The sequence below is a fragment of the Eimeria necatrix genome, genomic scaffold (genome assembly GCF_000499385.1).
Source record: "Eimeria necatrix Houghton genomic scaffold, Enh_scaff57, whole genome shotgun sequence".
Taxonomy (NCBI): Eukaryota; Apicomplexa; class Conoidasida; order Eucoccidiorida; family Eimeriidae; genus Eimeria; species Eimeria necatrix.
Window position 1 is genome coordinate 1 of NW_013651690.1, and position 135,316 is coordinate 135,316.

The following is a 135,316-nucleotide window of genomic DNA, read 5'->3' on the forward strand; positions in this document are numbered from 1 at the left end:
TATATATATTTTATATATCTATGTGCATCTGCATGCACATTATATACTCACACTGACATGCGTAAATTCGTTGATAATGTATACGTATATATATATATATATATGTGTTAATGTATATATATATATATACACATATGTATTTATACATGTATATGTTGTATGTATATAGATATGTACATGTACGTATTAATACTATTTATACATGTGTAGAGTTCCCAGATACCTTTATATACCTAAACAAAGTGTATATACATATATATATATAGATATGTAGAACTATGATATATAATACATATGTTTATAATATATATATATATTGATGTATAATATTGATGTATATGTGAACATAGGTACAGTGTATATATATTCTCTATATATACATGTGCATGTGAATCATATATATATAATATACATATATATATATATATATATATATATATGTAAACCGATACATATAATTATATTTATCAACATTTTTGCCAAAAACCCTTACATATCTACGCATATAGTGTATATATATACACCTGTATCTAGTGTATAATATATATATATGCAGATGTTCATATATATTTATATATACATATAACATATATAGATGCATATGCATAACAATATCAATCTACATATATATTTGTATTTAGACCCCTATAGATCCATTTATAAGACATTTATGTGGCTTATGTAGCGCCTTCACGTTCTAGCACAGTATAAAAAAAGCGCCGAAATAAATGAAGAATATGAATTTAATTTTTGAATAATAATAAAATTTAATGAAATAAAACAAAATAGAAAAGGCATTAAGCTGCCGCTGCTGCTCTAGAGCGGTCTGGGCAAATGGGCTGCCGTTTTGCTGCTGCGGGTTTGCCGGCTGCTGCTGCAGCGGAAAGCGCTTCCCTTGGGGAATAAGGTAATAAATAAATGACAAAAATAAAAAATAAATGATAAATGATAAATGAATAATAAATCAATATGGAAAAAATAAATCTGCGGGGCCTTTGGAGCTAATTTTAGCAGCAAAAGAGCGAAACTTGAACTGCCGAAAATTGAATCTGAATAGGCAGCAAATGAGGCCCAGCTGTTGGCGCAAAGAGCAGCAGCAAAACGGACAGAGCATTAAATTAAATAAAAATAAAAATAAAATGTTTTTTCGTGCATCTATTTGTGTTAAAGTGTTCTTCAGCGAGCAGCAAAGGCCAGAAAAAGGAGCTGCTGCTGCGCCCCAAAGAAATAACTGCAGCAGCAACAGCAGCAGCAGCAGCAGCAGCAACGCCCTTATGGCCCGCTAACTCCCGTTACAGGCTTCCAGGTGACCCCAGAGGCTGCAGCCCCCACGGACCCCTCCAGGGGTCCCCTTGGGGGCCCCTTTGGGGCCCCTTAGGAGCCGTGAAATGGGCTTTCTAGGGTTTGGCGGGGCCCCAAGCTTCTAGTGTTCTTAGGGACATATTGAGAGCTTTGTCAGGAAGCTTCAGGGGCCCCCTGGGGGCCCCCGAAGTTCTCTTCAGGCGGCCCCTGGGGCCCCCTGTTGGGGTCCTTGGGGGCCCTCTGGGAGCCTTTAAGAGTCTCTTTCGGGACCATCTGGGGCCGCTTAGGGGCTCTTTTGGACCCTTTTAGGGGCCCCTCCAGAGCCTTTTGGGGGCCCTTTCAGATCCCCTAAAAAGCCTTTTAGGGGCCCCCCAGAGGATACCCAAAGTGCCCCCAGAAAGCCCTCAGAGGGCCCCAGAAGGCCTCCTTTTAGGACCCCCAAAGAGCCATGTTAGGGCTTCTAAAGTGCCTCTAAAGCCCCCAAGGGGCCCCCAGACAGCCTATGTTGTCTAATACCTATTTTCAAGTCTTATATAAGTATATATACTAGCTAGTTGCATATATATCTGCTTTTACAGCAAAAGGGGCCCCTAATATTGGGGTCTTGCCCCTATGTAGGTGCTCCTGTGGGGGCCCCCTGACCTGGGGGGCCCCCAGTGGCGCTAAACCCTCAGGGGCAGCCCGGGGGCCCCTGGGCTGCAGCGCTTTGCGGGCTTCTGGCTTTGCTGCTGCTGCTGCTGCTTGCTGCGCTGCTCTTGCTGGGCTGCGCTGAGAGGCCCTGGGCAGCAGAAAGAGCTGCAGCGGAAGCTGATGGCGAGTGGAAGTAATTCAAGGCTTCTAGCCCAAAAAGAGGGCCCGGCGCCCCTAGCCAGCTGAGGCAACACATTAAAAAATAAAAATAGTCAAGGGAAATATATTTTCGTGGAAACAAGTGCTCAACATCTCTATCTTGGCCTCAGGGGGCCCCGGGGGGCCCCTCGGGGGCCCCCCAGGGGCCCCCAATCGTCTGTTGATGTGTTTTGGACCTTTTGTGTCCACTTGGGATTTACGTATTTATTATTTCTTATTTTTTCTGCTTTTTGATCTCCGCTTTAGCGTCTCGTGGCGGGCCGTGCTCCCCCAGGCCGTGCAGCGGCGGCTCCAGCGACAGCTGTTGCTTCTGCTGCTGCTGCTGCTGCTGCTGCTGCTGCTTTGCTTCAAACGCAGAGACATAAGACGCACGAGGCTGGGGGCTCTCAAACAAATGCAGTGAAGTCTTTGGGGCCGCCAGCTGGGGCCAGGGAGGGGTTTACAGGGGGCGCTAGCGAGTGGGCCCCACCACCCCAGCAGTTCGGCGCAGCAGCAGCAGCAGCAGCAGCAACACAAGCAGCAGCGGCAGCAGCAGTAGGCTGCTGGATGTGCTGCAGTCAACTGTTCGCGTTTTGCTGCGATGAATATCCAAACAAAGGGGCCCCTCGATGGGGGGCCCCAAGCAGCAGAGCCGCCGGGGCCCCCAGAGCCCCTCGGTGCACCCCTGCCTGCAGCAGCAGCAGCAGCAGACGTAGAAGCAACTGCAGTACGAGAAGAGGCTGCAGCAAGAGTAGGAGGGGCATCGCCGGCAGCGGCAGCAGCGACAGCAGCGGCAGCTACAGCAGCAGCTACAGCAGCAGCAGCAGCAGCAGCAGCAGCAGCAGCAGCAAATGGGACTCGGCCCCTCTCGCGCAGCTGCTGCCTCTTTATCCGGGAAACCCTCTGTCGCATGCAGAAAGCAGCGCCAGGCGGCCGCAGGGGGAAGCCAATAAGGGAAGCAGCAGCAGCAGCAGACGCTGCCTTAGTAGACCTACTGGAGCAGCAGCAGCAGCAGCAGCAGCCTGTAGAGGCCGCAGCAGTAGTTGATGGCGGGTGTCGTGAGAATGGTGCAGCAGCAGCATCTGCTGCGACAGCAGCACCTGCTGCAGCTGCTGCTGCTGCTGCTGCTGCTGCTGCTGCTGCAGGTGCTGCAGTACTAGTGCCTGCGTCTTCGCCTTTCTTTCCTTTTCTTTTATATACTTTCAAATTGTGTCTCTCTGGAGACCAGCCGAAGCTGCAGCTGCTGGCGCTCGAGGCAGCCAATCTGCTGCTGTCTCTGGGTGCTCTACCCTCAGCAGCAGCAGCAGCAGCAGCAGCAGCAGCAAGTGCACAGCCAGCAAGCAAGCAGCAGCAGACGGGGCACAGCCGGCCCCAGCAAGTGCCCGTTGCGGGTGAGGTGCAGCAGCAGCAGCAGCAGCAGCAGCAGCAGCAGCAGGCTGGCGTGTCTCCGGTTGCAGCCTCGCCAGAAGCAGCAACGCCTACAAGCCCAACAGCAGCAGCAGCAGCAGCAGCAGCAGCGGCGGAGGTGGAAGGCACTGTGGAGTATTTGACGGAGGCCATAGGGCACTTAGCAGCAGCAGCAGCAGCAGAAGACCCCGTGCTGCTGCAAGTAGTGCGGTGTCTGCTCACAGCCTTAACAGCAGCAGGGGCCCCCCTGCATGGGGGGCCCCTCTTGGGGGCCCTTTCATCTCTATTTGCTGTTTGTGTCACAGCAGCAGCAGATGACATAGCCAGAGCTTCTCATGCTGCGCTGCTTCAGGCCCTGGATGCTGCTGTCCACAGAGCTGCTGCTGCTGCTGCTGCTGCTGTTGGGCGTGCGGGGGCACGTGCAGCGGCAGCAGCACCAGCGGAAGCAGCAGCAGCTGGGCATAAGAGACAGGAAGCTGCAGCTGCAGCGGCTGCTGCAGTAGAAGAGGCTGCAGCAGCAGCAGCCGCAGCAGCAGCTGCCGAAGGCGCGGCGAGCCCGCAGCCAGCAGCAGAAGCAGGAGCTGCTGCCAGCGCTGCTGCTGCTGCAGCAAATCCGCGCAGAATCACTGCAGCAGCTTTGAATGGGCCTCCAGCTGATGCTGCTGCTTCGGGGGCCGAAGAAGCAGCAGCAGCAGTGAATGAGCCGCAGGAGGCAGCACACGCAGCAGCTGCTGCTGCAGCACCAGATGCAGCAAAAGCAGCAGCAGCTGCTGCTGCTACTGCAGCGGAGCATTCTGATGCAGAAGTAGCAGCGATGCTCGCGGCGAGCGCAGTAGTGGACAGACCAGCAGGTGCAGCAGCAGCAGCAGCAGCAGCAGCAGATTCAGCAGCAGCAGCAGCAGATTCAGCAGCAGCAGCAGCAGCAGACTCGGAGAAACTGTCTTTTGTGTCAAGGGTTAACTTGCCAGCAGAAGCGGAAGCGGACGGGATTGCAGCAGCAACAGATGCCACAGCAGCAACAACAGCAACAGCAGCAGAAACACCGCAGGCGTTGCAGTCGCCGGCAGCAGCAGCGTCGGCAAGAGCCGCAACAGCATCAGCAGCCGCGTCAGCAGCAGCTGCGGCTGCAGCAGCTGCAGCAGCAGAAGCAACTGCTGCAGCAGCAGCTGCTGCTGCTACTTCTCCCCTAGCTGCCGAAACGCCTGCGAGCGAGCTTTCAGCAGTTGACAGCGGGCGGCAGCCTACCTGCAGCAACAGCAGCAGCAGAAACAGCAGCAGCCGCAGCCGCCGCCACCACAGCAGCAGCAGCAGCAGCAGCAGCAGCAAGCTTTCCTACCGGCCGGTGCTGCTGGAAGTGAGAGATCTGCTGCTGACGCTGCAGGCCCTTTGCCGCATTGCAGATGGCGAGGGGCCCCTCAGGGGGCCCCCCAGGGGGCCCCCTCACGACAGCAGTTTGGAAGGGGCCCTTGGGGCCTCAAGAAGCAGACGCAGCAAACGCCTGGCCCTGGAAATGATTCTTGCTGTTGCCCAGGTAACAGGTGCTGCTGCTGCTGCTGCTGCTGTTGCTGCTGCTGTTGCTGCTGCTGTTGCTGTGGCGGCGGCTGCCGCCGTTGTTCGCGCTACCGTTGGTGCTGGCAGCGTTTCCAGTGACATCAGAGCTGTTGCTGCTGCTGCTGCATGCGAAGCCTAGATTGCTGCTGCTGCTGCTGCTGCTGTCGCTAAGACTAGCAGTGCTGCTGCTGCGGCTGCATTATGTGTTTAACTCGCCGCGGCCGCGGGCTTTGTGCCCCAACCCTCGTCCTGCTGCTGCTGCTGCTGCTGCTGCTGCAGAGCTTGCCTAAGGCGTTGTGGGGAGACCCATCTCTCGTGCTGCTGCTGCGGCAGCAGCTACTGCCTGCACTTGGCCGTAGCCTGCAGGACGCAGCCCTGTGTCGGATGGGTCTGGAGATTATGCTGCGAGTTGCAGAAACAGCTGAGGTTCGTTGCTGCTGGCAGCCGTAGGGCTGCTGCTGTTGCTGCTGCTTCTGCTGCTGGAGCGGCTATTTTCTTTGCCTCTGCTGCCTTGCTGCTGTTGTTGCTGCTGCTGGTACGGCAGTAGCTTTCGCCCGAGTACAGTTCTGTTGCGTTTACATTTCAGCCCTCCCTTTCAGACAAAGGCTTGCATAGTGCTGCAGGGAGCAGCAGCAGCAAGCCCTGTTGCCAGCTTCCTTTGCTGCTGCTGTTGCAGCAGCACTTTCGTCTACTTACGGCCAAGGGAGGTCCGCTTTTGCTGCGCAGTCGCTTCTCATTTGCTGCTGTTGTGCTGCTGCTGTTTGCTGCAGGGGCCGCTGCTAGTAGATGTGAGTATGTTTGTGGGAGAGATGGTGGCGCCGCTGCTGCAGGCAGCGCAGCCGCACCCGCAGCAGCTGCAGCAGCAGCAGCAGCAGTCCGTGTCGCAGCAGCTGGCCGCGCTGGCCTTTCTTGCGCGGCTCTTTCGCGCTGTGCCTCTGCTGCTGCCGCTTTTATTTGCTGCTTTCGATTTGGCCTACGAGGGCGAAGACGTGCTGCTGCAGGTTGTACAGACACTGCAGCGCCACGCTGCAGCAGGTGGGTCGCCTTCTCTTCTGAGTCTTTTTCATTCTTAGTTTAATTCAAATAAATTCTTTTTAGCTTCCTCCTTGCCTTGCTGCTTCCTTGAGTTGCTTCTCGTGGCTGCTGCTCAGAGCCTGTCTTGCTGCTGCTGCGTTGCGCGCTTCTGCTGCAATGCCGCAGGGGACGCAGGAGCCGCGCCAGGCCTGCAGCAGCAGCAGCAGCGGGAGTTGCGTGCTGCAGCAGTTGCTGCACTATCTTCCTTAGCTGTGGCACTCAAAGACTGCAGGCGAGGGCGGCCAGGCAAAAGCAAAGAAAGCCCCAAAAGCCACCCACAAGAGCAGCAGCAGCAGCAAACGAATCTGCATGCAAGTGGAGGCAGCAAACTCTCCCTGGAGTCTTCGTTCTCCCCAGAGACGCCCACCACGCTCGGCGCAGAAGAGCAGCAGCAGCAGCAGCAACAACAACAGCAGCAGCAACAGCAGCAGCAGAAGCAGCAGCAGCAAGAGCAGCAGGGTGAGGTCCAAGATGGGCGGAGCGAACAGCAGGCAGAGGCTGCAGCTCTCACTAATTCTCTGGGCAGCAACAGCAGCCCGACAAGCAGCAGCAGCAGCAGCAGCAGCAACAGGCACCTGGCAGAGGAGGTGCGGCGGCGCCGCGAGTGGAAGCGCCGGCTGTATGCTGCCGTCGAAAGCTTCAACAGAAAACCCTCAGAAGGGCTGCAGCAGCTGCTGCAGCTGAAGGGTTTGCCGGTGAGGCTGTATGTACACCGCAGCAGCAGCAGCGGGCGCGGCAGCAGCTGCGTCCCTCATTTGCTTCACTAATCTTCCATCATTTGTTTCTGCACACCGCTGCCTGCTGCGCCGCCACTTGCTGCTGCTGCTGCTGGCTTTGGATTTGCTGCAGGACTCGCCGGAGGCAGCGGCGCTGCTGCTGCTGCAGCAGCGGGGCCTCAGTAAAGCTGCTGTGGGCGAATTGCTGGGGGGAGACTCAGAAGCCTCCAGGGCTTTGCTGTCAGCTTTTCTGCAGCGTTTGAGTTTTGCTGTACGTACACTGCGTGTTTATGTGCAATCATTTGGCCGAGGATGTTTAGTTTGTGTTTTATTTGTGTTTTTAGTGGCTAATTTGTTTCAGAATTCATTTATGTGTTCCCTTTTTGCTGCCTGTGCCCTTAAATGCCAGCCCTGTGCTGCTGTTGCTGCTGCTGCTGCTGCTGCTGCCCCCGCAGGGCCGCCCCATTGATGAAGCCCTTCGCCTTTTTTTGTCTCTCTTCCGGCTGCCTGGGGAGGCGCAGAAGATCGACCGCATACTTGAGCGTTTTGCTGAGCGCTACTTTCAAGACAACAGTAGCGACGGCAGCAGCAGCAGCAGCAGCAGCAGCCAAAGCAGCAGCCAAAGCAGCAGCGGCAGCGGCCCCAGTGCTGAAGGAGAGGCGCGCACCGGCAGCAGCGACACTGCCGGAGATCCCAAAGGGGCTCTTTCGCGCAAGCTCAGCAGCAGCAGCAGCCAGCAGCAACTGCAGCAGCAGCAGCAGCAGCCTGCGGACGCGGACGAGCTGAGTGTGCGTAGCTACAAGCTGCCGTCTGCAGACTGCTGCTACATTTTGTCTTTTTCGCTGATTATGCTGCACACGGACTTGCACTCGAAAGAAGTGAAGCCGAGCCGGAAAATGACAAAAATGGAATTTGTCAAAAACAACAGAGGCATCAACGAAGGCAAAGATTTGCCCCAGCCCTTTCTGGAGGCCCTTTACAACAGAGTGGCTAAGGAAGAGTGGGTACTGCCTGACCAGAGCACGGGGGGCCCCCTGCAGCAGACGCGGGGGGCCCCCCTAGGGCGGGCCTTTCAAGGGGCGGTGAAGCCCTGGGGGGCCCCCCTGGGGTCCCGGGGCCCCCGCTGGCTCGTGGGTGCGCACCGGGCGGAACTGCAGCAGTTGCGACAGCAGCAGCAGCAGCGGCAGCAGCAGCGGCAGCTGCAGCTGAGCAGCAGAGTCCTGTACGAGGACGAGCTGGGCGAGCTGGTGCACTTCATGCTGGACGCTGTGGGGCAGCTTGTGCTGCAGGGACTTGCTGCTGTGGTGGGGGACTTGGGGGCCCCCGAGGCAGCAGCAGAAAGCGCAGTGGAGGGCCTGGGGGCCCTCTTGACACTTTGCTGCAGCGAAGGGCAAGGGGGCACAAGGGACGAAACAGCTGCGACTTTGCGCACGCTGTCGCAGCTGCACCGGGCGGGACAGCAGCTGCTGCAGCGCAGGCACGTTGTGGCGGCGCAGCAGCTGCTGCAGGCAGCAGCAGAAGAAGGGGACCAGCTTGAAGCTGCTTGGATCCACGTGCTGCTGCTGCTGTCGCAGCTCGACTTCCTGCAGACAGCCCACTGCCAGGCGATGAAGGCTGCGGACTCAGCGGTGAGAGAAGAGAGGCGGCAAAGGGTGAATGCCCACAAGAGCGCGTCAGCAGCAGCAGCAGCAGCAGCAACAGCAGCAGCAGCAACCGCAGCTGCCGCGGCCGTGGCAGCTCCCTTCCTCGTGGACGCAGCCAAACCCCATGTCCAGCCGCCGCAGCAGCAGCAGCAAGCTCTAGAGGGCGCAGAAAGCTCTTGGGTGCTTGTGTCTTCGCCTGCTGCTGAGGGGGCCCCCAACCTGGCTCGGGGGGGGGGCCCCTTCACGGTCCTAGGCCCCATGAAGGAGAATGCGCTGTTTGAGAACATGTGCCTGATAGAAAGTTGTTTGGATTTGTCTTGTGTCGATTTGCTGTTTTATTCTTCGGTTCACCTCAGCGACTCGGCCTTTGTGCGGTTCGTGACGGCGCTGCAGCAAGTCTCGTTGCTGGAGCTGCAGCAGCAGCAGCAGCAGCCGCCGCAGCAGCAGCAGCCGCGACTGTTCGGCCTTCAGAAACTAGTGGAGACAGCGGACTACAACATTGGTCGGGTCCATCTAATTTGGGGTTTGCTGCAGCAGCACTTCGTCGCTGCTGCGCTGCATGCGGCCCTGCCGGTGCGCCTCTGCGCCCTAGACGCGCTGCGTCAGCTAGCCAGTAAGCAGCTGACCCAGCAGCAGCAGCAGCAGCAGCAGCAGGGAGGGGGGCGCATGCTGCACTTCGAGGAGCAGCTAATGGTCCCCTTCTTGACAGTTGCTTCTGACCCTCACACCCAAGATGCTGTGCGGGAATATATTCTTCACATTTTGAAGCATCTCGTGGAAGCAAATGGAACTCAAATCCGTTTTGGCTGGAGGTCCATACTTTTGTGTCTGCACTGCGCCGCTGTAGACATCCTCAGCAAGGCGCCTGCTGCTGCTGCTGCAGCTGCTGCTGCTGCTGCGGCGGCCGCCGCCGCACCCGCGGCGGCGCCGCTAGCAGCAGCAGCATCCCCAGTGGTAGCAGCAGGCGCGCACTTTAGCCCGCACCCGACAGCAGCAACAGCAGCGGCAGGAGCAGCAGCCGTCGCCGCGGCCGCTGCTACGACAGCGCCGGGCGCTGCAGCAGCAGCAGCAGCAGCAGAAGCAGCAGGGTCAGCGGAGCAGCTGCGGAAGCGGCTGCTGCTGGTCTTTGACATTTTAGATGAAGTGCTCAGTCGGCATGTCTATTCTCTTGGAGCTGCAAATATCTCTCAAGCAACTTCTTCTCTCTCCCTCATTGCTGCAAACCCTCTTGACCCGCAGCTGGCCGTAAAAGCAGTGCAGGCGCTGGAGGCCACAGCTACTACCATAGTCCAGCTGGCGGACAAGCAGCAGAAGCAGCAGCTCCCGCAGAAGCAGCAGCAGCAGCAGCAGCCTCTCCAGCAAACGGAAACCTGGGCAGAAACAGAAGCAGCAGCTGCAACTGTAGACGGAACGGCTGCAGACGGCTTTGCTACAGAGGCAGAAGTGCCCGTCGGCGCTTCGCCCCCTTCGGCGCTGCGCGGATCTGCTCTTGATGCTGCAGCAGCAGCAACAGCGACAGCAGCAGCAGCAGCAGGAACAGCAGAGGAGAGGACGTCTGCCGGTGCTGCGCTGAGCTTCCCCTCTTTCTTAGCCATCTTGCTGGCCCTGGGGCAGCTTGCGTGCCGACCTGGTGGCGCGAGAGGCCGCACAGCCGCAGCAGCTGCAGCAGCAGCAGCTGCGCCTGCTGCTGCAGCGGCAGCACGTGGAACAACGGAGGGGCCTGCTGACCCTTCAGCCGTTGGCGGGGGGTTTCCTGCCCCTGCGTCAGCTGGGCAGCCACACACAGGATCAGCAGCAGCCGGAGCAGCAGCAGCGGCAGAAGCAGCAAGTAGGAGCTTGTCTGTGGACGATGGGGCCCTTGACGGACTTTTGGGGCTTGGCGCATGCGGTTTTGCTGGGCCAAGGGAAGCGGCGCTTGCTGCTTTATTCCGCCTGCTGCAGCAGCACGGGGGCCGTCTTGTGGCTGCCTCTCCAGAAGCAACTGCAGCAGCAGCACCATCACCGGCAAGGGGTGGTCCGGAGGCCCCAAGCCAGCAGCAGCGGCAACAGCAGCAGCAGCAGCAGCAACAGCAAGCGGGTCTCTATCCCCCACAAGAGTTGTGGCAAATAGTGTTGAAGGGCGTTTTGTCTCCTGTTTTTGAGGACCTCTTCTTCGACCTTCACGGCTGCGGGGCCCGCAGATCTAAACAACAGCGGCAGCAACAGCAACAGCAGCAGCAGCAGCCGCAACAGCTGCTGCAACAGGACAAGCAGGAGCAGCCTCAGCGGCTTACGAACGTAACAGCTGCCTCGCTGTTTGTGGTCCGCAGAGAAACAGAGAACAACGATCGGGAAATCAGCGGCAGCAGCACGAACACGGGCGGCGGCAGCTTCAGCAGCAACAGCAGCAGCAGCAGCAGCATCAGGTCTGGCAGCAAAGAAGATCAGCTCCGGCTCAACACCGAAGAAGAAACGCTGTGTTGGTTTGCCATTCGAGCCCTGGGCCGTCTGGTGTACGTACACTTCAAGCAACTGCGGCATTTGCTCAGACCCTTCGTCGCTCTCATGGTGCGGCATTTCAACTGCAGTGTATATACAGGTCGCCTGCAAGGTCTCTAGATGCATAACTATAATACATTTGTGCATATATTGTACAATATATATAATATTTATGATATCTATAATATGGTCTTGCAAGGTCTCTAGATGCATAACTATAATATGTATATGCATAATAGTCTATAATATATAGTATTTATAATATTTGTGAGTCAAGTATGTATTTACTGCATATTTACGTCCTGTACGTACGCAGCTGGTGAACTGCACAGCCGTTGTAGAAGCCGCAGTTTCGTGTTGAATTATTTCTGAAGGCAAAAATTTTAAAGGTTTTAGGGGGACTGCTCTGCTTTGTAGATTTGTTCACTTGAGCTTCTGCCCAGAAAAGTGTTGTGCCTTAAAGTTGTTTATATCTTTAGATGCCGAATTTGCATCACAATACGTGGAGGCCTATAGTAAGCCAGTTTATTATATATGTGCCAATCACAATTTGTGTCTAGATGTGATTTATGTATGTTTGTATATATATACTTGAATGGTATAAGCTTTTATAGTTTATATTCATGTAGAAAGTCAGCTACATCTACATCTATAGGTGCTGCAGCTGCTGTTGCCGTTGCTGCTGCGGTCGTCGTTGCCGCTACTGCATTGCTGCTGCTGCTGTCTCGTTGCTGCTGCAGCTAGGAGGGCTTAGCGACCCTCCTACGGAGTGTGGGGCCCGTCTCAGCGTGGAGGGGCTTCGCCGGCTGCTGCAGTCTTTGAAGCAGTACCTGCAGCAGCCAGAGGCAGCAGCAGAATGGCTGGCTGTTGCCGGTGCCGTAGCAGTGAGTTCCACCCCTTTCCCTGGGCCTACTGGTGCACCCGCAGCAGCGCCAGCAGCAACTGCTGCTGCTGCTGCTGCTTCGCCAGCAACTCTATGCACGCACATCTGGCAGCTCTTGCACGCGTTTCTTTGCGCATTAGATCTTCTTTTGTCTTTGCTGTTGTTGCTGCTGCTGTCTTCTCTTTTGCCCGTAGGACGCCTTCAGCCATTCAGCCCCGCGGGCTCTTCTGGCGAGAGCGGCTGTGACGACCCAGGCCCTTCGTCTGTCATTTGGTCTCTACTTTTCTTCAATTGAGACCCAAGATATAGGCCCCAGCGCGGTAGCCGCTGCTGAAGCGGCTCAGCAACAGCAGCAGCAAAAGCAACGGCAGGGAGAGCAGCAGCAGCAGCAGCAGCAGCAGCGGCATCTGCAGCAAAGACACCAGCAGCAGCCGCAGCAGCGCCTGCCGCAACAGCAACAGCAAAGAAAGCAGCACCGGCAACGGGATGACTCCCCAGAGTCTTCGTTTGGCCACCCGCTTGACTGGTTATTGCAGGAGGGTCTCCGCAGCAGCACCAGCAAAATGCCAGCAGGCACGGGGCCCCTGCCTGCTGAAGACCGGCAGCTGCTGCTGCGCTGTCTGCCAGAGTCCATCTGCAGCAGCAGCAGCAGCAGCAACCGGACCCCGACGGCCGTTGGCGGCCACCTGATGGCGTCGCTCAGGCTTCCCTTTGATCCCCAGGATGTCGCAGCAAGATGTGTAGCACAACTGCTGCTGATAGACTTGCTGAGGGTAAGCGAAGCACTTACAGTAGCAGCAGCGGCAGCAGCAATGGTACCAGCAGCAGAGGCAGCGACCACAAGAGGAGCAGCAGCATTAGCTGCTCTTTTTGTATTTGTTTTTTCAGAAAGAGTTCATTGGGAATCTTCTGCCAGTGGGGGCCCTCCGGCTTCTAGTCTGCTGTTTGGAGGCCTCATTTATTTTCGCTTACTTGTATAATCAGCAAGTGGGGCAGTTGACTTTGCATTTGCTGCACCTGCTGCTGCTCTTGCTCTTGCTGCTGCTAGACGCTTCCCTGAACTCACAGCGTTGCTGCTGCTGCTGGAAACCTGCTGCTTCTATATGCCGCTCGTGGCGTTAAGCTGCTGCTCACTATATCTTCTGCGGTGGTGCTGCTGCCCTTTTTGCTGCTGCTCGTGCTGCTGCTTTTGCTGCTGCAGGTTTCGTTGCGGCTGTGGCTGCAAAGGTGCGGCTTCATGGCAGGGCTCAAGCAGCTCCCCGGGCTGCTGAAGCAGCACCGTGAGGCAGCTGCTGCAGCTGCTGCTCTGATGCTGTCGGCTCTCAGCGAAACGTCAAACCCACAGAAACAGCAGCAGGAAGATGCTGCAGCTGTTGCAGTTTCAGAGCTGGCAGCAGCAGCAGCGCCAGCTGCAGCTGCTCCTATTGAAGACCTAACGGCTTTCGCCCTGCCCCGATACCTGCGTTTTTGTCGCTGGCACATTGTTCAATTTCTCTGGAAGGAGGAGCAGCTGCAGCGGCTCTTGGAGCAGCAACAGCACCAACAGCAGCAGCAAACAATAGTGGCGAAGGAGGGATTCGCGCACGACCCGCCGAAGGCCATTCAACAGGCAGAGCTGGTAAGTGGCTCTTTCTCGCCGGTGCATTGCCGCTACTGTTGCTGCTGGTGCCGCTGCTGCTGCTGCACATCGTTTAAAGGCTGCTGCTGTTAGAGTAGCCTCGCTCATTATGATTGGCGGCGGTGGGATGTCCGCCGGCGTCTCAGGCGGAAGTGAGTCGCGAGCTGACGGGTCTGTCAGTGCTGATCTCCTCCTCAGTCCTTCAAGGCCTCAGCGACTTGCCAGGCAACATGTAGGCCTTAGCAGCTGCGGCTGCTGTTGCTCTTGATCGTGCTGCTGCTGCTGCTAAAGCTGATGCTCTTGCCGCTCGTGTCGCTGCGGCCGCTGTGGCAACATGTGTCTTCCTTTCTATTTGACCGGGTCTTCCGGATGCTGCGACTCTGCTGCAAGAGTTGTTATTGGTGCTGTAGTTTCTATCACAAACGTTGTTGCTGTTGCCTCAACCGCTGTTGCTGTACTATCTTTGTAGTATGTGTTGCAGCTGAGGTAGTTAATTGATTTCGTGACTTCCCTGCAGGCGTTTCTCCTGTTAGGATCTAGTGAGGGATCCAGGAGTTTCTCGTTTGATCATAAATGTGCTTTGCTGCTGTGCTGTTGCTGCGTTCTCAGGGCTGCCTCGAACGCTTCACTCGTTCTGGGCCTTGTTTTAGAGCTGACTGCTGCATCGTCGCCGGTAAGTTGATGTCGCTGCTGCTGGAGTACAGCAGTTGCTATGACTTTTGCAGCTGCCGCTGGCCCTTTGCTGCTGCTGCAGCGTCTGCTGCTATTGATGTGTAGCTGCTGCCATTTCTGGCACACAGGTCTTGCTATTGCTGCGCGATGAAAGTACCTGTGGTTCCCGTTGCGAGCTTAACGAGGCTGCATATCTTTATTTTCAGGTGTGCAGGCAGCACCAGGATAGTGTGTTTCTTGCGTGGGGTTGCTCAGGAAATGCGCAATGAAGCCCGAAAGGCGATGCAGCGGCTCCTCACCCGCGTCCTCCCGGGGCGCTTCTGCGCCTTGCAGCTGCTGCCTCCCCTGCTGCCCGCGCATCCCGAGGCAGCTGCAGACCAGAAGACGACCAAGGCATCGCAAGGACCACAGTGACAGCAGCAGCAGCAGAAAGAGCAGCAGCATTAGTGGGTGCTGCATCAACGGCGCCGCATATTCTCGTAGTTTCGTGTATTTCGGTTCCCGGCATGTGGCCAAATTTGGAGCAGAGTGGCTATTTGAGCCTGGACACATGTCTTTTTTCTTCTGTTTTGTTGTTCTCTTCCCTCTTCTCGTTGTCCTATCTCTCGCAGCTTTCTTCATGAAAGAGCGAGTAGCTTTGATCAGACTCTGCTATAGTTTAGATGGCAGCTGCACTGCGGCGTGCAGGTGCCCATCTGCAACTGTGTCAGTTTGCTGCTAAATCAACTAACTTTCGGAGCAGCTAACTCATGTAGTGGCTGGATAATGATGAAGGCAGCTGAAAAATTGGCAGGCTCGCTAGTCAATTAGCTGCAAGCGTGGCTAGTTTATTAGCGAGTGGGTTCTGCCACTGGCGTCGGTGGGGATTTCAACTAGCTGCAAAGATACCTTTCCAGTGGCCAATGTCGCTGCACGCCCTCTAGTTTGCCCAAGTGCCACCATAAAACATCAAGTTCAAACAGGGGACAGACACAGAGTACAAATAATCCTGTTTAGCACAGGCAATGCCAGTCGGTTCTGTAGATGCATCGGTAGAGCTATAATCCTGTTTAGCTTTACCGATGCATCTACAGAACCGACTGGCATTGCCTGTGCCGTGCAACCAAAGGCTCAAGGCGAGCAAATACAAAAGAAGCAGCTCAACGGCATGAACTTCAGAGCTCGGAGAAGCAATCAAGAGTTTGACGTCTCTTGCTAAGTCGTTAGGTATCTCTCAATTACACCAGTGCCCGCCTCTCACAACACAGCAGTTGTTACGAAGTCCTTTTGAACTGAAGTCAGTCGTCCCCATGGACAAAAAACGTTCCATGATTCACACTGTGAGTTAATTACAAAACAAAAAGGCGGGATATACGGAGCTCCCCCTTGCTAACAAATACTAGCCTTAGCCGCCCGTAGCCAAAACTAGTAGACACGTAAATAATAGGGCCGTTTGCTGCAGGAAAACATTCCGGGCCACATACATATGTCTTGATGTGAACAGTGTCAAAGTGATGAATATCACGAGTATGCAAATACTCAAACAAGTTGCAGAAGTTCCTTTGCGTTTTCTTCCAATCACCCCCGAGCGCAACACAGTGCCATTTGATCCCGTTGGAGCCGCACTAACCTGTTCCCCTTATTGAGGTAGGTAGGGATATTAGGTCCCTCAAAATAACCCATCATGAGAGTCAGTGTTCTGAATCAATGTATACTGGACTGAATATATTCTTCAAAGGCTTGGCAACTGAGCGAACATAGAAGGGCCTTTAGGCTCAACTTGCCTAATCAGTTGGGGATAGTCTTTAGTTGAGAAATTTTTGAAGCCACAGAAAAGAAGCAGACAGTATTTTTTTCCGATGACTACTATCTGGGTAGGGCGCTTAAGCCGCTTATCAACATAGTAAAACTTCCTATCTGGCCATGACAACATTTAACATTTGCGTGGATATAAGGCCACCCAATCACTGTCCGTGTCCAAGGGAGTAGAGATGGAAACACAGGGGCATTTTGTTTTGTAATTAACTCGCCTTTTGCGGGCTGCCTTCCCTTTAGCATCCGCTAGGCCACAGGCGGCTGAACTCAGTTGAGCTCTAACCATCGATTGGGTTTGTTTTTCTGACCACAGAACTTTATTTCTATGTTTACGTCAAACTGTAGGCAACTGTCTTGTGTAACTTGCTGAGCATGCCTCTTTGCCAGTTTGCAGCGTGCATTCGTGCTAGGTCCTTTTTCCAGAGAGCAACTTTAATCACTATATTGTCAAATACGCATAAGAATAGAACATGACGGGGAAACAAACGACTCAATTGCGGAACAAGCCGACCGCTCTGTCATGCTGCTCGCGCGCATGCATGTTGCAGTCCCAGACGCAGCCTTCATATGAGCATTGTGAAGGTTATACAAAAATAAACCTACTCTGTTTACTGTTCCTAGATAACGACAGTAATCATGCAGGGCCTTTTTCGTTTTTCCCGTTTCTGCCTTGCGGCAGCGCCTGGAGCGAACGGACATTCGACGTCAGGATCCCTGAACAATATGTTTCGGCGAATTAAATTCGGCAATCCTTTTGCAGATGATTACCCCGAATGGATCTGGAGAGGGCTGAAAAACAGCCGAAAGGGTAAAGATATGTTCGCCCCCTTCTTTAGGCTCCTGAATGCCACGAAGTGCGTCCCGTGATCACCGAAGTTCCGGGCCTTTTAGCGTTGTTTCCCCGTTAAACCCAGTGGATTCGCATTATCACAAGCCACATAAAGCCACCGAATGGCTTCAGGGCAAACACAGAGCCCTGAATTATCGCTGTTCAAGACTTAGCCTCCGCTGCATACCCCGCCGCAGGTTCTACGCTGCTACGCCGCAGCCGTGACTAGCATGTTGGTTCCGTCAATCAAAATGGAGCTCATAAGAGCACGTGCAACGGCAGCAACGTCACCACTGGAAAAAGCAGTCGACCCACTGGCAGATCGATGTCCTGTGCACCTTTTTCAGGATTTACGACTACGTGCTCAAGAACAACTGGTCCTACTGGATGTTCGTAGTCAGCGGGGGAATGGTCACTTCCTACGTCTGGAGCGAGACATGGAACAAAATATGGAGATCTGTAAACCGCGGGGTAGGTCCCAACCGCGCAGACTCACAGCGGATGACCTGCTTTTTGTTCGACCATAGCATACACTCCACCTATTGTGCCTTTCTTTGTTTGCAGAAGTTGTACAACGACGTGCCCTACGTCTACCCAGAGGAGGAGTAGCACCACTCGGCGCAGCGCTGCGCGTGAAGGCGTGCATGCCCCGTGTTTCTGTTTCCGTGACTAAGGTGTTCAGCTTGCATACCCGCGCAGTGCGAGCGCACACTTAGCCCTAGGCAGGGCAGAAAGGGGCATTATGGGCCAAAAATTGGCCGCTGCCGCTGCGTGGGCGCAGGTTGAAGCGCGGAGTGGCGGTGAGACGTGCAGCTCCTTTTATCAGCGGGTCCACCAGCTGCGCGTCTGTACGTGCAATGTTTAGTTTGTCAGAAGGCGAGGTGGCCAGTTCGCAACAGCCGCCCGGCAACAAAACCAGATACGGGAAAGGGCACCCCATGGAGTTCATACAGACCCAGCGAACTTGAAATTGAAGCAACTCCGCCAGCAGCGCAAAACGTGTGCGTTTGCTTGGCTGTGGATACTAAGTTTGGTAATTTTTTCACGTGTATGCATCTCAATTTTCGCCTGAAGATCTATGCCTTCATCTCCGCTCCTTACAAGGCAGAAGAATGCCGTTACCATGTTATAGAGTGGGCCGAAACGTAATATCACTGCGAAAGTAGCCGAGCCGACCTCGTTGCCAATATGCTGTGACTGCACCTACTTTCAAGCCGAAACAAAGACCTAAGAGCCGCATTGAACACCCCTGAACCCCACTTGCGCCTGTAGGTAATGTTCACACAAAACGAGCATTCCAACACTGCCGAAGGAACACCATTACTCGCGACTCGAGGCCGCAGTGGCTCAAAAAGCGACAACTAGCGATGAGCGCAGAATCAATTCGCCGCTGCCCCACTGCGGGAGCACCGAAGTAGGGTGAATGCAGTAGTGCACTACTGGAAACCTCAGTCCCACGAAAAAACCCCAGCACCCCGTAGCGCCAGGAGCATCCGGGCGGCACACCTTCACTGTGCGCGCAGGCAGTTCACAGACAAAACCGCTGCCGCGCCTGCGGCGAACAGGCAGCCGGCGAACTGCGCTCCTGCTGCAGCTTCGTTCGGTCGCCCTTTAGCTGAGATGGCCGGTGTGAAGTTGCACGGCTGCGAAGCCAAGAAAAGCACACGCAACGTCCCTGGCTCTTCAGTGTGTTCAGGCACGCATATACGGCCAGTTCGACGCGGCCACGTGGCTCTGCCGTCAACAGCGGCCCAAGACGCCGCCAGGCGCTCCTTCGCCTCCTCTGCCAACGGAAGACAGGGATGAAGCCAAACACTCTACGACGCTGGGCAGCAGCAGCTGCACAGGCTCTGGACACACCCTAGCCTTAGAGTGGCAGAGATGGAGCGACGTAGGCAGTTCGTCAAGCTACAATGCTGCTTCAGAGGAGGGAAAAGAAAAAGCAGTGCAATGCATGCAGTTGCGTTGTCTTATTGTAGATCGTTCGCAGCTGGAAGCAAAAGACGGCGATTGGAGGAGGGGGAGGGGCAGCAACCGCTGGGGAGGCGGTTGCTGTAGTTGCTGTTGCTGTTGTGGTGCAGCAGCGTCGGCCCTGTGGCTCCTGGGAGGCCCCGCTGGCAGCGCGGTGGGCTCCACCTGGGGATCTAAATTTTGTTAATTGGTAAGTAATAAAGGAACACGAGTTAAGGAAACAAAAAGGGAGAAAAGAGGCTATTGGGAAGGGCCCCAGCGGCAGTCCGACGCAGCCAACAGGGCGTCAGATCACCCTGGCCCTGTGCCCTGTGCAGAGGGGGGGTCCATAGGCGTTTCTATTATGTCTTAGGGCGGCTTAAAGACAACATGAGGGCTTAATTGGGCTCTGTCTGTCTCTGCTGCACCCTCGTGTACCCTGCTGCTGCTGCCCACGCAGAGGCTACTGCTGCTGCAGCGCCTCTCTCCTCAGAAGCGACAACACGCCCCCCTACCCCGCGCTCTTTCTTTCTGCAGCCACCGTCAGCGGGCGCAGCTGCGTGCGCAGCTTATCCGAGTCTTGCGGCTGCTGCGTCATCTGTTTGTTGTTCTCTAATCCGTCACTTTCCCCTTCTCGCCAACCCGTAGGTTCCAAACGCAGCAGCAGCAGCCCGCGGCCTGGACGTAGCAGTAGCAGCAGCAGCAGACGCCCGGCTGCCGCTGCAGCCTCAGCAGCTTTTCACTCACGCTTTTACTCCAGCACCTCTAACCCTTTCTCCGCGGCCTACAATTCATGCAGCTCCCGCCGACTGTGGGCACCGCAAGCCCCATAACGCCTGATGGCTGCGGCCACCTGCCACGCCAGGGGAGCACCAGCAGTGCGTGACGGCCCTCTTCAGGTGGGCGACTTCATCTGACTGCCTCACCAGACCCTTGGCGGCGCATGGTCGTCGCCTCCATTCTTACCAGCACTTCGGCCCTATTCCACTGCAGAAACGCTGCCACGAAGGGCCTGCTTTCGGCCCTAGAAAGCGGAAACAGCAGCGGAAGGGGTAACGGAAGGAGCAGACACGGTTAGGCCGATACGTTGAGCTGCTGCTTAGCAGCAGGGAGTGACGCCTGTGGTGTATCTGCACCTTGGAGCGTCCATCCTGCTGCGGTCGGCACTGCGCACCGGATCCAAGTCATTATGTCCCTGTTGTTTCACTCACGTGTTCTGTGATGTGCGTATAACGAGCCGAGGGCAGCAGCAAAATGGTGGGCAGTGGCAGCAGCAGCCGCAGCGGTAGCTGCGGCGGCAGCGGCCGAGGCCGGGGTCGGCCGCAGCGGTCCTGCGCCTCCCGCGATTCTGGGGGTGACGATTTGCTTGCAGGGTCGCACATAGGTGCAGTAGGACGGCGGCGGGGCGGCGCCATGTGGTGCCACATATGCCGCGACAGCGTCAGCCGCAGCGAGGACTCGGTGGTGGAGTGCACAGCGTGTCCTAAGCGGTTTCACCTGGAGTGTTTGCAACAAGAAGGTATCGTAGCGCCGGGACAAGTCGTCGACTTGAACACTTGGCTGTGTCCGCAGTGCCTAGAGGAAGCAGAGGAGGATGAGATGACCAACGATGATAAATGCTTTCTTTGCAGAAAGGCAAGCTTGCACTGAGCCATCCTGTGACACGTTCGATGCAGTAAACTCACCCACTGTACAAGTTAAACCGGCTGATGCAATTTCATGGGCTGTGTATTCTTGGGAGAGAGTTATGACAGTGGGACCGTGCGCTTGTTCGTTTCTTGGTCTTTTTGCCAGTGATGTGATGGTTCTTCATGGGTCTGTTCAGTTTTTTGAACTGATGTTATGTTTTTCAGTCAGACATCGAGGATGAGTCGGGTGGCAAGTTGATAATGTGCGACGGCTGTCCGCACTCGTACCACATGTCGTGTTTGAAGTTGACGATAGAGCCAGACGAGGAGAAGTGGTTTTGCCCCGATTGCAACCCCTCTGCGTTCAACACGGATGAGATACGCAGGCTGGGTAGGGGCTCCACGGCGCCCAGAAGCGGCGACACGGTGAACAGCAGCACATGTTACGTGTGCCAGAGGCCGGGGAAGCTTCTGGGATGCGATTTCTGTGTTAATTCGTTTCACCCTTCTTGTCTGGTCGATGTTGACTGGAATTCGATCGGGGAGGAGTGGGAATGCCCGGTATGCAAGGGCTTTGATCCACTGGCTAATCAAATGCACAAAAGATGGACGCGACAAGAAATTGAGACGAAGAAGAAGGAAAGGGCAAAAAACTACGAAAAGTTCAGGAGCAAGATTATGAGATACAGAAATAGATTCCTTGTTGTACACCAGAAAGACCTTGGGCCCTTCGTAAACCCCAAGATTCTCCAGGCTCTCGCCAGAACTTTGAAGGGTATGTTCCTGAGCTGGAGCTGAAGTCGTCAAGGCAGCATAAGTTCGGCGCGTGTAGCTTGGCATGGGGAATGATCACAGTGGAAGCTATTGGAGTGTAAGGAATGAAATTTGAGTGTAGGCAGTTAATCACTGTGGGCTGCGTTTGCTCGTGTGTTGTTGCTGCAGCGAACATCGCAGGCCCGACTTCCCGGAGGGGGCGTGGAGGCGGTGCTGGTGGATCCCGTTTGTGCGTCGAACGGTCGTTGTCAGATGTGTTGGAGCAGCTGGAGGATGAGGCTGCAGAAGAAGCTGAGAAGTTTACAAGAAGAGCCTACAGGTCGTGCCGTCACGCGTCGGGACGTCCGATCAAGGGCTTGCCTTTAAGAGAGGGAATCACTTTAAAGCCTCATCAGGAAGAAGGAGTTGATTGGCTGCTTCGCTCATTCCTTACTGGAGGCGCCATTTTGGCAGATGAGATGGGTGAGCTTGGAGGGATGCTGCGCTGACTCTGACAAGTGGAGTTGTGCGTTGTTGCTGTCCCGGTTGCTTTTAGCGTGGAAGTCTGTTATTGCTCGCTAGTCATCCCACTGTTCGTGTCTTCGTTGGATTTCCAGGTCTGGGCAAGACTATTCAGACTTTGTGCTTTCTGTCCTACTTGAGCGCCATGAAGGTGGACGGGCCTCACTTGATTGTCGTTCCTCTTTCGACTGTGGGAAATTGGCTCCATGAGATACATCGCTTTACGCCGTCGCTGACTCACATTAAGATCTGCGGCTCGCGAAATGAGCGGCAGCATGCCATGCAAGACCGCCGTAAGCCTCTTGAGACCCATGCTCGCATCTGGTATATTAATGCTGTTTTCTTATAGCAGCTTTTACCGGCGATGTCGAGGATGATGTGCTTGCGCTTTCAGTTGCGTCGAAAGGTTTGTATGACTTGTACGTCACGACGTACGAGACTGTAAAGAGCGAGGAGGAGTTTTTCGTGGAGCAGATCCCCCATTGGCAGTGCATTGTCCTTGGTAGGCTTTATAGTAGCATCGGCATCCCCCAAACGAAAAGCACCTTACTAGAAACAAGAGAATGGGAACCCGTTGTATTTGTGCTGCAGCAGTTTCAATTACTTTTGGTAGCGAATAGATCGCACTGTCTTTAGAGCTCTTGGGTACCTGGAGCATACGTTGCGGTTTATATAGTGCTTGACCTACTTTTCTGTGGCGTATTTTTTGTGTCTGGCCGCAGATGAGGCGCATCGCATAAAGAATGCTTCGGGTGCGATTCGTCATTCCCTGGATAGGGTGCAAGGAAACATGCGCCTTTTGCTAACTGGGACGCCGCTGCAGAACAATGCTCAAGAGTTGTTCACCCTCATCAACTTTCTAATGCCCGATGTGTTCAGAGATTCCCTCGTCATTGAACAGGTTTGCGCAGCTGCTGTCTCCCCCTAGTGATTTAGTGCACGGGCGGGATGTTTGCCGGGCGCTATCTTGCCGGGCGCTATCTGGTTTTTATGGGCTCCGTGCTCTTCATAGGCTGCTACATATCCCCATTGGGGCTCCTTAATGAAAGTGGACAGATCGTATCCTTTTGTGTATTTGTTCCTGCGATTTTGCAGGCATTCGCACAGAATGCGAAGTCTGCTGCAGGGAAATCTGGGGGAAAGCAGCCGAGGGGTCGCTCTAAGGCGGCGGCACTAGCGGAGATGGATGTGGACACAATGTTCAAGCAGGAGGACTTGAACAAGATCCGGCAGTTGCTCGATCGAGTGATGTTGCGGCGGCTCAAGGAGCAAGCCATCGCACTTCCACGCAAAGTGTTTCATGACATTTGGCTACCTATCTCAGACTTGACGGCCCAGTGGTACCGCAGGTTGCTAGAAATCAAGTCTCTGCAGGAGGAAGCCAGATCGAATTCAGCGCGTGTCAACTTCAGAAAGATGTTGGGCCTTGTCATTAAGATGAGGATTCTTTGGTAAGTTCGTTAGGCATGCCATGAATTCTTTGTTTCCTCCTTGCTGCAGTAGCGCGGATTCGTCTCATGAACAGCTGGCAAACTCGGCTCTTCGTGTGCTCCCGATACTCTGCTAGTCATGTCAATATTGTCTCTGTGTATCATGTACATTCGCAGCGCTCACCCGAAGGGTGTTTGCGCTAGAGAGTCGCAACTACAGCGGCTCCAGGCTTTTTTCAGCCAAGAGGATCCGGCACTGCAGGAGGAGGTGACGAGAGCAGCACGGGAGCTGCAATCTGTTGAAGGAGCGGCACACCTTGCTGGTTCTTCTAAGTTATTGTTTTTAGACAAGCTTATGTGTCATCTCCACTACCTGAACTGCAAATACGTGCCGGCTTACGAGGTAACTGATAGTCTGCCCGTAGTGCTATTCTGTTTTTCTTCTTGTCTGTTCTGTTGAACAGGCGCTGCGCTCAGACCTACTTTCAAATTCGGTGAACTGCTTCTTCTTTGTGTCGTCTTGGGTGTGTTCTCAGAGAGACTACATGGCCCATAAAAACGACGCGGCCACTTACGAATTCTACAAGCGCCATGAAGAGGCAGTGTTGGCAGCCTTGGCTGAAGGGAGGAAGCCCCCGAGGCGGCCAAAGAGAAGCGAGCTGATAGGCATCCCTGAGTATAGGGCTTTGTTAGAACGGGGCATGCCAAGCAGGGATCTGACAACCGCCAGGGACGAATCGTTCCTGAAAGAGGGGCTTTATGCTGCTGAGCCAGTTATGCCAACAAAAGAATCATGCAACCCTGAGCTGCAGGAGAGAAAACGCGGACAAGGAGAGCACGACAGCGTATCGGATAATGAGGGTGCAGAGGAACAAAGCCAAGAAGTAGAGGGGGACTTATCAGACGCAGACGTAGCTACCACGCCCCCAGAGGACCAGCCCAGGAGCAGAGCTGAGCGGCGCTCTAGGCGACATCTAATAGTGGATGAGGAGGACCTGATGCAGACGGACCCAACTTGTGCAGCTCAGGACTCGCAGGAACCGACAGCAACGGGGGCAGTAGCCAAAGGGGAAGCTGATGGTGCAGCTTTAACCCCAGCCGCTCCCGTCTCCCAGGAAGATGGTGCTGATAGTGAAAAGGCGCAGCTTAATGTGAAGAGTCCCGTTGCGTCAGAAGCGAAGCGCGAGGGGGATGACAAGAGCAACATGCCGACTGCCTGCTGTACAGGTAGCCCCGCTAGCCACAAAGACCATAAGGAAAGTGTCGATGCACTGGATGCTCAGCCGATAAAGACAGAAGATGGTCCGTCTCCTGCGCGCCAGACAGAGGTGAACGAGACCAAAAAGGAACTTCCTTCCGGAGTGCCGGCAGCAGCAGTTCAGGTTTCAGAAGGACACGCGAAGCAACAGGACTCTTCCCCTGAGAGTGAGCGCAGTGATTTTAAGAGCAATGGAGGAAAGACAGCGAAGGCTGACGCCGCGAGCACTCCCAGGGTACAGAGGCTGCTGATCTTTACGCAATTTCAGCTTGTTTTGGATGAATTGGAGGCATATTGCAAGTACAGGGGTTGGAGGTACCTTCGGTGAGGCAACCTAAATTGGAAGAGCAGCATGCATACGTATAAATGCTTAACCACAGTTGAACTTCATATTGGATCTCTTCGCTTCAGAGGTGTCATCCCCAGTTATATCTCATTCATTGATAATTCAACTCTGCTTTGGTTTTCTGCATTTATTGGTGGTTGATGCAAGGGACCGTAATGCCAGATATCATATGGCCAGGTTTCCGGGTGTTCGTGGTTGATTTTTTGTCCTTCTTACAGATTGGACGGATCTACGAATAAGTTTGTGCGGGAGCTGGACATCAGGGACTTTAACAATGACAATACTTGTTACTTTGTATACCTAATTTCCACAAGAGCAGGAGGCCTGGGCATTAATCTGACAGCTGCCAACCACGTCGTTATCTATGACCATGACTGGAACCCTTTCATTGATTTGCAAGCCGTTGATAGGCAAGCTGTTTCCTTAATTAATCCCATGATGTGCCTGCCGTTTCTTCCGTGGAATTGCACATCTTCCTCTGTGTTTTTCTCTGTATGAACGATGATTAGACGCCGCTTGCTTACATGTAATTGCCTTCATGCTTGGGCCCCATAGACTTTGTTCACTCCGTCCCGAGGCAGAAGGCATTACATTCTGCTTTTGTTGCGGGCATACAGAGCTCATCGTATCGGACAGCAGCGGGAAGTTCACGTGTGGTCTCTGGTCAGTGAATGGACGGTTGAAGAGCGCATGGCATTCCGAAGGGAACAGAAGCTGCGCCTGGACAAACTACTGGTGCAACAGCAGATAGAGGAGGAAGCATTGGCCCTTGACGGGGAAGACGGAGAAGACATCAAAGAGCATAGATCTGAGAAGATATCGACGGACGAAGTCCGGAAGCTGATGCTTCATGGGAAGAAAGCTATTGTGGTGCGCGATCTTGTGTATCACCAGTTGCGAAGTGCATGCCTTCTGCTTTCCAGCGTGGGTCGGGGCTGCAGTGAGGGTGACTGACAACGGGATGGTGGTCTTGCCCGGATTTTGTTTTATCCGCTTGCGAGTTTTGCGGCTTTCTGGTACTGTGCTGCAGCAAGTTGCGGCAACGGGCACTGAGGATATCTCAAACCTGCCTTTGGAAGACCTAACCTGCCGATCTCGTCAGCCTCTCCCAGTGCTTGGAGAGGACGAGGAGCCATTGGGAGCTTCGGCTTCGTTCGAGGAAGACCTGGATGAGAAAAATTTAGTTGATATAAACGAAGTCATGGATGAAGAGGCGGAGGAGCGCCGCAACCAGCAACAGCTCGTAGAGGGCACTGAGGAGCCCGCGGCTCCAGAGGGTCCTTGCGATGCCCCTGGGGCGAAAACAGGCACAGAACCTGAGGAAGCGAAACCCAGCGGAAGCACTTCTCCCTGCGGTGCAGAGGAAGAAGTGGAGCTGTGTGAGGCTTCATCAGGGGCTCCACCCAAGGGAGGCCTGGAGGCTGAGTTGCAGAGTGCAGGAGTATTATGGCGCTCTGGAAGAGAGCGTAAGAAACCTGTCGCGCTTTACGTCCCACAGGAGTTCACGCAGCGGTGAGCGGAAGTAGTGGTGACTGCTTCAAGCCGCAGGTGGTTTTCATGCTTCCCATATTCCTCGCGTCTAGAGAGAGTGTGGCTGGTGGTTGGTTTCTATGTTTTCCTGTGGTGAGGTTGCTTTATCGAGTCTTTGTGTTGCAAATGTTTTGCGTTCATGGGTGGACGCTGTCGAGATGTTGCTGGTTATTTTAAGCTTACCGTTACATTTGTTTCGCATGGTGCTTTCAGGGAGGAGCGTCGTAAGCTACGTCACGAGACGCGGTGCTTTGTGTGCGGCAACGGGAAGGACCACGTGCAGACATCTGTAGACCGAGAAGGAAAGCCTGTGGAGGTGGCTTATGGGGATTTGGTCTGTTGCAGTGGCTGCCCCAAAGTGTACCATCGCTGCTGCGAGGGTCTGCCGAAGGATGTTAAGAAGAGCTGGCGCTGTCGCTGGCACGAGTGCGGTCTATGCTTTCGGAAAACGTCACAATGCGGCAACATGCTCGTCCACTGCGCCCGGTGTCCCACGTCATTCTGCTACGATTGCTTCCCTCCGGACTATTGCCGCTACAACGTTGGCGAGGACTATTACATGCAGCTTAGACAACGGGGCATGAATGTAACCCCGCAAAATTGGATTTTGTTTCTCTGCTCCAAGTGCAAAGCCGTGGAGGAGCAGCAGACTCGTCGTCGGCTGACGAAGGAGGAAAAGGACCATGAGAAGTTGATGCAACAGGAACTACGGCAACAGCAGCGGCAGCTGCATCTCGATGGCGCAAGGCTGCGACTTGAGAAGGATGAGGTTAAGCATTTGCAACGTCAGAGAGCAGAAGAGGAGAGACGGTGGTTTGATCACAAGCAAGCGGTGGATCGGTTGGACGAAGCAGGTGAGATTGCGTTGAGGCAGGCGTATCAACGTCTTTTCCCTGCTGCCTTTCTTGCGGAGATTGAAAAGAGATCCGCTGCAGCAAAAGCAGCGCAAAGAGCATCTAGGGAGGCTGCTATTGCAGAAGCAGTGAATGCTGCTGCTGCCGCTGGAACCGACGGCCAAGCGGCATTAGCGTCGGCAGCGGCGGCAGCAATAAAGAAGGCATCCAAAAAGCCCACAAACCAGCTAGCAAACATGAAGCTACCCTCACAAAGTCTCAGCGTTTGTGACAATTGCCGATTTCCCTGCCATGGGGTAAAGGATTACCCGGGCCCGTGTTGCTTTCCCGATGAAGTGATACAAAAATTTGTGGCACGAGCGCGGCCTGTGTCCCAGACAGGGCAGGAGCAGACAGGAGGACATGCAGGCACAACGGGGCCTACGGATGGCGTGATTGACGTGGATGCTTCCCCGGCTGATGGGGCTGTGAAAGAGGGCTCAGACGTTTCTGCTTCGCCTGGCATCCCACAAAGCGCGCTGCGGGCACTGGCGAGCTCGGCTGCTTTGCTGCAAGGAGGATACAGTGAGGCAGGAGCCGCTGCGTCGGCGCCATCGGTAGCAGGCAATGACCAGAGGGTGAAGTACATGCAGAGGCAGGTCTGCGCAGCGTGCCACGAGTGGCGCATTGGGAAGAGGTCTCACACGAGAAAGCACTGCCCCACGCTTACTCCTGGACAGTTGCAGGAGGTTCGTTACTATGTCCATGCGCCATTGAACCTCTCAGTTTGCCCTGTTTTCCCCGTAGCGTGTCTTCGGTCTTTTTGTAGTGGTGATAGCTGGGCTAGGTTTTGTTGCTGACAGGACAACTCCATTTGCTGTGCGGTGTTTCGTTGCTTCAGTATGACGAACGGCGAGCGAAGATGCGACGTGTCGCGGAGTTGCTGCTGGCGAGGGAGCCTATCCCCGACCCCAACCCGTGTGTCTATGCGTCAGCATCCCCCCAGCGACTCAAAGCTTTCTTTCAGCAGTACCAGGAAGCGGTGAGGTGGCGCAGGGATCACTTTTCAGCTTCCCATTTGGTTTTTATTTTACGAATTGCACATTGGGCCTCTGTGCCGGCAAGCATGCACCTACGACAGCACGTCTTCAATAGCATTCAGCGCAAAAACACCCTATTGTGTCTTCGTGCCTTGATTTCGTGATACTATAGGATAAGGATAGCCCTTGCTCGTTTTTGCAATGTACATGCAGGCGGACAAGGTTTTGGAGGAGTGCATGGTAGCTGCAGGCCTTCAGCATGCAATCGCCTCGCGCTTTACCTCGGGCAAACGGGGAGTGCCCTCCCCTGCGGGATACGGCTCAGCAGCAACACCACAAGGAGCGCAGAGCGCGTTGCCTTCAATAAACAATGTAGCTTCCAACAAAGACCGTATATCGATGATCCTGAACCGCAGCAAGGAGCTGCTGCTCCTCAAGCGTCAGAAGGAACTGCAAGTATTGGCTACCCTCTCAGCTGCCAATGGACGAGCGCCAGGCGCATCTCTGGCCAACCTGCACAACGAGCAAAAGAAGCTGTTGATGGGTGTTACGGGAGATGGAGAAAGGTCTCTCATGACGCCTTCTGATACAAACAGCGAAGTTGAAGTGTTGGGGGTCGCAAAGGGTCAGCCAGTGCCGGGCGTTTCATCTGCGGCTCCGGCCGACAACTGTGTCCCACCTGCTGCTGCTGCAGCTATAGCAGCTGCAGATTGCGCAGCTAAGAGCGCCACGGGAAAGCGACACAGCATTGATAGACCCAACAGTGGCGCCCGCGGCGCCACCATCGCGGCAGCTCCTGTAATTGCGAAGAGGCAGAGGAAAACCATGTTATCGAAGACAGGGGAAGCGATGGCTGCGTGTGTGCAAGCTGCAGAGATGGGGCTTCCGGGCGCTGGGGGTTCCATTGCTGCGTCAGCTGTCGCGGCGGCAGTGAAGCAGAAGTCCATAATTGATTTTTTCACATCCAGGAACAGAGCAGCAGCTACTGGCGGCTCAGGGATGAAGCAGCCGTTATTGGCAGGCTCAAGAGTTCAAGGTGTCGCGCGTCCGGGAGGAATGCCGGTTGCAGCCTTAGCTCCATGGGGCGCCAAACAGGCTTCAGATACAGAGAGTGATTGATCCAGTCTGTGTGTTTCTGTGTTTGTGAAGCGGGCAGCGAGGGAGGCACAGGAGTGGCTCTTCATTAGCCTTTTGAGGAAGCGAAGGCGCCGTGTATAGTGAAATGCATACTCGGCGGCTGCGAGTCCACCAGTAGGGGACCCTAAAGCTCCAAACGAGGGACCGGTGCCTGTCAATGATTGTTTGGGCAACAATGCATGTTGTTGTTCACACGCCATGCAGCGTTCTTCATGCGAGGCTAACGCCCCAGGCACTTTGCGACATATGCGGACCATCGTATGATGGGCCTCGAAATATGGCCGCTCTCTTCAGGTGGCTGTGGCCTGAAAGGGAGCCTTAAGCGAGCCATTGCTCAAGTGAAGGGAGCGCAGAGCCAGCCACTGCTTATAAAAACAATGCTGGTTTTCGCATTGGCATTTTGCTTTTGCTGTTCCTTTCTTGTGTGCCGGAAGCACCAGGAGCAGTGGCAACGCTACCCGTGAAGTTCCTGGGTAGTTGTTTTCGAATGCCGGTGCAACTGCACGCGCATTTCACTGTTGGCTAGTGGGCGACGAAACTCGAATGGGGCCTGGCAGTGACCAGGATATTTGCGGCCGCAGTGACATTTTAATAGTGCACGCATGACTATTAATTAATGGAAGCTGTTTGTTCTAAAGCTTCAGATCCACTCATATCACCTGCATTGGTTCTAGGATAGTTTTACTTGTGCTGGCCATTGGGCGTGTAACAACTGTGAAGGGCGTGGGATGAGAGTATATCGGGAGCTCGGTAAGGTGGCCTGGTGTTGATAACTTTAGTGGATGACGAGGAAAATGGCATGGCTTTGTGTCTTGGAATGCCGAGCAATACAATGCATGCGAGAATCTCTCCAGTTGAGTGGAATGATTATGGCGTTATACTACAGGTGCACGTGTTTCTGAAGTGTTCTGTAGAACGCCAACAGCAACCTAGACTAGAGCGTTCGCTCCTAGATGACGCCATTGCAGGATGGTGGTGAACAGTTCAATGCACTGTGGAGATACGTAGTACAAGAACAGCAAGCTGCCAAGCAAAACCTTTTGTATGGACGTAGCGCGCTGAATAGTTTTGATGGCAAGGAATTTCTCTGATGTAGCAAGCGAGCACCCGGTTAACCTGACAAGAATGGTCTTCGGTAACAACAGCAATAGAAGTATGGTTACCTGAGCAGAGCAATTCCTGCAGAGTGTGCTGGAGTTCGTATCTCTTCTGATTTGGCTTTCTCCAGTCGCGAGCGGGTCAACTAGTTTCTGTGTAGTATCATTCTTCAATTCAAGTCTACGGAACGGAGCTCTGTAGAATGCATTTATACCTACGTGTACTTTACCCAGAACTTCACAGAACTCTCTGTACAGTGTGGTGGGGGAACCAACCCAGGTACCAACCCCACTGTGCCGTTAGATGCACCGTAGAAGTGTTGGTAAGGGAGCTTGATAGTGCAACATTGAAGAGCTAGTTTGTTTTACATTGGCATATGCGTAGAGAGGCAAGCTTCGGGAGTCTGTTGTGTCTCCTGGGGTTTTATTCCACTGTAGATGGGTTTCCAAAAAGAGCCTGCCACAGCTATGGGGAGCCAATGAGAGAGGTAAGGATACAATAGTAAAAGCTTCGTGGATTGCGGTAGCCTTGTGGTCCCTCCTCATCGTATTTTTTTTTTGATAATTGCTTTGGGGCCTATCTCGAGTGCAGCACAGCCAGCTGCAGCGAAACCGGGCCTTTGACGGAATGGAAATCAAAGTGCTCTTGACAAAGTCGAAGGGAGATCACGCCGATTATTAGCTTATCAGTGAGCATGCAAACTATTTCACTTAGGTTAGTAGAACGTGCGAGGCTGTCCAGGCCACGACAACATGGCCTTCGAATGTTTGTGTGCTTCCACTGCTCGGACCCTTCCAAATCGGTCACTGTGGCAATATAAATCCAGGCAACTAGATTTTTCTGAGAATATTCGGAGCTTCGCATGCGACAGCTCTACTACAGGGTGCTCTTTGTGGTGATCAGCTAAGTGTAAAACGTTCATTACTGTAAAACGCTCATTGGGGTGCAATCAGGTGACCCTGTGCACTGAGTACACGCGTTCCGCATAAACCATGAATCGGCCACTATATTATATAAATATCGCAAGAGTATCCTTGCAAGCAATATGCATGAGCATCCGAGCCTCAACGTCGATAACCGAGCGTCAGCGCCCACGCAGCCCCTTGTAAGGGCCCCGGTGTGAATCGGCGTGGCAGCTGCCGCTGCAGAACGGAACAACGCAAGTTTGCTGGCACTAAAGCTCTCTACTCCAACCTGAAGCTTAAAAACTAAGGAGTGGTTGTGCTCCACAGTCAGTTTTCTTGATAGTAAAACTCACTTCGGGAGAGTCTTAGGAGCAGACGTTGACTGATAGGTTTTCATACAAGACTCCAGAGCTACAGTTTGGCCCCTCTGTAAGTTAACAAGCAGCAATATAAATTAGCACTGCGCTTTTGGGCCCCATAAATAAGAATACGGCGCCTGAATGGCTCTAAAACCGCTTCGCGAGGTGCCGGATTCTGCGTCAAGAGGTCCCTTAGGCATCCAATTTCGCAAGGGCTTCCCTTTCTAGTAAAAAGATAGTAGAAGAAGAAACGAACAGGGCTACACAAATACGGGCGGCCATCGTCCCTTGGTGTAACTTTTGTAGTGGTGTGCCGAAATCACAGCCTTTTCAAGATGATGTACCCACCACGACAAGCCGCACGGAAGGACCCGTGGAAGACCACGTAAGTTGCTAATGCTAATATTGACATAGTTCATATTCCCACATAGTATACACGGCATGCACGTTTCTCTAGCAGTGAAAATGGCCCTATGAAGCTGCCAGTTTGGAGGGGGTGTTCTAGGATTTACGGAAGCCCTCTTCAGCCTAGCCGGTTTATGAGCCATTCACGCCAGCAGAAGCTCTTGCAAATGAAGAGAGAGGAAGAAATGAATCACCATTCGGTGAAAGTACAGAATATGACAGCAAAGGTAAGTTGCGTTATCCAGCTATTTCCTGCAAACGTAACGGGCAGCATCAGTTAACCTCTAATTATTTAAGTAGCCAGAACAAGCCATTAGAGGGTATGCACAAAAAGCGGAATTGCACCACGCTGCAAAGCCTACATTCGTTATTGGGAAAAACTAACTTGCTGATAGTACTCTCCAGAATGTGCTGCGCGCATAGTGGTTGGTGCTTCCCAGCCAGGCACGAACTCATAGACTAGAGCGCATTCCTCAATAGGTGTCAGCAACAAGTAGTAGTCCTACGAAGTAGTGAATGGGCACCGGTACTCTGCTTGAAAACGCAGCGTGCGGAGGGGAAGCCTGATCCACCCCTTGAAGCTGTTGAGGCCTCATCACCAGGTGAAAATACGGTTTCCCCGACGCCGCCACCAGAACAAGCAACTGATCCAGACGTGAGCAACCAGCATCAGCGAAACAGGCCACAGCTTCGGCCGTAAACGCGCGGCGAGTGTTGTTTCATCAAGCATCGACAGCATGCCGAAAAAAAGAATCTTCGGACAGCGGCAAGCCCTGGCCATCCATGAGTTTATAGTAACCACACGTTCAAGCCTTTAAAGAGACCAATCGAGTGCGCACATATTACTTTGCAAATTATGCCCAATGGCCAGGCTGGAAAAGCTAAAACTGAATCTCCTCCAATCACAGAAACGTTAGGCGGCACGGACGATGGGGCTTTATTGCACCATCGGAAGACTACAAAGGAGCTTACCGAAGAATTCAAAGACTTGAATGTAGGGAGCACGTTCTTCAGACAACACTGAAAAATGTCGTAGTATGATTCACTGGCGCTTCACAACAGCAAGGAGCTTGGATACTTGCGTGTGCTACTATCCTGCGTAATGTTATTTACTTTTGACACGACCGTCGCCTAAAACTAGATTATCCAGAACCCTTGCTTTGTGTTATTCATAGTGGGCAGACGTTGATGAGTATAATTCTTATAAGGGAAAGCTGGAGGAGCAGGCACTCTCTCAAGAACGTGTGAGAAGGCAGAATTGGTTGCGAGGAGAACTGGAGGCTCAGCTTAAGGAGCAACGGTGAAAATCAAACAAACGTTAGGCTACTATTTGTTCCCTGGACATAACCTAGGCATGGGCTCAATTGCTGAAATCGGCGGAATTCGGTGCAACTCGATTTTTTGTCCTAGTGATCCCTCAAAGCAGATTCAGCTGAAGCACAGAATATGTAGTAGCGCTAAGTAGACACTGCTTCCCTTTTGAAGGCACCAAAAAGAAGTCCAAAAGCGAGAAGAGATTGAATGCGCAAGGGAGTTACGAAAGGAGCTGGACTTGTGGAAGTGAGTACCCAACTGAACAGGATTTACAACAGGCCACGAAGCTATTCCGAAGAGCAACCAGAAGCTGCATCTGTTCATGTCGTACTTTGCTCGCAGGGCTCAAGAGCAGGAAAAGCAGAAGAATGCACTTGAAAAAATGCTACATCAAAAGGAAGTTCTTGATGCGCAAATGCAAGAACGCCAAAAGCTTGAAGAAGTGAGTGGCAGTGGCTTGCTTCTTCATGCATTTTCGCATTACCCACTCAAGGACACTAAGGCGAGGCATGGATGACTCCACTAGAGGCAGAAAAGCTACACAAACTCAATTAGGCACATAACCTCTGAAGCATCGTTTATGACTTATCTGAAACCGATGACGCACAGGAATACAAAGCGGAGCAACTACGAGAGAGCCAAGAAATCCTCGAGCAGGTCTCAAGGCACATGGAGCTAGAGAAGCGAACGGCTATAAAAGCAAAGCAGCAAAAAGCCCGCGCGATGCAGGAAATTTTGGAGGTTAGCATTTTCTCATGTTCAGAGCTGACAATGCCGAGCTGCCTTCTGGTCTTTACCGCTATAAATGCGTTGCATGACCCACGGCTTGCAGACAGCATCGCCTTACTGGTTATGTCGAAGACAAGAACTAGCTTCCAACAGGCGAAAAATAGTCCTACGAGCCAATTTAAGTGGTTTAATAGAGGCGTTCTCAGGTGACTGCTGCGGAACGGCGATTGGCTGAAGCACGTGCAAAGCAGGAACAAGAAGAAGATATGCGTCTGTTGAAGTTAAGCGTCCAGTTGGAGAAAGAGGCAGCAGAAAGGGCTAGGCAAGAACGCCAAATGCTTCTGGATCTGCATCAGAGTCGTGCCGACAAAATCGCCATGCTAGCAACCATAGACAAGGCAAGGAAATCTTACTTGTTAGGCTCGAGTATTAGTTTAGAAAAGTTCAGACGTCAATGTCACATTACCGCCCGTACTGAACTTGCACTACAGACTTTCCACACAGCATATGCTTCTCTATGACCAACGCCAATCATTTCGGATTACCAAGATATTTACAGCTCGTTAGCTTGGAAGCTCAGTTGCGAATGAGCTGTACTGAAACACCTTAACAGAAGGAATTAGCGACTTTAAACGCGCTTAAGCGAGACGCGGAGGACCAGGCTCGTCGTGACATTCTGGAGAGGGAGGCAGCAGAACGAAAGAAGGCGGTGACTCATGCCACTGACCACATTTTCCCAAAGGGCGAAAGCCCTCCAGAAATATGCCTGGGGAGATTGCGCTGTGCAAGTTCTTCTTAAAAGCAGCGTTTGATGTTGTTACAGCTTTTCCTGCGACTGTGCATCCACTTGACGTGAACATAGGAACAAATGAAGGTTCATGAATACTTGAAGATTCAGCAGCAAGAAAAAGCACGCCAGAGAGAAGCCGAAAGACAGGAACGCTACGAGTTGCAGAGATTGCAGGAGATTGATGCACAGGTGTGTAGGCACGAACCATGTTCAGGCTGCGGATTTTCCGTTCTGGCACTCCCTGTTCACCACTTTTTCACGAGCTGCCGAATGTGCTGCTACTCTGAGCTATTTGGCGGCCACAGGAATATAAGAAAAAGCAAGAAATGGAACAGCGTAGCAGGCGCGAGCTATGCAAGCGCCAGCAAGAACTTCTCGTTAAGCAGATGGAAGAGCGCAAACTTAACAAGGATATTTTAGTGGGTTGCGCACCTTTGTAGACGGTATTGAGCAAGACGACCTGACAGTCTGCGTAAACCTTTCTTACTTCACGTTGATGCAAAGAAATGCACCCCTTTGCACACGCTGAAGCTTTGCAACATTGCTCTGAATCCCTTCACTAGATATATCTCTTGCAGGTTAGTCAGACAGAGATGAAGCTGAATCGCCAACTTCTTGAAGAAGTCAACGACTATCTACTTCACAAACCACGCCCTTCGCAGGAGGTTCAGTCAATCACATCACTTTACTGAACGGACACCGCTCCTGTTGCTGCAAAACTAACCAGGCGTGATAAGGCCGCAAAGTAGCCACGATGCCACCTTCGTCGATGGCTGAAGCTTTTACAGGGGCAACCGTTTCTATTCGGGCAGATGATTTCACAGAGAATAGGCATTTTGACATTGCTGACAATTGATGTGACGGTAATTCTAACCTAAGTGCGTGCATCTTATTATGATGAGTTGAGCACTAAGCAATCATTCTCTAGCTGAAGACGCGTTCCATAAAGCTGCACCTAGCTCAGAAAAACGCAGCTATATTATGCACTGAACTCGGGAACGACGCCCCGCGTTGGTGTCAGAGCATGCAACTATGGGGCCACGGGCTTTGCCAAAATTTTCTCCGCAGAACTGAAAGGAGAGTAAAGTCCTGTCACAGCTTAACAATTTTAGCAGCTCTAGTGTGTTGACAGACCAAACCTGTCCAAATGTGAACAAAAGCCACAACGGCTGCGGGGTTCTGTCAAGCTGATGAAGTAATCTAAAAGCACTTGTCATGTGACAACTGGGGTAACAATGCTACTAGAGCATTGCCTAGAGTGTTACTGATTATAGAGTGCAAATGAGAAGCAAAAGGGATCCCAACAAATGCACGCGCTGGCCTGGACAGCTGGATCAATGTCAAGCATCACTCGAGCATCCGCAGAAGGTGCAGCCCTCAGTTATTATTTACCTTCTTAGTAGGTGAGCCAAAACGCGTTTTCATCATGTTGATGCGAGACATCTTGTAGTGCTGATGGGTGTTACCAAACGCGCCTACAATGTCCTCAACTTTTGGCGGCGGAGGTATGTGAGAGAAGTCAAGCGGCTTTATAATTCGGCTGCCCATGTATACTTTTGATTCTTCATCGCGCTCATGGATGCTCGGAAGAGCACCGGGGGAAGATGGAGCTGGCTGGCTTGTTGGAGGGTACAGGAATACTGTGGGGCCTTTTTCGTGATTGTGAGAGGGTACGTACTCCCAAACGCCTGGCATCGTTGCGGATTCCACAGGCAACGGCTGCTTTTCCTGGGTCTCGCTCTTTTGGCTCACGCCTGCAGTGGTGTGAGCCTGTGGCTTGGCAGCTGAAATCTGATCCTGCGGGACTTTTACTACTGTTGAAGTTTCAATGGCTGGCCTTTGAGGGGGCTCTATTCCCTTTACTGCATATCGCGCTTCCTCTATTGCGCGTTCAGCTCTTGCTTCTTGAATTACCATATTCTGAATCACTTTATTGGCTGTCTCCACTACATCCACAAGCTTGCTTTCGTCTTTCAGTGCACCTGCTTCAGTCGCTGCCAGCAGAACACCATCCCTGACATCCTTCTCAAATTTCTGTCGTTCTTCATGGAGGTAATTGTACTTCGCAGCCTCTATATCTTCCAATTTTTCTTCTGACAGCACGGGAGGAGAGCTAGCTGACCCCAAAACAATCAGGCTGCTCTGGTTGTCAGCTTTTAGTGAGCGCCTGCGCTCTGCTGAGTCAATGTAGAAAAATGACTTAAATAAAGGCAGTGGAGCATGATTTCCTTTTTCATCATGCACCAGTTGGGACACGTTGACAAACTCGCCAGGTGCCGTGCCTGAAAGTCCGGGGATTCGATAAATCATAGTTCGCTCTATGTTCTCAATACCATCTTCGGGTTGGCTGGCAATCTCCTCACACACAGATTCGTCCTCTTCGAAATCTAAATCTTGTTGGGCGCACCGAGCATCCAATATTGCCTTTTCACGTGCAGCTTGCGCTCGCCGTTGACGCACCTGCTTGCTCTTCTCCGGAATGGCCCTAAGTGGGTCATCTAACATGATAAGCGGCAAATACTTTGATGGCATGACTCCTTGGGGAGGCATGTATGCCATTTCGGCAGCCATGCTCCCTGGGAAAAGTCGGCGCCCCTGTACTGCGGCTTCTTGCATTTCTTTAGCGTATTGATGAGCCCGCTGGACAGCCATTGCAGCATCATTGATGACGCAATCATCCACGCCAGCCAACATGAACTTCGCGAGAACTCCCTCAGAATGAGAAGCAGTCACATCTTTTATTTTTGCTCGAGCAGCAACTTGAGCTTTGATAAGCTCGACATGCTCTCGCATTCTCCTGTTCCTCTCCTGTAACGCCCTGAGGCGCTCCTCCTCCGCCTGCCGACTCCGCTCTTTCTCTTGAGCTGCTTTCTCGAGTGCCTTCTTTCGTTCCGATTCTCTCTTCTCGAGCTGCTCTGCAGCCTGGATGATAGTGTACTGCGCAGTGTGTGCATACCGGTGCAAGACAGACAGCTGAGGAAGATCGCCCTTTTCGTGGCAGCGCTGTAAGTATGCATAGGCTTCAGAAAAGGACAAGAACGCCTCATCCCAAGAGCCAAGGCAGTCCTTTACAATCTCCAGTCTCCCGATTTTCACCCAGTGCTCGAATGTAGCCCACCGCCCGTTGAACAGCAAAACGCGCATCAGCGAAGCCACTAGAGGCGCGCAATCCACGTGAAGCGCCTCCCTTGTGGTTGTTTCCACGAATTTAATGAACACTTCTGCATGTTTGAGTGATCTGTCAAAAATAGAGTCCCTCACCATACCTCCTACCCACTGTCCAAGATACAGTTGGGCCAGCAGCAAGTTGCAGGCTGCATACAGCCAGTGCTGCGTACCCAAAACAACTTCGATGCTTTTGATCAAAGAAGCGACGTCTACTGTCCACTGCGGGGTTGTAGGGAAATTGAACTTGCTCTGCAACTTCACGTAGAGCCTCTCAAAGTAATCTTCCATGCCTATCGGCATATCGTCATCAGTGAAGCGGCCACTGCATGAACTGCATATCCAAATGCCGTTGCCGTTTCTTTGACAGTACATTGGAGGAGGAGGCGGCTCGATTGGTGCTACATATTCAGCAGTTGCAGTAGAGCTACACTCAGCATTGCTGAGAGACCGCGCTGATTGGTCTTCACTTTGTGACTCTGCCTGTCCCAACTCTGTGCTTTTGCTGGCACATGAATTCATGGCATATACAGACAGCATCAATGAAGTAGAGGTATGTGCCGACAGCTTGCCTGAACCGAACAACTTCTGTTTTGTTTCACAGTCAGACATTTCCTCGGGCGACCGGTCGCTGTTTGAGGCGCTGTCTGTGAAATCATTGGACCCTCGAGTGCCTTCGTCGCTTGCCAAAAAGCCCTCGCCGAAGTCACTCCTTTCTTCATCTCTGCATTCGGAAGGCGAAGATCCCACATCAAGTAAAGCAGCATCGTCTTCTCCTGCTGGCTCAGATGCTGCAGAGCGTCCCATTTCATCGTCACTGGACTGCATGATGGGCTTGCTTTCGTCGTCAGAGGACTGTATGATGGGCTTGCTTTCGTCGTCAGAGGCCTGGGCAGAAGTGTCCTCTCCGTCAGTTGTGCCTGGCTCCACAGGAGAAAATTTCCTGTCGCCTTGGGGCTCCTTTTCCTCACATGAATCCTCTCGTTTTTTTGTGTCTTCAGCAGCAACGTCACTTGGCGGAGGTGCAGTAGGGACGTCTGCCCCAGAGTCAACAATTTTCAGCTTTGTAGGACGGCATGATGGGCACAGTATTCGCCTTTCTTTTTCCTTCATAGAACCACAACGGGTGCAATTGCACGTGAAGCATTTAGTATGCAGAAGCCGCTTGTTGCGGAATGCAGCCGAGGTGTATAGCTGATCAATGTATGACATTGTTAATTTCTCTCCACGAGATATGTCGCGAGTCGCAAAGTAAACCAAGAGCCCTTCAAGGTTGCGGTAGGTGACATTTGGCTCGCATGAGTGATTCACCTTTGCAGCCTTGGGGTACAAACCCCATCGGCCTTCTGAGGGCATTCCGTGGGCATTTCTCTTCATCTTTGCGAGAAATGACTTGAAAGGCTTCGCCAAATCAATGCGCTTATTTGCCCTGGCCAAGAGAATGCACCACAGAGATTCGTCTTTAGAAAGATCAGAATCGAATCCTTGAAGAGTTTCCAATACAGCCTTTTGCTCGTCGTTAAGGCTTGTAAAGGTCGTCCACATCGAATCCGACTCAATTTCGCATGTCAGCAGCGGCATCTCGACAAAAACCACCTGGCCTTTTTTCAGCTCCACTGTAGAAAAGAGGCCTTTGCCCCCCACATCTGGATCGTCGCGAGTTTCGACGACCTCTTCGGCAAATGCGGCGAGTTCTTTACGTGATTCTTTGCATAGTTCCAATATTTTTGGAAGAAAAAGCGTGGAGTTTTCGTTTTTCGCAAGACTTTTTGGTGGTTCTGCCTCCAAGTCTTGCGTGGTTGTGCTCGAGGGCTCTTCCTGGAAAAACATATCTTTGCAGAGTTTGTCGAAGCATGCGTCTGCAAGAGGGATGTCTGCTGAGTGTTCATCGCCCTTGTCAGCCTGTTCCTTAGACCATACATACTTGCCCATAGTGTAAATAACTGGCTTGTTTATAGCATCGTATACTTCTTTGTCTTCTTTTGTGTGAATATGCTTGATGTCTACAGTTCCAGGTGCTCTCTTTGGAATGCTTGCGAGAAACTTTGCTGCTGCTGTTCTTCCTACCTCACTAGAGCTTTCCTTATGAGCTCCAGAAACGCCTCTGCTGGGGTCTACCACAGGCTCGAGGTATATTGGTGAAGGCCTGCGGCGAGTTGCTTCCGTTCTGGTTGGGCAGACAATACTCTCAACACCCGAATAATTGCTGGTTTCACGGCTCACAGTATTAACGTTGCTTCCTATAGGCCGTACATGTTTGCTTCCCACCACCTCAACATAATCAGGTGGTACTTCAGATGTCTCTGCCGGCCTTTTCAGTAGCTTGCAGGGTTCTCCACTGAGGGACCCTACCTTTTGCTTTACGGGCCCAACGAATGCCTTCGTTACTTCACGCACTGGAATGACTTGAGTAAACGTGGGGCTTTGCTTCCTGGCGAGGTAAGCTGCTGCTTGTGGACCGAGCTTGTGAGGGCGAGGTGTAACAGACCTTACGGGGATTGGCGTAGGGGGGCTGAAGGATTCTTCCTCTTGTGGGGGATCCTGCGGAGGGGGCTCGACCCCAAGGAGCTGAGCTAATGTGTACTCGGAGGCATGCCTGGCTGGTATGTTAAACTGCTGTAGATTTTCGACGAGCTGCTCATATGGAATGTTCCCTGTACCGTCGGCTGGGTTTGTCCATCGCTTGATGTGATCGGGTGCGACTGCTGCGAAGTGGCTCAGCCAGTTTTGCCCCATATTTTCACTGAACTCTGAAGTTTTACCATTTCCTTCTGCAGGTGGTGCCTCCTTGTTGCCGGAGGTGTGGTCGGTTGCGCCTAGAACCCTGGCGACCAGCGAGCGAAGCCCAGACAAGGGCTCAGAACCAGAAGAGTCCATGTTGAGACCTTTGTCCCCCTAACAACAAGAACTTCTACCAGTGTCGTGTTTTGCAAAGTCGGAAGCGTGAGGAATTTTGGAGATCCTATGGAGCGCTAGTCTCCGCCGGTGAACATCGGCAGCGCCGTCAGCAGTGTAGCGACTCAAGATAAACGGTGATGCGGCGCTAAAGGCCATAACTTAGGAATAATAAAGAAGAGTGTGTATTCAGCGGATATTCAAAAAAAAGGGAGAAAGAGGGGAAAACATGGGCCGTCCTTCGGCTACGGCAGCGAGCCTCCCTGCTAACTGGCGGACCAGCAGCTGACCAGGCACCTCAACGTTTCTAACGCAAAATATTCGGCGCTTTTCTGGGTATGAAAAGGAAACTATTAATGCCTCCAACTTGTTCTACCTGCTCTCTCTAGTTGTGGGGGGCAAAGCGGCTTTCTTGAAAGTGGCGGAAGCACTGCTGCCGCCTTACTGTCGGAGGCGCTAGCACCTTCGAGAACCTGGTGCAGTGCCGCCTGGGTCCCCTTTCGTTACTACCCGCCCCACTAGAAATGACTCTTCAACTTGAAAGCAGTGGGCTTCATTTGTAGTTTGGTATTGGTCTTCTTTTAGTGATTTATGCGGCGTTGTAACTTGGTCTCAATGACTAGCCCACAGACTTCACCGGCGGTTGCGCGATCGAACCATCCACGCAGTTTCCCAACAGAAAAGGCATACCACAGCAGAACTAAGCCAGTAATGTAGGGCGGCACCCTTCGTGTCTCGATATAGCCCTCGGGTTTCCTGGGCAGAACCACGTGAAGCTGACGCCACTGTGAAGACGAGGAATTCTCTACGCTCGTCATGTAAAAAAAAGTTAAGACCCTCGCAAGTGCCTACACTCTTCAGGCAGCAAAGTCGATGGCTCTTTTATCTGCGCTTACTATGAAAGGCATACTTTGTTCATTCCATGCAAATGGGGTTCGTCACCCAGAGACCCCGCACCCTGATAACTACAGCACAAAACTTATTCCCTTAGAAACGAATCACTACAGAAACTGCCGTACCAAACTCCATGGAAGTTATTAATTGCCACGGCACCACCGATAGTATCTGGCAATCTGTTGAAGATAGCCTTTCCCCTCCACCGTAAATTCACCGTGGCCAGTGCGGCGGAGCAGCGTTTGATACGCTGTGGTTCAATGCCATAAGCCATAAGCAAAACTATCTTAAGGGGAGCATGACAAACGTGAGTGGCTGTTAGCAACAAGTTGTTTAGATATTGCGCAGCAAAAACATACGGAAGGGCCCTACTTAATCAAACTGACGCGCTTTCAAAAACCTGTGCTGGCTTCGTCAAAAAATCTTAGAAAAAAAGGCTCACACTTGAGTGCAAAAGTTTTCCTCATATAGCTCGTAAGGGAAGTTTAAAGGAGCCCGTTAGGTAACACTTCTAGGCTTCATTGCTTCCAGAGAAAATAAGCACCCCAGCACCATCACATAACGACACGCGGAAAACGAAGTAACGAACGAAGCGACGAATGGCGACCTCACGCTCGTGAACGAAGCAGCTTAGGTAGGATACCGCTCTAGCTGCATGCCAGCACTAAGATAGCCAATGACGGTAGGAGAGCGCTCTGAGTGCATGCGAGAAGATTTGCAGCGTCGATACGAGCGCTCTCATTGCATATGAGCAGCATGATCGCCAGCGCCCACACAAGTACTCCAAAGTGTCCTGCACTCTGAATCAGACAACAGCTGCCCAGTTGTGGCGCTACACTGTACACGCAACGTATAAACTGAAGAGAATTGCCACTGCGCCTTGGCGACCCAGTCGTTATGGTCCCTGCCGATGTGGTTTCCTGTCTCCTCAAACTTACTGTACAAGACAATTCACCACGCCCCACTAAGATGCACCTCTATTTCATGGAGCCGTGCTGCTGCAGTCCGTGCATCTGCATTCCAAAATAGACGTGTGAGACGTGTGACCCTCCTGCTTTCACTCAGTCGTGTCTGTGCTACTGTCCACAGCTGTAAGAAAATTGCCTCACGAACGAAACAGGGAAGCAGCGTGCGTCAAACAGCGTCTCTGCAAATAGAGCACGTGAACACCCGATGCGCAGTTAATGCCGTTTGTTGTCTACCTTAGTTGCTACCCCACGACCGTCACAGCAAGAACCTTGAAGCACAGCTTGTGCACCACTACTCCCAGCGAACAACGGAAGTCAATCGGTAATCGCCCTCAGTATGTTCCAGCACCCCACAGCTACGTATTGTTGCCTTGAGGATATTTGTGCTAATCTTGAGGAACAAAAGGGAAGTTCCCTTGAATGATCACAACCGGAACTACGGAGCTGCGGTGCTTGCAGGCTTTCCAGTTTTCTGGCTCTTTTATATATATATTATATATAGCCGCATATTCCCAAAGCTTCAGATCACTGATTTCGTGGTTCGCTACACGTTGAAGCCGGCAGAAAGTATCACGGTATTCAGTCCCGCATCAGTTAGTTGGAAAAGTACCGTTATGCGTGGAGGACGTCACCTGCTGTAGTTGTGAGCGAGGACACTACCAACACAGACAGGGTATCGTGCTAAACTGTAGTTTGCTTTGCTGTCGTGCTGGGCAAGCCCATCCAAATGCACTTGGTTCCAATATAAACACCTAGCTGTCATGCCAACAATGCAAAGGACGATCTACTGGCAAAAGTTCACATCTGCATGCACACTCGTTGCGCCGGAACACAAAGATTCGCCAGCCCCTGATAGAAACATAGACGCTTAGCTGATTGCGTTAAGCATTAAAATGCATAGTACGGATACTCCAACCGCTCGACTTTTGCAGAACTGTAGCCGCAAAATCTCTACCATGGCTTTGTCGTGTGCCGACTCATGGTTCAGTGCTACAAATGACCCAACGGCTGAATCCTGGGGCTCAAGTCAGGCTTTAATGGCTCGCGATGAAAGCGCCGTGAAGTACTGCAAGATGCTGTGTGCCTTTGTGGCGACATTGTAGTCAGGAAAGTACCGCATGCGAGCCAGCTTGATGTCTCCCTGCAGATAAACGTAAATGCCTCGAACAAGAATAGTCTTACGAGTTCCATAACCAAGGGACTTGCGGAAGCGAGACTCCACTGAACACAGACTAACTTGAGCTCGCCATGTAGCGTGAAAAAGGCTGCCTCTCACCTGAACCGCTTGGAACAGCCGGGCGTAGGGGTTCTCGGGAAGGTCCAGCGACTTCCCTTCTTGGACGCCGACCTCCAGAATATTCTCCAAGCCTCTAAGAATAGCTTTGCAGAGCTTTAAGCTGCCACTGTTCGAAGGGTCACTTTGTGAAACGAGTTCCAACATGTCAGCGATCAAGTGAAGGCAAGGGTTGGATCCAGTCAAAGATAAAACACATGGTTCATCGAGCTCCTGGGCGAAATAGACATGCGAAGACCCCCTGCCACGCTCCATGAAAGACGGTACTCGCGTAGTGCAGCAGACAATAACCCCCACTTGTTGCGGGCTCGCTCTCGACAAGCATGCACACACTGCATACGCGGCCTCAATGCGGGTATTGTAGTCGGGATCCACTTGAAAGATCTCTAGCAGCAGCGGAAAGGCTTGTGTGTCGATGATCGCCTACAGATGGTCATGGCACAGCTTAAAGAGATGAATATAATGCGACAATGACGTGCAAACCTTGAAGTGTCGCAAAACTAGGCAGACAGTGAACTTCGTTGCAGTGGTGTTGTAGTGGTGTTTATGCCCAGTGAATGTAAAAGAGCGTACCTGGACCTGAGCCGGGGTCTCGCAACCCAAGTTGCCGATGGTGTTGCATGCCCTGGCCCTAGCCATGGGGCTGGCGACTGCCGGATCTGTCAGCACTTTGACCATAGTGCTAACTGTCCCCATGCCGATAACTTGGTCGATCTGCTGAGTCGTTCCGATGAACGCAATACGCGCAGCAATTGACAGTGCGTCGAACACGACAGTCTCATCAGAATGACACAGCAGCTTCATAATATGCGGCATCGCCATAGCCTCTAAAACAGCTGACACCCCTTCCGGGCTATCGCAAAGCGTCACACATGCATTACAGGCCAAAGAGAGACTTGTGGGATCTGTGGACTCCGACATAACGCGAACAAGGAACTGGAGCACCGCTACCTTCATGTCTGCGCTGCACGAACGGGGATGCACAAGAGCCTCTACGCATCTAACAGCTTCGACACCGGGGTGTAAATTGGCACAGCGGAGAACCGCGGGTAACAGGAGGGGCCGGCGCACGAGAGACAAGTCCTTTTCGTGTTTAAAGTCCAACGCGAGCTTCGTCAAGAAAGAAAAAATGGCGACACGCAGCTCCATACCACCCGGAGAGTCGAGAGTTAATTTCTTGAGAATATCAACAACAGCATCCAGGAGGCTGGACGATATCACCCGCAAAGTCTGGGCAAAAGTGCCACGGCAAAGACGCTGAAGTAAAAGGATGGACTCGAGCTGCAGGTGGGGATGCGGCATGCGCAACGAATCAACGACATGTGGCACTAAGCACATATCTATAAACTCATCAATGCAGATATCCAGCAACGGCCCGCTCCGCACGTCTGTCCCGCTGGGGAGCGCACCTATGGGGGTGGCACCCGCCGGGTTCACGACTGCGCCATCTTGCCTGCTGCTGAGGGACCTGCGGTACGCTTGCGTTGCTTCGAGACGCAACGCAATGTCTGCGGATTTCAAGTTTGCCATCACGCGAAGGCCGTTGTCATACGTTAACGAAGAGTTGCCCAGCTGGTTGACGAGACTGTCCAGCGCGTTTTCAAGGGACGCGGTTGCCGCACAGGCCTCATTAAAGGCACTCATTGCGGATGCTGGGGATGCGACCTGCGTCGGCGCCTCCTTACCCTTCTCCGGTCCCGTCTGCATCTCCTCCTGCATGTCCTGCTGCGACTCGGACCGAGGGGAGGCCTGTGGAGGGGCTTGCTGCATGCCCTGGAAGCCTGCAATGGGAGCCGCTACAGCCCCTGCAACGACTTCCGGTTCAAAAACGGGTGGGGACTGAATGAACATACTTGAAGATGACGCGGGTGCCCCCTGAGGGTCATTCCCAGGGGACGAAGCCGGGGGGCTGAACCCCATTATTCACCAAACAAGGCGAATGACCGGTTCAACGGGCAAGGGGGCAAGGGCGACATGCAGGCCCCTAATCTGTAGTTCGTACTACAGCCTGCAGCCACAAGCCTAAGAGGCTCAAGAGGACGGAAGCAACTGGTCGCTGCCTTCTGGAAGGCCGCTGTAAGACACAGACACGGGCCGTCAAAGGCCTTCAGGCTATGCGTTTAAGTCAAATCGCTTAGGAAAAAGAGCTTGAGTATGCGCCGGATCAGAAAGTGAAAAACGTGGCCTCTCCTTCATGGAAACAGGACAGGCCTATTATCTGGCAAGGCGGAAGAGAGATAGTCATGAGACTCTAGCAAGTTTAGACACTCGCCAGGCCCTGGGATCAGGAGCCACCTATAACCCAACGCGTGCAACGGCAAGTAAAGCAGCTGAGCGATCAAGACAAAGCTCCCATTTGCGCTTCACGAACAGCCCCTGGTGTGTTTCACCTCACTGAGGAGAGAAACCTCTGCAGCGGCAGAACACGCCTGCGCTGCTTATTTCGCAGCACGAAGGAGGATCTCACAGCAAGAAACAACCAACGTCGTCGTTCTTCTCCACGGAATCAGTGCAGTCTGTTTTTGGAACGGGCGAGCGATCGTAAAGTCCGCTATTCGCCGCTTGTTCATTCGCAGCCTTTTCTTCTGGGCCGAGGCCGTGGCAGTGGGGCGATCTAGAGCCCTCTATGAACTCAATTTAGAGTGCCGAGACAGCAATAGAGCTGCGCCTATGCAGGCGAGTGCGCGCTAAGAGGGCTGCACGCCTCGCGTGCATGCTCCGTTCTTGGTCTACTGCCACCCCTGCCGACACTTGACGACCCCACCGAATGCACATGGCCCACCATCCACAATTTAGCGCTAACCATCTGCTCTTGGAGTTAAGCTCTTTGGGTGTCTGGGCGATTTTCAGGCTTTCGTCCTGCGCTGCGAGACTCCACGCTGGCGGCTACAGGCTGCCGTGAAGAAAGTCTCGACTACGGCTCATCAATACAGCTGCACCGTTACACTGTACACAGCTCTTTTGTTTGCTGATCGAAGTCGTTTTACTTTTCAAGGCAATTCACAAGGAAGCGAGAACATAAGCGCATTCCTTGCGTCGGGACTACAGCGCTGCTTCTCTTACAGTACGTAGGTGCTGGGTTTAGCAGGCTTTGCAGCAGCTCTCAGCATGTGTTCAACTGAACAATAATACGGGTAGCATGGTATTAGAGGGCTTTATTTTAGCTGCAAACAGCCTTTTGCGTAGCTGTGGAGGAGATGCCCAGACTGGTGGACGCTTGTTATACTCTGAGGGTCTGCATTTAGGGCCGTTTGTTGCCAGCGCAAAAAGATATTCCTCGTAAGCCTAGCCGCAAGCCGCATGCAGCCTTTTGTTAAACTCTGAAAAAATGGCCACCATTATAGAGGGCTCACACTGGATTTTCTGAGGGTCCATGCGAAGACATGGCCTTCGACTATAAAAGCCTGCGACTTCGCAAAAATCCCATCCCGCGCTGCCATTACAAAATATTAAGGGAATACCTTGCTAACCCGTTAGGATCTATTGTGAGCAGAGGAGGGGAATTCTGGCGCACCGGAACTGGTTCTCTCGGAAGTCCACTGAGATTCAAGACAACCTACCCCGCGCACGTTTGGCAGCGGGTTCTGCAGCTAGGTTAAATATTGCCAAGGTATATCATTTAGGAACCATTTTGAAACTGAATGTGCAGCGGTACTGCACGCATTGCTTTGCAACAAGTTTGCATTAGACAGCTTCTCCTTTTTGCATTTTAATTCAGCGGCTCCTCAGCCGTCGCTTCGCAACCGCTGAACGCTTATTGTTTCTGTTTTATGAAGGGCATACACTTTTAACACAGGCACGAGTAATATCTTGCCTGTTTTCCACAAGGTGAGAATAAAATTATAGAGCCATTTGTTTTCCAGAGTTAGGCACTGATGTACCCTCTGCCGCAGGGCTGTACCAACTTTCACCCGTCCATTTGTTTCTTCTCAATTACAGCCTCCTACCATAGACAGAGCGTTGTATTTCACGCGTCATTGGATCGCATAATCGCGTTTCTGCTGCACTGGTAATTCTTAAGTGGAAATAGTGCTGATTTGGGTTAAGTAGTATATTACATAGTAAGCGACGCCTTCCCAACCCAACAGCCATATTCTGTTTTACACTGCTGTCTAGCGAGGGAGTTTCTGTGACAGTCAATGAGTAGTGGCTGATGCTGCTCGCCAAATGAAGTGCTGCGCACCATATTTAAGCAGGAGGCCGGCCTTGCAAAACCATTAGATTAAATTTTCTTCAAATAAGATGAAACCGTTCCGAAAGGGAAAATCCTGTGGGTGGGCAAACCTGGAACGCTGTGCAGCAGAGCCCTGGGTGTGGAGTTTGCAGTAACATGCTAGTCAGCAGCTAAGGGGGAGTTTAAGCAAGCCAAGAAGCACTTCATAGAGATTTTCCTTGTATTATGGTTCCATTAAGATGCCTTGGCTGTTTGAATTTGGTGTTTACGTTACCTATATATATATTATACATACATATATATATATATACACGTTACCTATATATTGTACTTTCAGTCTGCAATAGTGACCTGAGCTGGCTTTCATGCAGCACAAATAAGAACTGTGTAAGAATTGTCCCACAACTCGCATTCATAGCGCAATACACAAAGAAGCACGAGAAGCACATTGTGACTTTAGGGGAGCAGTAGTCTCGAAACGGACGACTCTTAGAAAGCCGTAGCCGGATATGTGCACGCTGCACGCACCTGGCAGAAGCCCTGTGAACCGTCAAGCAGAACAATTGGACTTTAAGGCTGAGGAACCACCGAAGGTGCATACATCAGGGGGCTACCCAATGCAGATCCGGCGTAGTGGCTTAGCTGCTAACCTGGTAAGCATCTTGAACGCTTGACTGCCGCGACTGAGTGCCTCCGGGGTACGTCAGAACATGAGCGCTTGGTGAGAAAATCTTCGGCTCACAAGCAGCTCCTGAAGCAAGAAGAAAGAATCTCCTGAAGGCCCCTCCTGGGTCTTTTAAGGATATATTTTGTCGGCATGAGAGTCGACGAAAGGCGATGATGCAGGAAGTTAGTAAGGTTCCTAAAAGCCTACGCCATACTACAGTGAATGTTTCTCAAGGTGTTCGTTAGTATGAACAGCCGAAATCTGATCAGCCAGCAGTTCCAAAGCGTGCCTTGTACTGCATGGCAAAGTGAAATCTGATTAATTGAGCGGAAGAAAGGTCACAAAAAATATGTTCTTTGATTTGCTACCCTAATGGAGCAAGCTCTCACCAGAGGACATGGCAATCATGAAGGGAGGATGGAGACGCTAACACTGTGGGTTCAGCCAGAAGCAGCGGGTCCTGTCAGCTAAAGCCAAGGTATTCTATATAGTGTGGGCACGACAGAAACTACTCTGTCTGAAGTCGGTGGGAACTTTTTTAAAGCTTTTGACTGTACTAATGCATCGCCTGGCTTTCTCGGACCACTGGCTGCAGAGCTAATGCAATACAGGGAACATCGATTCAGCAAAGCATGCGTGTTACAAACACCACGACGCTGAGTATTGACCGAGTAGTGGCTGAACTAGCAATGTGAGGCAAACATGAATGTGTGCTCAGGTGACTTCCTGACAAGATCTGCAGGTTTTTGGAAAAGCAACGACTCGTGTAATTCGCACACCGTATGAATAACTTGCAACGCGCGTAAGCGAAACGGAAAAGGGGAACAGCTAGTCTCCCGCAGCAGGGCTCAAGACACCTTCAGAGAACGGCTATGACGTGCTGGTGAGAGAGCTGCTAGTCATGGAGGGAATGCGGCGCTACTCTTTCGCCAACGTGAACAACTCAAAGCTTTGTACGAAAGTAAAGGCGAAAGTCCAAATCAAGCAACTCTTTGCGCAGGTCTGTGCAACTTTGGATCATCTTAGTGCAGGTTTACGGGGATTAGTTCATCTGCGCCAACTTGAGAACTGGGGCCACCACACGGCTGTATGAAGAAAAACACGGAGAGCTGCTGTGTGCAACTCAGGCTCACACCAGAAAATTCTCATGTCCACTTGCCTAGCAGCCCCTTGAGTGGCCAAGCACTCGGAAAATGACAAAAATTCAGCGTTGCCGGGCTCCAACGTGGAACGAATATACTTTGTGCAACGAATGGGTCCAGATATCAGGACCGCAGACGACCCTAGCCATGAAACTCCATTTACTACTGAAAACAACGCTGCAAAGCTATCCTTTCCGATGTACTGCCAGTCGGACTGCCGCCAAAGCTCCTCCAAAACCCCAGCTTCTTCCTATTGCCCGGAGAGCTTCAGAACACTTCAATTGTATATAACATGACACCATTCCAGCTCGAATTTGAAAGCAAGAGATAGGTAGGTAGTTAGCAAACAGGTGGATTGACCCTACGTACTCTCCTGTCTTCCCCACGAGTATTATGGTCCAGAATCACTATGACGGCCCTGGTAGAAGAAAGATAGGCATAATGGCTAGCTGTGAACCGTTATAGCGCCTCGTTGCCACTGGTAGTTTCTTCACTCCCCCTATCCTGAAGATATCCCGGGGGAGATTTGTATTTTTCCAGGCTGGATTTAGAAGCACGCTTTTATTGACTCGCACAGTTGAAGAGAAATGATAATAATATGCTGTCCGCCTGATCTTGAGGCTACATAAAAATAATGCTCGCTGGCGTTTAGAATACCTCAGCTGCCTTTTAAGGTAGTAGTAACCTGGAAATCTTTCCTGGGCTTCAAGACATACCTGGTTGATGCGCAGCGTTTACTTATCCAGTCACGCCAACCTGCAATAAATTGTTTTCACCATCTCTGTGATTCACCAATTGAACCACAAAATCCGCAAGTGCAAGTTTTTCGAAACAGGAACTCACCTGCCCTCGTTGTATTAAACGGCAAAGAGGGTGTGCAGCTCGCCGGAGACAAGGTGTACGCAATTGGCATATGCCCCGAAGTGTTAAGCAGCAAGACTTACTTATACCAATCCTTGGCGTGGTCAAGCTAGATGCTATTGAAGTATGATTCTGCGCTTTCGAAGGCTGCCCAATCTCTCGCGAGCCTGACACCGCTGCATACCAACAAGAGGGCGAACACGCCAGATTTAAGTACCACAACTGCCGTCTTATTCTCCATTTTGCAGCGGCTTACTTGCGAATCTGTAACCACGGCATGTGGCGAACGTGTGTACAGCGATTTCTAGAAGCCCCTACTCTTATGCTGTACAATCACCACGCCACCTGGCAAGTGGCCGCTGAGGCCAGAAAAAGGCTTCCTTAATCCTCAGGAAGCGTTTCGATTGGTAGGGTATGTGCGCCTATGCACGTGAATGCGCAATCCTGCTTTCCATGTCGTGCTTCTAAATCAATCACTTAGAAGCCTGCAAGACATCTTTAGCCGTTGGAAATTCCCCTTTGCCGCTAAAGCCATTGCAGTGTACACCTGGTATATGACATGCCTCTTGATGCCTCCAGTAATGACTACAATTCGGTGCTCGCGAATTCTTTGAGTAAAATGTCTCATTCCTTCTCCAGAAAAGCAGACACCCCCAGCAGCTGACGCTGTTGAACTCCATTTGCTGTTGAACTCCATTTGTGGTAGTCCCAAACGCTACCATGTTCTGACGGATACTCCTTCTTTCAGTCCGACACATGGCGGAAAAAGTGCAAGTGATTCAACATCAAGCGCGCCGTACCCTCAGCCAACCATCCGCAGAGCGATAAACAATACGCTGAAGCAGATGCTGCTCACTTACATTCACTATAAAGGGCGAAGGCAGAAACGTCTCCTCCCTAATCTCCAATTGGCATTTAGTAGGACCGCAGGGGCCAAATCAGCCCAAGAATGTTTTACTTTTACTTCTTGTGAGCAAACCTAAATTGTAGAGGCTGCTGTGTACCTGCAGTTGGCTACAGCAACGCCAGCACTTAAGTGTAAGTGGTACTTGACTAGCTCGTCTGCTGGTCCAGCAGCTGCCTGCCTTCTGCTGTATCCTTCTACTTGGAAAGCACTCCATGAGCCTGACTCTTGAAAAGTGCAGTCTGAAAGTTAGAGACAGCTTCATTGGAGCCCTCAACCGTGAGTACCTTTAGCCTTCAATGCTACGCTCGACCGGCAAAGAAGGCAAGATTGCAGCCTAGATGCCCGCTGAGAGCACCACCTCACAGCCATAGGTTTCTCAAAATCTCTAAGGGTTCCTTGAACGTAAACTGTGTAAAGGAGTGATACTGCGTACTACAATTTGTGGCCCTGGGCCTCATCCGGCCTTACAGGCAGTAATTCCGGGCGGCTAAACCATTTTGAAGGAGAAAGTATAAACTTACAAACCCAAAGATCTTCCTAAACGGTGGTAAATTACCACTCTTTATCAGAATGCCAAATACACAAAGGCCTTCAGAAAGGTTCTGAATGCACGCGACGGCACTGGAACCGCCGCGCCTGCAACACCGTAGAGTATATACTAGGGCCTCTTACTTTCTCTTGTCTTTGTACACACATACAAATCAGCGTTTGGTACGCTGCGAGTGAGACCTATAGTTGTGCGACAGGGAGGCGCACAGGCAGTGCTAGGCGTACTGCCCCTTTGGAGGACTCAGCATGTGTGCTGGAGGCCAAATTCCCCGTGCAGAGAAGTGGAAAACGTTTGGAAAAAAATTCCAATAGCTTCAACAGAATTTTAAAGGCCCATAAGGCAATTAATGGTGCAGCAAGGTTTCCCAGCGGAGCCTGCCAGCAGAGAACAAGTGCTGAGCAGTACAGGTGACGACGGCGTGGGAGAGTTAAGCCCTGTCAGCATGTCTGCAGCGTTACAAATAGGGCTCAGAAAGAAGCAGCATCTAGTTTCATTCTTTTGGTTCAAGCCTTCCGTGACCACTGCTACTTAGGGCTGTTGCGACCAACGCTGAGAGTACAGTGCGCCACTCACGCTAATCATTCAGCTGTGCGGTCATTTATTGCGATTTTCTGAAGGACGCTACTTTCTTTTTCCTTATTTTTCAATGAAACATGTAGGAATCAAGCTGGCATTAGCTTCTTTCACCTCGCAATGCGTTCTGAGCTGACCATGACAAGGGCAGGTGACCCTCCTGAACCAGCCACCCCACATATTACGGTGCTACACGAATCTTGGCTATCGTTGCATGAAGCTCCATTATTGTGTATGCTCCCTCAGCTTTTAATGCATAAGCATCAGGGCCCGTTATGCTGACCCCGTGGGAAGACGGCAGTAGCCTGTGGGCCTGCTTGCGTATGTGAACTGGCGGACCGTTGCAGTGACACCTGAGGCTCGAATGCAGCGGCTGCCGCAGTGATGTTTCCATTTTAAGTGATACAGCTAATCAGAATCTTTGAGACATATATAGCTGTGGGCCATTCTGACCACAACAACCAACGCGTGCGCCCAGTCTGCATGGTGAACAAGCTGAACTGGACTTTGCCGGGGCATTGGCAAATAACATACCTTAACAGCAAGCTTCCAGTAATCGTACAAGAAAAAACCTTTAGTTGTGTTTAGGCCAGGACTAGAGAACCTGTGGTGAAACGGCCAAGGCCCAGGGCGACAACGATGGGAAGCACTCACAGTCATGAGCTGGCAACTGCACCGCTTGGCCACAACCAAAATAGGCGTAAACAGTGCAAGTCAGTAGCGCTGCCTTCTCTGGAGAGGTCTCAAGGGGATCAAGGCTTGCCAGAATGCCCTGTTTCAACGGCCCGCCCAGGGAAGCTAAAGCTGAACGGTCTGGCCGCTGGCGACTCCACCACGTGTTGCACGACAACGTGTGGCAGCAGTCTTAGTGGATTCGGCGCCAGCCCACAAACGCGTTCAACAGGCCTTAGTGGGGGGTCAAGTGCTGTCACCATCACACTGTCATGCGAGAGTTGTCTGGAGCGCAGCGAAAGCGCTCAGGCGGTGAGCAGCATTGCAAGCCAGAGTCCTAGAGCCTCTACGCAAAAGGATTACTTGGATGTTCTGGAAGAAAGTGCCAAAAAATCGACAGCTAGAGGGGGCCGATGGAGCCGCAGAACTCCGCGGGTGCAGGGGCTCCTGAAGACTCTGAGAAGAGGAGCAGTGCGCTGTCGCTCTCAGCCAGCACCATCCAGGAGCCAGGAAGGTTCCAGAGAGTACATTAATAACGAATTAGGTGCAGAGACAGTACCAGCAACGTCGGCAGCTGCTTTGCATGCTTTCATCCTTAAGGAAGAAGATGAGCATCGGCGTAGGCGACACAGCAACATGCTAGACCTCTTTTCGGCAGCATCTGTAGCCAACATTGAGCATGAAGCCTCACGCAAGGTAAAAGCTTTTGAAGAGGAATCCAGCGGCGCAACACTAGATGGCACGCAAAATGCAGGTGCAGATCGCTCTGCGAGCTGTCACGGCGAAGGTAGGTCAGCAAGCTCGCCCAGCGGGAACGCAGTTCAAGCTGGGGAAACACAGCAAAGTCAACTCCCTAGAAGAGTTGCTTTGCGCAGAGTAGCTGGGCGCCGGGCTCTGGAACTCCCGCAGTGCAACAGTGGGGCTCCCAGCAGTTGGATATGTGACGCCCCACCGGACGGGCGATGGGAAATAGAAAGAGGAGTATGGAATCGACAGGGTGTCCACCTTAACCACCTCCGTGTTGCAGATGACCGCTTCAAGGCTCTAGCAGCAACGAGACTGTTGTCGCCACCCAGTCTTAAAGGGCAATCCCAAGGGATTTACAAAACTTCCGGCATGAGTGTATCGCAGCCCATTACCCAGCATCGAGGAGTTCCTATTGCTCCCCTGGCTGGCCGGTTGAGGGAAAATCAGCAGTTGCTGTTGCAGTCGGGGTACCAAGTTGTGCCGGTGACAAATAGAGGCGTGGCAGCAGCCACAACGATCGAGCTAGTCAAAAGCAGACATGCAAATGAGGAAAGGCGCAGGCAGCGGCATCGTCATATTGCTTCCCCTGAGCTGAGTCCAAAAATTCCTAGCCCTGTGGGCCCTCAGAACTCATCAATAGGTCAGCAAAAAGTGGGGCCACCAAAAGCAAGTTGCGGGCTAAAAGCACACCATGCGTATAACTTATCAGGTACACTGCCTTTCGTTACCCGCTGCATTTTTTCTTTTTGCGTGTCCTGCAGAAGAGCAGAGAAGAAGAGACCACAACAGGGTGGACGCGCAGACCTCTGCAAGGGAACTGCAGGGGACACATGGAAGAACTTTAGTCGAGACACAGGAGCAGCCAGTGCGCTGCAACAGGCAGACCCTACTAGCAAGTGGAAACGAGCAACCGCTTGACACTGGTGAACCTCATGGGCTCAAAACAATCGGAGGAGGCGGGGACGCCCAAGCTTCGAGATGCGCGCTTTCTGTTCCAACTCCCCCGTTTGTCTCTCATGCTCAACAGGAAAAGCAGGTCAGCTTCTCTTCGGGGACATGTAAAACGTTTAGTGCTTCTCCAGTTGCAGTTAAGGAAGAAATAGCTGGCAAGCGGCACCCTACAGCTGAACGATAATTCGCTCAGCGCATAACTCGATGGCGTCTGCTCTATTAATTGGAGACTTCACAAGTACGTTTTTTTTTTTCTGTTCAACAGGATGGCACAAATTTTTTGCAGCCATCATACTGCGCAGCATCCGTGAAAGGCCCCCAAAAGGTTTGTCTCTTCAAATCCGCACCACGGAGCAAATTAGCTTTGGCGAGAGACTGCCCCCTGCGTAGTGAACGTCCCTTCAAGTGTTCTAGTTCTAGTCTACCAGGAAAATAGAGACCCACTGGTGCTGACCAGAAACACTGGAAGTAATTTGTGTGCCTGCCTGTTGACTGCAGTGCCATGATTCTGGATGCCCCCCAGCAAATCCTCAGGTGACCCCATCAGCCTCACGAGCACAGCAACGGAATGCGTTTGTCGCAAACCCTCGTACTCACGTAGGAGCTCCACAGAGGAGGCCCCGCTTATCAGTTAACTAGAGCACAGCGATCTCAGTGCTGATAAACAGGAAACGTGTTCTAGCCTGGTGGCGGGAATGCTCCACAGCGATACTGCATGCTCCAGGAGCTCAAGACCAATTCAAACACTACTTCTAATGCGTGAACAGACCCAAGAAAGCGCAAGCTGGAGCACTGAAGGTCATCACTCAGAACAGCAACACTGCACTGGATAGCGACGAGCCTAGACACATATAGCCCGTGAACATCTCGATCGTCTAAAATAGTTCCTATTCACTTCAGAATGCTCGCAAGTACGCAGCAGCGAACGCCATGCAGAGACTAATTACTACGCAACCAAAAAGTGACTTCATGGGAGAGGCGAGCCCAGCTGTTCGCACAGCTGTTCGCACAGATTTTGCGGCTGCTGCTAACTCACCAGATTAACCTGCTCATACAGAGCTACACAACCAAAGCCACACGCAGGGGACCTTGGAAGGCCAACTACGCTCTGCGAACAGATTTCAGCAGTGACAGTAAAGCATAAGACGGCTTCTGGTTTGCTAATTGGGAAAAAGTAACGAAACAATGAGCCAGCGTAACGACGAGCCTCCCGCCGGTAACAGAAATGCATGTTGGACCAAATATCGTACAATGCGTCCGTACATCATGTCTGCGCACCAGATGCTGAAGCGACAGAACACATGGGCGCCAGCTGCGGAACTACAGGGCACTGGCTTCGGCGGCAGTTATCCCAGCTGTGCCGCTATGGGCTGAACGGCTAACGGGTGCGCTCCACAAAGCGTTTCACGCCCTTTGGCCTGCACACTGTACTGCACGTAATGCCGCATCTGCAGCATTCGAACTAAAGCACTAAACGGAAGCCGCCAACCCATCTTATTTCAGTGACACGAGCAGGTTCAAGCGCCAAGGGCATTTCCGCAGTAATCTAAACCAGCCTCTTGTGACCGTCGCCGTCAAGTGGACCTTGCAGTAGCTCACTGTGTCATCAACCAATGCAGTGCGCTACTTCCTGGTTTTCCTCTTCTGGATCCTTGCCCTTCTACGAGTAGATAAAGCGTTCGGTTCTGCCCACTTTTCGCGTGTGCGGACTGGGGCAGCTGTGTCACCTAAGTGTTGCAGAGTCATGTAGTAGCTCTGACGCCGGTTGGGATTGCGGAGCTGCAGCAGGAGTAGTGGGAAGAAGTCTGGACCACAGTGAAGGGGAGCTTCCAGCTTGTGCCTGCCTCTGCTGCATCTCCTCGTACTCCTTCATCTGTTGAAACTGTTTACGTGGAGTTATTGCGGGGGTTCCACGGAGAAACATCTGAAAAAACCAACCATGACAAAGCGCCAAAAAATGAGCACAGAGCACCCTTCTTCCCCTCAACGGGAAGAAATACACTGGCACTGCAAAGCTTCGCCGGCTTATGAAGATATGTGAGCTTACTATTTGTACAACTTCGATAATCCCAAGGAGAACGCCACCCACAACAGCATTACGCGCACAACTTTTCCACCCTGACCTCATAGAGAGAACCCCACCAGTAGCAGCCCCTGCCAGCACCGGATTCCAAGAATCCTCCTTGCCCCCCCTGGCGTACGCGAGCGTGCAGTCAAAGGCGCAAAAAATACCTCCCCAGGTGGCAAAAGCTGAGCCTACTGCTGGGGATTTGAGCGTCCCCGAAAACATCGCTCCGTTGAATTTTTCATACTTTGGCGAATTCCGCCACCCTTTGGCGAAGTGCCACAGAAATCCCCCCAAGGCACCCATTCCGAAGGCGCCTCCCATATCATCCAGTATCCGGTCTGGACACGGCTCCCTGTTAAGATCTCGCCGCCCAGCCATCTTCGACGGTGCTGCAATCCAGTTGCAAATAAACGCGTGAACGCGTCGAAACAGGCTCACTGCTGAGGCTGGAGGCGGTCACAGTTGTCCGTTGAGTTGCGTTGAAGTTCACCCCGTCTCCCTAGTTCCTTAAGCAACGCTGAGCGCACGGACGGGCCATTAAACTTCAGTCGGCACACCGGTTTCCCACCCACCAGAATGATCGGCACTTCTCTTCTGAGTTTGCGCGCATCCCCTTCAGAGAGGCCCAGTTGCTCCCGCGACACCGGGCAATCCAGGCTCAGCTTCTTCACAAGCACTTGCTCACCGCCTCTAGCTTCCACAACTCTTTGCTTTGTGCACTCCAAGCATCCAGAACAACACTGGTGCTGCTTGGACTGGAAGCCCGTTACTTCTTTATTTGCCTTGGCAGTAGCAGTAAGCCCGGCCTGCTGGGTTGCAGTAGCCGAATCGACCTTGCATGCGGCAACGGCACCACTGTACTGTAGTCCTTCTTTCTGGATTTGGCACTTGAGCCTCTGTGCTACTTGGACAGGTCCAAGCAAGGGCTGATTGACGGATGATTGTCCAGAATGATTGCCGTTGAATGTAAGTGGCGGGCTCAGGGCTGCTATGATCCTGCGGACGGAAAGTACTGCCTTAGAGCACAAAGTACAGTGATCAGTCCCAATAATGACAACAGAGATTGGTGAGACCTCCGTTGCTGCAGAGCCTAAATGCTGAGCTACCGGCCAGCGCTCATCGACATTCGACTTGGAGATACCTCTGCAACCGTCTGCCTGTCCACAGAGACCCCTCAGTGCGACGCCCCACGCGTTGATGCAGAGAAGTGCTTTGTGTGTCCTTATACTTGATGTTAGCGAAGAGCCAGCCAAGAAAGCGAACGAGCATGAGCGCCACCCCACGGGCAGCCTGCGGGGCCCCAAGCATGCGATCATTGGCTTGAAGAAGTCGTTAGCTCTTCATGCCATTCATCGTGGAGCGTTTGCATAAAATAAATTTACAAAAAGGTTTTGAATACGCTCTTGAATTTCAGGTAGTCGCAAGACAAAAAATATACCATTTTGGGGCTCTTCGTTTCTACCGTTTCCAGCCCCGTGGATAGGGTGCGCTTGTCTTTGCTAGTCTCTGCAAAATAACTCTATTGAATAAACCTGAAGAGAAATTTGAACTTTTTCTTACAAGCTTTTCTTGGGTCGTGACTTCCGTCATTCCGTGCAAGTGCGCGCCGATTTCCTGTAGTTCGGGCAATGGCTTGCTGAGACGGATTGACCTGCCGAGGCAGGGTAACCGGATAATCAGCTCTGGACAACCGCTTCCGAGCTGTGGACCTTCAGGTCACGTGAGATATCACTTGTGGCAGCTTTGACGTGGCAACTGGCTGGGCAACTGGCCCTGGTCGGGGTGGCGGGCAAAGTGGTCTCTTAGGGAGCATGGGTATCTTCTTTCGGGACCGCCAGGAGGACTTGGCGGATCCCGATCTAAGGGCGTCTCGTTACTTCCTATTCAAGAATAAACAGACGCAGGAAAATAAGCTCAAAAATGCGGAAAAGAAATATGGCTACACTCTTGCTGAACTTCATGCCTACAGGCATCTCATGATGCCACCTCGAATGCCTCAGCGCATGCAAGAGGAACGGACAGATATGGCAAATACGTACTGTCAGATTGAAAGGCTCGTGGGCGTTGAGGTTTACCAACAACAGACGGAGAACCACTTCGCCACAAAGGCTCCTACTTCCAGCAGCTGGTCGAACGCTTCCGAAGGAGTATCCGTTCCTGAGACAGCTTCAGCAAAGTCCCTCAATGCGGATTTATGTTCTGCGGAGAAAAGTGGGGGGACAAACGGGACAGATGAAGTGGATGAGAGATGTGTGAAGTGTCTCGGCTACTACTTGGCTTTGGACAGATGTGTTCGATCTGTGTCGAAACAAGACGAGAAAAATAGGGTGTACAAGCACACGCGTCTTCATGCTTGCAAGCCCCATTGGGTATTTCAACACACAGGGCTAGGGCTAAACTGCAATTGCATGTAGGGTATTTCGGTGAGTGAGCCTCAATTCGCTGGAGAGGATACTTGGCGAATGATCCTGCACCCGTCACTGCTGCATCACGCTGTTTCAGGTGTGGTTTAATCGATGCATTGCTTATCGGGACCAGCAGCTCCTCAAGGAAATACACTCGTGGGAGACAGAGCACGTCAAGTCACTTCGTCCTGAGGAGAGGTGGGGATAGAAGCCCTGTGGAGGGCTCATCCTACACAGACATTCCATACGGATTGCAGCTTTGTACTAGCTCATTAGTTAGAGGAGGAAATGAAACGAGAACTGCACGAGTGCCTGCGCACTCTCGCCAGACCTCTTGAGTATGTGGATGGCCCAGTGTTCGTGTAATTTGTAGGTGGCCGTTCCGTTTGTGGGCATGCCTGCTCGTTTGCTGATTTATTAGGAAGGATTACCTGGATCGACTGCAAGGCACGAAGAGGTACCTCGAAGTAAGGTGGTGCTGGCTATGCGGGAGACAGCGACAGAAGCATACTCAGTCAGCAGCTTTTATAGCATTAATAGGGTTACATGTCATAGCCCTAATCGACTTGCCGTGCTATCAGCGAAGAGCTCTTAACAGTGAATAACTGGAAGTGGATGGGTAAGGCAGCGGCCAGTGACTCTCCTGCTGGTCCTTGCGTTGTTGCTTGTTACGTTGTTGCAGTATGCTGCGGCTCGTTCCCGCGACGACATCGAAGTTATCAAGTAAGCAGTCTTTCTGCTCGCCCTTGATGCAGTTGTGAGCAGTGCAGCGTATTACAACTGTTGCTAATGAAATGGTTCGATCGGATCATATGGGTACTTACACGGTGGCAGCCTGCATTGGGGCCCATGACTGCCTTTCGCAGTAGAGAGCTCAGCGCATGTGCGTTGTAGCACCTGCTTTCTGCGTGTGTAAGGCTGCAGAGAGAAGCGAGCCATGTCACAGCACGCCTTGATAAGCTTAGGGGGAACGAGCTTAGGGGGAACGTAGAAGCCTGCTGACACGTGCTGCTCGCGAGGCCACCGCCCGCTGTCCCTCTCTAGGCGGCTGAAAAAGTTACGTACTACACGTTACGAAGGGCACCAATGCCTGTTTTGCGGCTGTGATAAAATTGCAGCATATCCGCGTCTGGACTCAGGGATCGCTGAATTCCGCGTTATTTCGCTGGAATCTTCGATTTTAGTCCTTTTGTGATAAGTCGCACTGTGGGCAGTAGTCTAACGAGTGCAGCGGCACAATAGGATTGCAAGCAGTGGCACTACACCAGTACGGGTTTAAGGGAAGAGCCTCAGTGTCAAGCACGCGCGAAACAGCATGCTAGACGTGGGAATTGACAGATCGTCACTGTTGAGACCGACCCACGCGCTACTGCATTATGGCGTCTAGGCATTTTCTGCAGGTGCTGCTTCAGAAGCAAGAAATATAGAATTCAATTCGTATTGCTTCCCTGCTGGATGCAACACAGCAATGGCAAGACACGGAAGCGATGAGAGCCAAGGACGGCCACGGTACTTGAGCATATCACAGGAAAGAAAGCAAGATGAGAGAAGCCCGCAGCTGTACAGGCGCCAGAGCAGCATGGCTGTTTGTGGTTTTGCGCTGAAGTGGTGGCATGACCATGTAGATAAAGGCGTTAAGTCTTTGTGTTCCGTTTTACTTGAGATGTTCTTCCATTAAGAGCACCAGATGAGCCGTTTACCTTGTGGACGCAAAGCTCGCCCGCACACGAAATTTTCTGACCCTCTTCACGCTAAACACCCGAACGTTGTACAAGGTACAAAGTTGGCGAAGAAAGATGATCTGGTACGAATTATTGCTCTTAAGTAGATCCATCATCAACTACAGAATGAAGTCCATGAAAGTCGCAGTGGATGCAGAGTTGTGAGCTGAATATCCTTCTTGATAGTGCTTTAATAGAACTGCGCCCGCTACAGGCCTGATGAAGGGTATGCAACTGCATTTCACCTGAGCAGTTTGGCTACACCAGCACGCTGCTCAAATGGTGTTCAGGGCTGTGCGGGTGGTTCAGGTGAGGGGCCCCCCACCAGTCCCGGTGTAAGTGTGCCAGCAGCTACAAGAACAAATTCCAATTTAACATGTAACATATAAAGTTATATTTTTTGTGCGATGCGGAGACGCGAGCTGCCGGTTATGGCTACCTTTGACCCGGCGAGCGGCGCTTCTTCTTGTGCAAGTACTCCTTCGCTGACCCTCATCAGTTGCATAGAAACGCGGACTTTGTGCACCTGCTAGCAGCTCTGTTGTCAATTTATTCTAAGTATTTGATTGAACCATGAGTTCAGCTCCATCAGTGACGAGAAAGAAACTCGTTTATCTGTGCTGCCGACTCAAGACATAGTACCTGAGACTATGCACGTAAGAGTGACGAACTCTCTTTAAACTGGCGGCCATCATTCTTTTTTTCTCTTTTACTGCACAACTCGTTGCGGCTTCTAGTGAGTATCACTGGCCTTGGGAGTAACTCGTGCTTTCCACGAAGGAATGCTGAGTATTTGAGTATCTGAGGAGAACCGCATCAAGTGACTCCAGCCCTTGAACAGCAGCGTCTGAAAGTTCCCTTCCAATTCTGTGGCGCGGCCTCTTTCGAGAAGCTCCTCAGGGTCTGCAACTGCCCTGGGAGTAACTCCAAGAGTGCAGACTCTTTCTGAACTACCGAGGCGCCTCTGGTGAACGCGATAGTGTGAATATGGCAGCAAATGATACACAATGGATCGACGGAAACCTTACGAGGCGTCCAACCCTCTGTGTGGAACCCAGAAACCGCAGCTACCTTCAGTTTCGGGGCCAGCATCGGGGAAGGCAGCTCGCTGGCTGCTTGGGAGGATCAAGGACGGCTCCCAAAGGGCTTTACTGCTCCAGCAGACGCCCTGTATAGCACAGAGTTTGGTAGGTGCCCCCATTCCGCAGTCAGAAAGACCCGGGGGAGCCTCGTTCCCTTTTGGAAGGGCAGCGCCGGTCTCCTGTGGAGACCGGGGCAATGGAAACGCGCCGCAGTGGAGCCGTGTACAACAATCACTGTCAAGGCCTCCATCCACGCAAGGAGAAGAACTACACTCGGAGCCACACAGTGCACGCATCCCCTTGAGGTCTTCTGAAGCCCCTCCACGGTCCGTCTCGTCGAGTTACACTCAAGCAGCAGCCAGCTATACCCAAGACAGATTACGGGACCAGAGAGAGGCCAGTCGGCTGGCCGCTACAGCCTTACAGGCACAGGCTCCATCAGACGCTGTGAAGGTGCCTTACGGATCTCAAGGGGACTTGACGCTAAAGGAGACTCGGGGATTTCGTCAGGGAGGTGTCAACGGGCCATGCCAGGGCGCCGCCTTGAGTCCGCCTCAGGCTGCTGCCAGTCTGTCGAGCTCTTCATCAGGTTATCAGGGACTCAGAGCCATTAAAAGTCATCTAAAAGATCCATGGGAATCAACCAGTTCCGTTTCAAAACAAAAAGAAACAGAGAAACTGGCGAGGCTGGTTGTCCGCACAGCTCTGCCCTCCCACTGGCAGCAGCATCAGCAGCTGCACGAAGAGCAGCGGAAGCACCAGCAAGAGCCTCAGCCCCAACAGAGAGAGCACGAACAACAGCAGCATCAACAGCACCTGCACGAGGAACAGAAAGCATGTGAGCTGGAGTGCCAGTACCGCATTCAGCAACAAGCTATGCCCTACCAACGGCAACACCAACAGCATGAGGAAGAGCAACCAATCGAGCGCCAAGGGGATCACTTGGGTCAGCATCTACAAGAGCGTCAACACCACAGAAACCAAGTGCGCTGCGAGCAATCGCAACAGCAGCACCACCAGCAACAGCACCAACAACGGCCGCACCAGCAGCACCAGCAGCACCAACAGCAACAGGCAACACAGCAGCATCAGCAACGTGAGCAGCAGCAAACACAGCAGGAACATCAACAAGAGGAGCGGAAGCATCTTGTGCAGCGCCACCATGCGCTCAGTCAAGGATTTGATGTGGGCTCCAGGCAAAACGCTGATGCTGAGCAGTCGGCAGAAGCTTCAGCATTTGCATTTCTTGCCAGAAACTCAGATTTCAGTCGCCCTCCACATGCTACCTTGAGCAGCAGCAACTCGTACGGGGGTTTCTCATGTCTAGAAGTCTACCCTCAAATAGTTCCTGTTGTGGAGCCTCCCGCAAGGGCTACAGGACGGGCGAGCCTTCCTCAAGGACAGATGCTACAGGAGCAACAACCCACCACTGAAAACAGCGAATTGCCGGCTGAGCTGCATGCAGTGACTTGGCAGCCATATTCATTAAATCGTGAGTGCCCTTTGAATCAGAGCGGGGTCTCTGCAGGGAAACCAACTGCGACTTCAACTGCCAACGATGCTATTGAGCCCAGGATAACGTGGCTGCAGCAACAGCCCAAGGAGGATAATGCGGGGCAATTTCCCGCGGCCCTTGAGGTGTCCACCGCTGCAGCGATTCAACGTAGCCCCTCTTCATATGGCAGCGAACCTCAACTCATTCCGCACCATGGTGCCTTGTTTGGAACACTGTCCCCAGAACAAAGAGCTGTCGTCACTGCACCTCCACAAAGCAGTGTTTGCGTGCTGGCGGGGCCAGGAGCAGGTACGTTCTTTCCATTCTTACGAGTGATTGCCATTCTTAGTGCAGCAGAGTTAGCATTGTGTGGGAGCCTGGCTCTTTCACATTCTCGTACTCTTTTTAGAGCGGCATGCGTGGCTGCATGTACAGTGCATACTGGGATAGCTGCAGAGGAGGCCAGTGTTTCTTGAGTAAAATTTTTTCTCCTGTGTGGGAGATGGGGAAATGGATGTGCTGATAGGCAAGACCACTACCATAACTGCCCGCATCGTCCGCCTGCTACTTGAAGGACATCGGCCTCTAGCAGCATTAACATTTACCAAAAAAAGCGCGACAGAACTCGAACGGCGGATACGTGGAGGACTGGAAGGGGTGCTCAGGGACAGGAGCTCTCCAGCCTGCTCGTCTTTTCCGTCTGTTGGTGAAATAGGCGAGAAGGACTTGTTCGTGGGAACGTTTCATTCGTTTTTTATGAAGCTCCTAAAGAGCCATGGAGCTCAAGTAGGGGTCCCATGCACCTTCAGGGTGATGGGGCAGTTTCAGCAGCTTGCACTGCTCCGCAGCCTTATTGAGCGAGAAAAAAGGGCAGAGGCGCAGCGCCGAGGGGTCCCCGGTGTGAAGGCAATTAGTACAACACTGTGCAGCAATCCTGGAGACCCTCATGTCTCCAGTGACGAGAATGAATGCTATTCGGATGACGAAAGAGACGTACAAGAATCAAGTTTTCAAACGACAGGCATGGGGGGCTTCAGCTCCACTGGTAAAGAAGCAGATGAACTGCGAAAACGCATCCGCTGCATGAAGTTCATCCCCGAACTGCTGGAACGAGAACGCGCTGCAGGCTCTGTGCTGTATCGTCTGTTTTGTGAGTACGCGAAACACCTGAAGGAGCAACAGCCACCTCTGCTGGACTTTGCTGATTTAACTGTCAAGACTCTTAAGCTGTTGGAGCGGCAGGACACACGAGCTGAACTGGGAGCTCTTTGGCCCTACTTGGTTGTCGATGAATTCCAAGACACAAACAGCAACCAGTTCAAGTTCATTTGTCTAATGGCTCTGCAGCGGCCCCCGAACCCAAGCACTCTCCCTGCAGCTCTTGGGGCCCAGCGTCTCTTCCCCACCAGGCGGCATCCAGGGGGCGTGACAGTTGTGGGAGATGATGATCAGTCTATCTATAAGTGGAGAGGCACGCACACTGGTGTAGGTTGGGCCCACAGTCATGCTGTCGCGCCCGCGCAACGCGTCTACTCTAGCAAGTTAGTTGACGCGTCCCCCAGACAACGCACAACGCTTTGGAGCCACTCCGTCCATTTTTTATGTTTGTGTTCGCGCAGATATTTCATGAGTTCAGGCGCAATTTCCCAGAGTACAAGGAATTTTTTCTTGCTTGTAACTACCGTTCTGTACCTTCTGTGGTGCGTCATAGTCTGTCTCTAGTCAGTTTTAATTGGCCATTTCGCATTCGCAAGGCACTGTACTCTGTTTACGAGTCGAGAAAGATGGATCCCAGAGGAAACTTTTGTGCTGAAACCACCGATGACGCTGCAGCTCCTTGTGACGACACTGATTGGGCCTCTACGTCCACTAAGAGTACAAGAAATTTGAAAGGCCACGTGCACGGCGCTTTCCTCCCGTCTCAAAGCCTGGAGGCACAGTACATCTTACGTTATATTCTGTGTTTGAAACAGCACCACAGCCTACGCTGGGACGACTTCGCTATCCTCTGTCGTACGAATAGCGCCTTAATTGACATCCAGAACCTACTAACGAGCCCCCGGATACAGCGTGCAGCTTGTGCGGCTTCTGCCGTCTTCTCCACAAATGAAGCTCGTGGGGCTGTGGAAGACAGCAAACATTACGCAGGGATCGGGGACCCGAACAAGCCTGCAGACCCAGCTGTGATGTTTCCTGCTGCAAATCTAGCTGAGTTGGAACTGCCTGCTGGGGGTCTTCCTATTTCTAGCACAAGCTCGAAGAGAGCCGGAGGGGCGGAGATCTTCCTTCGCCCGGACGCAATAGATCTTCTTTGTTACCTTCGCTTGGCAGTAGACCCTCACCATGATCCCTCTTTTATTAGAGTGTTGAATAAGCCACCTCGCCGCATTGGGCCGAAGACATTGCTGGCTCTGAAACGCATTCAAAACTCCCTGAATGGCACAATAGCCGGGACAGCAGATATCGCGCGCGCCTTCGTGGAAATGCCGTGGCAAGGTTTGCCCTGGGGTGCACAGAGCGGATTTCAGGAATCCCCCGTGACTGCTTCTCTCTTTGATGCCATGTGTGGTGTTCTGCGAGCCGCTGGGATGAAAGATGAAGTGCCTGAAGTCCACCTCACGAACCAATCCGCGGCAGAAGTGGAGGCTGCACGTCTGCGCTCGAACCAGCTAGAGGCTCTCGCGTCATTCGTCAAATCTATCCAGAAGCTCCATTCAATGTCTAAAAGCTCTGATTCCGTGAAGACAGTGCTCGAATACACACTTGGGCCGCTAGGAATGGGCGCTTTTTTTGCTCATAAACGGCTTGTGCACCGTTCGCGGAATGCTGGGCAAGCAGCAGGTGAAGGCACCACCGAAGTCCCGGTACAGTCGGAGAAGGAAACCCTTCATCCATCGCTTCCCGAAGTTTCTCAAACGAAAAGCCCCACGACAGACTTTGCACGGGCAAAGACGCGTCGAAACAAGAGGAAAGCAGCCTCTGTCCCTGAAATAGAGAGAACTGAAGATTCCATGGGAAAACCTACTGGGGTAGAAGCGTCCTTACGAGATCTCTCAAAGCTATACGGATCGGAAACATTTGCAGATGTGCTTGGGTTACTGCGAGCAGTCGAGGCGTATGCTCCTAACTGGCAGCAGGTGACAGCCGCAGATTGCATTAAAAGGCTGCTCCGAGATGCGGACTCTGGGCGGTTTGTTCAGCAAAAGGTTACAAATGCAGTAACACTCTCTACGATCCACCAGGCCAAAGGACTGGAGTGGAAGGTCGTCATTGTTGCAAGAGCTAACGACGGGTAAGCTCACCTTCAGTACTCTTTCTAACTCAGCGCATTAGACGCCTCTACACAGCTAGCCACAATTTTTGGAAAGCACAAGAAGAAGTGCATTCACCCTCGTCGGCTGCCGAATGCGTAGCGTTTATCTATTGTAATAAAGGCGTGTTTTAATGTATAGGTGCGCCGTTACATTCGAAGATCCATGCCCTCTTATGCGATGCAGGACTTTGCCAATGGGCGTTGGTGGCAGCCAGCCGCTAGCGGACTACGTTGCACGTTTGCTCTCGAGCTTCGCTGCGGAGCAGCCGAAGCCTGAGGCTCTGCAGCACGCAGAAGCAACGGTTATTAGACAAGCATCGGGAAACGAACAGCATTTCCATCTCATGGAGGAACGCAGGGTTTGCTACGTTGCCCTTACTCGAGCCAGACAGTTCTTACTCCTTACAGCTCCCCTGGCAGACAAAACCAACCACCCCTTGAATCCTTCGCGTTTTTTCAAAGAGGCTGGCCTTGTATCAGTGTGGCAGGCGCCAATGCCTTCTGCTGGTGCTAGAGCAAAATCTGACAAAAACAGCTCGAGCCTGAAAACTGCCATGGAGAGCGGTGAAGGCAGAAATAAGCTTGACAGCTTCACATAACGAGCCGACGTACACAGCAAGAAAAACTGAACGCGGCTCCATTTTCGTTCGCGTGTCCAGGCGCCTCATTTGACAAACTCAAACAACCTCACCTCATGCTTCCTGTACTCATTTGTCTCAGGCAGCAGATGCATGCTCCTGATTAGTCATTGCGAGTATGCTCTGCCTGCAGTACTGTATATTTGCCTGTGAGGCTGATGACTACCCCCTAGACTGCTGTTCAAACAGTCGGCGGTCAGTGCAATCATAAATTGGCAGCGAGAGGTCTTCATTGACCGCGTTATGGACACGGCACACCCATAACACAAAATCCTTCTGGGATGCAATTGACGGAGGATTAAACTGAATAATTGGGATGAAGGCGTCTCTGCATACATGGCAGGGGTAGAAGAGCGTGAAACCCAATAGCCAGCTCAGCATCGTTCTTTGGACCAATTTGCTCTGCGCAACAAAAACAGGGCAGAGAGATAAGCCAGTTCTCAATGTAACGAAGCAGAAATGGTCCAGACGCTGCCGGGGAAGCGGCGAGCGGTGAGAGCAAGCTCGTACGGTTTATCACAAGCATATCGGTGCCGGCATCTGTTTGTTGGATCCTGTTCAGGAATACTCACAGGTTTATCTGGGAATTGTGCTGCCGCTGCATGCAGCACTTTCCATGAAGCCCGGCCCATCTGCTCCCTACTCGGCGGCAATATCAGACTATCTGGCCGTTTGCCTTGACTCGGCATTTCAGCGCAAGGACAGCCAGCTGGCTTCCTCCGCTCCATTTGGAATGAAAGTGCAAGAGTATTGTATGTCCCGGAACAAATAAATCGGCTTCATTTAGAGAGCTCAAGTCCATGGTTTGTGAGTGAAGCTTGAAGGCTGTACTAACGGCATCGATGCTGTGGCGGAAATCGCCGCCGAATCTGCATCTTGTGGGCAATTTCATCAAAAGCCTCCTAAAGTTTAGTTAGAAGTTACGAAGTTAAATTCTATTCGCTTGACAAAGCCACTAACAAGCAGGTGCGGATCATTAGTTTGGGGGGCCCACATGCGTGCCAGGTTTCGGATGCAGGCTACGGTTATTGGCTTGCTGTAGTATCTTGAAATCCCAAATATTCTTCTGTATCATTCGTACTGTTCTGTAATGATCAAAACGATTTGTACCCACACATTGCCTATATTAAGTGCTTGGCAACTAAGCACGGCGGGCAGGATATCGACAGGTCTTGGAGAACAGGACAAGGAGCTTCCCCATAGAAACACTGGTACAAAGCAACAACACCCACTGTCTGGAAACTCATGGAGAATCTGGCTTAGTTGTAATATCAAGGGCCGTGCCTCGTACCCACGCCAGCGATGTTGCCTTCGTCGGCGTTCAGGTGTTACCCCTGGCGCTCCCCAGACCCAGCACTATGTTTAACACGCTGGACCTCATACCCGTTGAGCAGAGGATGGAAATCAAGGCGGATTGGCAGGGCTCAATGGGCAAATTTCGCCCAAATGAGGGGTATGGCTGTCTTGACTGCTCCACAAATTCAGCGGAATGCGTGGGCCAACGCCTCTCTTATCGGCCGTGGGACAGCTGTCTTGCCCTTCAGAAGATGTAATTCGACACTCCCAGCAACGTCAGGTGGCTCCCCACCACCTGAGTTGCAAAATCACATCCAGGCGCGGCCATCGGGGGTTGACACTTCTCTGTCGAAACAAGAACAGAAAGCTTTGGGAGCATCGCGCCTGCGGGTCATAGAACTTGACCTTAACAGCATGGAAATGCAAAGGAAAAAAATAATTCGGAGAAATAATTTTTTTGGAGTCAGTCGGCAGCTGAACCAACGCTACTTCAGACGCTCACAGGCACATAGACAGCCGCCGAGTCCACTACAGAGCCCTGTCAATTGCATATTTTGAATACATCCATATATTAAAAGCCCACGAAGCATATCGAACGCTGCTCCTGGCTAATAATGATGAAATGGCGTAAGTAGTAAGCTGTTGTGGGCGTTTCTGACGGGGTGCTGCAGAAACTCTTACTGTGCTTTATCGTGGCTGGAGGCGTGTTGATGTACTTGGTGTATGCGGCGGCAGATGTCACTTCGGGGTTCCTTCGTCATATGGACGGTCTGTTGGAGGTAATGTACGGACTTCTGCCTGAGAATTTTCCAGACCCAGAGTTTGCTCATGATATGGTTATGTGGCTAGCTGCCAAGGGATACTTGCCATATGATCTGGAACGGTGAGCGGTGATGCTTATTTAGTTTTTCACCGTGTCTATGTACACGTAGGACGCCGACTAATTAGATATGCTGCAGGAACTCAGTGCAGTTGGTTTTCCTGCGTCGCGTGACGATTGTATATCGCTGAGATGACGTTCCGTTAGGTAATATGGTTGTGGGTCCGTTGCCGCGCCACCACTCACGGCAAGCTATGAAATTCCACTTTTATTTGTATGACTGCAACTCCCACTTATTTGCCAGGTCGGTTTTAGGTTCCACAATGCGTGAAAAGTTTCATGGTGTGGGGTGCACCGATCGTTCTGCAAAATTCACACGTGGCGCAACTGCCATGGCATGGAATTCCCTGTGCCTTCATGGTGATGTGTTTTTGTGTAGGGATGATCCTGAACTGAGCGTCAACATCAAGGGCCTGACCTTCCACACACCAGTAGGACTAGCTGCAGGGTTCGATAAGGACGCTGAAGCCCCACTGAACTTTTGCAAGTACGATTGCTACAATCACCATTCGCTAACAGGCCCTGCGCTGTTATGCGTCGCAAGTAGTAGACTACTAGAAGTGGTAGATAATTACCGCGCTTTTATGCCTGGTGGTAGATGAAAGGACATGGTCGTCCTCTTTTCGTGGGGTCAGCTTACGCTGTGACAGGTATCGCCGAGCTAGTCAAATATCCGTGGTTGCAGGATGGGATTTGGTTTTGTGGAAGTTGGAACCATCACTCCGAAGCCTCAACTAGGAAACCCGAAACCCCGCATATTTCGTCTGGCAAAAGACCATGCAATCATAAATCGTTGTGGTTTCAACAGGTGCGCGACCACCAAGCAAATGTGGCAGCAAATTTTACAAGAATGGATGGCGTAGATAGCAACTTAGAAAGTAGAGCATGCTTACACTTCGTTGTATTTTGCAGCGCTGGATTGGATGTTGTGGAGCCTCGCCTGGAAAAGGTCTCAAGGGATCGATGGCACGATCGTCTTGAGCGACATTGCGTTCTTGGTGTTAACATAGGTGAGCAGGGCTGTGGTGGTGAATTTTTCTGTGACTCAGATGCGATTTGCAGCTTGGGCGGTTTGCACATTGAGAGTTAGTTCCCGTGGCAAGTGCACGGTTCCTTGCTCAGGCAAAAATAAAGACACAGTGAATGCAGAAGATGATATTCGTGAAGGCGTGAAGCGTGTTGGCCGGTTCGCTGACTATTTGGTTATTAATTTGAGCTCTCCCAACACAAAGGGCTTGCGGACGCTTCAGCAACGCGAGCACTTACGGAGCATCATCACTGCTGCTCAAAACGAACTTGAAAAGCTGGAAGAACGCGACCGCGCACAGCGGGAACGGGATGGCCACTCAAATCCAAGGGAGGAAGAGGAAGCCGCGTCGTCAGACAGCGTCACGCACAAAGCCGAACAATTCTTTCCTACCCAGACTGGCAAGCGCCCGCTGTTGTTTGTTAAAATAGCGGTACGAGTACTCACGGTAATAAGGAAAGAACTGTCCCGAGTTGAAGGGGTTGAACCAATTCACTACATGCGCTTCTGAGAGGGCAACAAATGGCGTACATTGGCGCCGAGGTTAGACGTTCTACACGCCGCATTGGAACTTAACGCAAAATTCGCCGACTGCACGGCAGTCATCGAGTTTCGCTGGTTTTTGAATTGCTCGGATATTTCTCTTCTGTTGGTGCGCACGCTGCGTTACAGCCAGACCTGACGGATGAAGAGAAGCGGGACATTGCTGATGTGGTAAGGTCAACTCCAGGTCTATAAAGTGCATGGAATGTTGCCACGGATCAGTCATTTGCAGCGCTATTTGGTGCTTCAGTGTGGCCAAAAGCTTGTAAATTCCAGTAACTCACTGCAACTGAGATTGAGAGGATGCATCACGCTTCATTGCATGTCACTTTGCCAATTTGGGCAGGCACTGGAGACTGGGCTAGATGGGCTTATTGTAACGAACACCACGGTGAGTATTTTGCTCTCATTGTTTCATGAGCCGTGCGGCTTGACGCGCGCTCCTCCATGCCCGTGTTAATAAGTGGGACATTGCCAATTGCTTCCATGATACTTTTGTCAGGCTGCATTTTACCATGCTAGGATGGCTGTGGAGGGCGACTACTGTTTCTCATTATCGGCCAAGCTATTTCTGCTGCACCAGATTGTGGTATCGGTGCTTACAGATCCAACGGCCGGAATCGCTGAAGAGCGAAAGCAAGCACGAAACAGGAGGCCTTAGTGGCCGGCCCTTGAAAGCCATGTCAACCAAGTGCGTCTCCGATATGTACAAGATGACCAATGGTCAAGTCGCTATCATTGCGGTAAGTATCTCTCAAAAGAATGCATCTCTCTCTTCCTAGTCGCCTCCTATATCGGTAGGAGGCGCCCTGTACACGGAACATACTTTAGCAAGTGTGAGGCGGTGGGTGCTACTTGTCACAGAGTGGAGGCATCGAGACGGGGCTGGATGCGTACAAGCGAATTAGGGCAGGGGCAAGCGCAGTTGAAGTGTACACATCCATGGTATGAAGAAAATCTGCCCTTATTCAAGGTGTGCCACGGAATAGTTATCCTCATTGATATAGGGCATTCGAGTTTCCAGTTGGCCAACTGTTGCATGTCAGATCTACCGTGGCCCTATAGTGGCCCGACGTGTCAAGGATGAGCTCTTGAATATTTTGAACCAAGCAGGCAAGTTTCAAGTCTCGCCTCACTTCTCATTTGCTCTAGTCAAAGCTGGCATTTCCTATTTCAGTTGCACCACTGGTAAATGGCGCTCGCCGAGCGGAAGCTACAGGGAAACCTTCCTTTGCTGTTCAGTGTTGCTTGTCGGAGCTGTTCACAGGCATCTACAATGTACAAGATGCCATCGGACTGGACCACCGGCCGCCGAAGAAAAAACGTGTTCGGAAGCCAACTTTTGATTAGATGTAAGGGCATGTGAAATGTTTACATAATTCGGAGTACTCGAACACGACAGCGATTGCGTCATTTTGTGCTTCTGGGATACAAAGCCGACGGTTTGCCGCTAACCGTAGGCCAGCCTCTGAGTGTGCCGGTGGAATGTGGTGTTAGATTCTGTAGCTTTGAGCTGGCAGATTCACGTTGTTCTACCCCTACTTGTGAAGATGATGGAGACTGCTGCCAGGCCTTAATGTTTTCAGGAGGGACATGAAGCGAACTTTTGAATGGACAGCCAAAGGGAGCCCCCACATCTATGTTGTTCCGTTACACCGTAGTTGGGCAATGTGTTGCCCACAAAGTGACTTGCAGAATGCAAGCAGAACATACCTCTCTTCCATTGCAAGGGTTTTTGCGCAGCAGTTTGAGAATTATCCGCGCAGAGGCAGCACCACGATTACAGAAAGCAGGGAAGTGCTGGTATAAAAGCACACTAGCGCAACTGGAGAAGAATAGATAGGCTAATGGATGCATTAGAGGCAGCTCATTCGGCATAGGCTGATTACACAACAAGTACTGGTGCGCGCTTAGCTGCCTACGTGCACAAACAGCTCAGCAACCGTCTCCAGCACATTACGGTGTTCCTTTCGTCGAGGGGTGCTAAAAGCCCTGCATAAGAAGCACGAGCTGGAAATAGCGGGCAGTTTGGTCGGCGGAAATGCTTTTTGGGCGCAAACGAGCTGCCAGCTTGAGCCGCCGTGGCTTCATTTTCTTGTGGAATGTGCCGAACAGAAAGGGTTATCCAAAACAGTCCATTATCTAGATGAGCTTGTGTCTAATCTAAGGGGTAAAAGAAAGGCAGGTAGACGAGTACTCCTTTGATGCTTGTTCATTCTGCGGTAGTTTTTACGTAGTGGAATGGGACTTTCCGTGCACTCTGAATGCTAAGGCTCTGTTTGAATAGCTGAAGTGAGCTTGGTACACCAAGAACTGGAAATGCCTCAACTCATTAGCAGCGTTCCGAAAGCTCGTAATGCCAGTTCATTCCTTCTACTGAACCATGCACGTCTACACGCCTTGCTTTTTTTATCTGAGACTAGGTAGAAGCCTCTCAAGGTAATCCATTGCTCTGGGGTATTCTGTGAACTTCACATGTGACAAATCTGTCTAGAGATAAGTGGCCTAAGTCATTGGACGTACACTTGTACATGTGTAGGTGTTGAGTTCAGGAGAACTGGAGCAATTTTCGTTCCCCTCTTTATGCCGGTCTTACGCCAGCGCCATTCAAGTGGTCAGCTGCCTGTTCCATGGTGTCCATTGCCAAAGCCAACGATGCAGCAGTTTCAGTAATTAAAATTTTCCCATCAGCCTAAATTAATTGACGGGCAATGTGGCATTGTTAATGTACCAGTGTATGGGGGTAATTAGCGTGTTCATATGCTGTAGGATCGAAGCTTTTGTCCCACAGACTATGAACAGTGAGCGCACGCCCAGCACCCTGTGAATTTCAAAGAAAGCGGAGAGCCTGGTCGATTTTAACAGCACTTTTTGCAATATTTTTCTCTAAAGAGAAGCAAACAGGCCGCTGTTTGGTGAAGAGGAAGATGAATTAGCATCATTGGTAGCCTTCCCCTCTTCCCCCCACTGAACCCACACTAGCAGCTTCTGTCCCACATGCTCGTGCCTTGCCTCCAAGTCCACCTGTGTACTCGGCAAAAAGAGTTCTTCAGACTTTATTTTCTCCAATGTGTTTCTGCATATTGTGGATAGCTCATTCATTTTGGTGTACTCTCGAGCTGTCTGCCAGTTTCAAGCCTGTCATGCCAAACTCTAGAGAGCGTGCTCAACAGCACGAATGCACATTGATCTGTTGAAGGCGACCAGTGGTCATTCGTAAGATGTGCGGCATTATTATTATTTTTACTGTTGACACAATGCTCGCGTCGGTCGAATTATCCATTCCTGACGCCGAGAGTCACTTCCATTGACCTTCCGAGTACCAGTTCACCAGTGCTCCACCACGTCGTGGGGAGTTATTGCTCTTACAGTCGCACAGAAGGTGCCCTTTCCTTGGCCAAGATTTAGCCAACGTTTGTTATAAGATTTCAAGGGCAGACACCCGGCCGGAAATCTCGGCCGAGGTGAAGGAGAGCCCAGGAATACTGCCCCACAGAGACCCACGAAAAGCACCGTGGCTCATCGAGGCAGCAGGGGCATCTAAACAGCCAGTAGACCCGTCTGCGTGGCTGTTGCCTTTTGTATTTACAGTGGGACACAGACTGAGAAAGGCAGGTGATTTTTCACCCATGGCGACGGAGAATGCCTAAATGAGGCAGTGTGAAGCTTGCGCTATATCCAGAACCCAAACTATTAATTCAGTCGGGAAAAACAGCAGCCAAAAATGGCAAGGAATCGATGCCATGAGGGCGTTAACCCCTTTATAAAGCCGGAAGACCTGCACTTGTGGCTCATCTCTCTATCGCTTTTGATGATTCTCACTTCAAGTCTTTCTTTTGCATCGCAACAATTTCGCCTAGGAAACGACCCTCCATGGGTTGATTTTGGTAAGTCTTTACATTTTGCCGTCACTATATTTATTTTGGCTTGCGACTGAGCTTGGGTTATACGGAAGGACAAGTCATCTACTTCAGGCCACTTGCTTGCCGTTGTGCTATTCTTGTTTGATGCAGCAATCCTCGTCAACTGGGGATTTGTTTTTGGCGCTTGTGTCATAATGTGGTCTTTGGCGCGCACAATGGATAATGAGAAGGCGGAGTGGAAATTGCTGTACTTGTCTATGGCTTCCGTGTTGGTGCCTCGGTCTTGTTTTCCACTACGATTCGGCGAATGCGTCATGAATTATATGTGCTTCGCGGGATTCAACTTCTTCATTGGCAACCCATCGTGGAAGACACATGTCTGCTGCGGTGTGTCTAGGACCAGAGAGCAGTTTAAACTTCAGGACTCTTCATGCATAGACAATGCAGGAAATCTGCTATTTGCAGGCCATCACTGTATAATTCAGGCATTGAACTTATGCTCAACATACTCTAATTGCGTATTGCATTTTTTGTGCGTTTGCTGCTTTTGTGCGAAGGTTTTGCGGTGGTAGTAGTAACCATATCTGATTTTGCTTGGGGAACACTGCCCCCCTTGTTTGTAGTAGTGAAAGCAGTTTCAGCGGTGGTGACAGTGGGAATCGGGTACATGGGATACCAAATCGTGCAAGTTTTTCATCGGCATCTTCGGGAAGCAAAACGTCCTACTTTGCCAATGAGCTGCTCCTTTACAACTGCTGCGGAGTGCAAAGAAAAGGGGAGATCTAACGGACTGTCAATTCATCCAAAAAGAGAGACGTCATTCAGTCTTCCCCACAGAGACTGTCGACGCCGAATCCGGATGTTCAAACGAGCGCGCGTGCATGATTCCTCCGCAATTAAGAGCAAACACGTATTACTCACAAAATGCAACGGCGTTGCTGCTCGTTCAGGTCGCCAACGTCCCCGCCTGTGTGCAGTTTCCTCTAATAGGGTCGATGTGCGTCGCTATTGGACGACCCTGGATAACTACGCGCCCTTGTTCTTCCAAGCTGTACAAAGGCGTCTCATTTTGTGTAAAGACGACATGCTACGTTATGTCACCGAAATTGGTATTTTGAGTCCTTTTAATCCTAAGAATTGCCCACTTCAGGAAGCTTTTTCTCCCAAGGTTCTTTAATTAAGTGCACAATGATCTCTCCCTAGCCAGTTTAGAGCCAACGCACATTACATGCCTCAGAAACGAGAGCAAGAGATACTGCATCTCTGACCCCCTCAAGCTACTAGTTCTTGTAAATGAACATGTTCACCTTGCAGTCTTTGTTTTTTGCCGTCAGAAGATTCGGGCGTTTGGAGCAAGGATAAGGAGCCCCAGCTGTTTGTTGTGCCACGTTGCCATTACGGCTATGTTGACTCCAAGTGGTACTTGGACATGAGCTTACCCCGACCGCTTCGGGGCTATTTTTGCCATTCGTTTCGTGCTGGCGCTAAGAGCATGCATTTTATGCCTGCGGCACGCGCATCCCCTGAGCAAGCTGTTCCCGACGCGGCTGTCGCTTGGACGACTTCACCGACTCCAACTTACACAGCGTGCATGGGCTTTGATTCAGTCGAAGCTATGAGGAGGTATCGGTCTCTATTCCATAGCTCAGTGTCTGCTGAGCACAGTCACAGTGACCAGTGTAACTCATGTGAAAATGGCACACTGGCTTCTGCACACCCGTACAGGAAAGATAGGCATCAAACTTGCAGGCAGCAGGACTGCCCTCAACCAGGGGAAAAGAGCAGCGGTACAGCAGAATCTGCTGTAATTACAGTGCAGCAAAATCACGACTCTTCTGTCCTTCACAAGGAAGACCAATCAAAAGCAGGAAGAGTGACAGATTTCGTTGGACATGATGATTCCAGCGGTCGGTGCAATGATAGGGTGAGCGCTTTATGCCTGGTTCGCGCTTGTCGAACGTCAGTGCACTTTGGAATGCCGCCATGTACATTCAAAGTGAGAAATTCAGCTCAGGCAGAAAAGTTTGCAGACGTCCTTTCCCCCCAATTGCCCTTGTTGCGCAGATTCATTATTCTCAAAGGACTTGTGGAGGTTGCGACTCAAGGTGCTTCCTTAGATCAAGGCGCCTTGCATGGAAGCTCAACGCGTCAGAACCGACAAAGTGTGCCATGACATTAAATCGGTAAGCCACGGATGAAGATTACTGTCTCTAAAAACTGAAGGACCTGCGTTGCTCTAGTGAACTATGAGTCAGGGTGTTGCAGGTTGAGCTCCAGCCAGTACTTGTTTGCTAGCTTGATGCCAACAAAAACCATGATGGACAGAACAGAGGCTATCGGCAAATCTTTGCGGAATTCCTGTCATCTCTGTTGTGCAGCAGCCCTTGCCTCCATGCAGAGAGCCAGTGGTGCGGCTGTTTGAAGCACCCTTCCGCTCAAGAGAGCAACAGAAACCCAGACTGCAGAGAGCCGTACGGCGGATTGGGGATCAGAGAGGAGGTAAGGCATGGGCCTTTAAGCAGACCATTGAGACGCAGCTGGCGCATTAACGTCTTTCTGGAACCAAGGCAGGGCGCATTTACTCGCGGCTGTTGTTTTCGGCTGTTATTTTTCCAGACTATTATGCCAAGAATGAAGCTGGGAAAGTTTGAAGACAGCGCGATTGAACGCTGGTATCTCCTCTGGCGGGCTGAGTGCGTACCTGGCTTTTACAAGGAAATCTCTAACATCAATTTGCTGATCTGCGGCCTACAATGTATATTTGAAGTGCTCAAGGGTTTCGCCGTAGAATGTTTTGGCCTTGCAGTAAGCCACTTCCACATCGCTTACACAGCTGGATTCGTAATGTGCTATCTTTGTGGGCTTGCTACATGTTCAGAGCTAACTCGTTGAAGGAATTTGAGTTGCTCAGAGAACACTCGCTGGCTATCGCTCAGCGCAGACATTGTTGGCGCCTTCTCCATAGAGTGTATACTGGGAAAAACACATTAGCCTAGCGTAGTTTACTTTGTGCGGCAGGTCGATAAGAACGGTGCCACCACCACGGACCAATTGGAGCTCCTTGGCGTAGTCATTCAGAAGCCTTCATGGGGGTTGATTTTATCTGCGTTGTGCAAGCCTTTGCTGGAGTTCGGAATTCTATCGGCACTCATAATACCCATGAAGTTTATGGAGAGCCGTGGTGCAAGAAATGCATGGAAATTTCAGCTTCTAGGACTTGGGCAGGCAGTGACGTAGTAAGCATCAGCATGGTAGAGAACCCCTACGCGCGCACTTGTATACAGTGTAAATGCAGAAGTCAAGCAGCATGAAAGACCGGCCATATGAGTTTAATTGTCGCTGTTGCGTGAGCTGTTGCTTTTCTTACGCACAGCATGATATTCACGTTTTGCGACTTGTCAAGGAGAAGCTTCACGATCTCTAAAGGGCTGCATGTTACCGAAGCAACTAAATTCCCCAAGGGAATGGATGCCAATTTCGTCGTTGGTGGTACGCATAGTTGAAAACTCAATTGTGTTCCTTTTGCAATGAAGGCGAGGATTGCATAAATTTGTGCACTTTCTTGGCGTCACGATGTCTATATCTCTCCAGTATTTCTTTTACTCGCGCAGGCCACCTCGTACTCCCCATGTTCATCGTAGCCCTAACTGTGCACCTGAGACGCATCCCAGAGGCTACTATCCTCTTCACCTCAGCAACTTCGGCGGTCGTGACGGTAGTAATTCTGTCGATCGTGGGATGGGAGTTCAAAGTTGTAGCATTCCTGATGCTGTCTCGCATTCAGTATTCCCTTTTCGCCATAATGGTGGCGAGGTACGACAGTGTCCCAGAATACTGTGCTAGCTCAACTAATGTTTGCATCAGGTTCACACAGGCTGAGCGCGTGCGACGGATTTGGATGTGTCTTTGGTGTTTTTTATTGTAGGGCATTTGAGAATGTAAGAAGGAAGCTCTTCTCAACTCAGGTTCTTCCTTTTCTGATGTACTTGTCTACGTTGGCGAATAGCCAGCGAGTTAAAAGCATATGCGCTCTAAGGACAGAACGGCGCCGGTGTGGTTGCCAGCACATTGGAAGTCATTGAGGCAGCCTGTAATGCTGTCCTAACGCAGAGTACAGCCCGACTGTTCCTCAAACACGGTGTTTTTCATGAATGTTCTAATAAACAGGTCTTCTTCCTTTGGTCGAGCTGCCCAAGTGGAATGTGAAGGCAAGGCGTTGTCAAGAAGACAAAAGCGGTGTTCATAAAGGGGCAGTATATTCCCCTTAAATTGTGGGACTATCTTTTGTGCACAAAGTGGAACTGTCAAGGCCTACAGTGCAGCCAAAAGTGGTCCACTCGTCTTTGGTGACTACGAAAAGCAGCTGGAAGAGGAACGTGACCGCTGTCACTTCACTGCATGGCTTCAGCAAGTCACGTCCTCTTCACCTCAGACATGTGCATGTATATTTTATTTACGAACTGCTTGAACCACAACTCGTCAGTCACACAGACGAGTCACATGTCCCTAGCTCTGCCCACTTCTGTGTACATTTTGCATGCAAATTCATCTACTCCCTGGTCTAATTCATCGTCGTTTTTCTGAAGAGGCTGCCAGCTCTCGACAAAATGCCTCTTGAAGTCTTTGTTTTCGGCCTCTCAGTTCTTGGAGCTTCGTCGGATTCACTCGGACGCTCTCTTTGCTGACGGCGGTGTCGTGCTTGTTTGCTCTTTCCGTGGGACTGAGCTGGCTCCTCTGGTGGTGAACCTGGAGACTCAGCTGTCTTTCCCTCCCGATCTCTTGAGGAATGGGCCGAGTTTTGTCGTCCTTCAGGTGTTTTGGATTGGGATCGGTGCCGTCTGCTCTCTGGACTCGCTGACAGCTGGCGGGGCCTCTCTCTTGGCGAATGATCACCCGCTGCTTGGCTCTCGTTTTCAGACAACGGAATAGAGGACTCCTGACGACGATGACTCCTTTCCTGCTGCCCTCTTCGGCTAAGACGCTCAATATCGTGGGACCCTCGGTGGCCCTCCCTGTGGCTCAACTGAGAGTGTCTGCGTGAATCTCTTCGAGACGAAGTACCCTTCGAAGGAGAACGCCGATGCGAGCTTAAGTCTTCCGGCGCCCTTAAGGCATCATGGCGTGCCCTCTCCGCAGCTCGCTGGCGAATATGCGGCAGTTGCGCGAGTGTCCTGTTAATGGCTTCTTTCCATACTACGGCGGGTTTTATGCCTGCAAAAGACATGAATGTACATGACTGATTTTTCTCCCAACACGCTGGCAACGAAGCTAGCACTTTTGTCTACAGTTAGTCTACGTAGAAATACAATGTAGTTGCCTTAGCTAACCTCTTTGCTCAGCATAGGCACTAAGCTTCATGTGAACGCGGTGAACGATAGCTTCGTGCTTGCTTGCAATCATTGGAGGACCGTGGGTACCACTCAGCCGGCCAAGACCAACAACCCAGCTGAAGCAACACATGTAGCAACTTCAGGTAAAGCTGTTGAGTTGTGTACGTACACATTTCGGCAACAACATAACTTCTATTGTGGCCACAACACCTGAAACAGCGAAGTCACCGTACTCCTGTGCGACTTCGTCGGTCTGCGCCCGAAATTCAAAAGTTTTTGTCAATGTCCTGACAGTGAAGCACCTCCACGGAGAGGCAAATGGCTCTGAAGAGGTCTTGGCGCCTTTCCGCACGTACAGACTCCAAAGATATGCAGAGGATGAAGTTCCGTAGTCAATGCCAATAATATCCTTCAGCACATGGCGCCAGAAACAAAGCGGAAATTGCATTCTCTAAAAGCTTCTTCGTTGAGACACCCACACTCAGCCTGCGCTATCCCGTCACGCACCTTAGCCACGAATTGTTCTGACCTCTTGAAGCCCTTCTTGCCATTTAGATCTTCGGTCCACATGATAATCCCCCGCTTGAACATCTGCAACGCATTCAAAGTCGCTAGCGCTGTGCTTGAGTACGCGCTGCGAACCTTGTGTGGAGGCCTCTGCAGTTAATGCGTACAGAATTAGACCCAGGTGAATGTACAATCAACATAACACGTCCTTCGGACCTTCAAATAACGCATTTCAGGTCGGCGGCTGCTTGACTTGCTCAGCATCTCGAGAGGGGATCCAACTCGCATCGTGCGCATTTCTCCAGTAAGCGGTTCCTCTGTCCTCCAGCCATAAGCTGCGGAATTCCTAATAATACGGCGGCTAGCAATTTTGGCCCTTTGTGTCTCACGCCTAAGTTTTTGAGTTACAGAAGCCAGCTGTTGTTGCAGTTCTTCAGCCTCTCTCTCCTGGCCTTTCAATTTGGCTTCTAATTTTTCCCTCTGTTTTCCAGCTTTTTCGTACTCTTGCTCAAGTACAGCAACTTCCTGCTGCCTTGCATGGCGGAGGGCATCCATCTGAGCACCCAGCAACAATAAGCTCTAGTTTCGCTTCTGCATGGCCGGCAGATGCTGCTGAGGGCGTCGCAGAAGTGTCGCCAGCAGAGCCTTTGGAAGCAGCGTCCAAACAGCGAGCACCCTGGCTTTGCGTGGTGGCGATGGTTGGATGGAAGGGGCAAATGGAGCTAGATGCCATATGTCAGCAGTCTTACCTGCTGAGCCAGTTCATTTACTGCTAGTGCATCAGCAGCTCCTTGGTCGAGCTGTGACAGAACTGCAAGGGCTGAACGCTCGGCACTTTCCAAAATCGCCATCGCCTTGGCCCTGCGTTCCTCTACGGAGTCGTGCCAGGCTTGCATATCTTTTTCATTGGCCTCAGCTTCCCCAGAAAGAGCCTCGAACTCCTGTGCTAGTTTCTCAAGCGACTCAAGTTTTTGCTGAACTGTGGAAGCGGAGCTTTTCTGGTCTCTCAGCTGTTGCTGCAACGCTTCTATCTCTAGCCGTGCGGCAGTCAAGGCCTCTCGCGTCTTGTTGTGAGCCTCCTGTTCTCTCTGCAGCAGTGTTACGCCGTCTTTGCCCTTCTCCGTCAGTTCAGCTATCTGCCTATCCTTGAGGGCCACTGACTCATTTAACTGTTTGACTTGTTGCTCCGCTATGTTTGCTCGGTCCCTTTCATTGCGCCTTTGCACCTCCTTTTCCTGTAGTGTAACGACACAGTTACAAGCACAAAGATAATTCCTGAAGAGTCCAGCTGTCATTTTCTCAATGCTACACAAATATACTTTGGCTTCGAAGTCGGAGGGAAATGGTCTGACGGGAATTCCTAGTATGCGGAAGTGCTTGTGCAACTATTCCTACACCAGTTAGCGTTAACTTCCTGTCTCTCTCATACCAGCAACTGGACGCCTTGAGCCTCTACACATCGTCTAGCGTATGCGAGCTCCGCCTCTTTCGTTTGTAGCAGGGCTTCGGCTCTTTGCGCGTTGCTCTGCGCTATTCGCAATCCGTCTTCAAACGAGCTTCGTTTCTCTTCAGCTTCTTGCAGGTAATGAATGAGCTGGGAATACCTCTGCTGGAGCGTTATTGCTTGTTGGTCCCGTTGTTGTCTGCAGCTCACCTCAGTAAGACGTTTCCTTGTCTCCTCGTCCACTTTGTCTTTCAGGTCGACCAGACGCTCCTCTGCCTGTATTCGCTCAGCCATTTGCTTGTCCCTGAGTTCGCCAAAGCAAGCAAAAGGCATCCGTGAGTGGGCAGTAACTTGTATGTGGGCACTAGCTTACTGCACAATCACGTGCAAGTTCATGCACGATGGCCGTGGAAACTGCTTGTGTGAAAGCTCGTCTGCTCCTGAATTCAACATCTCACTGTGCCGCTTTCTGGTGTTTAATAGCTTCTACCGCTTCTTCATGTCGTCTCTGGAGCGCCATGTTTTTCAACAAAGCTCGGCCTAATTCCGTCTTGTACGTGTCACAGAACTCATGTTCTTCTTCTAGCTGGGCTCCCAAGTAGACACACTGCTCTTCGTATAGCTTTATTTCAGCTGTTCTGGGGGAGAGCCCTTCCGCTGTCTGACTTCCAGGCAAGTCTTTCACAGACGCTACGGTGCTGTTGCCTTCTTCCCCTGTCTTCCTTCTTAGGGCTGCCTGGAGCAGAGCCAGATGTTCCCTCTGTTTCGCAGACTGCTGCTGCAATCGCTTTGTCCGCTGCTCCATCTGCCACACCCTTGTGCTGGGCAGCAGAGCACGCTGTAGCAAACGCGATTCTATGCCCTCTCCCCGAGGAGATATGTCTTTCGTCAAGGGCCGGTCTACCTCGTTCCGAGGAAACGTTGAGCCGACATCCGTTAGCACGGGTCGTACAAGCGGAGGTCTGAATCCCTGGGTACACACAGCCCACAAGCACAGTCTCATGCTCAAAGGAACTCTACTTTTACAATGCTCTGGCATGCTCTAGCCTACATATTATATGGATTTTGCAGTGTGCTTGGCCACCTCATGCGGAGTCCGCAACAAATGGCCGCGATGCCTTGGGGATTGTATGAATGCCACTATTGCTGAATGCAGCAGCAGCACAACTTTAATCACTTGCGCCTAAATGTCTCTGAAGTGCCTTTCCCTACAACGGGTTTCTCTCCTTCTGCTCTTGGTTGGCCTTGAGCGCCAAGTCGCCTCGCCCACTGAGCAAGTTTTAAACGTTCCGCTTTCAGTTTCTCCATTTTTGGGGTCAGTGGGTCATTTGTGTATTCATAAATGATGCGATCCGCCATCTGCAGGCAGCTCACCACAAGCGGAGGCAAGTCTAATAATATGTCCGCAAAAGTCATCTAGAACGTCTGAAGTCCACGCCACGAAGACATGGTGCAACGAGGAGTGACGCATGTGACGTTAAATGACTCGTACTTTGCAGTTCGGCAAAAAGCGGCTCATGCCTACGATTTTAGGCTCAAATTTGTCTATTCTCCACAGCATGAAATAACGTTGCAGCGGGCGGAAATATTTGCTAACCTCTCGACGATTGAAATCCTCTTGGCAAGCGTCTTCATCGAGCCGCTCGTTGACCGCCAGGTCTGCCGCTCTGAGGGTCCGCCTGACGGCAACGTGCTCTTTCGGCTGTGGCGGCGAAACTTCAGCTTGCTGAGCTTCGTCGATTTCCCATTTTACTTGTGGCTCTTCTTGTTCTGTTCGCGGACTGCTCTCGCCCTGCTCCGCCTCTTCCTCTACAATTTCCCCACTTTTGTCTTCTCCATCTCTCTCCTGAATGCCTGCTCCTTCCGAATCATCTGCATCCGCAGCTTCAGCCTCAGGCTCTGACTCTGACTCCTCAAGCTCCTCCCCCGGCACGGAAGTCTCTCGGGATGGCAGCTGCGGCCAGGTAGTTGGCTCCGGTGCAGAACTGTCAGATGACTCTTCAGATGAGCACGAGCTTTCCGGATGGCTATGCTTAAACAATTTCACTTTAAACCTCTGCAGGGGACGCGGCATGATGGTTTCCTCCACAGCGGCTGAGGGGCGGGGCTCTCCACTGTCTTGATACACAGGATCAGTCTTCAAATCGTCAATGAAATCCGAAGCGGTCAAATTTAGAGTTTGGTCACTTCCTTCGCGAGATAAACTAGAGCTGCTCGAAATTTCCCTTTCCAAGAGCCTTAAGAGGTCCTTGTGAGCCGCACTTGCTGTAAGGGAAGTTCGGGAAGAGCCCACTGGCTCACTATCACTTGACTCATCGTGCCGCTGCCCGCCTTTCCTCAAAGAATTTGAGGAGCTCAACCCATCCAAAAAATCTGAGTCATCAAAGTCATTCAAATCTGAATCGTAAGAAATAGCGGAAGAGTCAGCGCTCTTCCACGCATCTTTCCACCGCTGACCAATCGCTGCCCGAGACATCATCAGCTGCGACTGAAGGGCCGCCAGTTGGTTCTCCCGTTTCGACATATCAGGCGCTGTTTCTGCTGCTTTTGGAATGGAAGCTGCATGAGGAAGAGGAGTTCGCTTTGGCAGCGGCCGTTTGATTGCAATGTTCTTAGTACGAACAACCTTCGGCGGCGCAAAAGGCTTTTTCGTCACAGCCGCAGTTACAACTCCAGGGTTTTTTTTTGAGATGGCACCTGGAGAGCGTGTTACTGGACCTTCAGATGTGTTGCTGCTGGTGCTGCTGATGCTGACGGAATAGCTGCTACGCGGCGAACTGCTAGAGCTGCTCCGACCCCCGTCAAGGGGGTAATCGTCATCTGATTGTGACATCCTGACCTCCGCATGTGCGTAGTCTTTCGACCATCCATAAAGTCTCCTGTGTTATCGACACAGGCCTTGTTACTAGAAAGAAATCCTACAATCCCGTGCAACCAGAGTTAACTGCTATCTGTGATCAACAATTGGGGGGCTCCTGCAGATCCAATCTTGGAAAAACACACAGAAATCGTCGACTACTTGAAGCTTGAAAGGTGCTCAATAAACGAAATTTAAGCGATGAGGGAGTTTCCCAGCTATTCGGATGATCGTGAATTGGGTCAAGAGTGCAATGGCGGTCGTAGGCCAGCTGAGACGACTACTGCCGGTGGCGCCGAACTACCGATACACCTGTTAACATCAGAATCAAAAAAATATTCAAAAAATTTTAATACCACGTGACCCCCCGAAACGTGCTAGCCACAGCTTTGTGCTCCATGTCTTCCTGGAATGTCGCTCGAGGCACAGCCGCGTGCTGCCAGCAAACCGCGCAGGCAGTCACCACCAGATATCCAAAAAAAAATTAAGCAAAACTTGGCACACATGACATAACTAAGTAAGTAAAAATAGGGAGTCATGCTTTTTAGTTTTGGAGAGCTGCTTTTACTCGCCAACATAGCATGCCTGCAGTGGCCGCTGGTCTGGTGGTTTCCGGTAAGCATTTGCAACTTCGGGTAACTGTGTCTGGGACAAAGACCATCCACTAGGCATTTACATCAACAAAGAAAAACGAATTTTCCTTTTCTAAGCATGTTTACTTAATGTCTGAATAGCAGTATAAGCATGAAAGTCCCTATCCGCCGTACATACTACGCTCTGTGTCCCCCGCATGCAGACGAGGGGCCAACGAAGCATTGCATGCATGAATTAAGTAGCAGCTTTCACTGGTGAGGTGAATATACATACTGCCACACCTCCTCATTAGAGTATTTCGGGTTGCTAACTCCTGTATTCTGGAGGACGGCTGCGGACTTCGCAGCCACGGCGCCCGCTCATCTTGCGTCATGATCTCGAGGATGTTTATGCTGTTCTAGCCTTCAGATTGTCCATAGTACTCCATATACTGTTAGGTTATTACCTAGCGCAGAACTTGTTTCGTTGGGACGCAACTAGTATGCCATTCAAGAGAATGGCAGCTTCCTCTACTGGTTCCAAGTGATTGGTGATGTCTCCGTTGATCTGATTGTAAAACTGACGCCTTCGCAGTGGAGATCTTGTCCTTGTTCAGTTCATGGACGGCTTTCTTAAAGTGCTGATCGCGGTCAGTCAACATGTTTGTGCGCACCAGCAGTAGCAGCTGCTGGAGGAAGACCCTCGACGAGTTGTTTCTCTCAAGCCCACTGCTGAGAGGACACTGGAACATGCATCTGCTGCGGATATTGCGTGCTTTTTTCCTACTATGCTTGTTCGAATCAGCTGCAGCAGAACCGCCGACTGCTGACAACCCCAACAGCGTCATTCAGATAGACTTCTCCCGGCGGCTAGCTGATGTAGATATCCCAGAGTGCGCTCGTAACCAGATTGTATATACAACAATGGCAGACTATGAAATTGCATCTTTACTGCCACAGCGGTCTTCATCAGGTCTTTACATGCTAGATAGGCTGGAACATTTCCTATCGGAGACTCCAGAAGCAGACCCCGACAAAGTGCCACTGTCCGGGGATTCATCTCAAGATGCAACCAAAACAAAATGTGAAATGCCAACTCTGCTTTCTCATGAGCTACACGTCGGCAGCCCGGAGCTTCAGAGCTACCTGCGCGCTGCGCGATTGCGTTGGCTATTGGACAGATGTTTTCGTTTTTCGGATGTCGGCGTTGACGACTGGCGCTATGAGCTGTGTATCGGGTGCGCCATTCAACATGGCATAGCGCCGCAGAGTGCGCGATTAGTGCATTGCCATCGAAGAAGTGTAAGAAGGCGAAGTAGTAACGATGGCGCTACTGAATCCTTTGTCACGTTTGCGGCCAGCGAACTGCGTTCAGGCGGAAGGTGACCCTATTCAAAAGCAGCGCGCTTACTGGGAAAACAGTTGGGAAAAATCTTTTTGAGCTAGGCACATATGCTTCTTCAATGGATCAGCTGTGGGCGGATGGCACAATGACGCAGGTGGGTTCAGCCAAGGGAACAAGCACCTTCTAGTTTTTCTAGGAATTGTTCATCAGCTTTTTTACGTTTTGCCAAGATATCATGCTAGTTTGCTCAGCGTACAAGTACCGAGCAGCCCACGTGCTACTGTTGTCGCCCGGTGTTCCACGTAGTCATTGTTCGGCAAGGATAGGAAGTCCAAAGGCAACGGCCACATCACAAAATGGCATCAGCAACGAGCTTTGCCACAGCAGATAGGAAAGTTGCAACTTGTGCAACAATCGTTTTTTTGTTTCCCTGCAGTGGTACACTGGGGGCACGGAGGGCCGGCAAACGGAAGTCCGATTTGTGTGCGGCGACACGCATCCGCGAGTGAAGGGAATATCGGGTCCACAGAATGGAAAGTATCGCGTGTGGTTGGAGGCCCCCATGTTCTGTGACTACCGCGAGAATGCGCGTGAACCTGTGAGCTACCCAAGATCGTGAATCAGAGATGCCAATATGTGACAGTCACGTGGAGGGGTCCGCTTGACCGGCAGTGAACTTGCTCAATGCGATACTTCGGTGGCAGCGTTGACACGCAGGCCTTAACTGAATCCCTGATTCGGAGCCTTGAGGGTTGGTGCTCAACTTTCACCACCGACGGCTGGTGGTCATACGAATATTGCCATCCAGACAGTTTAGTGGAGTATCACAAGGAGCCAGACGGTGCGTAGAATAGGAATTGTTGTCTTGAGAATATACGGGCTAAGAAAGCAACGAACGGAGAGGATTTGTTTTCGAAGGCTCTCAAGCTCCAACGCGTGGGTGGCATTGTGTAGAATTAAGCCAATCCTGTTTGCATCTCAGGTGAAGTCAAAGGTCCATTGCATCTTTTGGGAACATTGCATGCTTCTGGGGATGCAGCGGAGCTGATTTTTAAACGACCAGATCCGGCAAACCCAACGTTGCGGGGCACGGATACTCTACCTCCTAGGGCGAATGGAGCTCCTCGATTTAAGTTCTTGCCTGTGGAGATCATTGACAAACCAAAGCAATTCTCAAAGAGCCCAACACCAGCGTCTAGCAAAGTCTTGGCGCTCCAGCTTACAAATGTAAACATAGATGGCTGTTTGCAAGGCTCAGCTGGCACCAGCAAATAGTAGCACAAAGCATCTGGGGCTGAAAAATGAAGAACGGGCGTAAATGGCTCTGCATTTTCAGGGGACCGTTTGTGAAGGTACAGACAAGCAACGCAGCGCTAGAGTTCTCTTTGAGTGTCCGGTTGATTTTCCAGTGTTGGCGACGCACCGCATTGTGCAGATTGAAGAGGTGACCAGCCACCGCACATCAAACCCTTAACGGTCCCTCTAAGCTTTAAACTGTTTCACGCGCAGCGAAGAGCGTGCTACTTGGAGATCTGCATAATTGTGTGCTAGAACGTAGTAAGCGTTGGACGGCCATTCTCATTTTGGCACTTTGTGCATTCCAAGATCTGTATGGAACGCGTTTTCAGACATCGTTTTGCACGTACGACCTTCTCATTCACACGCCGCTTGTCTGCCCCCATCCCAAACTGCTGCCCCCAAGGCCTCTCGATGCTCAGGTTAGCGCTGGTAACGTTGATACATCGTGTGTCTTTTGATATTGCACGTTTGGGGAACGAAAACCTGGAATGCATTCTCGAATTTAACGGAGATGTGAGGTGATCCAGAAATGCGCCTTTGCAATGCACGCTGGTGACGCTTTCTCACAGGCAGTCTTGGGATATCCAGTGAGGAGAACCTTTACCTACACGATAACGCCTGCTAGCTGGAAGAGCCTGGGTGCTGTTGATAACGCTGAAGAGGTGAGCGAAGCCTGCGGCCGCTGGATGTATCCGTGTGCGAATTCATGATTTTGCGAATGCTTGGGGCACTACTGCAAAAGCCACAGATGCTGCTGAAGCCACAACGCATTTCATACAACATTTGGGCGTGGATAGGAGCCTTGAGTATCACAATGTATTGAGTACGGGGTGCGAATGTGCAGACTATGGGACAGAACCCGACAAAAGAAGCAACTACCAAGCAGCCCGTCGAAGCTCACCTGGAGGCTTTGCCCAAAGAAGCTGTAGAAATGCTCGCGGAGGGGTCCGTGGCTGCGTTATTCGTGTGAATCTGAGCGAGACACGCACCTAAGACAGTTTTTCTCCACTTCCATGCATGTATGAGCGCGTTGTTCGTATAGGCGCAATCTAGACTCGTTTGGCTTGGCGAAGTATATACGCAAACGGGTGTCAGTGGAAGAACCGAAGTTCAAAGTTGGCGAAATTGTAAGGTGAGCGTGTGATGTTGTCGGTCTAGCACCTCGTAGAATTCCATTTGATATTAGAGTGTTTTTCACTTTGTGGTCACTCATTTTTCGTCCAGACACCGCTGGTGGCAGTACACTGCGGTTGTGGTCTCCTGGGACGCTTCTTGCATGGCAAATAATGACTGGTCCAGCAAGGTGAGCCTGCTGCTTTTTGGTGCTCTCGCTGCTGCTCTTTGGTGCTCTCATGTTTTCTACCGAAGTGCATGAGGCTTGCATAGAGAGTGAACAGCGCTTGCACTGAAGAATGCAGACACTCTAGAGCGAAAAGCCCTTCCAACTTTTCTGTCTCAGGTGTACGCTGTATACCCCCAGTCTGTATTACAAACACCTCACTATCTTCTCCTGGTTGCCCAAGCAAGCGAAGCAGGTGACTCTCTTCCACTCTACGCATATGTTCCGGAAGTAAGTTGTGGATGGCCCTTCACTTATGCTTAGAGCTGCTAGGTGTAGACACTAAAATATCACAGTGGTTCGGTAGAATGCTGTGACCACACGCGAGCCGTGTTTTTTTGGCTGTCTTCAGGCAGGGCTGGAGGCTGTCTCAAAGGACATTTCCGAAGTGTCCCATCCAGATATTAATAAATATTTCGAGGCAAGTGGTTGGAGTCTCCTGGCAAGTGACCGCAGTCTAGCGAGCTCCAGGCATATATAGTGTGTGGTGTCTTCTGTCGACTGCAGGAGTTTTCTAAAAGCAGGAGACGCTATGTGATGAAGGCTGACAACTTCTTTGCAGCAAGCTTCCCTGACGATGCAAACTTATGAAGTACCTGACGCTTTCCCCCTTTCCCCGAATTTTCGGAGAATGCAAATGAGAACTAAGAACTGAAACAGCAGCTGCAGTTGTTGCTGCGAAGGACAGTTTGAGAACTGCTTATTCCTGTTTTGGTTTTTTGTTACCCCCGTTGCTGCTGTTTTACTTAACAGGTAGGTCAGCGTCTGCCAGTGCAGTGCGGCCCATATGAGGAGCTGCGGAGGCGGCACCGGATTGAAGACGAGGCCTTCCACTTCTGAGATGCCGCCTGCCTTGCTGGACTTTGAAGAGTACTTGACGGAACTCCTGAGTACAAAAATGCAAGTGCATGCATTTACAGACATTTAGTCATGCAGCTGTTGGGCCGAAGCCGGTCTGTGGCGTGGCCTACTTCGGATTCCTCAGAGGGAGTCTGTTGCTGCTGCTGTTCTGATTCGTGCAAGAGCTCTGCCTCTTCGTCCTGTTCACGTGCAACAGAGTTGCACCTGATTGTTTCCTCCTTTTGACAGCATTTACCTCAAGACTCTGTTCTTCTGCTGCGAGTTTTTTTAACTTCTTGCGAACATTCTGAAGTGGCGCAGTTGAGGGGTGAATGTGTAGAGCTGTCAGGCTTTAAAAGTAAACTTGCGGGACACTTCGACGGCACTTCGGGCTTGTCGCAATCAACTCCTAGCTGCCAGTGCAGCCCAGCTATTGAATGCAGTATATGGGGAAGGAAAGAAGCGGCTCACATCCTCTCGAGACTCTATCCATGGTCCCAGCTCAGCTGCCGGTGGCTATTGTCAGGCAGTTCACAATCTCGTGAGAAATGCGTGAAGTTTAAGCCCTCACTTCTTCTTTTTCCTTTTGCTCTGCTGCCGATATTAATTGTTCGCCGCTAGCTACAGCTGGGAGACGCCGAGGGCGTCGGGGACTCATCAGCGCTCGCTAGGACCTCATGAAGCCGCTGGCGGAGACAGACTAACCTAATTCTAATTTGGATTCTGTGGGGACACTTTCTGGCTTCTCTGCTGTAACTTCGTTGGCCTCGTGGATAGCCTCCTCTGCCGCTTTTTGTGCATCCTGTAGGCATGGAATGTGTCCCGATGGAGATGCAAGGGCTAATTTCTAGTTGCTCACGACCGCTTTTTTGTGTTCTTCATCTAGCTCTTCCTTTCTGTCTTTGTCTTCTCGATTCATAACATCTTCTTCTAATTCACTCTCAGCTGAAGTGCTGTTGGTGAAGTCTGCAGTCCTGCTGTGCTGGCCGACATACACTCGAGGTCACGAAGCATCATCGCCGTCTCTTTTGCTGCTTGTCATTTGAGTTGCGAAATCTCCGCTTCTGCTTATAAAAACATCAAACCTGCTTCCCCCGATATTTGTCGCGCTTGTTCCTTGGCGTCCTTTTTCAGCTCCTTTGAAACGGCTTCGTCGTCATGCCGCTTTGCTTCTTCCTGTAGACACCCCAAGCAGGCAGAGAAACTGCGCAATTTCCTCGTTGTGTTTATGCATGCAACGGACTCACGTCGTTCGCTTCTTGGCGAGACGACCAGTTATCCTCCAGCGCATCAGCCTGCTGTGCTTCAGCGACGACTGCAGTTTCTGCCTTTGGGAGGGTTAAGCTGAAGGCAGGACACCGAATCCCGATACAACATATTTCATACACCGTCAGATTCAGCCTCCTCGTCGTCTAGCGGTGCATCCTTTCAAATAAATGTTTTACGCACACAGAGGAGCCTCCTTGCCTGCTGTTTGTTGTTGAAAACGATGGGCGAAGGACAGAGGTGTAGCTACGTCCAATCTGTCACTGCTGCGCCTAAGCGCGGAAACAGGGGTTGCAAAGATTACAGCTGCCACCGCGGGCCACAGGATCTGATGACGCATTCTCTTTGTTAAAAAGGAAAAAGAAACTTCCTAGGTATCTGAAAAAAATCCCTTAGCGCGTGTAGGCCAGGCGTCGTTCTACATGGTCAAACGGACGCCGACTCAACGCTTCTTTCTAGCGTAGTGACACCCCGTGAAACTGCACCAGATGGCTCGGTTGTTTCACCGCCTTTCGTCGGTATTAAAAGTAGAGATGAAAGTCATGATCCAGAAAGATGCATGCACGTTTTGCTAACTTCAAGATTGAGGGAATAAGATACAGGATACAAGATTTGCAGCGCTGCGGTCGACTGGATAACGGAAACAATGCCCGTTTCGTCATCTCGTGATATACTGCTACTGGGCTGCCTGTAAGGAAATCTGCCGGGACTGGGATTCCATTGCACTAATGACGCTTTCATATATTTCACACTTTCGGAGAAATGTGCTGTCAGTACTGCCCTGTGCACTGCAAGCTTGACGAGCCTGAAGGCATCAGAAATGCAGAATGTCAGTCATTGTTGCCGACACCCAGTACCTGTTTTCAGAGGGCGGGTTAAACGTTTTTCACCTCCACAGAATTCTTGAACACAGAGCAGATCAACCAGCTGGGTTGCAGCAACGTGTGCATATATGTATCACCTCCTGTAGATGACTTCTTGCCTTATCAAGCTCCTTGGCATATGCATAGATCAGGCCCAGTGCACAATGGGCCATATCTGAGGATGACAGTGCAAACGGTGCTAACTGTACCGCTTGGCATTGCGCCTTGCCGCGCAAACGACGGACAGCAGCGCGCTAACAGGGGAATGTTTCAGCTCACAGTGGACTTTCGTTTCCTTCAGCGGCTCTTCGCTAGAGTAATTCACTACGTGGCGCATGTTCTCTACCGCTTCACGAATTTCTAGATCCGCTGCAGGCGACAAGGCAAACAAACATAGTGGAGCCTGACAGTGGAAGCTGCAAGTGGCATATTTTTTCATGCAGGCACTCAATTTCAAGAAACCTAGGAGATTGCGTGTTAACTTATTGGTACTTTATTGGAGTAAACGGCGTACTGTACATTTGCTGCCGGCTCTGGCTCTCCTCTGCAACGGCATTTGCCAAGGAGTTCGCAGCATCATGAACGAAAGTGGACGCAGCTTGTTCGAACCAATTCATGATGATCTCGCAAATGTTGACGTAGATTGCAGAGCATGCAGAATGGGAGTTTGCAGTGCCGCTTTTCTTGAAAACTTCTGCCTGAATAAGAGCCAGCGTGACCCTACTGACCCGTCATTACAGCCTAATTTAGCATTATCTTCTTAGGCTGTGTGTAAGGGAGCTCACCATATTAAAGAAGGACGGGACCACCCGGAAGTTTGTGGGACCGAACTCACAGGCGGCATAGTAAACCTGTGTGAATGCATTCATCTCGACCCGAAGTCCTTAATGAGATCAAGTTACACTGCTGAGATATCAATATGCATTTTCCCATGGCTTTATTTATTATTTTTAATATTCGGTGAGTAAAACCGAGGCAGCCTTGCGCCGTTCAGCTCACGTCCATTGCGCATGCACGAAGGGCCTGATCGTACTTGTTCTGCGACGCGAATAATCTGCCGAAATTCCTGTAGAGGCTGCATCTCGCTAATTTTCCAGCTTCTGGGTGCTTCGAGAGTACGTGGTCAGCCTGTTGTTTTTCGCATGCAGCGGACTGTCCATAAATTGAATTCGATGTACTGCGCACACTATGCTTGAGCTTGTGTTCCCTGGGAACAGGAGGTATAGGGAGTTCATGTGTTACGGAGTTTCACCATGCTTAACAACTCCTCTGCCGAGTTAAGTTGTTGTAGCCCTGAATTATTTCAAGACAGATGCGGAAAACCTTCCCTGACGTTCGAATTGGAAAGTAGGAATCATCCACAGGTGCAGTACTTCAACTTATTAAATTCCAGATTTCTTTTTAAGCACCTAAAGAAAAGGCTTCTCTGCATCTAAAGAGTACCTAGGTATATCTGGGCTAAGAGTAGCTGGGGTTGAACAACTTCCAAAGAGTTCAATCCATAAAGAATTTCTGCTGTCCTCGCGGCGTACAAAGCTCCAGCCACAGCCAAGTTGAAGTTACCCTGCACAACCCATGACTGGGCGGCAGCAGTGCTCGCTTCTAGGACGGCATTCTGCGTTCATAACGAAAATAAACGTATCAGTATCCCTAATAAAACTAATGCCTTTTGCTGGAACTAACTCAGAGAAATTAAAAACGGATCTGTAGGTTGTTGCACAACAGAAGAGATAGTTGGCAACACCTCCCATGCCTACAGCGATCTGTCTCCTCTTCTTTTTGTATTCCTGCCGCTCTCTCTCGGAGCCTATAAAGGTTGGAGTTTCTTGAAGTAGTTTGAGCTCACGGTGGATCATGTGCAAAACGCCGTCCCAAGCAACTTTGAAGTGCCTGACTGAACTGCAGACAAGGCACCAATTACGATAAACCACACTTTAACTTCAACAAAATGTTCCGTAAATTTCTCAGCACAACGGGACCCAAAAGACGGAAAGAAGCAACTCCAATTTTTGTTATTTTTGCGGGAGACACAGCTGAAAACCTTCAATTCAACTCATGTAGGTGACCCAGGAAGTCAGCCCACTTTGTTGCAGTACCCGGCGAAATGTGATCCATGAATCCGCCATGAGAGCATTCACTGCTTCGCTTTATTTTCTTTCTCAGGGCCAATGCCTTACCAGAACCATCCTGGGCATGCTGTGCATTTATACTCGGCTGGTTGAGCACATAGTTCGCACTTCGGTTTCTCTCCCCTTGGGAGCGCCAGCCTGCTGACGTGTTCGACGAACATCTTACGAACTGAGAGGAATGAACAAACTTTTTCAAACTGGGAATGAGTTTTGTGAAATAAACGAGAGGATCTTCTGGTATTTTTCTTGGAAGAGAGCAGTCGCCGTATAGGTACATGACTTACGACCAGCTTCAATTCAAGTTATGCTCATGCTAAAAATGAAGAGCGCTGCACTAAAGTATTACTTAAGAGCCATGTTAATCTGATCAAATATATTTTCGTCCATAGCTCCAAAAGACACTATTTTCTGCCTTAATAGGAACAGTCGGTGAAAACAGCCTCTGGCATGAGTAGCGCCGGCTGCTCATCTTGCCTGATAGAGTCGCCTCCATAGAAGCGGAACTATGAGGGTACACGCTGGAAATAATATTTAAGTTTAGTACCTCAGGCGTCTTCCTTGGGGGCAACTGGTTAGTGGCTCCAAGCACTAGAGCGCCCTCGAGCAGTGCTTAGCTTTTGCATCAGTATGTAGCGTCTACCTCTCACACTCAAAGAACTTGCTCTGTGGGCCCAGTTCTTCCAATTTTTCAGCTTTTCCTCAGTATAAATGCATACGGGTCAATTTTTGTATGATGTTTCTTACCACTTGGCGCTATCCTACTGCCCGAAGAGCACCAAAGGATTTAAGCGGGGCTGCGGGTGACCAAGCGGCATCACGCTAAGGGGGCGAGGCCGATAACATTATAGACCTAGCCTCCCCCATTCAGAATTGTCTTTTAATTCCTAATTGTATGCAGAGCATTAAGGGAACCATATGAGAAGAAGTAATGGTGTGCCTCTAGAGTTGGTCTGTGACTGGGGAGCCTCATGCGCCCCGCAGTGTTACGCTATCAGATTAGTCTCTTTTTAAGCGGAATTTTTTCATGGCGACGATCTATCATTTTCGCTGGCCAAGCGTAGCTGAAATGTTGACCTTGTACTCCGTTCGGACGTTGGTCCATGGAGCCCGCAACCTAGTACAACAAGTTGAAAGGAAGGCCCGCTTGTGCTGCTCCTCTCACTTCCTAACAACAACGAATTCTCTATCAGTCTGAGTTGTATCATGTTCTTTAGAATGCGACAAATAGTAAAATTTGACTGAGTAGGACTAAATCAGGCAAGGTTGAGCTCTACTGGCGTCAAGTCGTTCGTCTAACGTAGGTGCAAAGCCAAAGGGTAAAACGAACCTTCCAGCAACTGGTATCCTTCGAAGGTGCTTTAAGCATGGCTGGAGTTCAACTTATTTCATGAAGTGAAACGAATGACCTGCAGTGGCGTCCCCCTCCTGCTATTCTCAAATTCGTGTGTAGATCCGGTAGTTACTTTATTGAATTAGTGGCAATTATGTGGACACCGAACAGCCAATTTTGGAGTGCAGAATTGGCAGTGGACGGTGCGGCTAACGCTTGGTCAAGTTGTCGAGGTGTCAAGGTGGGAAAACTGCCGGTACATTCTGATACGTCAGCAAGTGCCAGGAGTTTGAATCCACTTAGAAGCCCGTAACAGCGTACCTGCTAAACGAGCTGGCCCTGGAAATGGATGTCTCTTTAGCAGCACTCCATGACCTGGCCCTTATCATTGCAAGCTCGTCAATATTGCGCGGCAAGAAGATGTAGGCGTGGTGACTGTTGCGACGCCTTTGGCGAGAAACTGATTGGCTTGGCCCCTTAACCAGGTCCCGTTTTGCAGTACCAAGCATTTAGACCAAAATTATGAAGCTTAGAGAGAAGAAGATGCCCCCGTTGGCAGCAACCAGAGATGGCGAAGCTATTTCCCGATGCAGTTTTAGTGTGTCGGCATCCGTGATTCTCTCTTCTTTCCTCTCGAAGGCAAAGCATAATAATACTCCTAAGCCATCACGTGGACAATGTACGGTATTATGAATAAACTCCTCCACGAGGCTGATCGTCCGGAAAGTTTTTCTTTGATTAGTGCTGCCCAGTACTTTGCATCCTCTTCGACACATTTCAAGCCATGGTCAGACTCCCTCGAGGAAACGTACATTGATAGCAGAAACTCCATGTTTGGCACCATAATGTTCAGTTTTAACAGATATTTTCGAAGATAAACATCTTTGAGCTGTCGGGCAAATAGTCCACAAAATCTGCGCTCGCGCGGCGCATCTGCACGCGTTTGCGTGTTACTGTGGCTCCGAGGGTTTTCAGCACTAGGTTTTCCCTGTCAGCATTCAACATGAGCCTTCAAATGCTATTTACTAGTCAAAATAATTACAAATATAAAAAGCACATCACACAAAAATAAAAGAAATCCCGCGACTTTCGAAATCTATGGCCTGAATCTTTCTGCTGATGCACAGGGCAGCCTTTTACCGCAACAGTGCTTCTTGTGGGCGCTTCCCGATTTATGGCCTTAGTGAAACAATTACCGATAGCCTTGCTAGAATACGACTACAAGTGAATGAATGACAGGCAGCCGCCAACAACACGGTTTCACAAAATTTTGGGACGGCCCTGCTGTGGTGCTGTTTTTGGTCACGAGCTTGGCTGCTGTTGTCCATCCTTACTCATGAGCTACATTCTGCTTTGCATTTGGAGCCGTGTGTGAGAGAGTATAGCGCTTGCGTAAAAGAAAAACAAATCACAACCCTCATACGGATATGTTTCCTTGAAACCCGCCTACAGAGTTGCTCGTTTACTGCATCCGGTCAACAGTGAACCCATAGAAAAGCAAAAGTGGCGAGTCTTCAAGCTGGCTAAAAGAAAATGGGGTAACTGCCCCACAAGGGAAGCTGCACATTGGCTTATTTCTGCTCCTAGTCCGAAAAGTCAGCGTAGAACACTGGTGCATATTTCCATCTTCTAAGAGCAGAAATAATATTGCTTTCACCTAATTAGGAACCTGAGTCCCAAGACGCTGCATGGTCCATTTCAACACCAGAAATCCTTGGCTTGTCACCTGCACCCGCAGCATACTCAAAGCAGCATAATCTTTCAAAAGAACGTGTAACTCAGCGCGACACCACCGCGACTGCATGCTACACTTCTTGTTCACAGCGGTTATGCAGCTGACCTGTGCTGGGCGCTGCGTCGTGTCCAAACTTCCGGCCGATTAGGTCTTGCCACTGCGGCCACTGGCCTTTGCTAAGGCTGTTGGCGATGGCGAGCTGTTCTTTGAGTCCCGCAAAACCTTTCTTGAACCTAGGCAAGTTAACAGCATCAGCTTCTGCCTGTGGCTCAGACCCCTCTGCTCCCCTTGACGGTCCTTTTGCGGGATCGCTGTCTCCTTCAGGAGACCCTGGAAGGCGCTGGTAGAACAGAATGTAAGGCGATGCTGCAAGAACTCTTTGCAGGTCGACAGGCTCCACTACCTTGTCATCAGCGCGAAACCATGAGTCTGAGTCCATGTGCTTGATGTAACACACGTAGTGTCCCTGCTCCGTAGCGGGACCTTCGTGCTCCACCAATGCCACAAGCTTATATCCGTAACCTGAGGAGAGGGCAGGGGATGCAGATGATCCACCTGCACCTGAATGAGATCGGGGCTGCCTGTCTGCATCAGTTGGCCGGCATTCGTCCTCTCCCGCCGTCTGTGCTTGTCGAGTTTCAACTGGCTCTCCTGACCCAACAGCAACACTACACGGGGCCGGAGACGGAAACAGCCCTTCTCGCGATTCACTGCGTTCGATGAGTTCTGCCTCAAATGCATCCACTGCGGTGGAAGCCTTGGAGGACACGCCTGGGAAACCTTTCCCTTTTTCTGAGGCAAGCGTATATCTTGCTCCATCCACACCTTCAAAGCCAGGCGTGGGAACCGACATGGCCGTTGCTTGGGCAGACTCAGCCACCGCCGTTTGATCTGCGTTTGGAAAAGCTGCTGCTTCAGCAGTAGCAGCACCAGCATTTGAGCGTTCGACGTAGCTGGCCAGGTCAACGTACTCGCCGAACTGTACGGGATTCCATATCTATACACCCAATATCAGCACACGAAGAATACCATAGGTATGAGCAATTCGACGCTAGATACCAACTAACTAGCCTCACATTAGGCAACTAGTGGGGAAGACGCATGTGTGTTGTCACCTTACCTTGTAAGTCTGTCTACCGCGAACGAATCTTTTAAGTGTCAAGCATAGCACAAACGGCAAGTGGCCCTCGACTAAAGCGCAGCTTTTTACTGCGTCTTGCTTGGAATCACAGTGCTCGCAGAAGTACCTGAAGGCAAATAAATAGTAGGCCACTACTTTAAAAGCCAAAATTTTCAAAGGAGGCCACGAAAAACAATAACCGGAATCACAGCAAGAAAGCTTCGGCCAGAGCGCATACCCTTCTCCGGACGAGAGCTTCAGTGATTCGCAGTCGTCCGCGAAGTGTCTGTCGAGACATTCCACGAGACTGACTTTTGAGAGCAAGTGGAGAAAAGAAGAAGGCTTTAGTCTCAAACCTGTAAGCGGACAGAAACAGCCGCATGCCGACCGAATTCTATTTTTTATGGACTCACGTTCTGCCCTTGAATATGGACCTATTTGCACGTGCATCGATGCAAAAGAATGACGGGAACGCCAAATCAAGACGCGCAGGCCTTCCCTTGGCAAGCTCCACAGAACAAAAAATTACACATGATTCCACCCTGACCAAGTTTCAGCTTTGCACTACTCTATACTAAACCCTTGTCATGAAACCTCAAAGCGTCTGCTTCTTATACTTGGATTAAAAATGGGTGAGCACTCAATAGGCGCGTCATTGGCCTATGAATAAGGCAATGACGCGGGGTTTGTTCATCCTCGTGCTCGACCCCAACTTCAGCCTCACTTGCATGCTGACAAGACTCTTCTTGGGCCTCTCGCGTCATCGCCACTGCCAGACTCTTAAACGGCACTAAGGTGGACGTGCACCTGCCGCAATTCGTGCACCTAACTTTATCCACTTCTGCCCCTGCTCAGCATTCCAGGTTAAACACAAATTCGTGGCTTTCTTTCACCACGATGCAACTACAATAGCGGTACCCACTTTTTGCCGTGAGATAGTAGGAAATTCTACTATCCAACTGATAGAACAAGCGAAACCAACCAGCATACCCTCAAAAAAAACGGAGAAAAGAGTCGGCAGGTCTCCACAAGCCGGCGGCTCGTCGTCTTTTGCTGAGGTGCCGTTCCATCCTGCTCCGGACGTGCCGAGCTCATTGCTAGTATTCGTGTCTCCTTGCATCTTCGCCTCCTTAACATCATCCTTTAATTCTTTAAGTCCAGGATGGGGCGCAGGTAAGGGGCAGGCTGGCCCCTGTGACTGGCCAAACCCTTGAGAGAATGGGGGGCAGGTATCTAATCTTCGGGGCATCGCCTGCAGCATCAGCGCCTTCTGCAAAGGGACGCCTGTAGCGGCTGCACGCAGTTCACCGTCTAGGAAGTCCAGAAGGAGCCGCAGAAACTCATCGCTGTCTTGCATCTCACGAGGGTCTGCGGTTCATGCAAATCAACACTAATGAAAGACGAAATTACAACTGCCCTACTGAGGTGTCTGAGTTTCGGCACTCCAATCTTTGTAGTGCAGTGACAGCACACTGCGCAAGTCAAATCGGTTACTTGAAGCAAACGACGAAAGAAGAGTAGACTTATTGCCGTCGACAAAAATTGCCAGCATTAGCGGGGTGATATACAAGCAACCTTCGATAGAAAAACATGCACGCGCGCGTGCATGCAGAAAACTCACCAAAGTCGGGCATAATACGACAGCAAACCTGATACAGGGCTTCAGGCTTGATGAAGCGGACGCTGCTGGGGGACCTCCACATATGGCTGTACAGAGCATTTCCAGACTCACAAACCTAAATGAGCTTGACAAACTGCGCTCGTCTGGCTGATGTGGGGAGCCAACGGCCACGGCTGACACTAGCGGTACGCACTAGCGTGCAGACACCGTGGCAGCTGAAGCTCTCCATAGCGCAGTGCCCTGCACCTGGAAGCACCCCACTTTATCATCTAAGCGCTCAGATCAGGATAGGAAGGCACTAAAAACTCACTTGATTACCACTGCAAGCTCCCAAGTAACAGAAGTAGTGTACGTAGGCGTCTGGATGAGATGGTGAGGACCCCTCTTTAATCTCCTCACGTGCTGCCTCGAGGTTTCTGCAGCGATAACCGCGTCACACAATGCGAACAACTGTTAAAATTTCATCGTTTCCCCCCATACTCGACGCGAGTTAGAGCCCCCCTATTTGGCGACTCCAGCTGGACGCCACACTTGAGAGGAAAATTCTAGCGCTTCTAATCCTTGAACTCAGGATAGCTTCATGCCCTTGATGAGGTACTTCATTCGAGCAATGTATCTGCTTAACTTTGAACAACTACACAATGCATCCACAGTTCACTGCGGGCGTTCATACAAGTAATGTGCCCGCGCTTTTAGGCGTCCAAGCAGAGAGCGCGTGTGCTCACCGAGATAGCTTGTGTAGGCTTCGTACTGGCTTCCCAGAAGGTCCAAGGATGGAAGCATTGTCGCTGAATAAAATCGATATCACATGGTTATACATCTCCGTTCCAGACGTTGCACTTTCACACTTGTCTCTGTGCACAATCTGTACATACTGGTGCGACCACACCCTCTACGCTGAATTTTAGCATTTATTAGCCTCCAACAAGCAGCCTACGCCGCTGAAACAGCAGCAGCAGGAGCCACAACAACGGCAGAAAGGGCCACGAAAACATGCAGTCCAGCAGAAAAAGTCAGCCAGAAAGGAAAGCGCAACGGTAGCAGGAGAATGAAATGCAAACTCCAGCCTGAGTCTCAGATTTAGTGTTCTGGTTCAACGAGACTGAGGCGCATGTTCTTGTATATTTAGATTTTCTGAATTACCGTAGTTTAGGTAGAAGTCCCTCAGAGGCTGCACATGCGCCAGGTACTGCAGGACCACGTTTAGGAAACAGCTGCCTCCCCCAAGGTTGATTAAACCAATTGCCGGAGCCTGAAGCAGCAGCAACCACAACCACATCAACGGCAACTGGCGGCCTTAAACGAGAGCAGCCAGTCGAACTGCGCAAAACAAAGGCAAACGAGTAATATGCGTCTAATACAATTACAGAAATGAGCAAGCTGCACTTAGCAGCAGTGCTTCCCAATGCTGAATTTACAAATACATGTGTTCATTTGCGTGTATGCCATTAACGGCCCTACAGTTGCCAGTCTTGTCTGAGGTGGCATCACAGCGCCAAATCCCAGCACAGAGCACGCAGCCGTTCGCGCTACTGAAGGACTGCGGCTGCTGCCAAGTAGGCCACCAGACTTTGCCTCAGGGCGCGCAGCAGCTGTAGGCTTGGGCTCGAACAACTGGGCGCCCCGCTTGCCGCAAACCCGCCGACCCCCACGACGTCGGGAGGAAACTCCTTCCTTAGAACGCACGTAAGGGCCCCCTTTGGAGTACCGAATTCCAAGGGGAGCTGCGATTTGTGGTCCTACGCTGTCTTCGCCCACCGGCAGGTCTGTCGCCTCGGCTCCTGTCGTTTCTGCTATTGCTCCAGATGGTGCTGCTGCTGCTGCTTCTGTTGCTGCTACTGACGCGGACGCAGCGGTATTAGCAGGGTGAAGTTCTGTGGCCCCGCCTGCAATGCCTCTCTGCCAATCACCAGTCGGAGGCTGCAGGAGGTTTGTCGGGGCCCCACTGCTCAAAAGACCCGCAGCAGGCACACGAGACGGCTCCAAAGGGCCCGTCGGGTGAGCCATCTGATGGTTCAAATGCTGTAGAGGCGAACTTTTCGGAATGGTATTAGACCACAGTTTTGTCGCGGCGCTCTCCTGCGTCCACACAGCTGGTGCCGCTGCACGAGCATCAGCTGGAGGCTGGGAACGAGCCCCTAACCCTTCGTGGTTGCTGCTGTAGAAGTTGGGCCACGTCGTATTTGCCCGGCTTCCCACTGGAGGCATTGCGTTGACCCATCCTTGATCTGAGGGAAGCTGTTGCTGCTGCTGTTGCTGCTGAGCTGGTGCTGGTGAAGTGCTTTTCTCACAAACCAAGCCTGTGGGGTGCATGCTGGCGACAATGCCCGTTTGAGGAAGCTGCCGCTGCAGAAGCTGCTGCTGCTGCTGCTGCTGGAAAGGCAGCACAGCTGGGAAGTGGGCGACAGCAGCGGGAAACGATGCGGGGCTGGCTGAAGCGGACAGAACTGAGATGGGGCTTCCCAGGGGAGGCCCCTGGCAAGCTTCGAGCAGATGCCTCCATCGTTGCTGTTGCTGCTGCTGCTGCTGCAAACTACGCAACAGCTGCTGCTGCAGTTGCTCACTCTGATGCAGCTGCTGCAGCAGCGACTGCTGCTCACGCTGCGGTTGCTGGATCAGGGTCTCGCGAGAATGGCTTGGCTCAGCCTCCTGAGAAGCCACACTGCTTTGCTGAGGCCTTTGTGTGGCCTCAGGGATCCCTTCAGCCAGAGACACAGTAGCTGGTGATGGACATGCTGCAGCGGAAGCAGCTACAGCTGCAGCAGAAGACAAATTATGGGGAGCCAGGGGGTTCCAAGGATTCGCCGGAAACGAGTCCTGGGCTCTGACAAGTGGGGGGGGGTTGCATGCTGCTTCGAATTCCGGTGGAGCCTTCACTGGCAGCAGCGGCGCCATTGTGTTGTTGCTGCTGACGCTGCTGCTACTGCTGCTGCTGCTACTACCACTGCTGCTGCTTCCACAGGTTTCTGGAGTCGCAAACGCCTGGGTGGGGGCCCCCTGTGGCAGCTCCCGATGGGCCTCCGATGGGCCCCAAAGAGGGCTCGCCTGAGGACCAGAGGCGTCGTGGCATCCTGCTCCAGGAAGTAACAGCAGAAGCGGCTGCTGCTGTTGTGGCTGCTGCTGCTGCTGTTGCTGCTGCTGCCCTTGCAGCGACAGGGAGAAGGCACCTTGTGTCACAAGAGAAGGCACGGGGAGAGGGGCTGGGACTGCAGCGAGCATGGGCTCCCTCAAGGCCTCCCCTGTCGCAGCGAGACGCTGCTGCTGTTGTTGCAGCAGCAGCAGCAGCTGCTGCTGTTGCGGTTGCTGCTGCGGCGTGGGGCAGAGGGAAGGCCGCAGCGGCTGCGGAAACGCTGTCAGCGCTTCATGAGGCACCTCATGAGAAAGCCCCTTGCAGTCTGTAGGCTGTTGCATGGGGCCTTTGTGTGAGAAGTCCCCTAGCAGCAGTCTGTCTCGCTGCTGCCTAGGAGGCTCGAGTGGCTTGGGCTGGTAGGGCTACGCAGCGGGGGTCCCATGGACAGCAAGGATAAAATGGCTGAACAACCTATGCGATCTGAAGCTGTGGTTGGTTGTAGATAAGATGGACCTAAAAATATGCTTGGAGAGAACACCACTTGGTTATTCTTGACGCTGCTGCTGCTGTGACGGGGACGCGCCGCTGCTGTTGTTCTCGTTGCCGTTGAAGTCCCCGCGGACTGAGGCAAGATGGGTGAAGACCCCAAATCTGCCTCACTGGGAGAGCTTTTGCTGCTTGACTTTCGTGATTGGTGCGGCAGCTGAGGGCCCAATCTGTTCTGCCAGCTAACTGCGGGTGTTTGGAGATCTGTCAAGACATTGCATTTGGACCCGTCCTCTTTGATCCGTCACTGGCTTCCACAGTAGCAAGTCCGCGGGGCCTTAGCCAGTAGTTTAAGTGGTGGCTGTCCTGATGCGGAGCATAGAAAGAGACAAGCAACCGTTGTGATGGCTGCGAGGGCAAGCCGGCAACGCCACGGCGGCGAATGGGAGAACGTGGCTTGGCAGACACTTCCAGAGGCGTCAGAGCGACAGTTGGAGCTCATGCATGCAGAGTATGGCAAAGATAACGAATAAGAAACAAAGGTAGCTTTGGGGCTTCTCAGAAGCCCCCACAGTCGGCGGCTCTACTGATCGCTAAACTTTTGCTGAGCCGTGGGTGCCAAATGAAAAGCCATTTGACGTTTCCTTGATATTTAAATGTGATGTACAGTGGAGCTGCATCGAGTTTAATATGAGCACACTTGAATGAAACAAGCGTATATGTGGAGGGGGTTCCCATTGATGCGTTTACTGTTAGCTGTTCGTGGCGGCCAACGGCCCGCTGTCTAGGCACCTCAAAGTACTCAAAATGACAAACTGTACTTTGAGACGCTTAGGCCTCTTTATTTTAAAAGGCTCTCATATGCACACCTGCCTTTTTATATATGAGTAAAGTACTTAAGCAACTGAGCTGCAGTCTCACTCGTTTTTGAACGACTACGGTGCGCTCTGGGCTGCCGGTGAGTTCGTGGCTCTCCTGTTACACTTAGTCCTCCAGTCGGTCTCCAGACTCCAGAGCACCTCCTTTATTAAAATTTTAACTATAAATATCAATATAGGGAGCAGCCAAAAGCATGAGCTCACGAATGCCCAACCGGTGATGGCGGTTCTGTCTCTAGGAGTCAGCTTTGGACTAAGCAATTCATACTATATCTTGACTGGGCACAGAACAGCTTAAACTGAAAACTACAAACGAATGAAGTACCTCCAACGTCATGGTTCCACGCCTGAGTTGGCGCAGCTTTACGTGATACGGGGGAAAGAGTGGTGGCCCAGAAGAGTAGCAACGCGACTCAGAGTTTAAGGAGCTAGATCTGCGCACACGCAGTATACGCTTTTGTGTAAAGTTTCTTCATGTAGTGCGATATGCACTACCATACACACAACGGAATCTTGTTCACCGCTTGCGCTTGCTGCTTTCAGCTGTGTCCTGGTGACGCTTCACTTCCTTGAAGCCGTACATAGGTTGAACACACATAGAGGCCGGAAAAGAGAGAATAAGTTTGCCAAGGGGGATTACAGGAGAGGGCGGAAATAAAGAGCCCGCTTGTATTTCTCTCTCATTTAGATTTCCTGCGGTCCTCAACTTAGAAGTTTGCAGTAATGTAGAAAGAGATTACACCGCACAAATATGCGTGCGATTTGCAAAAGAGAACGCAGGAAATCCCTTGCCGCGCCATCCAGCACCATGACAGACTGTGTCTCATTGTGCGCCTCCACACCGCTCTCAGATTGTCTTGTTGCCGTTGATGTCCCCTTCTGTAAGGTCTTCTTCATCCATATATCAGGAACTCATTACTGGTGAAGAACTTCAGGCACAATTTATTATACAGGCAGTCAAAGGGAAGTTTCTGGGCTTTTATTCACTAGGTACAGGTCTATCCAACGCAGTATACGCGTTTCAACTCTTCAGGATCTTCAAAAGTTCGAAGATCGGCCAGCAGGCCATGTAAAAGAATAAATAAACAAAGCTGATGGATTCACCACCTGCTGCTCCAGGAGGTGACAGCCGTGTTGCTTGCGCCCCAGCTTTGTCTATTTCAAATTTGTGGCTAAAATCAATGCGCAAGGCTGCGCAAAAGCTGCTTTCTGTACTCCATAAAGTCTCCATTAAAACGAATGAGCCGTTTTGACTCCTTATCCATCGTGTATATCTCGTCGGCCACACAAGAAAGAAGGTGACTGTCGTGGCTGACAACAACAACGCCACCGGCGTACTCATTTAGTGCCACAATCAACGCCTAAAATCACGCAACAAGTACAAAAAAGAGCGAATTCGCGCAGGTAGACAAGGCAGCAGGTTAAGTGCTAGCTCAGCTAGCAATGCATGACTCTGCATTGGCTGGAACCCCAAAGCCTTCTTCCTATTCATTTGATACTTTGTCACCTATTCGCTACACCTACTGCAGAAGCATGCACCATAATTAAGGCTTCAGGTCTAAGGGCTGACCTGCACAGCATCTAAATCCAAGTGGTTCGTCGGTTCGTCTAGGAGCTGTAGGCAAGAGAAAAAGGACAAGAGACAAGCCATAAAGCCATATGTATTTGACGTACAGGCATGTCAGGAGTATCGCAAGACACGGAAAATGCTCCTGTGCGTTGTGCCTGTAGAAGAGTACGTGTCCGCATGTGCTGCTAGGTACACTGGAACTCGGCATAAGGGTGAAATCAAAAGAAACGTGCACAGGCGCAAGTGCCAGTAATAAATAAATTACATCGCAACAAGCCGGTACGTTGACTTAGGCATAAATATAGCTGCCCACAAAACTCAATATTTTGCATAATGCAGAAGCCTATGGTGTGCATGTGTACTTCAAAGCATGCATCCGTTCAACTATGCGTTGATCTGCAGATGCAGACAACCATGCAAACATGAACATAAAGACAAATAGCTAGAAACGTCCACGCAAGCATAAACACAAGAAGAGACAACTAAACACACAAGACCCGAATTCAACACGAGGTAGTCAGGCGTGTTACAAGGGTGTGGAGCGACGGCCCGAATTTGTGTGTTCACTTACAAGGATGTGTGGATTGTTGTAAGCCATCAACGCGATCGCAACTCTGCTTTTCTGGCCTCCAGAAAGAATATAAAGTGGCTCGAGAGCCAACATGTTACTGATGCCAAACTGGCCCAGGTACGTTCGCGCTTGTTCATCAGATAGGTCCGCCTCGGGGTATCTGAAAAAGCCATGACCACCACCTCGACGACAACGAATTAGACTAGACAGAAAAAAACTGATAAGTTGCGGCGAATAGACCATAAAACACACATGGTGAACGTCTTATCTCCCTTGTATACCTGTGGGCCTCACGATTCTGGTTTTAGGATTTCAGGCGTTGTCAGCTCAAAATGCCTCACTTAAGTTGCAAGCTCTGCACAGCGTTCAGCGTCAAATCCAGCTGGTCAACGTGCTGCTGTGTAAAGTATCCAATGCGCAGCTTGCCGCTACGGTTGATTTGGCCTTCGCAGCATTCGTTCTGTCCCACTAATAGTTTCAGCAGCGTACTTTTTCCGCTGCCGTTAAGCCCACAAATCTGTGCGAGCATACCACAGCTGGACAAAACAAACTACAGTGGAGCCCCACAAGGACTAAATGCACTTCTCGATCTGGAAACGCTGAGCTTACAGTGACAATGCAAGGTTGAGGCGTGAGCCTGATTCAAATTATGACAGTTCATTCAGCTTAAGACGATGTGGGGCATGGAAAAACTATCTGGCTTGATCTGTGTCACAACAGTACCCATGCAGATGAAAACAAATGAACCCACTCATGGAAACAAATACACAGACGCAATGACACTGAACCGAGCCAGAAGCAGAAGCATTATCGCTGAGCCAAGCTGCAAGTACATGTACGGAAATACATGCACCATAAAAGGGACTCCTCTCGATGTAAGGCGAGGGAACGATCGTGCGGAAGATGCTTTGTTTTGAGCTTACTGCAATGCGTGAGTCCATGTCTACATTGAGCTGACAATCTCTCACAATGAGCAATTCATCAGAACCATCCGAGGTGTCGCCATTAGGCTTTGTACTTTCACTTTCTTCGCCGAAGTTTGTGGGCGACTTTTTCGTTCTCTTTTTGTACTTAAAAGTGACATCGACCAGTTGGAGCAAGGGAGGCGAAAGAGGCTCCGGTTCCTTCAACTTGAAACGCAGAGAAGGATCTTCAGCTACTTGCTCTAGCATGGGCAGTCGTTTCAGGGCTTTGATGCGAGACTGCACAAGGCAAGCGCTGAGTATTCCAAACGCACGTCAAATACACTACATACATGGTGTGAACGCAAAAAGTTGTGCGCTGAGCGAGCAGCACAGATAGGGATGGGCACTGCAGGGCAGGGAACGGCAAGGAAATGGCAGAGGAAAATGAAAGCAGGGCCGGCGGAAAATAATACTTAGCAGATGCATCACAAATGCACTGCACGGCGCTGCAAAGAAGTGCCAAGCGCCTTTCAAAAAGAAAAGAAAGCCCTACCGTTTCGCATTGTGTCTGAATCTGTCAATAAAGGACTTGATGTGCTTCTGCTTCATTTCAATAGATTGTATTTGTCGTTGCTGCTGTAACTGCTGCGCTGCGCGCACGCTTTCAAATGTGTCGAAGTCCCCCTTGTAGTAATTCAGCTTTTGGTTTGTGAAATGAATCATATCAGTGCAAACCTGACGACGCGCACGGAAAAACGCTTGAAGACATATGGGTACGCTAATATCGGCCAACACGCGCCCAAATCGTGCATGATGTCCTCGCATGCAAATGCTTTGCCTGCATTAATGTGTCTTACGTGCCCATAGACAATACAAGCCAAACACGTCCAGTTTAGAGTTGAAACGGGACGCAGCATAGATCACTTAGGCAAAAAAAGCCAGGCTAGCGTAAATGTGGATAAATACAAGTTAAGCCCATGCAAACACAATGTCGCACGCATACAATACTGCACATTTAGCGAATGCATCCCCTAGACACGCCTTCCCAGATCAAAAAAGTCTACCGCAGATATATCCGTGTGGAGTTGCGCACATCGTTGAGGAAATCCCTCGAATGGCTAACAACAATAACGATCTTGTCCCTCGACAGCCGCAACGCGTTTTCGCCACCAAGGACTTTCGAGTCGCCCACAAGATACGCCGTGAGCCAGTTGATGGCTTTCAAGTCCAAGTGATTAGTTGGCTCGTCCAACAGCAACACATCGGCATCCGCAAACAAAGCGCGACCCAAGCACACCCGCATGCGCCAGCCGCCACTCAGAGCTGAGACCTTCGTGTGCTGCATAAAACAGCCAACATACATGTGTAACAGGAGCTTAACGTTTAATGAGTGGTTTCGGCTGATATCTTTACATAAATCTCTAATCGATCGTTTAATGCACAAACGCCTCTGAGAACTAATTGGAAATATTTGCGTGCTTCGTTTAGTTAAAGTAGTGCGGCTAAACAGACTAGACTGGAGACCCGCAGAAATGACCCGAAAAGTCCTGCCACAGTAGAATTTGCGGTGGCGACTAATGCGTCAACCGCAGTGTGTAATAGTGTAGAGGCTTATCGTCCGAAGTTTAGTGCGGTATCGGCGACAATGTAAAGAGTAAAGAAGCTTAGAGCCGGCTAGTGAAACGTGATCCTTTTCAACTATAGTAAAGTCCTGCCTGCATCTCTGTGTCAAAGCCAAGACCGCTGAGAATCATGGCTGCTGTTGCCTCGGCCTCGTTGGCCCCAATTTCCTGCAGACGGTCGAAGATTGCCGCGAGGCGAAACCCAGCAGCTGCACCCTGTAGCAAAAGCCGCCACAACGCAACGCACTACTCGTAGGCAACTATGAGTACAAATGATATCTTCGTTATCTGCGCATGTAAACATGAGCTACTCTTCTCCGTTACACGCCACTCATAAAGAGGAGGTGAGGCTAAGAAACAGGTGAAGCGAACGCACAGATTGACCCTGTTGTTGCAGGAGCTCCTCCTCCTCCAACAATTTCTTACGCTCCTCGTCAACTGCCAAGACTGCCTCGAGGACCGTCTCATCGCCAAAGCGATACTCTAAAATGCGCAAAGCGCACACAGGCTCACTCAACTTCAAGAAATAAATTGAATAGTCTTGAGGCCTATAGGGACATAATATATTCTTCCATCCCTTTGAAGGCTAGTGAAGACTAGTGTGCCTATTTGAATTTCAAGCGACGAGCACAAAACACATATGGTGGGGGCGCTGGATACTACAAGTGTCGAATATTTACAGATATGCTACGCTAGGCGAGATTAGGCAGAACACACAGGAAATAAAGGTGACGGCAAACACACCTTGTTCCACGCAGGTTATTGTTGTATCCGGGTCCACACCAAGGATATCGTGACGCGCAAGCGCGTGGAGGAATGTGCTTTTCCCAATACCGTTGCTGCAGCACAACTCGATGGGTACACAGGGTGATTAAACAAAGTTACGGGGACCAAGAGTCGCAGGAGGGAGACAGAGCATGCGGTCTCCGATATTGCAATTCCAATTTGAAGTCCAATGGATAAAGCAAGTTTAGTGTAGCAGTGCCACCTCCAAGAATAAAAGAAATGGCGCAGCAACAAAGTGCCCAGTCAAATGCTATGACGGGGACAAGGTAACAAGGGCCAAAGTGCTCAGAAGTCTCACCGGCCAATGAGGCCATACCGCCTCCCTTTCATCAATTTCAAGGACGTGTCAACAAGCAGTTGCCTGCCCGCCACCGCAATTGAAAATGAATCGACCAAAATCCCTTCAGCTGCACAGAGATCATAAGAACATGCGCTCTTAACATACGGCCAATGCCAACTCAGGCGCTCTCGCCTTCGACGGCACCGCAAGACCTGAGGGAAATGCAGAACCGCTAACTTTCACGCATTCTACTCAGCTATCGGGACACACCACTACACTGAAGAACACAACTCTCCCCTCATTTTTTGGTACAAATTTAGCGTAAAGATAAGCGAAGGAAACGGCATAAATTTGACACAACGGCAAAACTACCTGAACAGATAAGGGATGCAGCTCACCGCTGCGTTTAAGTTGAACATCGCCGTGACGCTTCTTAGGGGGCGGAAGTGGGGGTTTGTTCTTCTCCCACTCTAGCAGCAGTCGCATCTGTTTCTCTCGCTGCAGCGCCATCGCAGGCACAAGGCTAAAAATCAATCACGGCAGCAGATGCATGTGAAGTGTCAGGTTTTGGAGTGCAGCAGATGGTTCACGGGCCGCAAGAGAGCCAGAGTTTAGCATGGAACACAAACGGATGCACAAGAATACCTGTTGTTGCTTGCGCTGTTGCATCAGCTGCTGCTGTTTAGCTGCTTCAGCTGCAGCAGAGTCCCCGTCAAAGACCGGCGCGTTGTAATTCACCATCGCTGCGTCTTGCTGAATCCCGAGAAACGGATCGCTAAAATCGCCTTCGGCAGATATCACATACAGAATTGCTCATGCGAGGACGAATTCAATGTGCCATGCAGTCAATTGAAGTGGAACAAGCGGCTCACAAACTGGAGGAAAAGAAAAGAACCAACCAACTGCGGGAAGAAGGCGAAAGAAGAAGAGATAGACGCATGACACGCGTCAAAGGAGAAAAATAGGCGAACAAATTCAAAAGCTGGCGGCTTCCAAAAAAGGAAAATATTCACAGGTAAGAAGTTAGTGCAAAGTGCTTCACTCAATGTGCTCCCGCTCGACAGGTGATCAGGGCTCGCAGATGCAAACAAGAGAAGATAAATAACAGCACAAACACACAAATACAAATGTAGCCGAACTCAAATGCAAGGCAAAACTCGGCGCCGTACCCTCCGTTCTCTTCTGCATCAAGTCTTGCAGGCGGACCGGCGCCCGTTGTTCTGCAAAGTCCCAAACGGCAGCCCAGGCGCTGCAACATTTGAAAGGGCAGTTTAATTGGCCAGTTTAAGTTTAATTGGCAGGCCTAGCTGAGTAAACCAATTCTGCGGGCGTTTGACTGCGAGTCTGGTGTTGGCGCCCAACTTCGTGCAGATTAAGTGAGCTGCTCACCGGGCTGCTCCCGGACGTCTTCAGCGGGTTCTGTGGCTTTACATAATGTCTTCAGCTTCTGCACAAGTTCTTCGCAAATGACCTGCGAAGTTTCACAACCCAACACTCCAGATTTCCATCAGTGCCACCAGTTTCTGCTGCTCGCGCTGCCTCCCATGTTGTTCATGCCTTCCCTGCTGCTGCTATTTCTCCACTGTCGCTGCTGTCGTTTGCTCTAACACTTTGCTGCTGCTGCTGCTGCTGCTGCGGCTGCTGCTGCTGCTGGAAACTTGGCTGGCGCGAGTCTTTGCCAGTCCATCTGTGCACTCCTCTGCAGTGATCTTTTGCTGGCGCAGCTCAGTAACAAACAGCTAAACGGGTCTTAATAAGCTCTGCAGCTACAAGACTGAAAGCCAAGAGCAGCAAAAACTTGAATGGGACTTTACCAGCGCCTCGGGCTCTTCGTTCGCCAGCCCCACGTCCACCAGAAAGGGGCCGATCAGCTCGTTCGCCTCCTCCGCTGTCTTCGGCAACTCCGCCTGCAGCATGCCTGCAGAGTCGAAGACAGAATCGGAGAAGACACTGACAAGGAGCAGCTGCAGTGCTGCAGCAGCCCGCAGTGCAGCAGCAGCGCGCAGTGCAGCAGCAGCGCGCAGTGCAGCAGCAGCCCGCAGTGCAGCAGCAGCCCGCAGTGCAGCAGCAGCGCGCAGTGCAGCAGCAGCGCGCAGCGCAGCAGCAGCCCGCAGTGCAGCAGCAGCCCGCAGTGCAGCAGCAGCGCGCAGTGCAGCAGCAGCAGCAGCAGCAGCGCAGCAAATTACCAACGAGGTACTCCGCCGTCGTTGGCTCCAGCTTTCCCTGTGTCACTTCTTGCAGAATTTCACTGACAGCTTCCTCTGTAGGCCCCGCCATCCTCTGGACTTGTTGCTGCAGTCTTCAGCGAGTTCCCAGCTGCGGCCGCTCTCCCGCTAGGGTTTAGGGTTTAGGACTCAGCGTTTGGGGTTTGGGGTTTAGGGTTTAGGACTCAGCGTTTGGGGTTTGGGGTTTAGGGTTTAGCGCTTGCTGCCGGCGAGGCGCATCCCTCGCGCGCCCGGCTGCTCCGCTGGCCCGGCCTGCGCAGGGTTTAGGGTTTAGGGTTTAGGGTTTAGGGTTTAGGGTTTTCTCTGCAGAGTCGACTGGCCCCGCCCGCCTCCGGGTCTGAAGGCTGTCACAACGCAGCCACTAGGCTTGCTGCGATCCGCTCTAAGAAAAAAACTTCGGCGAAGTTTGTTTTTCCTTTTTCAAACATTAAAGAAAAAACTATTATTTCATTTCCCCAGAAGTCAGGCCAAGGGAGGCTGCGGCCTTCGGCGTTCGGGGCTGCAGCCCCACTCCGAGCCTGGCTGCAGCAAGCAGCAGCAGCTGCTTTAAAGTTAATTAAATTAAAACTTCTTTCAGCGCTGCATGCATTTGCTGCTGCTGCTGCTGCAGCAGCAGGACACACAAGGACTCTGCTGCACTATCTCTGCCTCTCTGCTGCTGAGAGCTTTCTGGAGCCACGTTGCATGCCTTTCTTGGCCTTGAAAAGGAGCCCAGTGCTTATTGAACTCTGGCAAATTCGTGAAAAATCGCCAAAACTTCTCTGTGCTGCAGTCCCAACTGTTGGCTGCTGCGCAGCCACTCTGTTCACATTATTCTCTAATTCTTTGCAGCAAAAGAAGCAATTCGTACTCAAGCTGCCACATCAAGACTCTGAACTTCTTTTTCCGCTTTCCAACTCCGCCCCTGACATGCAGGCCGGTGTCCATGGCCATCGCGCGGGCTCTGCAGCTCCGCCGGACGTGAGACAAGGCAGTGGGGAGGCAGCTGCTGGCAGTTTCAAAAATAATAAAATAAATGTGGATTGCTGTTCTTGTGACTTGGAAATATCCCCGTGACTCTGCGGCGAATCAGCTGCTGCAGCGGCGCCTCTTGTGCCTGCACACAGACGACTGGAGTGGCTCGCGCGGCGGCTGGCCCTCAGCGGCTGTTTGTCCCGGCATGAGGCTTTGGAGGCAATAAAACGAGGAAATGTGCAGGTCTGCTTTTTGCTGAGGTCTGGTTTTTGTGCAAAAAAGTGCAACTCGTCTTCTGCGCTCGAGTGCATTCAGGTGTATGGACAGCTGAGCCTGGAGCTGAATGCACCGTCGCCACTGCCGTTGTCTTTTATTTACTTCTTCTAAATTGATCAAGAGTTAATTGACACGCGTTTAGAGGAAATTGAACCTTGAAGTTGGGATTTCGGGATGTTCCGTTGTTTGCAGGTGGACGGGCAGACGGTGACTCGCGATGTGCAGATCTGTGACGAGGCTGAAATATCCTATTTGGGTGCGCCAACGTCTCTTTGTGTTAGCAAGTTTGTTCCCAACTTAGCTGCTTCCTTTTTCCATTGCTGCTGCTGCTAAGTGCTGCTGCTGCGCTGCAGGGAGGACCCTTCCCGCTGCTGCTGCGAGGCCTGCGCTCTTCGGCATGATCAAGCCGCCGCGAGTGGCGTGTACGTACACCACAAATGGACCAGGGCCTACTCTGAAGACGCTGCTGGCGCAGTGTCCATCAGTTCCTGAGTTTCCTCTGCGGGAAATAAAAAAGTACGAAAGCGAATTAATGCAGCAGAGACTGAGAGAAAGGGAAAGACTGAAGAAGGGGAACTGGACCGAGAGAAGAGAAGCCCGCGGCAGGCAAGAGAGCGGGACTTCAAATTTTTTGGAAGAATCGGATCTGAGGAGTCTTGAGGAAGAGGCTGATGATGGCAGCAGCAGCAAGAAAGGCAGCAGCAGCAGCAACAGCAGCAGCCCGTTGCACATCCCCGGCCACCTCATACCGGTGGTGAGTTTTGAACTTTATTTCTTTTGCTTTCGAACGCAGAAAGTTTCTGCGAGTTGCTTTCGCCGCCGCGCACTGCAGCCGCGCGGTGTACGTACACCTGAACGCAGTGCCACTCTGCAAAGTGGGACCTGCCTTTCCATCAGAATCATTTGCCACTTCAAGCTGAGGGTCTTGTGCTCCTGACCAACGACGGCGAGTTCGCGCATGCGCTGCGGAGTCCGGCCAACAAGATAGTGACTGTGGGGCGCAGCAGCTGCAGAGTTGCTTGGCAGCACTTAGGAGTTTTTTTGTTTTGTTTCGCGGAGTTGTTCTTTTCTTTTTGATTCCCTCAGTTGTTCTTTCCTTTTTATTCCCTCAGTTGTTCTTTTCTTTTTGCTTCCCCCATTTGTTTCTTTTCTTTTTCTTCCCTTAGTTGTTCTTTTCTTTTTATTTCCTCAGTTGTTCTTTTCTTTTTCTTCCCTCAGTTATTTTTTTCTTTTTCTTCCCTCAGTTGTTTCTTTTCTTTTTATTCCCTCAGTTATTTCTTTTCTTTTTCTTCCCTCAGTTATTTCTTTTCTTTTTCTTCCCTCAGTTATTTCTTTTCTTTTTCTTCCCTCAGTTATATTTTTCTTTTTATTCCCTCAGTTGTTTTTTTCTATTTATTCCCTCAGTTGTTTTTTTCAAGTGCTGGCTCTGCACAGGCCTACGACTTCAGAGTCAGCGGGCCCCTCCCCACTGCGGGCCTGTGGCGCCAGTGGGCTTTGGGGGTGCGGAAAGAAGGAGTGAATTATGGCAGAGTTTGGGTGAGCAGTTCTGCTGCTAGTGGAGTTTGGGGTGTCTGTACACCGCGGCGCTGTGCGCAGGGCCCCGCGCCTGCGCGGGCCTTCAGATTTCACTTTCAGATTTCATTTTCAGATTTCATTTTCAGATTTCATTTCCAGATTTCATTTTCAGTTTTCATTTTGCACTCTCCAACTCCGAATTGTTTTTCCTCAGGTGCAGCTTCTGCGGCCCTGCCCCTCCGGCGCGTGGCTGCGGGTGAGCTGCAGGGTTTGGAGGGAAGGACTTGGGGGTTTTATTTGGTTTGGATTCTTGGATTAGTTTCTTTTTCGAAAACTTAGTGAAAAATTGCTGTTTTGAATGCGAGTGTGAACAGCTCAAGCTGGTGGAGCCTCCAGGCGCGGACTTCCGGGCGCTGCTGGGCAGCTGCGGGCTGAGAGTGAGCAGCAGCAGAGTGCTGAGTTGTCTCGCAAGTGGCTGGCTGAGGGTTTGGGGTTTTCGAGGGTTTAGTGAGGGTTTGGGGTTTTCGAGGGTTTAGTGAGGGTTTGGGGTTTTGTTTCCGCAGATCCGGCGGACTCGGCTGCACTCCTTCGGGCCCTACTTGAGCTCCGCAGTGCCCCCCGAAACCCTCCTTCCGCTGTCTGTACACCCCGCGCTCCAGCACTTAGTGCCTCGCCAGAGGCCCCGCCTCTTGCTGGTTCCTGCAGAGGGGGAGGCCCAGCAGGCCATAGAGGCCACGCAGCACTTGAAGAGCCTCAAGGGCGGGGGCTTTCCGCTGGCGCGGCTGCTGAAGGAGAGTTCAGTCCTCGTCACAGCCGGCCGCTCACGGCTGCAGTGAGCGGGGCGGCAGCTCCGTGCATGCACTGCGCATGCACGGCGCATGCAACTCAGTGCATGCACCGGCGCTGCATGCACGGTGCATGCAACTCAGTGCATGCACTGGCGCTGCATGCACCGCGCATGCACGGTGCATGCAACTCAGTGCATGCACCGGCGCTGCATGCACTGTGCATGCACGGTGCATGCAACTCAGTGCACGCACCGGCGCATGCACGGAGTTTGGTGCAGCATAGTTCGCCTTGCCCTGCAGCTCGCACTTCTCTTTACTTTTTGGCTGCTTCTGGCATTTGGGAATGTTAAAACCCGGACTCTGTGCAAAACCCTCGTAATCTTTTTTTTGCATGCAGTGGAGCTTCGCACTTGTTGCGAAATCGCAACCGTCGACTTCAATTTGTTGTTCGTTTTTGGTGTATGGGCGACGAATTCAGCCACAGTTTGTTCGTCGCGGAAAAATCTAGAACAAATAAAATATATTCAGATGGCCATAGCCTCTACTCAAATGCCAGTAGAAGCAGCAAGAAGTGGCCCAGGACATAGTTACGAAATCCGTAGGCGACAAGAGCAGCACTGCAGGACTCTGCTTACTCTGCAGCTTACAACTATTCATTTGCAAATTGCAAATACTGAACTGAGCTTGAAAGAACCGCAGACACTGGCACTTGCGATGGGTAAGGTTTTCCTCTGTGCCATTTGAGGCGTCAGACGATATACAAACAACGCGGTGTCTCAAAGGGTCGAAAATTGAATTTGTCGCCCATATGGCGCATGCATGCCAGACGCGGACAAGGGGGCCAGTGATTGCAAGGCGGTAAAAGTTTGTTGTCCGTAATTGCTTTTAATTGATGCTCTACTTCTCTTTTTGTGAAGGCAGTGAAAGTGCACCAGCCTTAGTCCGTAGACTTTCGTGCGTCTGCGCAGCACCGGAGTGTTTGGTTGTGTTCGGTACATCTCGTGAAAAGCCAGCCAATCAGCGCACGGCTTGCGCTGAGGAATGTCTTTAGAGAATAGAGTTGTTAGACTGGTTTCTGTTGTTCTGTGCATGCACTAGCGCCTTTTGCATTTTTCCTTTCCCCACTATGAACAGATGCCGGGCTTAAAACCTTGAGCAGTTTTCGCGATCGTTTACTACTACTAGTGGGAGGGTATATCTATCCGTATTTACAAAGAAATGAAATATTTCTTAGCTGACAAAGAAGTACTCAGGTTACCTACTGTTCTAAACGCCACACTCCCATCCGCCGTAGTCTAGGTGGTTAGGATACGCGGCTCTCACCCGCGCGACCCGGGTTCAAGTCCCGGCGGCGGAACTTCTGGATTCCCTTCTACCTTGTCAATTTATTAATTAATTGTCCTTTTAAGTTCATTTCAGGTCAGCATTTATCTTTTTTCTCCTTTTGTGACACCGAACCCCAAACAGCGAAGAAAGGTCTACAGAGCGAAAAGCCAAACCGTTATCTGCACTTTTTGTTCAAGTGCTGCACTTTTTGTTCAAGTGAGTCGAACTAACGGGAAGGCTGTTCTTCCATAATTGATTTAAATTCTTTTTTGACGTATGCTGCACGTCCCAAGGCGGCGGAAATGCACATAAGCAGGACTAGCAGCATTTGTCTGTTGGAGCCACAGCTCCACCACACAGGCACAGCTGCAGCACTCTTTGAGCCCAGCCGATGCAGCAGCAGCAGCAGAGTCATCAAGGCAGCAATCTGCATGGCATATGAAGTCTGCGGGTCCTTAAAACTGGCTACCAGCGCCACCGTGCAGAACCACAAATACAGCAGACCCACCGCCAGCCTGCAGCACAGCACTCGTCATGATTCTTTCTTTTTGCACCTCCAGCTAATGCTTGTCCATTCAATTGAATTAAAGAGAAAATGCGCCGCCTTTTCATATTCCAAACGCAGCAACTAACAGCATCGCCGACAGCCGCACTCACCGCCAGTCCGTCACTGTCACCCCTCCGCCGGAAAGCGGCCCCACTCTGGCAATGCCAAATCCCCAGAAAGTTGCACTGGCCGCCTGAGCTAAGCAGAGGCAGCAAAACTGAGCATGGGGGGCCAAAAGTAACTCTAAAGAGGTCGGAGGCGCTGTGGCCAGCAAGAGCGCGAAGATTCCATGGAGAGCGCACATGGACCGGGTGACGAGTTTCAAAGACCTGCAAATGCACCAAGAGCTTCGAGAAATAATATGAAGTAAAAAGGTAATTGTAGACGAAAAAAAACACAAAAGTGCCACTGATTAGTTATTCTTGTATCGGGAGGCCACCCACCTGGGCTCTGACTGGCGACGCGGGCCAATGCCCAGTTCCACCATGTACAGGATCTGGCGGCAGTAGCCATCATAGGCCTCAAGAGATAAGAACTTTGTTTCTTCTTTGGGGGCGGAGTTTCCCAAACTTCTCCCGCAGTTTTGTCTCTGTTTCAGGAGATCGGCGAGACAAAAGGTTGCCTCTTCATCTTTCTTCAGAGAACCCGCAAGAGAACTTGAATGAATGCGCCGCGAGCAGCCACATTCATGAATAGAACTGAGAGGCAGACAGGCGTGGCTGTCTTTAGAAGAGAAAGCGGAGTCAAGGGGGCCCCGTCTTGCACTTGAAGTGTGAAAGCTACGAGAAACTGAAACTGAGTTGCACTTGCCACTGCGGCTGATCAAGCTGGCAGTGGGACTCAAACTAGAGCTCCAAAAAAGGGAAAAAAATGGCCAAGTCCGCGTCACAGATGTCTTGGTTGAAATAGAAGATGCTAGCCGCCAGCAGCAGCGCGCCTGCAGCGAAGCAGCGGAATTCAAAACCATCGAGACTCTTCGAGTTTCTGGGGAAAGAAACACCAGAAGAGTCTTCTGGAAGTTTCGCAGCAAATGCAGAGCCTCTTAGTGGGCCCTTTTGCAGAAACTTGGCAGCTTTCTCGGCATTATAGCTGGAGGAAGAGCTGCCGCGGCTGTCGCTGGTGGAGCTCCCGCGGCTTCTCGGCTGCCGTTCTGGCCGCTGGCCGTTTGAGTTTAGAAAAAACTTTGCAAATTGAAAATGAAGTAAATTCGCCGCGACATTGGCCAATTATTTCCGCAAGAATTGCGACGGATCGACACCGGTGGCTTGGCGCGGTGTCTTGCGGGGGCTGCGGCTGCGGGTAGGGGGGGGAGCCGAAACTATTTCTGTTAAGGTTTTAAATGCCAAACTTTCGAGAAAAAAAGAATTAATATGAAGCAAATATTCCAAAAGTGGCAATATAGAAGCAAAAGATCGGGAGGCGCGGCTGTGTGCTCCGGATCCGCAAAGTTCTCGCTGGGGCTTGCTGCCGCCGCTCTTCTCTTCGCGGGAGGAAGCAGTTTCAGTTGCTCCTTCGTGTGGAAAGCTGCAATTTTGTGTTGTGTTTCGTTTAATGGGACGAACTGCACATCTAGTTTGTCGCAGTGAGCGAGCTTTGCTGCTGTGTCCCCGTCTCGCTGCTGCTGCTTCCCAACCCCCGTGTGCAGCTGCTGCACCTCAGCAGCAGCAGCGCTTCCCGCTGCAAGTTTCTCTCTAAGTCCGCAGCAGCAGCAGCAGCAGCAGCAGCACCCCCTTGTCTTCTGCGTTGTTTGTTTCCGCAGCGGCTTGTGTTGAGGCGCGTGGCTCTGCGCCAACTAACCCCAGTAGATCTATTTGATTATTTTTTGTTCTTCAAAATGAAGCTCTACCTCAAAAAGAGAAGTGGCAAGTTCCTGGACGCCTGCGAGGTCTCCGACGAATGCACAGTCGAAGAGTTCAAGCAGCACTTCTACAAGAAGTGTGAGTTGTCTTCTTTTGCTGCAGCAGTCTCTTCTTTTGCTGCAGCAGTCTCTTCCTTTGCTGCAGCAAAGCCCAACGCAAGTGCAGCATTAACAGCAGCAACTAACAGTGCTTTGGACTTCAAATTTGCTTCGCTGCTGCCCCCAAACGGGACGCGCAAACACTCGCAGGTCTTCACTTCTTCCGGAGTGGCTGCTTGTCTTCTGGCTTGTTTCTGTTTGCTGCTGCTCTTATGCAATGCCTATCAGTCTTTAGTGCTGCTGCGTGCTGCACCTGACACAAGGGAGGCCCCTGCTGCGCATATTGCCCAGCAGCTGCAGCAACACACGCATGCTGCGCGCTTGCTGCTGCGCTGCTGCTGCTGCTGCTGCGCTGCGGCCACTGCTGCTGCGCTGCGGCCACTGCTGCTGCTCGGAAGCGGTGTGTCCCTTTCTGCTGCAGATAGGTACTACCCGGAGAGGCAGTGGTGGACTGTGGGCCAGCCCCAGGGGCCGGCTCTGCGGGGTGATGGTCTGTTGACGAGCTTTGGGGTGCAGGACGGCGAGACGCTGTTCTTCAAGGATCTCGGTGGGTTGCTGCAGCTGTAAGAGTCTGAAGGGATTAAAAATGTGTTTCTAATTCAGTGGAGGCAGCTGCAAGTCTTCATTGTCCGCCGTTGTGCCGGATCGCACGAAGTTGAATTGGCTCGGGTTTGGGAGGCCGCAGGTGTACGTACAGCTGGTGGCGTCTTCAGGTGTACAGATTTCCTGGCGGTTGGTCTTCGTTCTCGAGTATTTGGGGCCGCTTTTTATATTTCCAGCATTTTATTTCTTTCCTTCGGTTTTCTACGGAGAGAAAAATGCGCCGCCTAAGAACCTGACACAGACGTGAGGCAGCGGGGTCCCGTGGCTCTCCGGGAGCAGCAGATTCGGATTTTCTGCAGTTTTGAATTTCACGAATTGTTTCTCAAATGAACAAAACACATTTCTAATCAACTTAAAGTGCTGCCGGACGCTGCAGTTTGCAACTCCAGCCAAAAAGAAGTGGCGCATTCCCCGAACTGCACTGCAGCAGCTTTTCTAGTAAACCTGCGAAGGCTGCGCAGTCTCTGCTGCTGCTGCGGCCCCTAACGAGTCCCTTTTGTGCTAATCTTTTGCTGCTGCGGCGGCCCCCAACGGGTCCCTTTTGTGGTATTCTGTTGCTGCTGCTGCGGGCGACAAGGGGCGGTTTGCGTTGCGTATTGCTGCTGCTGCGGCGGCGGCGGGCGGCTCCGAGTGCGCTTTGCTGCTGCTGCTGCTGCTGCTGCTGCTGCTGCGGTGCAGCGTGGCGCTGTGGCTGTTCGTGGGCCACTTCGTGAAGCGGGAGCTGGAGACTCTGTTTGTGCACCGCTTCAGCAACAGCACAATGCCCATAGTCCGCGTGCCCCTCAACTGCGGCCACTACTGGCTGCTCTGCGCCGCCAGCATTGGCTATTTCCTTTTTCACCCCAAGTTCCGCCCCGCCTTCACCGGAGACTGGCAGGGCCTTGTTTACCTGCTTGCTGCGCTCTTCATCGTGGGGCTTGTTCAGTATATAGATATATATAATTATATATATATTATATATATTAGATGTAATATAGTATAGTCCTCGTGGGTCTTGTTCATTATATAGATATATGTAATTATATATATATATTGTATGTAGTATGGTATGTTCCTCGTGGGTCTTGTTCATTATATAGATATATTATATACATAGTGTTATATGTATATTATATATAATATGGTATGTTCCTCGTGGGGCTTGTTCAGTATATATGTATGATATAATACATAATATATATATTATATATATTATAGTATGTTCCTCGTGGGTCTTGTTCATATAATATATATGTGGAATATATATGTATATTATATGTAATATATTCCTCGTGGGTCTTGTTCATTGTATAGATATATTATATATATAATCTGTAATATATATATATATCTATGTATTATATATAATATGTGTAATATTATGTATTATGTTCCTCGTGGGTCTTGTTCATTGTACAGGTATATATATAATGTATAATGTATATAATATTATATATAATATATATAATATTCCTCGTGGGTCTTGTTCATTGTATAGATATGTTGTATATATAATGTATATATAATATATATATATTATATATGTGTAATATTATATATTATATTCCTCGTGGGTCTTGTTCATTATATATATGTATATGATACATAATATATAGAATAATATATATGTTAATATATATGTAATATTTTATATTCCTCGTCGGTCTTGTTCATTACATATATAGATATATATAATATACATATTATATATATTATATATATAATATATATATAATATATGTAATATATATATTATATATATAATACATATATATGCGTGCACGTTTGCAAGTGTGTGGGTGTGCATTTGCGCGTGAAGGGGCGTGTGGATATATGCAGGTGTGCAGCTGTGTATGCATATGTGTTTATATGTTTATATAATATATATATATATATATATGTATATGTATATGTATATATGTAATTATATATATATATATATATATATATATATTTATATATTTATACATAACGCATATACATAATATGTATATATATATTTGTGTATATATAGAACATTTATATTAAAAAGAAAAAGAACATATTAATTGCATGCAGGTGTTCGAGGCCTTGAACTTCAAAACGCATTTGATTCTGCGGGGCCTTCGCTCTCGAGGCACTCGCCAGCGGGGCATTCCTTACGGCGCGGGCTTTGACTTGGTGAGCTGCGCGAACTACTTTTGGGAGACCATGGCCTGGCTGGTCTTCGCCGTTTTGGTCTCTTGCTTCACAGGTGCGCTTTGCTGCTGCTGCTGCTGCTGCTGCTGCTGCCTTGCTGCTGCTGCTGCTGCTGTGTTGCTGCTGCTGTGTTGCTGCTGCTGTGTTGCTGCTGCGGCTAGGCTCTGCTGCTGCTAGGCTTTGCTGCTGCTAGGCTTTGCTGCTGCTAGGCTTTGCGGCTTTGCTGCTGCTGCTAGGCTTTGCTGCTGCTGCTAGGCTTTGCTGCTGCTGCTAGGCTTTGCTGCTGCTGCCATTTGCACAATGAAGTGGTTTGCTGCTGCCCTTGGAATAATAGAGTGGTTTGCTGCTGACCTTTAATGAAGAGGTTTGCTGCTACCATTTGCGCAATAAAGTGATTTGCTGCTGCTGCCGTTTGAATAATAAACTGGTTTTCTGCTGCGCTTTGAATAATAAACTGGTTTGCTGCTGCTGCCCCTTGGATGATAAAGTGGTTTGCTGCTGCCCTTTGCAGAGTAAAGCAGTTTACTGCTGTCCGAATAATAAAGCGGTCTGCTGCTGCCCCAGTTGCTGGAATAATAAAGTGGCTTGCTGCTGCCCTTTGCAGAATAAACAAGTGCTGCTGCTGCAGCGGCAGAGTTTACGTGTAAATTCGCTGTTTAGGATATTTTTGTTGATCTTGTAGAGGAGCAGCAGCAGCACGAGGCGCCGCATTTGCTGCTTGCTGCGATCTGCTGCAGCGTGGCTGTTCCTGGTAGTTGCTTTCGCCCAGATGGCGGAATGGGCCCTCAAAAAGCATCGCAATTATCTAAAAGAGTTCAAAGATTACCCAAAGTGAGGAAAAGCTGTCGAAAGAAGTCGCTAAGGAAAGAAGTGGCTAAGGTGGCGTTTGGCTGCGCGGCGGCGCCGTGCAACTCTGGGGTGTACGTACACCTGGCTGCAGCTGCTCGCGCGATCTTCTGCGCTGTCTGCGTGCAGGAACCGCAAGGCAATCGTGCCATTTATTTTGTGAAATAAAAGATGTTTTTCGGCGGCTCAAAGCCGGGGACAGGCCAGTGTCTGTCCCGTTGAAGTGCACTCCGAACTTCGCTTCTGGAAGCCACCCTTGCATGCACCCGCCGGCAAATGCACTTCTCTTCGTGTCCACAGAAAGCAAAAGCAGCAGCCCCGCTGCCCCCTTTGTTCCCCGCCCTAACCCGAGACAGAAATAAATCCCGAGAAGTCCCGGAGACCCTCCAGTGCCACGCAAATAGTCTTATTAGTGCAGATTAGTCTTTACAGCAAAGTGGACTTCTTTAATTTTTAGTATTAAAGAGTGGCCAAGTGGCCTGCAGCGATCTTCCCGTAGCCAACTATCTAACTTGGCACTGCAGAGAAATCGAATGCCCATAGAAAGGCCAATACGCGAAACTTGCAACTGCGCCTAGCTGCTGCTGCTGCTGCTGCTGCTGCTGCTGCTGCTCCTAAGCGGAGCCCTAGCTCTGGAAGCTAAGCAGTAGAGATAGTGGAGCTATTTGCTGCTGCAGCAGACTTTCTCAACCTTGAAGGCAAGCCGCCAGTGACTGTTTCCCTGGATGTTTACTTGAATAAGTGCAGCCTGCTGCAGTGCAGCAGCCTGCTGCAGTGCAGCAGCCCGCTGCAGTGCAGCAGCTTGCTGCAGTGCAGCAGCCTGCTGCAGTGCAGCCTGCTGCAGTGCAGCAGCCTGCTGCAGTGCAGCAGCCCGCTGCAGTGCAGCCTGCTGCAGTGCAGCAGCCTGCTGCAGTGCAGCAGCCTGCTGCAGTGCAGCCATTGTGTTGGCCCCGGGAAAGCCCAGCAGTTTGGCTGCGCCCAGTAGTGAGAAGTGCAGGTTAACCTTTAACAAACGAAGCGAGCTAGCAGCAGCGCATGCAGCAGACGGGGCCTTGCTGCTGGCTCTCCTGACAAACTGCGCAGCAGTCCCGCTGCTGCTGCTGCCGCGACTGCGGCGCTGCTAGCCGTTCCTGCCGTTGCTGCTGCTGCTGCTGCTGCTGCTGCTGCATGCGCCGCCGCCGCCCCACTGTGGGGCCCCGCAGCCCCGCCCCCGCAGCAGCCCCTGTGCGCCCCAAGCCGCCTGCAAGGCTCTAATCTGCTGCTGCTGCTTCCCTGAAAGCTGGGGCGGCGCTGCTGGCCTTTCTCCTGTCTGGCTCCGCCCCAGCCCCGCTCTGGGGCCCCACTGGGGCCCCCTGGCTGGGCGAAACTGTCTACCTGCGCATTCGGCGGAGTCCAGCGCATGCAGGGGCCGGGAAGCCCCGGCTCAGTCTTCGAAGTTGGGAAAGCAGTCTCGGAACTGGTGCTTGGGGTGCTTGGACTCCATGTGCTGCTCCAGCGTCGGCCGCTTGATTGTGCACATGAAAGTTTGTCTGCAAACTTCGCAAACAACGTTTAAGTTCTTGTCTTTGGACTTGAGAGTGGAGTTTTGCATGCCGCGCTGGTTGCGCCGCTGCGCACGTTCGCGGTCCACGTCGCGCTGGTTCCCGCGGGTCATTTTGGCCGGCCGGGCGAGGATTAAGGATTAAAAATGACTAAATGGCAACGCTTTTCAACAAATTACAAAGACAATTCCTGCAAAGGAACCTGGTTGGGCTCACTGCGCCTCTATCTGGCACGCGAACAAACGGGGCTGCGGAGGCTTCGGTTTTGCAGGATCTGATGACACGCTGCGACATGCTTGCGGCGGTGCTCACCGGCTCGCGATTCACAGCTTACACCTGCATTTCTCGTAAATTAAAAGAATATTTAATTAAATAGGATTATAATAGTGGCAAAGAATAGTTATATTGCTTGGAAGAACGGCGGCGTGCCCCCGTCCATAGCCGGATGCTCGGGGGGTTCCGCTGGCGGGCACAGCTTCCTGCCACCCCAGCGGCTCTTGTGGTTTTATGAATTTGGCGGTTAGATTGTGTATTGAGAATTAAATATAATTAAGTTGAAGACAACAGACTCAAATAGGCATGCAACGCTGCAAATTGACCGCGAAAACAGGCGACTGGTGCATTGTTCCGGGACCTTACACCGGGGAGCGCTTGCGCGTGTTCCAGAGCGAAAGCGGGAGTCAAGCTATTTAAATTCCAACGTCTCCAGATTTGAAATGGATTCATAGAGTGAATAGGACATGCCAGCGAAATTTCTCGCTGGTCTGTTGCACTGGTTCCTTATAGAGGGGTGCGAGCAACCGCAGCAGCACACCTTCTCCACGATTGCTCATTTTCTTGAGAGATTCCGCCGCACGAATTGTCTTTAAGAACACGGCTGTGCTCAAAGGGATTTTGTTCATCTGTGATATTACTTGTACGAGAGGCAATCCGGAAGAGCGAGGGCGGGCAGTCTTGGGTTGTGATTTCAAGAGGCTTGAGCATCTACACGAAGCCTATGAGTAAATCCAGCACTCGCTATAGCTCTTAGCGAACTTTTGCACTGGACGGCGCTTCGACAGGCCACACTTCGTCTCAGGCGAAGGTGCGGAGTTTGATAAGAGAAGAGCAGCTGAGGAATCCACGTCACTGCAGAAGGGCATTTCCACCAAAGTAGTTGCCTCTACTGATGCATTAGGCCAAAAGCAAGTGGACAGAACGCACGGATATACCACAACGCTAAGCAGACGCGCGTCAGCAATGAAGCAAATGTCTTTAACGATATTACGGGCCAACAGCGCGTTGGAACTTATCTAGAGTGCTCAGCCCTGAAAGCTTTCTACCTTACAGCTCGAAACATAGCTTAGCGTTGACTACCAGCTAGCGCTGAGGACTTGGTGTGGAATTTCAAATAAATGCAAATCCGCGAGAAAACAGTCGAAATGACGCAGCTAAATTAGATCTCGATTTGCAGTACAGGATCAGAGTCTATGGGTTTCAACTTTCTGGGGAAGCTTCTGAGTTTAGTGGTTACTATTAATCTAGAAACGAGCATATCAGTGTTTTCACGAATATAAAGGAGTATCTTTGCGTTTATGAGATGGCTTAAGCAGAGCGCTGAAATAAGTGAAAGGAAAGCAACAACGCAGCTGATAAAGCGGAAGGAAAAGCTGGTCACAATGAAACTATTTGAAGGCGAAGTGCTGCAGAAAAGTAACTGGCTTTATAGTTCTCCAGAGTTGCGTATCCTAGCTGGACTTCAACAAAACCACGCGTCTGCGCAATTCAGATGCAGCTCTTCCATTCAAATCTGTGCACCAGGCCATGGATCCGGAGTTTCTCCTGGCCAAAGCAATTATTTTCCGGCTTTTTGAATCCACTCATGTAGACTATGGCTGGCAAGCAGCTTTGCGTGTCACTGGAGGTATAAAACCTTACCTTGCAAGGACAGAGTTCAACCATTTTACCAAGAGGAGCGTTGACTACAATAATTCTACTTTTAAGTTCTTTTTATCGATCCTTGTTTTTCTATTTTTCAAAGCAATGCAAAGCTTATTTGAAGCAGTGTGCATTTGCAAGCCTCGCCAACCAGATCCCATCAGGGGAACCTTCGGCAAAGTGATCTACCCTTTCACTCAAAGACAGCTTCATCGACAGCATTTGGCAACTAAGAGGAAGTTTCATTTTTAGTTCCCTGTTTTGATAGGCTCTGCGTTGCATGTGTCAGACTACCCGCATTTTACAGATTAATACAACAAGAGGCGCATTCACTTGTAGTGCCAAATACGAAGCTCACGCCCTATCTCCCCAGGCAATCAAGTACACTTCAAAGACCTTTTGCAGCACTATAGAGGGAATGAGTTGGTGCTGGCATCTTAAGCCGTCACAGTTGACGTCATCTATCCGCAGAGAAATCCAGAACTTGCACAGCTACGTGTGGCCTCAGTTCTTGCTTGAGATCTTCCAACACTTGAGACACCAGAAGACAGTCAAGAAAAGGGAAAATGAGTCTAATGCATTCCGTTGTCGTGCAACATGTGCTAGGCTCACCGCTTTTATAAGTAGCAGTAGCAGCGAAGCGACAGCAGCGACTGCCTCTCCAAGTATACGTAGCGCCGGGCTTGCCGGCACTGTGTCTCTGCCTTTTGGGAAAGAATAATCTAGATTTATGCCAAAAAGGGCATCGGAGGCGGAGTGACTCCTTATCAACTCTAAGGAGAGCCTTTTCGTGTTTCGCCTTTGTCGAGTCTGCTGCGCCGCCGACTTCATAAGACAGCGAGTTGGTCCTTTCCTCTTTTCTGCGGAAACTAAAAACTTTCCAAACTACTTATATTTACCTCGTTTTGGCATTTCCGGGCTGCATGCTCAAATGTACGTCTTCTCGTGGCTAGCCAATATCGAGCACGCCTGTTCCCTACTCGCCACAACAGAAGATGCGCTTCGCGGTAAGGCCACTCCGATCTAAAAGCGTCAGGAAAAAACCAATAAGCTAATGCATTTGTCTTTTAATTGAAGAGCCGCAAGGACTTCCCGGCTTATCGCGTTTTCGCTTGTTTTGCCGAGAGTCGTGCGGGCACGGGGCCCCGACCAGCGCGAGTGGGCGGTGGTGCTCGAGTGGTAACTTCGTTCTCTTTTCAAGTATCTGAAGCCTCGATTAATGTTTTACAGATTTTCGTTTGTAAAATATATTCGAGGCTTTTAGTAAACTCGGCTTCAGTTTGCAGGGAAGACAGGCAACGGTGCTTGATCTGGATGGACCAGCCCATTGCCCTGGTCGTCTGTGTCCCATTCAGCAGCACAACATGGACCTATCAAATCATTGAGGCCAAAGAACCAGACATTTTGGCCTTTGGGCAACACGTATATCGGCTTTCATAGTGTCCGCCCTCGTCAGTTGCAGTTCTCTCTCTTTTTTGTCTCGGGCCGTCCCAAGGGTGCAACTCAAAGGGAAGAAGGGCACATGCATGAGACCGCCGCCTTGCAGCGCCTCCGCTGCCTCTCTTTAGGCATCGACTAAAAGGGTGGGAGATGCGGGGCACCTCTGTCCTGCGATGGCTGCTTGTAGCCGTTGCATTCACCTCTTTGGGTGGCTGCACAGGAGCGCCTTTGACTCGTGTGTATCCCCAGGCCGCGCCTCCCGCGGTGGAGGGACCCAAATCGTCCTTTCTTCTTTCCAGAAGTTCTCAGAAGGCCACAAAAGAAAGCCTGAGCACCGCCAAAGGGGCCAAAGGCGCGCTGGCCGACTCGGCGAGCTCTGCCGTGGCTGCGAGCAGCGTCAGCAATGAAGCCCCTGAAAGCTCTAGTGCGGAAAATGAAGGCAAAATCGAAACAAAAGCTTTAAATAAGCGTTTGGCAGCAAGCGAAGAGCGCCTGGGAAGCGGGCGCTTCCGCCGGGGAGAACAGGGAGTTCTGTCCAGTGACGCGCTTGACGCTGAGGCTCAAGAGGCCGCCTTGAAAGCCACGGAATCCTTAGAGCTGCAGGCTGAAAGCAAGGACCCTTCGCTTGCAAGTGAAAGCCCCGCAGCTTCGCACCTGCAGGTGGGCGTGAAGCAGATCTTCGACCAGCTGCTCACAGGCATGCTGGGAACAGGAGTGAACTTGATTCAAGGAGGAGCCATGGGGGCTCAGCCCATGACAATGGCTCCGGCCGTGGGCTTCGGGCCTGCGCCCGCCTACTACCAAGCCCCGGACACGGGGCTGTCTACGGTGGAAATCATTTTGATCATCAGCGGCGGCATTTTGGTCATTGGCCTTGTGGGGCTCCTTGTGTGGCTGGCCACCCGCAAGAAGAGCCGAAGGCGGTGAACAAGGGATGCAGGCCTCCCCCCTTTTCCCACTTTTCTCTATTCCCGCAGGATCAGCCAAGTCTGGCTTGTTGCTGGCCTTGGGAAAGCGGAAAGGGAACAGCCAGAGAGCCCAACGCGCCACTCGCAGTCTCGCCGGGGGCGCAGTGCCATCCACTCTTTTCAGTCTGGTAGGCGCGATCTACAGCAGTTTTAGCTCTACAGAGAATCACTCTTTCACTCCGAAATGGATTATTGTAGACTGCGCTCTCCGGGGGGAGGTCCCTCCGCGGCTTATTTCATAGGCTTGCTTCTGAGCAAGGCTTCATTGAAGTAAGTTGCCCCTCAACCTGCCGTCTCTCCGTTTCTGGCGGGCTGGTGCAGCAAATATATGTATTGCGTTTCTATTTATTTCAATTGATTTCTGTTTTCGCCGAGGTACGGCACGCTGAGGAGGTTTTGCCTGCCGCTGGCTAATCTATTCGGAAACGTAACAGCACACTGCAGAAGTGCAAACTTTTTAGCTTTAGTCCTACTTTCCGCATTTCTTTCACGTTTTTGAGGGAATCTCTGACTCAAAGCTGTCTCGTGAGTTGTCAGGGCTGGGGACCTCAAGTTGCCTTCGAGATTGCATTCCTGCAATTACTTTGGACCCGCCCAGGCCAGTTTCTCCCCCTTGTTTCCTGGAACTAGGCTCCAGGTTAAGATGGCTAGCCGAGCCCTTCAGCAGGGGCCGGGGCCCGGATAATTAATGTCTGCACATTTTTAGTCACTAGCGCAACGCAGTGCGTCAGTCAAGGCGTATGTTTGTGTAGCAACCCACCTCAAGCCGCGGCGTTCACAGCCACGCGGCTGCGACCGCCCACACCGCAGTATCCCAGTTGAAACATAACCCCAAAGGAGCAGCCCCAGTTGGGGCTGGCGCTCATGGCCTCGACACTGTAGTGTGACAGGCTGCAACCTTTCTTCACCTGGATGCTCGCGGGATGAAGCCAACACGGCAGAGTCCCGCACCTTTTCTAGAGGGGTGGCGTGCTGGTGTTTCCTTCCGGCACGGATTACCGTGCAGGTTTGCAGAAGGCACCGTATGCTTCGCGGAGCGGTGGTTTCTCCCGTTTTCTTTCTTTGGAAAACACGAGTGCTTTCTAAAAGTGTTCCGTTTCCTGCAAGCAACCTTAGTCGACTTTCTTGAGGACCGGGGATTCGTAAGCAGCTGCAGATCCCCCAACCACGGGGGCGCTGCTTTCCCCTTCGATGGCCAGAGCAGCACTGGCTTTCTGTGGAGGGATTGTTGCTGTGCCCTCGACGGGCTTCGCCGCGCTGTAGGACACAACGGGCGGGTTCGGGGGCAGTGGACCAATAATACACAACACGGCGGGAAGCAGGATCATACCAAACCCAAAAGACAACACGAGAACCTGCAGCAGCACAAGGCCAAAAAATCCAAATCGGTAGAGTGTGAACGGACACTAGTTTCTAGTGAAGCCATTATTGCGTGAACTCCGCATGCAACGCAAACCACTCATGAAGACTGACTCGAGAGTACCACTATTACCATATCATCCAGCATGCGCAGACAAGTATGTACTTACCAGAACCATCATTCTGAAGAAGGCAATCAGCACGAACTTGGTGGTGCCCACGAGGTAGAAAACGGCCAACAAAGTACTGAGCATGCCGTTGGCCACTGGGCAGCCCATCATCAACATGCCTTCCGTCATGCGCGCTTCCCGCGTGGCTCCGCAGCCGTGGGTGAAGGCATGCAGCAGGAACAGAGTGCTGTCCACTGAGTAACCTGAATTCAAAATTCAAAATAAACAAAAACGGCAGTGGCCAGTGCAGCAGGAACATCAAATGGAAGCAAGTGCTGCATGCATGCAGGAGCCTTGAACACAGAATCAGTCCTCCTGACCAAGACCAAGCTCCCTAGGCGGCGAAAGCTAACTCAGCTTACCAATGGCCAGCAGGAGGTTCACCATAGTGATGAGGTTCAGGCGAAGACCCCACAAGGTCATGAAGCCGAAGAGGCACAAATCAACAAGCAGCACTGTGAATGCCACGATCAGCACGGACAGCAGGTCAGGAATCAGCAGCACCGTCATCTGAACATTAAGAAACACGCAAAGGACACACTCGACAGTGAAACTTCGCAACACTGCATCACGGAAAAGAATGCAAAAAGTCTCGCCGAGGTAGTAAAGTGACACTGATTCCTTGTTCCTCTCTGCAGAAGACAGCAGAGGCGAACCTAAGGTAAGTGACTGGAAAGTCTCATCTCTCGCACCCAGTCCATCAGATTGTGAAGCTTTCAAAGGGCCCAGTTGCAGGGGTTGGAACGACACTCACAAAGATGATAGCAAGAAGGGCTGACAGAAGACTGTTCACTGTGCTCTTGACTGTGAACGGGTCGCTTTCCCAAAGCAGGGCCAGTGGCGTGAAGGCGTGGCACTCGAAGTACTCTGCAGAGTCGCGGATCAGTTTTTGAGTGTGTTTGAACCAGTCCAGCAGCAGATCGGCGTCGAGAGAGTGAGGCAGCCAAAATGTGAACTTCCACGCAGCCAGGCGAGGCCCGGGGGAACCCGGCGGCCGGGTGTCCCACAGAAAGGAAGTGCGGAACTGACGGCCAACAGGGTCTTCCTGAAGCCAACTGTAGAGTCTGAAATGACAGAATCAAAGGAAACAGAACAAAACAAACAGTTTTGTGGACAGAAATAAACGGAAACAGAACAAAACAAACAGTTGCATGGATGGCCGCGCAGCTCTTGAGTTGAAAAGGGAGAGGCGAAGGCGCAAAAGCCAAATCTGCTGCTCATGAAGCCTTGAAGAACAGCAAAGAAAAGTGAAATCTTGCTGCAACTGAATAGGCAGGACTTGCAGTGGCATAACTGGACACTGAACGCTAAACCTCCAAATATGACTCAACAACAAATCTGATGTGGGGTCAGCTTACGCGTCATAGAACTCTCTTTCGTTTCCATCTTGTAAGGAAGCGTTCTTCTCCTCGAGGAACCTGGCCATGCCGTTGTAGAGTGCAAGAGCGTGGCCAGAGGCCATAAGTTCCCTGTTGACTGTCATGATGCGTTCCTTGACTTCCTTGTCGGCCCAGCTTTCCCTCTTGGGAAAGAAGACTGTCACCTCCTCTCCAAGAGAGCTGAAGTACTTGGCGCGATCTGCGAAAAACGGCTGAGACCAGCAAAAAGGACGCAAAAGCAAAACACGCAAGACTGCGACTGACAGCTTCAAACTGCCTTTTTTTTGAAAAGCAAGAGTGCAGACACAAGGGCGGACAAAATGAGAAGCTAGATGGGAAACGTGACACACTGAGCCTTGAATCTGACTAAGTCTGAAGGCTTAATGCCACACTAGAATTGGCCGCTGCTCACAATCAAGTGAGAGTCCGTCGGCGTGATCTCGTCTGCAGTAATGCCAGTTTCCATTTGTGTCACTCCGTAGATGGCGATGCCAACAAGAGCAGCAAAGCCAACAAACACAAGCCGCCGCACCCATCTATTCCCCATCAGCCTGCAGCAGACGCAGCAGCACAGCGGAAGCCCCGATGAAGGCAGCCAAGCAGGAGTTCAACTTGGGGAAAAGGCGCATGCAGATATGACATTCCTCAGCAGGCTCTTTTGTCCGCCAAGTATATAAAAGCAAACTACGGGGTCCCAGGAAGCCTCATGAGCCTCCAAGTGGTGTTTGGCATTAAAATTTTTCAGTGTTCAGTCTTCATTCGAAGGTGATCAGCCGATCTGCCGGTTCGCGTGGCCACGGCCTGACCTGCAGTAGTACTTTCCGAGAATCCTTCTGTAGATCTTGCCCACATTTCCCTTCGGCTCGTTAATGTACCTGTCGAGCACCACCAGAAACTCCTTTTCCTCCATCAACATGTATCCATCGGCAGGCTTTCCCATGCGCATGCGCACGGCGCGCGGGCCGGAGTCTTCTGCATCCTCCTGCAGCTGCAGCGCCTCCGACGCGGCTTCGGACTCTTCTTTCCTGCGCAGGGAGTGCGAAAAGTGCACTTAAAGCGAATTAAGTCGGCAGATTATCCAGAAGCTCTGCTTCTCCCGCACTCTGCAGAAGCAGCAGCGGGCGAGCTGCTGCTGCTGCTGCTGCTGCTGCTGCTGCGCTGCTGCTGCGCTGCAGGAGCCCGCAGCGGGAGATTTCTGCTTCCCAGCGAAGACTCACCTGAGAAGGGCCTCTTCCGCGGCTGGTGGCTCTGCAGCGACGGAGCTGTCCGGCTCTTCGGGCTGCGCTGCCTTCGCGCTGGCCTGGTCTTCCTGCAGCGTCCCGGCCTCGAGCGAGGCGGCCCTGACTGGGGGCTGCGCAGCAGCGCTGGGGGCTGGGGGGTCTGTGGGCTCCGTCTTGGGGGTTTTGCGGAGAAGGCCGAAGAGCTTGGAGAAGCCGCAGCCGCCGCCGGGGCCCTCGCGCTGCTCGAAGCGCGCGGCGGTGGACTGGAAGTACTTGGCCACGATCTCGCGGTGGCGCTGCCAGATGTGCTGCATGCGGAAGGTCATGAGGGAAGCCAGTTCGTAAGTGGAGAGTTTCTTCAAAGCCACCAGCAGCTCGCCTTCGCGGGGGTCGCTGCAGCCCTGCATGTCCACGGAGAGCCCCTCGGGCCCCGCGGCGGAGGAGGAGGAGAGCTGCTGCTGCTGCGCTGCAGCAGCGGGGCTTTCCCGGGGCCCCGCGGCCAGCTGGACTTGGGCTTGGGGGGCCTCGCGGGCCTCGCAAGGGGCCCCCTTGCCCTGCGCAGAAGGCCGGGCTGGGAAGCTGAGAGGACTGCCCAGCGAGTCGGAGCCCCTGTTGCTCTCGAGGCTCTGGGGGGACTTGGCGGATTGGCTGGAAGGCGAAGACAGGGGCTGCAAGACCGGGGCTGAGAAGAAAAGGCCTTCTGCGCAGCCAGGGCCCCCTCGCGGGCCCTGCGGGTGTAGAAGGCCTCCC

General features: G+C 51.4%; 26 protein-coding genes across 26 annotated transcripts in view; 14 read left to right on the plus strand and 12 right to left on the minus strand.

Moving 5' to 3' along the window:
- Positions 1–2,731: 2,731 nt before the first annotated feature.
- Positions 2,732–14,586, plus strand: ENH_00063890 (sec7 domain-containing protein, putative; the record flags this gene model as incomplete). Its single annotated transcript, XM_013577223.1, has 13 exons — positions 2,732–5,068; positions 5,368–5,514; positions 5,859–6,123; positions 6,289–6,857; positions 7,012–7,149; positions 7,334–11,068; positions 11,740–11,883; positions 12,077–12,655; positions 12,771–12,869; positions 13,084–13,500; positions 13,647–13,732; positions 14,110–14,173; positions 14,428–14,586. The coding sequence occupies 13 exons, from the start codon at positions 2,732–2,734 to the stop codon at positions 14,584–14,586; spliced, it is 8,739 nt and encodes a 2,912-aa protein (XP_013432677.1).
- Positions 14,587–16,689: 2,103 nt separating this feature from the next.
- Positions 16,690–17,404, plus strand: ENH_00063900 (hypothetical protein, conserved; the record flags this gene model as incomplete). Its single annotated transcript, XM_013577224.1, has 3 exons — positions 16,690–16,820; positions 17,143–17,266; positions 17,360–17,404. The coding sequence occupies 3 exons, from the start codon at positions 16,690–16,692 to the stop codon at positions 17,402–17,404; spliced, it is 300 nt and encodes a 99-aa protein (XP_013432678.1).
- A 1,852-nt stretch (positions 17,405–19,256) lies between these two features.
- ENH_00063910 (hypothetical protein) lies at positions 19,257–19,705 on the minus strand (the record flags this gene model as incomplete). The annotated part of the gene is made up of 2 exons (XM_013577225.1): positions 19,257–19,423; positions 19,672–19,705. 2 exons carry the CDS (start codon positions 19,703–19,705, stop codon positions 19,257–19,259), a joined length of 201 nt encoding a protein of 66 aa, XP_013432679.1.
- Positions 19,706–19,999: 294 nt separating this feature from the next.
- ENH_00063920 (SNF2 family N-terminal domain containing protein, putative) lies at positions 20,000–29,204 on the plus strand (the record flags this gene model as incomplete). The annotated part of the gene is made up of 15 exons (XM_013577226.1): positions 20,000–20,380; positions 20,599–21,148; positions 21,316–21,609; positions 21,744–21,941; positions 22,043–22,150; positions 22,371–22,549; positions 22,744–23,099; positions 23,256–23,481; positions 23,615–24,660; positions 24,901–25,128; positions 25,300–25,552; positions 25,713–26,194; positions 26,426–27,794; positions 27,947–28,087; positions 28,299–29,204. 15 exons carry the CDS (start codon positions 20,000–20,002, stop codon positions 29,202–29,204), a joined length of 6,717 nt encoding a protein of 2,238 aa, XP_013432680.1.
- Positions 29,205–31,919: 2,715 nt separating this feature from the next.
- ENH_00063930 (hypothetical protein, conserved) lies at positions 31,920–33,820 on the plus strand (the record flags this gene model as incomplete). The annotated part of the gene is made up of 6 exons (XM_013577227.1): positions 31,920–31,969; positions 32,090–32,216; positions 32,537–32,644; positions 33,165–33,289; positions 33,475–33,549; positions 33,646–33,820. 6 exons carry the CDS (start codon positions 31,920–31,922, stop codon positions 33,818–33,820), a joined length of 660 nt encoding a protein of 219 aa, XP_013432681.1.
- A 1,080-nt stretch (positions 33,821–34,900) lies between these two features.
- ENH_00063940 (hypothetical protein, conserved) lies at positions 34,901–35,514 on the plus strand (the record flags this gene model as incomplete). Its single annotated transcript, XM_013577228.1, has 3 exons — positions 34,901–35,011; positions 35,128–35,241; positions 35,401–35,514. The coding sequence occupies 3 exons, from the start codon at positions 34,901–34,903 to the stop codon at positions 35,512–35,514; spliced, it is 339 nt and encodes a 112-aa protein (XP_013432682.1).
- Positions 35,515–36,199: 685 nt separating this feature from the next.
- On the minus strand, positions 36,200–40,864 carry ENH_00063950 (hypothetical protein, conserved; the record flags this gene model as incomplete). Its single annotated transcript, XM_013577229.1, has 1 exon — positions 36,200–40,864. The coding sequence occupies one exon, from the start codon at positions 40,862–40,864 to the stop codon at positions 36,200–36,202; it is 4,665 nt and encodes a 1,554-aa protein (XP_013432683.1).
- A 2,907-nt stretch (positions 40,865–43,771) lies between these two features.
- ENH_00063960 (Importin subunit alpha, related) lies at positions 43,772–45,958 on the minus strand (the record flags this gene model as incomplete). The annotated part of the gene is made up of 3 exons (XM_013577230.1): positions 43,772–43,885; positions 44,021–44,461; positions 44,612–45,958. 3 exons carry the CDS (start codon positions 45,956–45,958, stop codon positions 43,772–43,774), a joined length of 1,902 nt encoding a protein of 633 aa, XP_013432684.1.
- Positions 45,959–53,551: 7,593 nt separating this feature from the next.
- Positions 53,552–56,115, plus strand: ENH_00063970 (hypothetical protein, conserved; the record flags this gene model as incomplete). The annotated part of the gene is made up of 5 exons (XM_013577231.1): positions 53,552–54,971; positions 55,093–55,367; positions 55,548–55,607; positions 55,781–55,879; positions 56,050–56,115. 5 exons carry the CDS (start codon positions 53,552–53,554, stop codon positions 56,113–56,115), a joined length of 1,920 nt encoding a protein of 639 aa, XP_013432685.1.
- An 890-nt stretch (positions 56,116–57,005) lies between these two features.
- ENH_00063980 (mitochondrial import inner membrane translocase subunit tim17, putative) lies at positions 57,006–57,728 on the minus strand (the record flags this gene model as incomplete). Its single annotated transcript, XM_013577232.1, has 2 exons — positions 57,006–57,206; positions 57,330–57,728. 2 exons carry the CDS (start codon positions 57,726–57,728, stop codon positions 57,006–57,008), a joined length of 600 nt encoding a protein of 199 aa, XP_013432686.1.
- Positions 57,729–57,784: 56 nt separating this feature from the next.
- Positions 57,785–58,666, minus strand: ENH_00063990 (hypothetical protein, conserved; the record flags this gene model as incomplete). The annotated part of the gene is made up of 1 exon (XM_013577233.1): positions 57,785–58,666. One exon carries the CDS (start codon positions 58,664–58,666, stop codon positions 57,785–57,787), a length of 882 nt encoding a protein of 293 aa, XP_013432687.1.
- A 495-nt stretch (positions 58,667–59,161) lies between these two features.
- Positions 59,162–60,482, plus strand: ENH_00064000 (hypothetical protein, conserved; the record flags this gene model as incomplete). The annotated part of the gene is made up of 4 exons (XM_013577234.1): positions 59,162–59,719; positions 59,853–59,953; positions 60,177–60,222; positions 60,438–60,482. 4 exons carry the CDS (start codon positions 59,162–59,164, stop codon positions 60,480–60,482), a joined length of 750 nt encoding a protein of 249 aa, XP_013432688.1.
- A 2,001-nt stretch (positions 60,483–62,483) lies between these two features.
- ENH_00064010 (hypothetical protein) lies at positions 62,484–67,965 on the plus strand (the record flags this gene model as incomplete). The annotated part of the gene is made up of 4 exons (XM_013577235.1): positions 62,484–64,362; positions 64,580–65,538; positions 65,673–67,345; positions 67,551–67,965. The coding sequence occupies 4 exons, from the start codon at positions 62,484–62,486 to the stop codon at positions 67,963–67,965; spliced, it is 4,926 nt and encodes a 1,641-aa protein (XP_013432689.1).
- Positions 67,966–68,166: 201 nt separating this feature from the next.
- On the minus strand, positions 68,167–68,693 carry ENH_00064020 (erv1-alr family domain-containing protein, conserved, putative; the record flags this gene model as incomplete). The annotated part of the gene is made up of 2 exons (XM_013577236.1): positions 68,167–68,406; positions 68,577–68,693. 2 exons carry the CDS (start codon positions 68,691–68,693, stop codon positions 68,167–68,169), a joined length of 357 nt encoding a protein of 118 aa, XP_013432690.1.
- Positions 68,694–70,061: 1,368 nt separating this feature from the next.
- ENH_00064030 (dihydroorotate dehydrogenase, putative) lies at positions 70,062–73,116 on the plus strand (the record flags this gene model as incomplete). The annotated part of the gene is made up of 11 exons (XM_013577237.1): positions 70,062–70,183; positions 70,560–70,667; positions 70,866–70,988; positions 71,093–71,190; positions 71,303–71,640; positions 71,880–71,921; positions 72,097–72,141; positions 72,356–72,493; positions 72,615–72,695; positions 72,797–72,874; positions 73,018–73,116. The coding sequence occupies 11 exons, from the start codon at positions 70,062–70,064 to the stop codon at positions 73,114–73,116; spliced, it is 1,272 nt and encodes a 423-aa protein (XP_013432691.1).
- A 2,358-nt stretch (positions 73,117–75,474) lies between these two features.
- On the plus strand, positions 75,475–79,695 carry ENH_00064040 (hypothetical protein, conserved; the record flags this gene model as incomplete). The annotated part of the gene is made up of 11 exons (XM_013577238.1): positions 75,475–75,637; positions 75,764–76,000; positions 76,171–76,722; positions 76,948–77,537; positions 77,678–77,796; positions 77,995–78,112; positions 78,230–78,418; positions 78,632–78,849; positions 78,987–79,102; positions 79,225–79,426; positions 79,539–79,695. 11 exons carry the CDS (start codon positions 75,475–75,477, stop codon positions 79,693–79,695), a joined length of 2,661 nt encoding a protein of 886 aa, XP_013432692.1.
- A 479-nt stretch (positions 79,696–80,174) lies between these two features.
- Positions 80,175–85,727, minus strand: ENH_00064050 (hypothetical protein, conserved; the record flags this gene model as incomplete). Its single annotated transcript, XM_013577239.1, has 10 exons — positions 80,175–80,824; positions 80,941–81,059; positions 81,177–81,352; positions 81,451–81,534; positions 81,667–82,005; positions 82,200–82,685; positions 82,880–83,198; positions 83,353–83,864; positions 84,107–84,253; positions 84,492–85,727. The coding sequence occupies 10 exons, from the start codon at positions 85,725–85,727 to the stop codon at positions 80,175–80,177; spliced, it is 4,068 nt and encodes a 1,355-aa protein (XP_013432693.1).
- A 1,256-nt stretch (positions 85,728–86,983) lies between these two features.
- ENH_00064060 (ubiquitin carboxyl-terminal hydrolase, putative) lies at positions 86,984–91,146 on the plus strand (the record flags this gene model as incomplete). The annotated part of the gene is made up of 13 exons (XM_013577240.1): positions 86,984–87,561; positions 87,699–87,822; positions 88,105–88,266; positions 88,386–88,509; positions 88,651–88,895; positions 89,005–89,112; positions 89,297–89,386; positions 89,537–89,629; positions 89,812–89,912; positions 90,010–90,099; positions 90,192–90,270; positions 90,659–90,694; positions 91,060–91,146. The coding sequence occupies 13 exons, from the start codon at positions 86,984–86,986 to the stop codon at positions 91,144–91,146; spliced, it is 1,917 nt and encodes a 638-aa protein (XP_013432694.1).
- Positions 91,147–92,214: 1,068 nt separating this feature from the next.
- Positions 92,215–95,131, minus strand: ENH_00064070 (hypothetical protein, conserved; the record flags this gene model as incomplete). The annotated part of the gene is made up of 7 exons (XM_013577241.1): positions 92,215–92,322; positions 92,394–92,490; positions 93,485–93,644; positions 93,790–93,973; positions 94,275–94,341; positions 94,808–94,890; positions 95,033–95,131. 7 exons carry the CDS (start codon positions 95,129–95,131, stop codon positions 92,215–92,217), a joined length of 798 nt encoding a protein of 265 aa, XP_013432695.1.
- Positions 95,132–98,395: 3,264 nt separating this feature from the next.
- ENH_00064080 (Chromosome III, complete sequence, related) lies at positions 98,396–104,621 on the minus strand (the record flags this gene model as incomplete). The annotated part of the gene is made up of 11 exons (XM_013577242.1): positions 98,396–98,460; positions 98,575–99,466; positions 99,590–99,716; positions 99,828–99,945; positions 100,314–100,436; positions 100,580–100,957; positions 101,211–101,296; positions 101,521–101,626; positions 101,936–101,998; positions 102,354–102,462; positions 102,672–104,621. 11 exons carry the CDS (start codon positions 104,619–104,621, stop codon positions 98,396–98,398), a joined length of 4,017 nt encoding a protein of 1,338 aa, XP_013432696.1.
- A 2,201-nt stretch (positions 104,622–106,822) lies between these two features.
- On the minus strand, positions 106,823–113,655 carry ENH_00064090 (ATP-binding cassette sub-family F member 1, putative; the record flags this gene model as incomplete). Its single annotated transcript, XM_013577243.1, has 17 exons — positions 106,823–107,005; positions 107,215–107,259; positions 107,786–107,945; positions 108,127–108,302; positions 108,709–109,003; positions 109,244–109,425; positions 109,784–110,029; positions 110,406–110,528; positions 110,689–110,795; positions 111,057–111,151; positions 111,397–111,505; positions 111,777–111,876; positions 112,024–112,163; positions 112,548–112,598; positions 112,768–112,849; positions 113,193–113,296; positions 113,565–113,655. 17 exons carry the CDS (start codon positions 113,653–113,655, stop codon positions 106,823–106,825), a joined length of 2,289 nt encoding a protein of 762 aa, XP_013432697.1.
- Positions 113,656–114,528: 873 nt separating this feature from the next.
- On the plus strand, positions 114,529–115,910 carry ENH_00064100 (Pseudouridine synthase, related , related; the record flags this gene model as incomplete). The annotated part of the gene is made up of 5 exons (XM_013577244.1): positions 114,529–114,563; positions 114,710–114,800; positions 115,026–115,089; positions 115,187–115,587; positions 115,731–115,910. The coding sequence occupies 5 exons, from the start codon at positions 114,529–114,531 to the stop codon at positions 115,908–115,910; spliced, it is 771 nt and encodes a 256-aa protein (XP_013432698.1).
- Positions 115,911–120,843: 4,933 nt separating this feature from the next.
- ENH_00064110 (trans-2,3-enoyl-CoA reductase, putative) lies at positions 120,844–122,551 on the plus strand (the record flags this gene model as incomplete). Its single annotated transcript, XM_013577245.1, has 4 exons — positions 120,844–120,946; positions 121,388–121,513; positions 121,680–121,812; positions 122,248–122,551. 4 exons carry the CDS (start codon positions 120,844–120,846, stop codon positions 122,549–122,551), a joined length of 666 nt encoding a protein of 221 aa, XP_013432699.1.
- Positions 122,552–125,995: 3,444 nt separating this feature from the next.
- On the minus strand, positions 125,996–126,226 carry ENH_00064120 (Small conserved protein, related; the record flags this gene model as incomplete). The annotated part of the gene is made up of 1 exon (XM_013577246.1): positions 125,996–126,226. One exon carries the CDS (start codon positions 126,224–126,226, stop codon positions 125,996–125,998), a length of 231 nt encoding a protein of 76 aa, XP_013432700.1.
- Positions 126,227–129,620: 3,394 nt separating this feature from the next.
- ENH_00064130 (hypothetical protein, conserved) lies at positions 129,621–130,397 on the plus strand (the record flags this gene model as incomplete). Its single annotated transcript, XM_013577247.1, has 1 exon — positions 129,621–130,397. One exon carries the CDS (start codon positions 129,621–129,623, stop codon positions 130,395–130,397), a length of 777 nt encoding a protein of 258 aa, XP_013432701.1.
- A 1,153-nt stretch (positions 130,398–131,550) lies between these two features.
- ENH_00064140 (patched transmembrane domain-containing protein, putative) overlaps positions 131,551–135,316 on the minus strand; it is a gene marked incomplete at both ends in the record, with an annotated part of 5,048 nt that continues 1,282 nt past the window's right edge. Inside the window, 9 exons of the mRNA XM_013577248.1 lie at positions 131,551–131,793; positions 131,968–132,170; positions 132,330–132,477; positions 132,722–133,031; positions 133,326–133,558; positions 133,759–133,897; positions 134,153–134,371; positions 134,564–135,145; positions 135,244–135,316. The exon at positions 135,244–135,316 is cut by the window's right edge and continues 1,282 nt beyond it. Of these exons, the coding sequence (XP_013432702.1) occupies positions 131,551–131,793; positions 131,968–132,170; positions 132,330–132,477; positions 132,722–133,031; positions 133,326–133,558; positions 133,759–133,897; positions 134,153–134,371; positions 134,564–135,145; positions 135,244–135,316 (2,150 nt within the window). The remainder of the gene's footprint in view (positions 131,794–131,967; positions 132,171–132,329; positions 132,478–132,721; positions 133,032–133,325; positions 133,559–133,758; positions 133,898–134,152; positions 134,372–134,563; positions 135,146–135,243) is intronic.